A 127,787-nucleotide genomic window follows, 5' to 3' on the forward strand; every position below is an offset into this window, starting at 1 on the left:
CTTCTTGTTTGATGGCAGATACTCCCTTCACCCTGCCAAAAAGGCTAAAATGACCAAAGAAAAAGTGGAAAACAGTTAAACATGAGAGGTTTTTGGACAAAGTTTGTTTTTTCCATTGTTTAAGCACTGCTTCCAGCCAAGAGTGATACCATATATGCCACATAGCTGCAGAAAAGGCTGACATTGTTATCTTTTTACAAAAAAACCCAGCTGAACATGAGAGGTTTTTGGACAAAGTTTGTGTTCTCCATTCTTTAAGCACCGGTTCGAGCACCGTTTAAGCACCGGCACCGTTTCAAAAGTACCGATTTGGCACCGGTATCGGATAAAACCTAAACGATACCCATCCCTAATTTTAATATTATGTCAAATACATTTTTGTAATGACTAATGTGTACAGCGTCCTTTACGACGCTGCTCTGCTCTCCACAGTGAATAGAGGCAAAGCAAGGCAAGTTTATTTGTATAGCACAATTCAACAACAAGGTGGTTCAAAGTGCTTTACAGAGACATTAGAAACAAAAACAAATAAAAAGCATGATTTAAAATTGATTAAAACAAGCAAACAAACAAACTAACTAAATAACAAACAAACAAACAAACAAAACAGTATGTAAAAAAAAAAATCAAAACAGATAAAATCAGAACAATAGATAAAATCAGTAGTTAAAATGTAACTTTTTGAAGTTTAAGCTTAAAAGTGTGGATTTGGTGCTTTATTCAAATGCAGCTGAGAACAGGTGAGTCTTCAACCTGGATTTAAATAAACTGAGTGTTTCAGCTGATCTGAGGCTTTCTGGGAGTTTGTTCCAGATATAAGGAGCATAAAAGCTGAATGCAGCTTCTCCGTGTCTGGTTCTGACTCTGGGAACTGATAAAAGACTGGATCCAGATGACCTGAGGGATCTGGATGGTTCATACTGGGTCAGGAGGTCACTGATGTATTTTGGTCCTAAACCATTCAGAGCTTTATAGACCAGCATCAGAACTTTAAAGTCTATCCTCTGACGGACAGGCAGCCAGTGTAAAGACCTCAGAGCTGGACTGATGTGGTCCACTTTTTTGGTCTTAGTGAGGACTCGAGCAGCAGAGTTCTGAATGAGCTGTAGTTGTCTGACTGATTTTTTAGGTAGACCTGTAAAGATGCTGTTACAGTAATCAAGCCTACTAAAGATGAATGCATGGACTAGTTTTTCCAGGTCCTGTTGAGACATCAGATCTTTTATCCTTGAAATATTCTTGAGGTGATAGTAAGCTGACTTTGTTATTGTCTTAATGTGTTTTTCTAAGTTTAGGTCTGCATCCATCACTACACCCAAATTTTTCGCCTGGTCTGTGGTTTTTAGGTGTATAGATTGAAGTTCTCTGGTGACCTGTAATCGTTTTTCTTTGGCGCCAAAGACTATTACCTCAGTTTTGTTTTTGTTTAGCTGGAGAAAATTTTGGCACAACCAGTCATTAATTTCCTCAATGCATTTATGAAGAGCCTGTACAGGGCCTTGGTCTCCTGGTGACATTGTGATATATATTTGTGTATCATCTGCATAGCTGTGATAGTTTATTTTGTTGTTCTTTATAATCTGTGCCAGTGGGAGCATGTAAATGTTAAACAGAGGGGGTCCCAAGATGGAACCTTGTGGAACTCCACATGTGATACTTGTCTGCTCAGATGTGAAGTTACCTATTGATACAAAGTATTTCCTGTTTTCTAAGTATGTTTTGAACCAGTTTAGTACAGTTCCTGGGGGACCGGGGAAGATCGTGGTCCCTGGTCCTGGTCCTGGTCGTTGGTGTTGTTGAGAGAGTTGGAGGCAAATAGGGACCCCTCTTCTTGCCTCAGATGTCTCTCCTTTCTGAGGCTCTTCCCGGGTGGGGGCAGATGGAGCTCCTCCTCAAGGTTTCTGCTGGGCTTTGTCTGTTCTTGGAGTACTGTTTGTTCCTCTTTATGAGATAACTCCTCGTTTATCTCAGCCTTGGCACCAAGCACAGATGGATGACGTATGGAATAAAACAAGTTGGAGGTGAACAGTTTCACCCCTGACTTGTTAAAAATAAATCCATTTGCTTTAAACAGATGCCTGCGTTCCCAAGAGAAGGGAGACTCTCTCTTCAAACGCTAGATCGACACCTGCCGTCTTGGAAACATACCGTCTGGCAGTACTTCCTCCCACATTTCTGCTTCACGCGTGTGAAAATTGCATATTTTAAAGCACAACCTGTTGCATGGTTGAATTTTAGCCAAGCTTTAGCTGTTGGATAGGTATTAGATGTCTGGTTTTCACAAAAAGTGAAAACAAAAGCAGAAAAACAGTAGGTCTTTGGTGATGTAGGTCTTTGGTGTTTTTCAGTTTAACTGAGTGTTGCATAGTCTGACCTTGGAGCAAATTGCTGAGCTGTCCACTTCTAGGTGGATTGGCAGGTGTCTTGAAGGTTTTCCACTTGTAAATAACATTTGTAAAATGATGGGTGTCACACTGTTTAAAAAATTGTTACAGCCTTTCCCAGACTGATGTCCATCAAAGGTTCAGTCTCTAATATAACTGCTGATGTTTTTTCTGCCTGGCAATATTTTAACAGACACCAGAATGTTGACCAGTAAACTGCCATTCCTGGGTTTATAGATGTGGTCACATTAATGCTGATCAGTTAATCAAATCCATTTGATTATCAGCACCAGGCTGGGTTCATACTCAGGACAGTTTTGCTATGAGGCAACAGTGCAAACCACAACATCACCATGCTGGTCAGAGACAATAACTAAGGTTCAAAATGTGAAAGAAAATATATAAAGCTGAAAATGTAAAATACATGAAATACATGGAAAATAAAACTAAGAACCAAACAGAGAATACCAAAAAACTGACCATAATCTAAGAAAATCTATTAACCAAGCGTGAATGAGACAGTCAGTGTTAAAAAAATGAAATTGTGAAGGAAAGGAAGAAGAGAAAAGGAGGGTCATGTTTTAGACTGAAAGAGATTGGTGGGAGGAGTGAGATAAATTAGCTGTATGAGAAGAATTTCTAATTAGAGAGCTGCAGGTGTCTGATGATGGAGATACCGAAAGGAGTCGAGCTCTGTTTCCCACAACTCCTCAACAGCTCCTGCAGGAAGCCGACACTTCACTGGTCCAAAGCTGTGCTCCTGAACATTGTGCTCTCATGTATCTCTCTGCTCACTGCTGCTCTAAACCTTCTCGTCATCATCTCAGTCTCCCACTTCAGGCAGAGATTAACTTTTCAACTGAAACTACAGTTTAAGTTTTAGATGTGTGAAAGCTTCCATTTACATTATATGACTTAGTGATTAAAGAATGAATTTTAACCATGGTCATAATGTCTTATTTGCTTGAATTGAATCATGCCTTAGTAGTGCAGCATTTTCACTGAAGACATGTTGACATTAACGATGTGCATTATATTCTTTTCTGTCTCCCTGCAGGCAGCTGCACACACCCAGTAATATCCTCCTCCTCTCTCTGGCCGTCTCGGACTTTTTTGTGGGTCTCCTGTTGTTGCCTTTGGAAATTTTTAGAAACACAAGCTGCTGGGTACTTGGTGATCGTATGTGTTCTGCTTATTGGTATTTGACCAGCAACATTATCTGTGCTTCAATAGGGAACATTGTTCTAATATCAGTTGACCGCTATGTGGCTATTTGTGACCCTCTGCATTATCCCAGCAGAATTACTTTGGCGAAAGTCAAACTCAGTGTTTGTCTCTGTTGGTTTTATGCTTTTTTCTACAGCAATCTTTATACAAAGAATATCATGATTGAACCAGGCAGGTATAATTCTTGCTTTGGAGAGTGTGTATTTTTTAGCAGCAATATTGCTATTGTTGCTGACCTTATTTTATTCTTTTTTGTTCCAGTAACTGTTATCATAGCCTTGTATATGAGAGTATTTGTGGTGGCTGTGTCTCAAGCTCGTGCCATGCGCTCTCATGTTACATTGGTCACACTTCAGCGTTCACTGAATCAAACAAACAAATCTGAGCTGAAAGCAGCCAGGACTCTGGGGATTCTTGTAGTTGTGTTTCTAGCATGCTTCTCTCCACTCTACTGCTACTCTCTTGTTGATGAAAATGCAATCAATAATCCAGCTGCATCTTTTGCGGTCATTATCTTTTACATTAACTCTTGTCTAAACCCTTTGATCTATGCCTTGTTTTACCCCTGGTTTAGAAATGCTGTTAAACTTATCATCACGTTGGAGATCTTCAAGTATGACACAAGTGGTGCCAACATACTGTAAAAAGAGTACGAAACCTGCTTGTGCAATGGTTAGCACTGACACACCACAGCAAGAAAGCCCTGGATTTGAATCCAGCTGGTGCATAGTTTTAATGTTCCCTTGTCTATGTGGGGTTACACAGCTTCTGCTCAGAATCAAAAGACTTGCATGGTGATTCTAAATTGACTAGGTGTGAATGGCTGTCTGTCTCTACTTTTTGACCTTTGACATACTGACCACCTGCCCAGGGTTTATAGTATGTGTCTGCCCCCTTGGACCATGATATGGGCAAATAGAAGAGAATGGACGGTTGAAACTGACTTACTGAATTATGGTTCTAAACAGTGATAGAAAAAACATCACTATTGCTGTCACAGTTGTGACTGTGGTGCATATTCTAAATGAAAATTACGAGAAAAATATATGTAAGTATTTTTAATTCTTCTTATGTTTTTTATGTGTTAATTATTACCTAGTAAATCTCACTCCATTTCTTTTTCAGTGTATTCACCTTTTGGCTCCAATAATGTTCACTTCAGTGGTTCGTGTTTTCTTGTTTTCTCTGGTTATTATACACTGTTGTTATATTTGTATTTTATAAATACTGTGTTGTCAAACATAGTGTACAATAAAATTAAGATTAGATAAGAACTTTATTAATCCTGGGATAAATTATTGTGCCTTTTACATACACAAAAAGAAACACTGTGTTCAGAATCAGAGAGAGTAATAAATGTAAATTTAAGAACAGAAAGTTAAACAGCTAATGAAAAAGATAAGAAGAATTGTATAAAACATAAATATGAGTATGACCAGTAGTGCAAGATGACAGAAAGTGTCACAGTAATGATAATAATGTTAATGCTTCTAGCAAGTGCAACAATTGTTAACTAAAACTAAATTACAAACAATAATAATAATACAAATAATGACTTACTTTCTGTTACAGCTCAGTAATAAAGTGGAAACATTAGGATAATAGGGCAAAAATAAGACCTTAATAATGTGGTAATTTCTAAGTTATTACCACTCAGTTTTCAAAGTAATAACCACTTAATATCCAGGTAAAATCATGGTAGCACGATTGATTACAGTTGAGTCATAATACACTGAAATGTATATAATTGGATAATAAGTGGGGGTGTAGAAAAATACAGTTCAGTAACAAAGGGGTAATACTAGGGTAACAAGGCAGAAAAAAATAATATAACAATATAGTAATTTCAAAGCTATTACCACTTTGTAGATACCACTTTTCACACCTTGGCTCGTGTGATAAGACAGAGGAATAATAGGAGGCTCAGGACCTTATCAGGACACTCTCAATAGAATTTAATGATCTGGGACTCTCCACTAATTGCTCTTAGAACCTCTCAGATGACAGGCAAAATGTCTTCAAGAAACATAAGAAGTCCAGAAGCTTTTCTTTCCAAGCTCCTTCTCATTTAATGTTTTCTTCGTTATTTCTACTACTTTCTAAATTGTAGATACATAATAAAGACATCAAATATATGAAGCAATATATGGAATCATGTCGCAAAGAAAAAGCTTAAAAATAACTGTAAACATGTGTTATATTTTAGATTCCTGAAAGTAGCCACCATTTGCTTTGTTGACAACACTGCAAACCCTTGGCCCTCTCTCAATGAGCTTCATGATTTAGTCACCTGAAATGGTTTTCACTTCACAGGTGTGCCTTGTCAGGGTTCATCAGGGGGGGCATGAACCACAAAGAATGGATGTTAGACCAGTGGAAATCTGTGCTTTGGACTGATAAGTCCACATTTGGGATCCTGTTTCCACCCTCCGTGTGTTTTTGCATTGCAAAAAAGGTGAACGTGAACATGATTGGTTGAAACAGTTCAATGTAGCCTTAGGTCTGATATGGGCTCACGTTTCTTCTTCTTCAACTTTCTGGACATCTCCTTATATGGAGATGACCCTTCTATAGGCAACACTCCTATTACCATGATAACCACCTCTTTCCTCCCCCAGGTCTGTAGAATTAAAAAGGGGGGTATAGGGCTTTGGAGCGTGATGTCACGGGGGTGGGCGTGGAAAGGATTTTGGCCCGATCCGCCATTTTGGGGGTCTAGCGCAAGTGAAAAGGGAGCAAAGTAACACACAACAGCCATGGTTCGTATTTGCTGTGTGGTCGGCTGCAATGCTCGATCACACGACCGGCAAGAGAATAAGCTTGAAAATGGTTTATCTTTTCATTCTTTCCCAACCTGGAAGCAACATGAGGCAGCTCGTGTATCGATGTTACCAAACGAAGGTGTCTAGTCTGGATAGCAGCTGTGAGACGAGCTGATATCCAGTTCTCTTCCATCTCCAAATATCTGTCGGTGCTCCTGACATTTTCATTCCGGTAAGTTCTAAATATGTTCATATCACTCTTTATAGCCTATTAGTTTTATTTTCAATGCGCTCTGAGCTCATAGCAAATTAGAACAAACATCCTACTGAGTAATTTTGCAGAACTACCTTCTATTTATAGAGTTGCTAATTATTTGGCATTATTGCAGCAAACCAGCCTATGAAATGGATGAAACATCGTGACTGGTTTCTGCTTCAAACATACCACCATGCCAATCAGATTACTTCTTCCATGTGAGGGTGAAGAGGTGGATAAGATGGTGAAGGTTTGCTGCGTTTGGTGAACAGTGTGATAATAAAACCAGGGAAAAATGAAACCTGCTCCTGTTAAATATTCTTAAGTCTTGTGCTGTTAAAATTGCTGTATTTTTTCAAAAGATACAGTAAATAATGTTAGTAGTGGGTGATATCATGTAAACACTGTCATGATTTTATGTAAACATTTTGTCATTTGTAAACTATAAATGACATGGATTCTACATTGTAACTGATGTGATGTTCTATAAGGTGGTTTTAATAAAAAAAAAAAAGAGGCAAAAATTAGTTTGTTTCTTTATTCAACTTTTGAACAGTGGTACTCAGTCAGTACATATTCAGTAAATGCTAATTATTTACACAGCAGTGCACTACGGGCATAAATCTAGACCCCTAGATAAAACATTATGGGTCATTCCCACAACCCACAGCTTTACTGTGTTCCAGCAAAGTATCCAATAGCAGTGACAACTCCTCCACAGTAGCAGGTGGGATTTTTCTGTTTTGAGGACGGCTCCTTTTCCCTGTCACTACAGATGGTCTGTTTATGTTTTGATTGAGAGCCTTTTTTTGGGCAGCTGAAGAGGAGAAGTCTATCTTATGGCCAACCTCTGGCTGTATCTTGGTCATATTACCCAGCAAAACCCAGTATGCAGGTTCATCTGTAACAGTCCTTGTGCCACGGATCAACACTGTTGCTTCTACATTAAACAGAAGAGCAGTGACGTGGGTGCAGGTCTCCGCGACTCCGGCCTTACAGGTGCAGTGGGCGGCTTCAACCTTCCCTGTGATGCTCACAGTGACCCATGGCTGCAATGCTGGTTCATTCAGTCTTTGAGAGTGCAGGACCTGAAACACACACAGACAAAGTTCATTTAAAGACAAGAACTAATGAGCCAAGGCTGACATAAATGCCTTTAATCTACTTTATCATAAATGTAACAAAGTGTTTAGAAAGTTAGCACATACATGTAATTTTTCATTTTTTTATGTATCCATCTATAGAACGCTGCATGTTATATTCTAAATCTGCCTGTTCTCTGTCAGAAACCTGCCTGCAGAAAATGAACCTAAAGTATGTAATGCAAGGATGTCATCACTTTAGAGATGGAGAAAGCATAAAGTGACAATTATGAATCACTTAATATGATAAGGAGATTCTGCAGGTCATTGATCAATGTATACAACTAAAATACAATGTATTTTTAGTGACACAGGATACAAACATGGAAGCAAGATGTATAATTAGAATTATTTATAATAAATATGAATAAATTGGTGCAATTTCTTTAACCATAAAGAACAACAATCCTTCAGGACAATGTCTCATCAATGCACTGAACTCACTATGTTATCCCTCTAACAGCCTTCACATGTTCTCACTGTAATTTCCCCTCATGAATGAATTTATGCTGCACTAATGTGAATGTTTGCAGGGAAATCAAAAGCATTTCACTCGCAGTACTCGAGCTGACTTACCTTTGTTTGAATGACGACTTGTACGCGCTGACTCCACAGACAAGGTCAGGCTACGTCAATAGCGGTTGGTCTTCAGGGTTTCTACTCCACGGCCGTATTTCATACGGGTCCACATTTCCAATGCACGCTATTTTCTGCAAGTACCGCTGCTTCGCCTCTGGACGCAATCGGTCTCTAAACAGTTCATTCTCTTTTGAGCTGCTTTTAAGCATCTTTCTTGTAGTCGTCGTTCCAACACAGTGTGTTTGTGTTGATTCGTAGACCCCGAAAATGGCGCTGCGCTCCCATAATGCATTGCGGCGTGACGTCAACTCCAAAGCCCTATAGTGCATACTATAACAGCAGATTTATGATCGAGGCCACATTCCTGTGAGGAAGTTGTGAGGAAGTGTTGTTTCTGTTAGTATCCGTGTGAGTTCAAAACTATTCTACAATGCACTGTGTGCAGTAAAAGACAAAACACAAATATATGATGCTAATTATGAGATATTAGTCTTAACATTAAAATACACTAATACACTGTTGGGGATTAATTCAAAACTGAAGGCACATTGAACCAGTGTGGGTACCACAGCATCTTTTGGTGACCTCAAACACACCTCCAGGCTGTGTATGGCGTAGGGGTATTTTACCAAGAAGGAGAGTGATAGAGTGCTGTGGCACTGCCACATAGAATACTGAACTTGCCACCATTGAGAACAGGCAGCATAGTCCTCAAGACATTGAACGACTTCAGCCTAGATAAAGGCTAAAACTAAAACAATGTTATTAACGGTACAGGGGGACTACGGGGGGATTATTTAGAGGTCAAAAGGTCTATTCAGGGTCAACTTTTCGCATATCCCAATTTTGCCAGGTGGCTATTGTCCTTAGTCTACCATTTGTATAATATAGAGGTGGACAAAGAACTGCTTCACACAGTGTTCATAAAGTTATGACAAAGAGCCTGGCTACCAGTGCCAGCAGGAATGGAAAGGGAAATAAATGAAAATAAAATAACAACAATACAAACAAAAACAGAACAGCTTTACAAAGAATCACAACCTACATTTTAGAACCAAGATAAAAAGACTTAGATTAGCTAAAACTTAGATTAGCTTCTTAGATAAGCTTGACATAATGAGAGCTTGAGGACAACGTCAAATGACAAAAAAGTTTTTTAGTGCAACAAGACACTACAGGCTTGGCAGCCACAGCTGGTACCGGCCACTTCAAGCCACTTCGACAATCTCATTGGACCCCCCCCCCCCCAAAAAAAAAACAGCTATGGAAAAGTACAGTAAGGAGTCACTGGAAGCCAGGTTAAATCTACCTTGGTCCATACCTCTCGCCACCAGTTTCTTTCTTTTGAGCAAAAAGGATGATAAACTCAGGCCTTGTATAGATTTTGGAGGACTGAATGAATTAACTGTGAAGAACCCTCTGAATCATCGAAACCAGTGCATATCTTACTTGCATCCTGTGTAGTGGGCGCTGTTACCTGGGAAATCAAGACATTGGTGCGCTGTGCACAGCCAGAAGAGCCTGATCCAGCTGCGGCCCACCTCACAGGCTATTTGCTCCACCTACCGCACACTCCCATGTGCTGCACTGGCTCCACACAGCGCACTTTGATCGCAAGGACAATTTCCTTGTTAAAATGCTTTTAGTGACTCTCTTTAGAAGGTGATGCATGCAAATATGTTTTGGCATTTTTTACGCCCCTTAACGGTTTTAAGTCAGCCCTGGTCTCACATTGCCTTAGATTTTGTCACCGGCTTGCCGTACTGCTCTAGCAACTTTGTCATATTTTCCATAATTGACAGGTTCTCCAAAGTGGTCCATTTTGTGCTTCTGTCTCGATTCTCTATTTCTAGTCATCGCTATTCAGTGATATGAATTATATCAGAACGCGGCAAATAGACTCCAATTTGTTCATGTAAATGGGGAGTCTTCTTCACTCGGTAGGATTAATTACAGAGTACCACAAAGTCCTGTGCCAGGATGAACGCTGTTTACTTTATGCATTCTGCTTATGTATGCTTGCCTTAGGCAGTATCTTTGAAAGTCATAGCGTACATTTTCAGTTCTATGTAGATGACCCCTAGCATCATCTAGCCATGAATCAGATAGCACACCAGGTTAAAGTACAGGAATGTCTTGAAGACATAAAGACGTGGTTACCTCTAATTTTCTGTTTCTATATTCAGATAAATCTGAACTTATTGTACTCGGTCTTGAAAATCTGAGGAAAATAGTGGCAAACCAGATACTTACTCTGGGATTACCTTGGCCTTCAATAATTCTGTAAGGAGTCTTGGAGTCATTTTTAAACAGGATATGTCCTTCAATGTGGATATTAAACAAATATATAGGAGAGACAGACACACTCTATTACATTTAAAAGCGACCTTTTTAATAAAGCTGAAAGCTTAGGGCTGAATCAGGTGACCTTGAACCCTCACTGCAATAGGACTAGGCTGCTGGAGGATTCCCATGATGCACTGAGGGTTTCTTCTTCACTTGCCTTTTGTTACTTTTTTGTTTAAATACCACTTTAAGGGAGTTTTTCCTTCCCGTTGTCGTCAAATAATTGCTCATAGAGGGTGTTTTAATTTGTCGGACAATGCTTATGATTTTCTGTGAGTCTGTTCACCCCATTGCCATCCTCTATGCTGTTGCATGCTGGAGCAGCAGGTTAAGATGCCAACACATTTTATGTGTCACACAGAATGAAAAGGCTTCACCACATCTACGAAATTAAAAGAAAAAGGTTAGTCATATTATTCCTCAGAACACCTCAGCGATTCCCCTCTCGAGTATATTTGCTCCGGGCCTGCAAACCTGTGTTAAAAAATGAAATCAGTTTAATTATCATGTCAAATCTTTTGAACTCCTGGCTCCACCCAGAGCCTACATCCACAGAACTACCTAGAAACAAAACCTGTGTGTTAACATGAACTTCACATTTGAGAACCCCGTTTTTATTTTTTTCTCTTACTTTGCTCTTGTTTTCCTGCTGTACCATGTCCGATCGTGTCAGGCGTTGTGTGGAGGCGAGGAAGAAGGAACCCAAACGCAGGACTGGCAGGTAGGTGAAGGTTTATTATAGGGAGTGGGTGAACAGAGGGTGAACGGACACTGACTGGCTAGACAACTGAACGGCTGACTGAACTGAGGGAACACACGGGAAGGACAACGTAACATCAATGACATGACAGTGAACGAATAGAAACAGAGGGCTTAAATACACAGACTGGTGAGGATGATAATGAAAGACCGGTGAGTACACAGCTGAACATAATCTGACTAATGATACGTGGGAATAACTGGAACACAATACGCAGGCGGTATGCTGCCACAGAAAACAGATGTGAAAATAAACTGAAGATGACAAAACGGAAAACACTGGGTCAACAACCCAGGAACCCTGACAGATCGCATGCCCCTACCGGTTGTGCTCTCTTTTTTAATAATTTACTATTTTAAAGGGAAAAACCTGGGTCACTTGGACCAGTGTTTGTTATTCCATAACTGTACTTTGAATGTGACAAATCTATCCTTCCCCTATGTAATTCATGAATATTGTTTTGGTTCTGACTATTTTCCTCTATAACATTTAACTGACTTCTACAGTGGCCTGCTATGGTTAATGGTTACATGAGTGATATCAAAAATTTTCTTAAAGCAAACATCAGCCCCCCAAAATTAATCTGAAGTTCCACACTCTCATGTGAATCTACAGTCTCCCCCTCTCTTATCCCCCTGCTCCTGCCAAAAGCAAAAACAAAACAAAGCAAAGCATCTGATAGGTTTGTAGCTTGAACCTATTCGCTGGAACGTTGAAGACAATATAATTACACAGCAAGCAAGACACGAAGTAGGCAAAGTTCTTCATGTTTCTCGTGCACGGGAGAGAACCGGACAAAAGTCCGTTCCTTCGCTTGACCCCAGTTGCTCTCGTCCGCTCCCCCGTAACACTGCTCTTTTATTGAGGTTACATGAATATGCATAGGTTCATTAACATACGACGTCTACATACCAACAAAGAGTACCGTGCGTGCGTGTGTGTGTGTGTGTGTGTGTGTGTGTGTGTGTGTGTGTGTGGGGTCAGAGTGTGACCCCATAAACAACTTCCCTTAACCTGCTGGTCTGGAAAATCCAACAGTTCATCTATATGTAAAAGGCACTTAGACTCAACTACGTTAATCCTACCATAAAACAATAAAACAAGGTACGACCTCTTCCCATGCTCCCAGGATGTAGGTGTGCATTCTGGAATGCACACCAAGCCTTTGTAGCCTGCTAAAGATCACACATCCTATCACTACACAATTGATTATACACCTCTAAGCATATATGGTTAAATATTTCTAAGCATAAATGACAATCAACAATACAAAACCTAACAGCATCCACCCTTTTCTGTGAATATTTGTCAACATTTACTCATCCTAACGTTGGTCCAGTCTTTGTCTCAGTGTCAAGTCAGTCAACACTTTAGTCCCCATCGTCAGTCCATCACAGCCCAGTCACACACATTCATGCACACACACTCACCCGCATTCACACGAGATATTACTGATAATAGAGTCCTGCGCGCAACCTTTTCCAGTGTCCATCACCAGGAAGATGACGTCATCATTTTAAAAAGAATAACAAGTGTTTATGATTTTGAACTGATCGGGTCCCCATAGGTAGCTGTCTCCTCAGCCCATTGTAATCTGGAAAAGCTCACCTTATATTTGCTCTCACAAAAATGTTAATTCAATCTTGCAGGCCTGCTTAGAACAAAAAATAATAATCAGCTCTTTTTTTTCTAAGTCATCAAAACAGAAAACATCATCACCATAAGGGTGACACCTGACAGGTTTTCGCTAAGTGCACTGTTACAAAAATAATGGGCCCAGTTCTGGACATGTCCATGTATAGAAAAACTCTTACTAAAACAAAACCCCGAAAATCTGCCAGATTAATCACAGAAAAGTTTTGCTTACTAGTGTAACAATATGTTATGGGACATCACTAAATTATAATTTATTTATTTACCTTTCTGTGGCGATGCTCTGGACATTTCTAAACCTCCACAAGTTCAGCATCAATTTTCATATGCTCTCACTTTAACAAGACCAGCCTTCACCTCTCACCCGTCCTCGTCCCCTATTCTCACAGTTGCCTGTGTGTCCTCCCAAATCTCCAGCAAACACAGGCCCAAATCAGCTGTTTCTTTCTCTCTGTTATTCTCTCTTCCTCTTTTCAGTCTCTTTTGCCGCTTAACTCCCAGCATGGCAAACATAAACCTCAGACAGTCCCATCAAGTGCTTTCACACAATAATGTCACTGGTACACTTCCCAGCTGGTGATTAGAGCACATGTTTCCATCAATGATGGTATTCGTACATGCTGCTGGACCCTTCAGAGTTTTAGCTCAGTTGTGCTGTCTTTTGCTTTTGCCTGCTGTTAATTCTTCAAGTCCACAGTGTTGCTCTGTATGTCTTCATGAAGAGATTGACTGTCCTTTAAGCTTCTCCTCAGGATAAGGACAGGATGAGAGGTGAACCTATGAAATTTTGAGCCAAAACCTGGCCTGTTTGTCGTCCCAATTAAGTTAAGCTATCATTTTGCCGCTGTACTCATCCACGAGGTTGAGCTAAGTCCATGGGCACCTGTATCAACACACTAAGACATTTCTTTAATATAATTTTCCTAGTTATCAACACATTCATTGTCTAATTCTTCTATCTAGATTTTAAGACATCTTTCTCTCTCTCACGTTGCACACACATCAGGCAATTTCCTCCAAACTGCCTGCAAACATTTCACTTCCTGTCACAGACACACACACACAGCGGTTTTCACACACACTCCTCACCTCACTCCATTTCATCAATTTCTGCAACCTAATCGAACTCTTGTTTTATGTTCACTCTCTATATACTGTACCCTCTGTAACTCTACTCATTTTTAATGTACTCATTTTAAGAATGCACCCTCAGCCACACACACACAAATTGAGCAGCTTCACACAAATATATACTCAGGTCTTTACATTTGCAAGCATTAACCAAACGAAATCCTTCACATCAAAGTCTTCAACGTGTTTATCAGAATTCCTTCAGCACAATTTTTTTTTCTTTTTTTGTGTCCCGTTTGGATCTTTAGCCATCAGAATTGTTGTCTTAAGGCCAAGAAAGATGCCAAGCGGATATCTTCAGCACAATTAACAGTTTTTCCACACACATAACAATTCTTTTAGCTCAGCTCTGCGGCACAATTCACTCAGCTCCTTTAGCAGATCTTCTCTTACACAAGCCACACCCTTTTTCTATCACACTTTCAAAACAATATGCACTTTTGATCATGCATCCAAAGAACAATTTTACACTTTCCTATATATTCACACGTTTATACGTATAACAAAATAACACCAAATGCCAAGATACATTATTTCCATTTCCTTACCACACTTTACATCATCCTGTACTGGTACCAGTTTTCCCTACACAATTTTGACAACTTTAAAAGCCTATGAGCCCAGGTCCAAATTAATTAATCAATTAAACCGTTTCTGTCCCGGACAGAGGCCTGATTTCTAAGTCTTATTTTAATTTAAAAGTGTTTCCCCCACCCGCAGCTTTACCGGAAGCTTTACTTTACCAGCATCTCTCGCCTAAAACTTTACCAGCCACTCTATGTTGAGGTGGTCATGCTCGAGGCCCGGCCTCTTCACTCAAACAATGCACCAAAAGTGGTCCCTGACCACTGGCCGTTAACCAAGGTCCCAAGTCTTGGCAGTGGCCAACTGAGATAATCCTGACGCCGCAGGGTCTTGCCACACGTCCGAAGCAAGGAGGGGGTTCTCACCCCTGAACTTGTGTGCACTCCTAGGGATCGCCCTCCCCGTCCTAAATCAATTTAAATAAATTTTCAAACACCACTGGGGACTCTAACCACCAGTTTACTGATGTCCAGGCCCAGCCTTCTGCCCAAAATGGGAACTCAAATCCCTTAAACAAGTGCCTAATTACCAACTCTAATCTCTTTTCTCTTGGCTGACACAACACAGTTAACATTGCACACAACACATGAACATTAAAATTCAACCCAACATTAACAGTAATACATTTTCATCAGATATTTCCCCAGACTTTACTGTTATTATCACAAATTTCCCAAAATCACCACGGATATTTCACCAGAAATCCACTGAACAAATTTTGTAATTTAGCTTAATTTTACTACAACTGAGCCAATTTAACTGTGAAGATCATCAACTCGGCGAACAGATAATTTAGAATTCATCCAATAAGCACACTTTGCTTTTTTAACAGGTGGTGCTTAACTTTAAATTTGGACCTGTCCTCTGTTTGCCTCATGGCCAAATTGGTCCTCTCAGCCGTCAAAGAATCCAGGTTCACGGCACCAATGATCAAATCCGGTTCCTTTATATTCTTTTACTGACCAAGAAAAAACCCGACTCAGTGTGGTCAAAGCTCAAAAATCCTCTTTAGTCTACATTTCTGGAAAAGTAGATGTGCACAGGCTAAATCCTGAGGAGATCTGAAGCATTACAAGCCAAATGAGCATAACATAATCAGTCATACGTCACACATGGTTTTGATCAAAACAACTGCTGCGCTGCACTCTAGTTTCACTTCCTGTACTCTGCAGGCCTGCACAAAGCGTCTTCTGCAGTTTCCTGTCTTACACAGTACTCTGTGACCTTTAGCACACATTCTAACTCAAAGTGGCGTTTTTTCTACACTGGCCTCTATAAAACATTATAAACAGAAAATAAGCACTAAGAATATATTAAATTTATTCCGTAACACAGTTCTGTGATTTCCTGGATACTGAGTGATCCCCTTTGGTTATCCTGGTTCAGATTTCAATAGGAAGATGAGGCTTGTCTGCTCAAGTTGCCTGTAGTATCATCTGCAGACATAAGTTGAAAATAAAATAGTCATCCCATTTTAGTACTGTTAAAAAAAAGATGAAGATGGTTAACAATTATGACCCAAGTGTCTGCTTGTATAGAAATGTTCAACATTGAGTCCAGAAAAATAAAGGTTTATAAGTTGACTGTGGGAGAGAGCGAGTTTGAAAAAAAGAAAGCTCCAAAGGTTGTGTCATTAGAAAGAGGAGGGATGGGACTGGTGGGTGAAGGACAAAATAGATAAATGAGCTCTGTGAGGAAAAGCTTTGATGAGATGCAGCAGCCTGATGATGGAGATACACGAAGGACTAGAGCTCTGTTTTCCACAACTCCTCAACGATTCCTGCAGAAAGCCAACACTTCACTATTCCACAACTATGCTGCTGTATATTGTGATGTCATGCATCTCTCTGATCACTGCTGCTCTATCACTGCTGCTCTAAACCTTCTGGCCATCATCTCAGTCTCCCACTTCAGGCAGAGACCAACTTTTAAATTAACTTAGATTAAGGTTTAGATATATGAAAAGTGAGATTTGCATCATTGGAATTAGCAAAGAATACATTAAGTGAAACTAATAAATGTCTTTGGCTCAACCATGACTGTTAAGTTGTGTAAGGTTCACCGTGTCTTAATAAGGAAACAATTTCACTAAATACATTTTGACATAATTAACATATGACATAATCTCAACTAGAAAAATTTGCATTTCCTGCGAAAATGCAGTGTGGATGCTTAAAGCTGAAGCTGCATGCAAAAACCAGCTGAAAAAGCTGAAAAGTTGCAGAAATTGTAAAAGCTTTTCAGAAGCAAAAGAACTTTGCTAAAATGGAATAACTTAGCAGAACTGCAATATCTTAGAGGAAACATAATACTTGGCAGAAATACAATTATATAGCAGAAATGCTATATTTAGAAAGAAAAATATAATATAGTAGAAATAGTATGATTTAGCAGAAATACTGTATTTAGCACAAGTACCAAAAAGTAGCAGAAATACTATGATTTAGCAGAAATACTATGATTGAGCAGAAGTACTAAGATGTAGTAAAAGTACTTTGATTTAACAGAATTACAATTATGGAGGAGTAATACTTTAAAATGGGAGCAATAGCCTAAAGGGAAGAGTATTTGTGCCATGGAGTGTTAACAAGAATGTGAGGTCCATATTAGAAAAGCTGGTAAAATCATAAAAGTTTGCAGAATTGTAATAAATGATGAATATGAATTACTGGTCTGTGACAGTGTATTAATTTGTAGGGAAAAAAACATGTTGACCAAGGTGGAATCGAACCCACGATCTTTGGCTTGCAGACCTGTGTCATTACCAACTGCGCCACTGGGAAAGAGAGCAGCCGTTTTGAAAAACAGGGTGATGAGGAGTCAGAATTAGATCGCGGTGAGAGGCGAAAAACGCCGTTTTTTGGAGTTACAAAACGTTGTGTAACTCAAAAACTAGGTGGACTAGAAGCATAATTCTTGTACTGGGTGAATCAGCGGACTTTGGTGTACTTTAACTGCGATTTTCATTGCTCTATGTACATCCGTCGCTGAGATATGACGAGAGAGGAAACGGAAAACCTCAGATATGATTGGCTGGCTGGGAGGCCGTGCAGGCCCTGATCTGTATATTTGAATGTCTGAGTCCTCACAGAGGATTGGCTGCCTGGCAGAAATATATAGAAATAGTATGATTAAGCATAAACACTACATTTAGCAGAAATACTATATTAAGCACAAATCCTATAAAAAGCAGAAATAGTATATTAAGCACAAATCCTATAAAAAGCAGAAATACTATATTTGGCACAAATCCTATTAAAAGCAGAAATAGTATGATTTAGCACAATAGTAATAAGTTAAACAGAAAAATCGGAAAAGCAAAATGGACAGCTGAAAAAATGCTGAACATGCTGAGGGTCCCTCAAATATACTTGTTAAATGAAAAAAATCAGCAAAAAAAAAATATAACAGCCACACAATCAGAAATATGTACACATAAGGAAACACACATGCACAGAGAGACACACACACATGATCCAATTCAGTCAACCAGTCTAAATATATTGAATTTGAAGCTTAGAATGAGGTCAACCCATTAAAAGCCTTTCTCTCTCTCTCTCTCTCTCTGTCACACACACACACACACACACACACGGAGAGAGAAGTAAGTTTCTAGCTCAGTCAAGCAGCCTTGGAGCTGCTGAATTTGAATCCACCAATCAGAGAGCCTGTGCACTTTTTCCCGCCAAAACAGGTGCACGCAGCACAGAGAGACACAGGATTTTTGCAGTCTATTTCTCATAATGACAACTCCCCTCAAACAAATGACCATAATTTCCTAACCGTAGGGGCTAGAACGGTCATTCTTACACCGTTTTGTTCAGAAGAGATGGGGGAATCTTAAAGTGTTGACAATTTATCATTAAAATATGAATTATTAAAGATAATTGACTTCTAATGCACCATAACTGAGTAGAGCAAAGCAAAAACTGCCTTGACTTGCCCTCAAACAACGCTTTCTAACTCTAAATCTATTTGGAGTATCAATATCATTCTTTCACCGTAAGAGACAGCAGACTTTGGTGAACAATCATGGAAATTTTCAGGTCTCTGTGGAAATCCATTAAAAAGATATGACGAGAGAAAAAAGTGGTTCATTTCCAGAGTTTGAAATCTGAAGAAATCTGAGCGAAGGACGAATTTTCTACCCTCAAACAAGTCCAACTCATTTCAGAACGGTAATAGGTGAGAAAATAATTCTTGAATTGTGAGCGTCAGGAGTGTCTGAAGATATACTGGGACAAGCCTTATGTCTTAACTTTGCTTCGTTAAGGAGATATGACGATTCGAATATGCCTCTCATTACAGAAATCAAGCGGTGATTTTGAACAAGCTCTCCATTGACTTTCTATGGAGAGTTTTGCGACTTTGTGTTGGTCTGAGGAGATTTGCCAAAATTCTATAAATCCCACAACAATGATAGTGACATTTTCGGAAACCCAGCAAAAATACCTACGTTTTGATGTATAATTTGTGGAAGTTGAGTGAAAATTGAGCAAGTAGCAAGAAGTTGTTCGGACATGAAGAGAAGACTGCAAAACCTTCAGTGGCATACTGGAAGCCAAGTGCATAGCAACCATAACAACGCATGTATTTTGTGAAAAATCACAATTTTGCAACTGAAAACTTTAAGAGGCATAAAAGTAAAACGGTAAAAGATTTGAAAAAGCTGAATCATACCTGAATAGCCCAATAATTTGAGAACATTTTAAAGTTTGAATGGTTGTTCTACGTGAAAATATGAGGAAGTAGTTAAGTTTCAGAAACAAGCAAATTTTAGCAGAATTGCAGAAGTTTCCCATTCATTTCAATGGGACAAATTAAGCTTAATATTTTAAAAAGTATAATAGTGAAAAATACCAAAAGACATAGCAGGAATTAGCAGAAATAGCAGAATATTTTAAAATTTGAACGGTGAAAATCGGCTGAAAATTGCGGAAGTAGTTAAGTGCCAAAAAGTGTACGGAAGTCCCAAGAGGAACTCAATAGTGTGGATGCTTAAAGCATCCACACAACTATCTTATCACTATCATTTCGCTGCCCCACCTTGGGCATAGATAAACCTCAGCTGAAAGGTGAGGTTTATCTTTAGACTGTAATTGTGTGGATGCTTTAAGCATCCACACTATTGAGTTCCTCTTGGGACTTCCGTACACTTTTTGGCACTTAACTACTTCCACAATTTTCAGCCGATTTTCACCGTTCAAATTTTAAAATATTCTGCTATTTCTGCTAATTCCTGCTATGTCTTTTGGTATTTTTCACTATTATACTTTTTAAAATATTAAGCTTAATTTGTCCCATTGAAATGAATGGGAAACTTCTGCAATTCTGCTAAAATTTGCTTGTTTCTGAAACTTAACTACTTCCTCATATTTTCACGTAGAACAACCATTCAAACTTTAAAATGTTCTCAAATTATTGGGCTATTCAGGTATGATTCAGCTTTTTCAAATCTTTTACCGTTTTACCTTTATGCCTCTTAAAGTTTTCAGTTGCAAAATTGTGATTTTTCACAAAATACATGCGTTGTTATGGTTGCTATGCACTTGGCTTCCAGTGTGCCACTGAAGGTTTTGCAGTCTTCTCTTCATGTCCGAACAACTTCTTGCTACTTGCTCAATCTTCACTCAACTTCCACAAATTATACATCAAAACGTAGGTATTTTTGCTGGGTTTCCGAAAATGTCACTATCATTGTTGTGGGATTTATAGAATGTTGGCAAATCTCCTCAGACCAACACAAAGTCGCAAAACTCTCCATAGAAAGTCAATGGAGAGCTTGTTCAAAATCACCGCTTGATTTCTGTAATGAGAGGCATATTCGAATCGTCATATCTCCTTAACGAAGCAAAGTTAAGACATAAGGCTTGTCCCAGTATATCTTCAGACACTCCTGACGCTCACAATTCAAGAATTATTTTCTCACCTATTACCGTTCTGAAATGAGTTGGACTTGTTTGAGGGTAGAAAATTCGTCCTTCGCTCAGATTTCTTCAGATTTCAAACTCTGGAAATGAACCACTTTTTTCTCTCGTCATATCTTTTTAATGGATTTCCACAGAGACCTGAAAATTTCCATGATTGTTCACCAAAGCCTGCTGTCTCTTACGGTGAAAGAATGATATTGATACTCCAAATAGATTTAGAGTTAGAAAGCGTTGTTTGAGGGCAAGTCAAGGCAGTTTTTGCTTTGCTCTACTCAGTTATGGTGCATTAGAAGTCAATTATCTTTAATAATTCATATTTTAATGATAAATTGTCAACACTTTAAGATCCCCCCATCTCTTCTGAACAAAACGGTGTAAGAATGACCGTTCTAGCCCCTACAGTTAGGAAATTATGGTCATTTGTTTGAGGGGAGTCGTCATTATGAGAAATAGACTGCAAAAATCCTGTGTCTCTCTGTGCTGCGTGCACCTGTTTTGGCGGGAAAAAGTGCACAGGCTCTCTGATTGGTGGATTCAAATTCAGCAGCTCCAAGGCTGCTTGACTGAGCTAGAAACTTACTTCTCTCTCTGTGTGTGTGTGTGTGTGTGTGTGTGTGTGTGTGTGTGTGTGTGTGTGTGTGAGTGAGAGAGAGAGAGAGAGAGAGAGAGAGAGAGAGAGAGAGAGAGAGAGGAAGCCTTTTTATGGGATGATCTCATTGTAAGATTCAAATTCAATATATTTAGACTGGTTGACTGAATTGGATCTTGTGTGTGTCTCTCTCTGTGCATGTGTGTTTCCATATGTGTCCATATTTGTGATTGTGTGGCTGTTATATTTTTTTTTTGCCAATTTTTTTCATTTAACAAGTATATTTGAGGGACCCTTAGCATGTTCAGCATTTTTTCAGCTGTCCATTTTGCTTTTCCAATTTTTCTGTTTAAGTTATTACTATTGTGCTAAATCATACTATTTCTGCTATTTTATAAGATTTGTGCTAAATATAGTATTTCTGTCAAATTATAGTATTTGTGCTAAAACATAGTATTGATTTAAAATTACAATATTCATAGTTCATCACAGTGTCTCTGGTAAATCACAGTATTTCTGCTCTGTTGTACTATTTTTCTAAATCATAGTGTTTCTGTAATGCTTAAGTATTTTTGGCTAAATATATTCTTTCTGTTATCTTATACTATTTCTCCTAAATTCTTGTATTTTTGAGAAGTTATCATGTTTCTGGTAAGTTACAATATTTCTGCTAAGTTCTGCTATGCTATTGTATTTCTGCCAAGTATTATGTTTCCTCTAAGATATTGCAGTTCTGCTAAGTTATTCCATTTTAGCAAAGTTCCTTTGCTTCTGCAAAGTTTTTACAATTTCTGCAACTTTTCAGCTTTTTCAGCTAGTTTTTGCATACAGCTTCAGCTTTAAAGCATCCACACTGCATTTTCGCAGGAAATGCAAATCTTTCTAGTTTAATTTAGTGATGAGTTAAGTTAGTTTGGCACATTCTGTGTATTTTAAACAAGAATTGAATCATGCCTTACTAATAAATCATTTCTACTAATGGAATTTTCACTAAAAACAATGTAACATTTTTAATGTGTATTATTTATTTTTTCTGTTACCCTGCAGGCAGCTTCGCACACCCAGCAACATACTCCTCCTCTCACTGGCTGTTTCAGACTTTCTCGTGGGTCTCCTGTTGATGCCGTTACGAATTTTAAAAAGCACCACCTGCTGGATACTTGGTGATTTTAATTGTTTTCTTTATTGGTATCTGACTGGCAACATTACGTGTGCTTCAATAGGGAACATAGTTCTAATATCAGTCGCTATGTGGCTATTTGTGACCCTTTACATTACTCCACCAGAATTACTGTGGCAAAAGTTAAACTCAGTGTTTGTCTGTGTTGGTTTTATGCTATTTCCAGCATTAGTCTTTATGCAAAAGACTACCTGATTGAACCAGGCAGGTATAATTCCTGTTATGGAGAGTGTGTCATTAATGATATTGCAAGGACTATTGACCTTGTTTTATCCTTTATATTTCCAATTACTGTCATCATAGTTCTGTATATGAGAGTATTTGTGGTGGCTGTGTCTCAGGCTCATGCCATGCGCTCTCAGGTTACAGCTGTCACAATTCAGTGTTCTCTGAATCAAGCAAACAAATCAGAGTTGAAAGCAGCCAGGACACTTGGAGTTCTTGTAGTTGTGTTTCTACTGTGTTTCTGCCCATATTACTGTGTCTCTCTTATAAGGGAGGACTTTAGCTCAGTAGCTCCTGTAATGTTTGCATGCCTCAAACATTAATGATGACACCTTCAGTATTTCTCAGTTCCATTCTTTAATTCGCAGGCTTGCAGCGGCAACACAGTCTGCAGCGCTAACTTGTTCATCTACCGTTTTTCATTGTCCCTCTTTTCTATCCTCTCCTTCCGCCTAACATTCGACCTTTCAAAATAAAATCTCTGTAAACATCACAGCGCTCATTGTGATCAGTCTGTTCTTTTCAAACTCCTGTTTAAACCCAGTGATCTATGCCTTGTTCTATCCTTTTTTTCATAAAAGCTTTGAAACTAATTGTCACTTTACAGATACTGCTTTTGTTGTAGAATATGTAGACAGTAATTCATTGTGACAGGAATCACACCCACTTTTACGCTTTTCACAAACTTTATTTCTTATTGTTACTGTTTACACACTGGTTGCAGCTTTGCAGCTCACAGCCACAGACGCTAATAACAACAACAGTGAGGACCTAGTTCATTCTTTTAGTACAGGTGTGGCATGTTTACTCATGCCACTCAGGTGTGTCTGCCTCCCCACGCCACAGACCGCCACATTCATCTACATATTCTGTGGTCATAGTACAGGGTGGGCCATTTATATGGATACACCGTGATAAAATGGGAATGATTGGTGATATTAAAGTCATGTTTGTGGCACATTAGTATATGTGAGGGGGCAAACTCCTCAAGATGGGTGGTGACAACCGCCCCACAACCACATAACGATGTCAGCCTGGAAGAGGAGTATAAGCTCTTTGAGAAATAATTCTTTATTTCCATGAGATTCTTACTGACATGTATCTGGACCACAGTGAGGCTGTGAATGGGTGGATTAGATCAGTAGCCTTCAAGAATCCCAGGCGAATGAACCTGATTTCACACTTCATCCTCCCCCAACAACTGCTCTGGACTCCACACCATAGCATCCTGCCTCGTCTCTTGCCTCCAGCTGTTCATCTTTGCCACTACAGTATTACAACTCCTCACTAAACAGGTCCTTGCTGCTAAAGCCCTGAACCTCAATCACACTGTCATAGTGGTCCTGCTCGACAGCTGCCCTTGCTTTGTCAAAGGCTTCAGTAAAGCTTCTTTAAAGCCCGTTGCTGGTCAGGTTTATGTTGATGGTCAGCATATGCACATGGATAAGAGAGAGTTGGTTGCAGCCCACACTGCAAAATCTCCAGTGTTAAATTGACACTAGAAAGTGTCTATGTGTCCACTCTCCTGAGTGTTAAATTAATGCTTTTGACAGTGTTAGATTTCTAACAGTAACCTAGTCAGTGTTAAAGATTAACAATGACTAACACTGAGTAGTGCTGATTTTCTATCACTGGAAAATAACTAAAAATGCTGGTAACATTTCAGTGTTAGAAAAAACACACTGCTAATGTTAGTCATTGTTAATCTTTAATACTGACTAGGTTACTATTAGAAATCTAATACTGTCAAAAGTGTTAATTTAACACTCAAAAGAGTGGACAACTATAGACACTTTCTAGTGTCAATTTAACACTGGAGATTTTGCAGTGTTTCTTTTATCATCTGCATTGCTTCCTGTGCCCAAAAATAACCCACAGAGTGCTTGATCATCTTGCAGTCTCGGGTGGGATGCTGTAAAGTGTGCGTTCAGGCTGAGGCCACTGTCATTCAGTTCTTGACGACTGAAAGTGATCAGTATGTTGCTGGAGGACACAATAAAACAGAACCACAATCTGTTGATTGTGTATGAGGTTCTGTTGGTAGGGAAGAGAAGAAGGAGAGGTGAAGGGGGTGTGGAGGTGTGGCGAGATAAATCCCCTATGTGACAAGAAGCTCTGATCAGAGAGCTGCAGCTGTATGATTTTGGAGATGCAGAAAGAAGCCGAGCTTTGTTTTCCACAACTCCTCAACAGCTCCTGCAGGAAGCCAACATTTCACTGGTCCAAAGCTGTGCTGCTGAACACTGTGCTGTGCTGCATCTCTCTGCTCACTGCTGCTCTAAACCTTCTCGTCATCATCTCAGTCTCTTACTTCAGGCAGAAATTAACTTCTCAGCTGAAATTGTAGTTTAAGTCTTAAAAACCAATGGAATTAGTGAAGACATTTTTACATTATTAATGTGTAATATATTCTTTTTTTCTCTCTCCTTAGGCAGCTTCACACACCCACTAACATCCTCCTCCTTTCTCTGGCTGTCTCAGACTTTCTCACTGGTCTCCTTATGCTGCCACTAGAAATAATTAGAAACACGGCCTGCTGGGTACTTGGTGATCTTATGTGTTCTGTTTATACTTATCTGACAGCCGGTCTTTTCTGTGCTTCAACTTGGAACATAGTTCTCATTTCAGTTGACCGCTATGTAGCTATTTGTCACCCTCTTCATTACCCCACCAGAATTACCGTGGCAAGAGTCAAACTCTGTGTTTGTTTGTGTTGGTTTTGTTCAACCTTCTACGGCAGTCTTTTAACAAAGGATGTTCTAATTAAGCCGGCCAGGTATAATTCCTGTTATGGAGAGTGTGTGTTTGTCATTAATGATATTGCACGGTTTATTGATCTTGTGTTATCTTTTATTTTTCCAGTATCTGTTATCATAGTTCTTTATATGAGAGTGTTTGTGGTGGCTGTGTCTCAAGCTCGTTCCATGCGCTCTCATGTTACAGCTGTCACACTTCAGCGTTCAAGCAATCAAGCAAACAAATCTGAACTGAAAGCAGCCAGGAACCTTGGAGTTCTTGTAGTTGTGTTTCTCGCATGTTACCTTCCGTTTTACTGTTACTCTCTTATTGAAGTAAATGTGATCAATGACTCATCTACATTTTTTCTGATCATTGTGTTTTACATTAACTCGTGTCTAAACCCACTGATGTATGCCCTTTTTTACTCTTGGTTTAGAAATGCTGTTAAACTTATTATCACTCTGCAGATTTTTAAGCATGACACTAGTGAAGCAAACATGTTTTAAAAAGATAAGGAAATCCACTCTACTAACAATTGAAATCAATAAATCAATAAATTCAGAAATCTGAAAATGAAAATTTTGACCTTGTCACAAATGAGGAAATATAGAAAATGTCATTAAAGTATGATAGTGTTGCGGCAATGTATTTTATTATTTCTTATTTTTATTTGATTATTTATATTATATGCCACTTCCGAGAAGGAAATTGCCAGTAAAATTTCATGAAGTACTTTTTTAAAGGTACTAATACTTTTTACATAGACTTTATCCAGCTTTTGGCTCAGTGTGATTAAAGAATGTGTGGGGATTATATCATTTTAATATCATGTTTATTCATTCATATCCTTTTTATTCGTTTATATCCTTTTTATTAAGCTTTGAGTAGCGGCATTTGATTAAAACATTTATTCAATATATTACACATATAGTTTCAGTTACAGAGGAGTTGGCTTTCTGTCTAGTAAGAGGTTATAAGCTTTAGTTGGCGAGGTGAGACATGAGACAGAGTGCACTGAGGTGTCTCGACCTCAGTGCGAGACACACACAGTTTGCCTGCACACACACACATAGTATATAGACTCATATTTTGCTTGTAACTGCATTTTGTGCCTGCATAAGTGACAGTTTTTTGTAGGATGTGGTTCTGATGTTCCAGAGATAAGCGAGAGTAAGAAGATCAACAGGAAGCACCTGGCGTCAAGACGGAGAAAATGCTCTTTTTGAATGTGTCAAAGGTTGTGGTTATTGTAGTTTATGCATGTTATGTATCTGCTTTGACGCATGAAGGGGCATAATAATACATAAAACATTCTGAGTAAGCTTTCTTTGGGGGATTCATGCTGAGGATTGTGATGGTGTATTTCCTCCACATAAAATCATTGTTTTGACGCACTTGGACTTGTGGTCGTTTGTCTCTCACCTCAATCACGAATCGGGACAAATGTTAACTTTAGTATTGTCTCTCTGTCTGTTGCTATTATCATTTACCATTGTTATACTGGTTTCATAAGTACCATATTACCATGTATTTTATTTTTAAAGGGGCCTACAGAAATAGGTCATACCATAAAAATAACTTTCTATCCAAATTTAAAGGTTTTCCAAAATTATGTTAACATTAACTGGAAATGACAAGTAATGAAAATAAGACAGCTGTATAAGCAGGCTTAAGCTTTTATTACTCATTTTATATAATTATCTATATACAACAATAATAAAATGTAATGTAAGAAATGTAACAATAGCTGTGTTTTAAAAATACATTTTTGCCATTGAAAAGACTGTTTAGGGCTTAGTGGTCATAGTTTTGTTAGGTGTTTGTTGTCCCGACACCAATATTTGTATAATTATACTCCTATAACGACAACTCCTCACACAGTGTGTATGATGTCATCATAGACAGACTGGCTGCCTATTCCAGCAAAATAAGGTATAAATAAATGCAAATTAAACAAGATGTTTTATAGCTAAAACTTTGAGAAGCGTTACACAACAATTTTATTACATTGTGTAATAATGTATTAATGCATGCTCAATCATCCAGGTAAGAAAATCCCAAAATGCTGATTCTGTTCGTCTGGACGTAGTATTTTCAGTGAGAGAAACATTTCGTCACTCATCCAAATGACTTCTTCAGTCTCAGCTGACTGCACGTTTCCCCATTCTTATAAAAAGTACATTTTGCATAATAACTGAATCTAGCGCCACTGGCAAAAAATGAGCTTTGAGGTCAGTTTCTTCATCATCAATATGGTATAGACCATTAATAATAATAATAATAATAATAATAATGGATTGGATTTATATAGCGCTTTTCAAGGCACCCAAAGCGCTTTACAATGCCACTATTCATTCACTCTCGCATTCACGCACTGGTGGAGGCAAGCTACGGTTGTAGCCACAGCTGCCCTGGGGCAGACTGACAGAAGCGAGGCTGCCATATCGCGCCATCGGCCCCTCTGGCCAACACCAGTAGGTGGTAGGTGAAGTGTCTTGCCCAAGGACACAATGACCAGGACAGAGAGCCCAGGGATCGAACCGGCAACCTTCCGGTTACAGATACGCTTCCCAACCCCCTGAGCCACGGTCGCCCCAACAACCACAGATCAAAGACAATGATATTGATCATTCATCACTGATCAGTGACAATGGCCATGAGTACTATTCTCAGAGAGTTGGGGAATGGTTGCAATCACAGCATTACAAGATCTGTCCACCTCAATTCAAAGAAGGTCTTTTCCTTTTTCATGTATATGGCCTCCTTGACTCCTCACTTTCTTCCTGTTCAGGATGTGTACATCCTCATCATTGAAAGAGTGTCCACTGTCTATCTCTCCTGTTGTACAATCCACTTAGGCAGCGGTTGTTTGGTTTTCACAATGTATAAATCATGGCGATCCTCTTGGCTCTTGACAGCGTACACTGTATTACTCTGTTCGTGTCAGGGGATTCGAACCTTGGGGTGCACCACTTTTTGGCACAGCTTGTGTTGAGGTTTAAAAGCCACAGAGACGCGGTGTTTAGAGATAATGTTTCTCAACTGTTTCGATAATCCTGACACATAAAGGATCACTAAGGGTTTTCGCTTAGACAGCAGTTGTCTTTCTCTCCTGGATCGCCTGGAGCTTTCTTTAGGTGCCTTCCCAGCTTTGACAAATGTCTCACTGGGATAACCACATTTACTCAGGGCCTCCATGATATGACGTTCTTCTGCTGGCCACTGTATGTCTGGTGATGGTGTTTGCTCTGAGAGTCAAACCTTAAAAACTGATCCGTATGTATTGGTTTAGGGTACACATTGACTTTTAACTGTCCCCCATTACTGATGAAAGTCTCACAGTCTAAGAAGCCTAACCTGTAATTTTTCTTATCCTCTCTGGTGAACTTGATGTGTTGGTTCATCCCTTGATATGTCCAGATTTGATTTTCACCCAGGTGTCATCCACATACTTGAACCAAGTAGGGTTTCAGCAAAAAGCACAATCATAGCAGTTCCTTTATACCCTTTGTGTGGATACAATCTTTGTCTGTTCAGCAGTTGGGAGTTAAATTCTCAACATCATGTGAGCACCAGCCTGATCATGAACTGTGCTGTGGCCATCAACACAACTTAGAGTCAGTTGTTTTCCCATCTTTGCAAATACATTTTTGTACAAGACAGTTCAAATTACATACCAATAATTGACAGAGGTTAGATGACTGGAAAGACAAATTTTCCATCACACCAACCACATTCATATACATTTTGATGGTCCTCAAGACATTGAAAGACTTCAGCTTAGATAAAGGCTAAAACTAAAACAATGGCATTAACAGTAAAAAATGACTACAGGGGGATTATTTTGGAATATCAGAGATCAAGCGGTGCTTTTGGCATGAGAAAAAAAAGTTCTATTTAGGGTCTAATTAAAATAGAATTTCGCCAGGTGGTTATTGTCCTTAATGTACCATTTGTGTATTATAGAGCGGGAGAAACAACTGCTTCACACAGGGTTCATAGTCATGATCTGGCTGACACTGTCAGCAGAAATGGAAAGGGAAATACATAAAAACTAAAATAACAACAATATACAAAGAATAAAAAACCAGAACAGCTTTACAAAGAACCACAAACTACATTTTAGAACCAAGATAAAAAGACGATAGCTAAAACTAGATAAGCTTCTCAGATAAGCTTGACATAATGAGAGCTTGAGAACAATGTCAAATAGCAAAAAAAGTTTTTTAGGGTAAAATAACACTATAGGCTTGACAGCCACAGCTGGATTTATTGCCCCCACCTCACAGTCAGTGATGTCAGAGTTGGTTTGGAGTCAAAATGTGAGGCAGAGTGAAAAGCCTAATGCCAGAGCTCCAGAAACCCTGATGCTTATAAGATTCAAGATTAAAGATTCAAGAGCTTTACTATCAGTACAGTGGTCTACACAGTATACCAGGGGTCTCAAACTCAAATGAGCCGCGGGCCACTTCTGGCACCGTCATCTCATTGGAGGGCCACTTTAGTGTCCAAGTAGTACAAAAAAACAAAAACGAAAACACCCACTAATATTTCTTAAAACGTAGTGGGTTTTTTTTTAAAAATTTAATTCCAAATATTGTGTAACAAGACAAAATTGCAAACATGAATGCAATTTTTTTCTCACTCTTAACTATCTGAAGCCTTTCAGTTTCAGTTTCATTTGTCATACGCAAGTTAGCGCAGGGTCAACATTGCAATGAAATGTATTTGACCAGAAGACAGTCACTCAGCAGTATAGTACAGTATAGTACAGTAGTTTCATTGAACTACCAAATAAACAGCTCTTTCTGGCCAGACACGTGGCAGCACTTTTGCTACAATTTTGTTTGTATTTAACAAAATAAAAATGCAGGCATAAGTGTACACATTAGTTTTCGACTGCAAGTGAAAATTGTTTTCTTTCCAAATAAATCTCTCACTGAACTAACACAGGCCTCAACATGTTTGCACTCTCTTCTTACCTCGGCCAGGTCCGCGGCTCCGAACCGTGGTAAGGAGACCTCTGGCTATTACTTTGGGTTCCGTGTCGGGCTCGTAGCCGGGAACTAGCTTTACTGTCTACGTTGCAAGCGAGAGACAGAAAGAGGCTTTGAAAGGCTGCTGCAGCAGAACTTTTTTGTTTCGCAGGAAAACACGAACACAGTGTAAAGTCGAGTCTTAATAGCTTACTGGGCTCGTCAGGCACTCTTTTTGGCTGCAGTGGTTATTTTTATATTTACATGCTTCCATCTCCCGTTTCTGCTCGGTAGCACCTGTACTTTTCACTTTCCTTTTTCTCCCTCCCTCACGCTGTCACGAAATTAATATATTGTTAGTGCTTATTTAGTGCATATTGTTACTTGTTTTTAATGTAGTCTAAAAGGGCCAGCTCTGACTAGAGTCTGAGCCAAAACGTACTGACAGGAAACTGCATGCTTTTGCAGAGCATATGAGGTGCAGAAAGAAAGTGAAACTAAGTGTTGGATCGAAACTTAAAGTGTGCGTGACGTCTAGAGGAAGTATATATGTACATCAGGCAGGCTGCTGCTGCTTCAGAGCTGTGTGTGCTCAGTCTCCTTTTTTGGAAATGTAAAATTAAAGATCATTTTTTGAGTTAGACCACTTTGAGCCATGTTTTTCTTTGCCACCAAAAGAATGCAAAGAACTGAATTTAATAATTGGTGCAGTGACCCGGATTCTTTTGCGGCTGAGAGGACTAATTCGGAGCTTAAGGTACAATCTGATATGAGGCGGACAACAGACCAGTCTAAAAAGATTTAAAGGTAGGCACAAGCCTGTTCAAAGTAAAAGCAAAATTGTGCATATTGGATGAAATCTAAATTATCTGTTCACCGAGTTGATGATCGTCACCGTCAAATTGGCTCAGTAGTGGCGAAATTAAAGTCAATTATAAAATCTGTTAAGTAGATTTCGGGTGACATGTCCATGGTAATTTTGAGTGAAGTAAAGTAAAGTCTAGGAATATTTGATAAAAGCTTATTGTTGTTAATGATAAAGTGAAGTTTAAAGTTGATGTGTTGAGTGTAATCTTTTCAGCCAAGTGAAAAGAGATTAGAGAGTAGGTAATTGGACATTGGTTTCAGGGTAGGAGTCCCTTTTGGTCAGAAGGCTGGGCCTGGACATCAGTAAACTGGGTGTTAGAGTCCCCAGTAATGTTTTTAAAGTTATTTAAATTAATCTAGGACGGCGGTGTGACCCCCAGGAGTGCACACAAGTTCAGAGGTGAGAACCTCCCCCTTCGCTCCGGTATCTCAGTTGACCACACTGCCAAGACTTGGGACCTTGGTTAATTGTCAGTGGTCAGGGACCACTTTAGTGCGCTGTTTGGTTGAAGAAGCGGGGCTTCAGGCGTGACCACTTCAACGTGGATTGACCGGTAAAACTTTAAGTAAAGCTTCAGGCCGCAGTTAAATACTGGACGCTAGTTAAGTGGAGTTATTGGTCAAGCTGCGGGGAGCGCTTTTAAATTAACATAGGACTCAGAAATCTGGCCCCTTTGTCCCGGACAGAGAAGGGTGTATTGACCAGCAAGGTGGGCAAACCTGGGCTTAGAGGCTTTTAAATTAAGTCAAAATGGTAGGATGACTAGTACTAAAGGAAGATGATGTGAAGTTGTGATTTGGAAAGGAAAATTATTTATCTTGGCAGTTGGTGTCTTTATAAATGTGTGAATGTATAAATGAAGTGTAAAATTGTTATTTGGATGAATGATTAAAGGTGCACATTGTTTTGAGAGAAAAGGGTGTGGTATGTGTGTGTGAGACGATTATCTTTTAAGGAAGCTCAGGGAAGTGTGCAAAATGCTGATGAAAGTATTGTGTGAATGATGCTACAAAACTGAGCTGAAAGAATGGTGATATGTGTGGAAAAACTGTTAATTGTCCTCAGGATTTGTGCCAAAAGAGCTCTGATAAGCACATTGAAGATTTTGATGTGAATGCTTGCAAATGCAAAGAGCTGAGTATATTTAAGTGTGTGCATGTGTACACGGAATCCAAAGTACCATCAGGGTGCACACCCCACCCCTGGCGTCGTTGCCCACCTCTCAATGTTAAATACACGTAGACATTGAGGGCCAGCAGGAGGGACCATGCGCTTACCTGCTGCTCTCTGGCAGGTAGCTCCATGCCCTCCTGGGTTTTAAATGCACCTTAGAACACACATGCATCAACACTACAATGAGCGGGTGGAGGGAGGTTTGGAGTCTTCTCTCACCCCCATTCTCTGCGACCGGCTGGAGCGGGGGGGCTAGGAGGAGGAGTTGGCCGTCCGACTGCGGTCTGGAGTGTGGGGCCTCCCTGCTGCTGCGGAGTCGGGGCGGTCTGCCTCCCCCCACCGCAGGGAAAAGGGTAACACCACCTGGGTCTGGGTGCAGTTCCCCCCCCTCCAGGGGCAAGGGTACCTAGACCCGGTTTGTAGAGTACGCTTGGGGAGTGTGATCGTGTGTACAGCGTCTCTTTATGTCTGTCTCCACGTTGGTTGAGTGTGGAGTAAGTGTATATGAGAGCATGAGGGTGGGAATGGATGTTTGTATCTGTGTGTGCCTGTATGTCTGTGTCTATATGTCAGGTTGGGTATCAGACGCCACCTCTCTGGGGACATCTTAGGCCCTCCAAGGTATGGAGGCCTATCTCCCCCTACCACCACTTCCCCTGCCAGTGGCGGACTCCCTCAGACGTCGGTGCGTTGGTGGTTCTTTGTGTCCGGGGATGGGCGTCCAGGTACACACCGGCTCACTCCTTGGCGGCCGCTTATCGGGGCCTGGAGCCTGGGGCTTGCTCGGGCCACTTCGGAGGTGGGGTGCCCCCGGCCTCTCGGCCTGGGGCTCGGTCACTCAGGCACGGCTGGCTGCCGGCGGAGCTCACGGGCGCGTCACTGCAACTCCCCCTGGCTTCTGCTCCGCGGCTGCTGAGTGAGCCCTCATCTGGGACTCTCCTCAGCTCTTTCTGGGACAGTGGCGCAGCTGCCCCTCTGTTGGTCTTCCTTGGTCTCTTGTGTTCTGGGGGCCTCTGGATGTCTGGAGTTTTGATCTCCTCCATACCTGCTTCATGCCCTGGAGGACGGGGCTGTGGCCCCCCCACACCCTCTAGCAGATTATTACATGAAGGAACCTTTTAAAAAACAAAAAACAAGCGCGTCCATGCTCACAGGTGTACACACGGGTGATCACACCCACAAACTACACCCTTTTTGGCTCCTACCTCAAAGCACACTGTGTTCTGTTGATCTTATGTGCTGCACAATAATGTTTAATATTTAGTATTTACTGTCATATTCCCATATATCATTGTGATGTTGTTTATTCTATTACTCTTGTTCTGTTCTGCTTGTTTTCTTTTTTCTTTCTCAGCAGGTGACCCAGGTGATTGATATATGCATTTTTTTTCTCTGCTTATTCTGTTGGTTTTTGTTTTTTGCCCTTCTCCCCCGTCCCTCTTCTCAGCTGTTTCTCTTTCCCTCTTTCTTTCTCCCCTTCTTTCCCCCAGTCAAGTCTGTCCCATGTTCAGTAAGTGAAAATAAAATAAACAATAAAAGGTGAATCAAATGGACCATTATGGCAAGGCTGGGATGGTCAATTTGGTAAAGTAAATCCGTTGGGCATCTTTCTTTGCCTTTAGACAACAATTCTGATGGCAAAAGAGCCAAACGGGACAGGCAAAAAAAAAAAGAAAAAAAAAAAGTGTGTGCATGTGTGTGTGTACTGAGGGTCCATTCTTTTTATATTAACACGTAGCAGAGTTACATAGGGTCTATAGACTGTAAATATAAAATAAGAGTTCGGTTAGGTTGTAGATGAAAATTTACTGAAGAGAAGAGTGTGTGTGTGTGTGTGTGTGTGTGTGTGTGTGTGTGTGTGTGTGTGTGTGTGTGTGTGTGTGTCTGGCAGGAAGTGAACAAGCTTGCATGCCCATAAAAGGAAACTGGCTGATATGTGGAGTGTGCAATCAGAGAGAGAGAGACGTGTTAAAAATCTAGGTAGTGTTAAGAAATGGTAATGAAAATGATATTAAATAAATGTTTTAGTGTGTCAATACAGGTGGACTCTTCTCAACTTGAAAACGTGAGTACAGCGGCAAAATGATAGATTAACAGAATTGGGACGAAAACAGGCCAGGCTTTGGCTTAAAGATTTGACAGCTTCACCTCTCATTCTGTCCTCATCCTGAGAAGAAGCTTAAAGGACAGTCAGTCTCCTGATGAAGACAGAAGACAGACAGAACACCGTGTACTCGAAGAATTAACAGCAGGCAAAAAGACAGTGCAACTGACCTATAACACTGAAGACTCCAGCAGCAGCATGTAAGGAAACACTTGATGGAACATGCACTCTGAATTACAAGCTGGGAAGTTGAACAGTGGGATGACTGTGCAAAAGCACTGGACAGTACTGGATACTGAGTTTCATATTTGCCATGCTGGGAGATATCCTCCAAGAAAAGACTGAAAAGATCAAGAGAGAAGGAATGGAGAGAGGAAACAGCTGATTTGGGCCTGTGTTGATCTGCGAGGCCACACAGAAAACTGTGAGAACAGGGACGAGGATCAGTGAGAGGTGAACCGAGACATGATGCAGTGAAAGCATGTGGGAAATTGGATTGAAGATTGAGACTGAACTCATGGAGGTTTAGAAATGTCCAGAACATCACAACAGAGAGGTAAAAAATAAAAAAAAGAGAGAGAGAGAGATAAAGAAATAAATAAACTAACAATTATTGAATTGAACAATTGAATAGAAAAGACACATATACAAATTGTTACATGTGAAATTATTTTTGGAGAGAATCAGAAGTGAGACAGGTTGAATCCACAGCTCAGTGCAAAGATGCATGAATTAAACCTGATTATAAAAACACATCAAGGTAATGAAGACCAGCTTACACTCAATATTAATCTGAATACAAATACATACACGCAATGAAGACATGCTTACATTCATGAATGTGAATACATGACATAAATGCTAAATGGTGGAGATTTAACACACTTAAGTTTGAAGTTGAGGAATAACTCAGGGAGTTCCATGAAAATAGAGGGATTTTTGTGAAAAGGAAAAAGGATAAACCAGTGATTGGAAGTGTAAAGTAGTTTTAGAATAGTGAATTAGAAGTGCTTTTGTGCCAATTGAGCAAAACAAGTTATTACTCTAGAAAGAAAATAAAATAATAATTTAATTATGTGGTAATGTTTTAAATATGCATTTCTCTTGTCAAGGCAACTTCTTATGAGAGGAGAGAGTATGAAAATTAGCTGAATGTGTGGCGACAAAAAAAAAAAAGAACTGAAGCTTCCTTTCTGGCTGTGAAAGAAACATGTGTCATGACCCTGTGCCTTCTCAGCTGACTCTGTATGGCTACAAGTGTTTTTGTTGTGCTGCATCTCTCTCTCTCCCCTCCCGCGCACTGCGCTCTACCGGGGCGGAGTCGTGACGGCTCCAGCCCCTGGCTCGGACACCTGCAAGCAATCATCTCACCCACTTCTTAAGGCGGCTGCTGAGAGTGCTTCCTCGCTGGATTATTGTGTAACACTCGTCAGTGTCATCACCTATCTGAGCCGTTTTTCGAGTTTCTGTCGTGCCACTACTTACCTGCCTTTCCTCTCTGTGCCAGAATTCTCGCCAGCCTGAGGACCGCCGTTGGTGAGCTAAAGCCGGAGTCCGAGCTACCTGAGCTTCAGTGGATTTTGTACCTAGCCCTCTTCTTCCCGTGCCTGTGTTCCCCGGAGACCCTCTTCCTGTGCCCCCTCACCCGTATATATTCGCACCTGGTGTCTGTGTGTGTAAATAAATCACGAACTTAAGTGGCGGTCTGCCTCCGAGTCCCTCCTGAGCCTGACAACATGTCTGTGAATGAGAAGAATTGCTTGGTAAAATATATAATGGTAAAATACAGGATAATTAAATAAAGTGGTCAGGTCTGTGACTAAGTGCAGTATTCCAGATTTGGAAAAGAAATTTAGAATTTAGTGATGATCGATTGTTATAATGTTTTTAGAAAGGGCTTAATGGGAATTAATGTTAATGTTGTGCAAAACTGTGTGGCTTTTAACAAGATTTTCTGTGTATTTAGCAGGTGAAATTATGTCAGTTGACCTCAGAGTGTCAGGATGCTGAAGAACCTGAGGCCAACATATTGTTAGATTAGTAAGCAAAAGTTTTCTCTGATTAAGATTTTTGGGGTTGTTGTTTTATTGATGGGTTGATTCTGTCAGTTAGGTTTGGCTTGTTTTCTTATTTCAATAGAGGGAGTTTTATTAAACATGGACATGTCTATAATGGGCCTTTATAATTGTAACAGTGCACTTAGGGAAATCGTGGCAGGTGATTATGTTTTGTGTTTTGATGAGCTAATAATCAGCTCTCTTTTTCTCATTTTTGTTCTAAGCAGGCCTGCAAGATTGAATTAACAGCGCTGTAAAAGTTTTGGGAGAACAAATTTAAGATGACCTTTTCCAGATTACAACTGGCTGAGGAGAAGGCCATCTGTGTGGATCTGATCAGGTTGTAAGATAATAAAGAACTCTTTTCCAAAAACAAAAAATAAAACAAATGAATGAGCTCATGTTGCTGAGGGTGGAGAATTTGATTATTAGTCTCCACTGTCAGCAAATATCTTGAGTGAATGACTGAATGTGTGACTGAAATGTGACCTGACACTGAGACAAAGACGGGACCAAGGTTAGGATGCGAAGGGGGAATGCTTTGCTTTGTTTTGCTTTGCCATGAGCAGGAGGAGAAGAGAGAACGGAGGGGAGACTGAAAGGTTCACATGAGAGTTTGGAGCTGCAGACTTTTTTGGGTCGCTGATGTCTGCTTTAAGAAAATTCTGTTTTATTGACTGGGTTTAGATTATGGTAGTACATTATTGTCATGGTCCCTGTGCCCCGCTGGTCAATCCTCTATTGGGCAATATGTTTGTGGTTTGTTTGCTCTCTCGCCCTCTCTCTCTCACTCTCACTCTCTCTCTCGCCACGGCGATGCTCACTGCGGGCTCCCGCTGCTGGCCCACACACCTGCTCATCACCACACCGGCCGCTGATCCCAGCTGATTACTGCACTACTTAGATGGCGAGTCTGCAGAACGATCCAGCCATTATGGACTCAGCAGGACAGGACCCCGTGGGCCGGGCTCTGGCCGCCCAGGAAGCCGCGCTGGCCCGCCATGAACAAATGCTCGGGCAGCTACGGCAGGATGTCGCCGCATTGACCCTGGCAGTGGCGCAGTTAATACCGCTGGAGGGAAATGCGCAACCAGGGAATCCCCAGCCGCCCAGCCCGGCTCCCCAGGCGGCACCGCCCGCCGTAGCGTCAGGTAGCTCACCGCGGGTCGGTACGCCGTCTGACGGACCTTTACCCACACCGGAACCATTCTCGGGTGAGTCTGACAAATGTGCCGGATTTTTGGCTCAGGTGTCTCTGACGTTTCGCGAGCTGCAGCGTTTTCATAGCAACGATGGGGCGAAGATCACTTATTTAGTTCAACTTCTGAGGGGCCGTGCACTAAAGTGGGCCCAGGTTGTGTTAAACTCTGATCCTGTCATCACCTACGCTGACTTTCTCTCCAAATTTAAGAATGTGTTTAACCCAGGCACCGGGGCAGAGGCCGCTGCTCTCCGTCTCCTCAACTTCAAACAAGGTAGGAGTACTGGTGGGCGAGCTGAGCCAGGAAGAAGCTCCTCCCCGTTTAACACTACCGGCCACGCTTTCCATTCACTCTAAGAGCCGCTCCCTATCGGTGTTAATCGACTCTGGGGCGGAACAAAACTTTATTGACTGTCAGTTAGCCCGGCAACTTGGGTTACTATTGGAGCCCCTGCCTCATGCATTACGTGTTACGGCATTGTCAGGTCAACGCCTTCCAGACATCACTCTGGTGACGGAGCCTGTCGAGCTCACCCTCTCTGGCAATCATTCTGAAGAAATCTGTTTTTTGGTGTTTAAAGCAACTCGCACTCCACTAGTTCTCGGCCATCCTTGGCTACAACAGCACAACCCTCACATAGATTGGCTAAAGGGGCGTGTCACTGGGTGGGGGGAGGACTGCCACATGACCTGCCTTAAAGCAGCCTCGCCTCCAAGCACTGAAACGCCCTCTCCTGGGGTATTGAAATCAGCTGATTTAACTAATGTGCCCTCTGTTTATCACGACCTAGCTGAGGTGTTTCAAAAGGCCCGCGCCCAGTCACTTCCTCCGCATAGACCCTATGACTGTGCTATCGAACTGCTCCCGGGAGCTCCTTTACCCACCAGTCGGCTATATAGCATCTCACTTCCAGAACGAGACGCTATGGACAAGTACATCACGGAATCCCTGGCTGCCGGCCTCATTCGGTCCTCCACCTCTCCAGTCGCGGCAGGCTTCTTCTTTGTCGAAAAGAAGGATAAAACCCTCCGGCCATGCATTGACTATCGCGGATTAAACAACATCACAGTAAAAAATAAATACCCTCTGCCGCTCCTCAGTTCGGCCTTCGAGCTCCTCCAGGGGGCTACTGTTTTCACCAAACTGGATTTGCGAAACGCATACCATCTGGTTCGCATCCGTGAGGGCGATGAGTGGAAGACCGCCTTCAACACCCACCTCGGCCACTTCGAGTACCTTGTCATGCCCTTTGGTCTCACTAACGCCCCTGCGGTGTTCCAAGCCCTGGTGAAAGACGTGCTCAGAGACTTCATTAACCGTTTTGTTTTTGTCTATCTAGATGACATCCTGATCTTTTCCAGAAACCAATCCGAGCACGAGACCCATGTCAGACAGGTCCTGCAACGACTCCTCGAAAACCGATTGTTCGTCAAAGGAGAAAAGTGTGAGTTCCACGTCTCCACCGTTGCATTCCTGGGGTACATAATCGACCAAGGAAACCTCCGCCCGGACCCTGTGAAGGTAAAAGCCGTTGTTGAGTGGCCGGAACCTCCTAATAGGCACCAACTGCAACGTTTCCTTGGGTTTGCCAACTTTTACCGGCGGTTCATTCGGGACTTCAGCCGAGTTGCCTTGCCGCTGACCCAGCTAACCTCTCCCAAGCTTCCTTTTCAGTTGAACAAAGAAGCTCAGGCAGCTTTCCAAGAACTGAAGAAACGATTCGCCTCAGCCCCCATCCTGATCCAACCCGACCTCACGCAGCCATTTGTGGTCGAGGTCGACGCGTCCGACTCAGGGGTTGGAGCGGTTCTGTCGCAACGGAAGGACGGTAAGCTCCACCCTTGTGCCTTCTTCTCCCGCCGTCTGTCCCCTGCAGAGAGAAACTATGATGTCGGGGATCGGGAACTGCTGGCGATAAAACTAGCCCTGGAGGAGTGGCGGCACTGGTTGGAGGGCACGGCTCAGCCTTTCCTCGTCTGGACAGACCACAAGAACCTGGCATACCTACAATCAGCTAAGAGGCTCAACGCTCGACAGGCCAGGTGGGCCCTGTTTTTCACCCGTTTCCACTTCTCCATCTCTTACAGACCCGGTTCCCGGAATGTCAAACCCGATGCCCTGTCCCGTCAGTTCTCAGTCTCGGAGGACACCACTGAGCCCGCTCCCGTTCTCCCCGCCACCTGTGTCGTGGGCGCCATCTCCTGGGGGATCGAAGCAGCCATTCGGGAGGCTCAGGTGTCGGAACCGGATCCGGGAGGTGGGCCAGCCCAACGGCTCTACGTCCCTCAATCAGTACGTTCTCAAGTACTTCAATGGGCCCACACTGCCCGCTTTACGTGCCACCCAGGGGTCCACCGCACTATCAACTTCCTCCAGCGCTACTTCTGGTGGCCCTCTCTGACTAAAGACGCTCGGGAGTACGTCTCCGCCTGCGCGACCTGTGCCCAGAATAAACCATCTCATCAGCCGCCCGCTGGACAGCTCAATCCCCTGCCGACTCCGTCCAGGCCGTGGTCCCATATAGCTTTGGACTTTGTAACCGGACTGCCGCAATCAGCAGGCAACACTGTCATACTTACCATCGTAGACCGTTTTTCTAAAGCTGCCCACTTCATAGCTCTACCCAAGCTTCCCACGGCCATGGAGACCGCACGACTGCTTACCCGTCATGTGTTTCGTTTGCATGGGATCCCGGAAGACATTGTGTCTGACAGAGGCCCCCAGTTCACGTCTGGCGTCTGGAAGGAATTCTGCTCCTCATTAGGAGCAAAGGTCAGTCTGACCTCCGGTTACCATCCCCAAAGCAACGGTCAGTGTGAGCGAGCTAACCAAGAGCTCGAGGCAATGTTGCGGTGCACAGCGTCCTCCAACCAGTCCATCTGGAGTGATGAACTACCCTGGATTGAGTACGCCCATAACAGTCTGACTTCCTCCGCCACTGGTCTGTCTCCCTTCGAGGTCTCACTGGGTTTCCAGCCACCTCTCTTCCCCTCTGTCGAGGGTGAGTATTCTGTACCATCTGTCCAGGCCCATCTACGTAGGTGCCGACGAGCTTGGCGGGCCGCACGGACGGCGTTGCTGCGCACAAAGGACCGAACCAAACAGACCGCAGATCGCCGCCGCACACCAGCTCCAGCATACAGCGTGGGACAAAAGGTATGGCTGTCCACGCGCTTTGTTCCTCTCAGGACTGAGTCCAAGAAGCTCAACCCAAACTTCATTGGTCCTTTTGAGGTTTCGGCGCTGATCAACCCCGTCTCTGTGAAACTCCGGCTGCCGCGCAACATGAGGATTCACAATGTGTTCCACGTCTCCCAAATCAAACCTGTCCGGAATAGCCCTCTGTGCCCTCCTTCCGGGCCCCCTCCGCCCGCCCGGCTTGTGGACGGCTTGCCCGCCTATTCCATCACGCGGAATATGGACTCTCGCCGCCGCGGGCGTGGCTTCCAGTACCTTGTGGACTGGGAGGGCTATGGCGTTGAGGAGCGGTCCTGGGTTCCGCGGGCCGCTGTCCTGGACAAGCGTATGCTGCGGGCCTTCCATCTGTCTCATCCTGGTAAGCCTGGTGGGTCGCCGGGGGGCTCCCGTTGAGGGGGGGGTACTGTCATGGTCCCTGTGCCCCGCTGGTCAATCCTCTATTGGGCAATATGTTTGTGGTTTGTTTGCTCTCTCGCCCTCTCTCTCTCACTCTCTCTCTCTCTCTCGCCACGGCGATGCTCACTGCGGGCTCCCGCTGCTGGCCCACACACCTGCTCATCACCACACCGGCCGCTGATCCCAGCTGATTACTGCACTACTTAGATGGCGAGTCTGCACTAGTCTTCGCTGGATCGTTGAGCTATCAGTGTCAGTTAGACTTGTGTTTCGGCTAACCTTCACCTTGAGAATTTCTTATTATTATCCTGCTAACCCGACGTTTTTTGTGTAGATCGTTTTTGGAACCCGATGCGGAGAGGAGTGATTGAAGGGGGAACTTTTTGTACAGAAAGTGTGGAACACCCTTCTCCCAACCCTGTTTCCCACGGACCCTGGCGACCCGGACCCGTTTCCCCTGCACGTTGTATATAGCCACTTGGTGTATGTGTTCACTGTAAATAAACGCACTGTCCTTCGCTTAAAGGAAAACCCTGGCCTGCGCCTGAGTCTCTTTCGGAACCCCTAACAATTATATAGTTGGGAAGATGCCAAATGCTAAAGGGGAGAAAATGTTGGACGTTACTCATGTTACTATTAACAAAAGCAGGCCACCGTAGAAGTCAATTAAATTTTATAGAGAAAGATAGTTACAACCAAAGTAATATATAGAAAAATAAAATAGAATAGGAAGTTGTTGACCTGTCCTTTATGGGCTGAACTGTCATTGCTTGCTGTACCGGAGGAGTTGGTGAAGATGATGGCTGAATAGGTGGCTGAGCTGATGATAAGGCTGATGAGTCGTCTACCAACTGAGCTATTGACTGGGCTATGGATTGTGAGGCTGAATGCGATGGAGGTGACGGCTGGGCAGCTGACTCAAAAAACACAGCCCCGGTATAAACAGTCACAAGGTCTGGCGAAACAGACAGAGTGTCTTTTCCACTCACCACAGCAACTCAGAAGTCTCGGGACCCGGCTGTGGCGATGGGCGTCGGCAGCGTGAACGTCGCTTCCTTCTCGGGGATAGCTCCGACCGGCCGGGTAATTCCACATCCGGCGGGCCGGGCCGCAGATTGCCCGGCGGGCAGTGCAAAACATTCACCACCGGGCTGGGTCGGGAAGCAGTAGCGGCTGGAGGTCGAAGGTGCAGTTCTTTCAGAAGGACGTCCTGTGCAAGCGGGTGAAGAGAGTCCAGTAGCCAGGGGTGAGCAGAAATTAGCTGCTGTAGCCTGGCTTCTACAGCGCGGTGAAATTCCTCTCCCTCACGTTCAAGCCACAGGTTAACCAACCTCGAAACAGAGTCAATCACTTCCTCCCGAAACTCCTGGGAAGGTGTGGATAATGCTGGGTCCATGTTTGGTCGGCTCGTACTGTCACGGCTGGGGCAGCAGTCGTGTTGTGGAATGAAAGGAGGACCCAAAATGCAGGCAGCCGACTGATGATATGAGTGAGGGTTTATTTACAGGTGACAGTGGCAGGAACAGGCAACGAATCATGAGACATACTAAGGAAACCTAAACTGGGAAAACTAAAGAGCAACTAGAAATCCTCAGGGCACGGGGTGAAAAGCAGAGAGATGCAGACTGACGGAGGATACCAAAAACGCAGAGATACACAGATGAACGCAGACGAGCCGACAATGAACACAGACCGACACCCACTAAATATACACACACAAGGTAATCGGGTAATCACACACAGGAGGGAAGAACAGCTGAACCCAATACACATGAGGTCCGGAGGAGACAATCTGAACACAATGACAACAGACACAGACTTTCAGAACAAAACAGGAAATCTAGAACCTAAACCGGACACAAGGGGGGAGGACACAGAATAACTAGAACAGAAGGACATAATCATAAAACACAAAACGCTGGGCCAACGACCCAGCACCATGACAGAGGGGAGAAGAGACGGTGAGAAAGGGGGGAAGAAAGAAAGGAAAACAAACAAAACACCTGGATCACCTGTATGGAGAAAAAAAAACAGAAGAGAAAGCAAACAAAAAAAGAGCAGCATAATAAACACAGCACCATCACAATAAACTAGCTAGCAGTAGATAACAGTAGATACTGAAAATAAACGATATTGTGCAGCACGCAAGATCGACAGTGCAGAATGTGCTTTGAGGCAGCAGCCAAGAAAGGTGTGGTCGCGTCTGTGAACACCTGTGTGTACACCTGTGTGTACACCTGCGTGGATCAGCATGCTTGTATTCCAAAGGTTTCTCTATGTAGCGATCTGCTAGGGAGTGTGGGGAGCCATAGCCCCGTCCCCCAGGGCATTAAGCAGGTATGGAGGAGATCCAGGCCCCAGATATCCAGAGGCCCCAGAGTACAAGGACCCGAGGAGGACCACCAAAGGGGGGGGAACCGCAGGGAGTGTGGTGAGGGGAGATAGGCCTCCGTACTTTGGAGGGCCTGCGATGTACCCAGAGAGGTTGAGTCTAAGACCCAACCTGACATATAGACACAGACAAACAGGCGCACGCGGACACAAACGTGCGTTCCCACCCCCATATACACAACCAAATACTCGGCACTCACCCAACGTGTAGACAGACACAAATAGACACTGCACAGACAGTCGCACTCCCCAATCATACTCTATATCCCGGGTCCAGGTACCCTCGCCCCCAGAGGGGCAAGCCGCACCTAGACCCAGGAGATGTAACCCTTCTCTCTGGGGTGGAGGCAAGCGGACCACCTCCTTATCTGCAGTAGCAGGGAGGCCCCGCATCCCAGACCCCAATCTGACGGCTAACAGAACCGGGGTGAGTGAAGACCCCAAACCTCCCTACGCCCGCTCATATGTAGTGTTGCTGTGTGCTGTTCTAAAGTGCATTTAAAACACAGGAGAGCATGGTTCCTGCTTCCTCTCAGAGAGCAGCCCGGCTCCTCCCGAAAACCCTTAGTGTCTATGTGCATTTAAAAAGGCTACAGTCTTAAAGGGCTGTGCTTGTAACACTCTGCCTTCATATTAAATAATTTTTCATATAATATTTTTTTACAACTATTTCTTCACATCAATATGCGGGCCGCAAGTAGAGGTGACGTGGGCCGCAAATGGCCCGCGGGCCGCGAGTTTGAGACCCCTGCAGTATACAGTGTACCAAAATGCTGTTTCACTCTAAGCCGCATGGTGCATTTATAAATATATAAAGGATATATCTCCAAGAGATATAAAATTAGGAATTATAAATGAATAACATGCTAAGTTTCAGTAAGACCTTAGTAGTGGTTTCCAGTATGATCCGCTGTTTTTGTTTACAGTTCCTGTTCAAACAGTGTTCTGCCACACAAAGGATGTCCTACAGTTGCCTCCATCCTGTAGACTGCTGCCATCTGTGGCCACAGTTGGCTGTCATGTCTGGAAGCTAACTTCACTACAAGCCACTGGAATCAACAATTTGTGCGATGTGTGGGGGAAACAGCTTGTTAAAGTTGTTTGCTCATTGCAGAGTGTGGATGAAACCTGATGTTAATTGAGGTCACCATAACAAGACAATAATCTAACTATAATGAGCAATATTAATACCAGGTTAATGACAAAACTATTTACCAATTGTGTGTGAGACAGTGAGTATAAAAAAAAGTTGTGTTGCGTTAACAGGTTTGGTTGAGAGAAAGAGGAGGCTCCTCATCTTGAAAACTGAAAGAGCTTGGTGAGAAGGTGGAGAAGGCCATGAGGACTCACATGCAGGACTCTGAATTAGGAAGCTTCACAAGCAATTTATTTACACAGTTCACCGAGCGTATACACAAATCTGCAGAAATAGTGCTATGTACAAAAGTGGGGTGATGGGGCTCCAGGGAAATCCAGGGAAACAGACTTTCGCTCTTCTTGCAACAATCCACACACATGATCAGGCTCTCTTTCTCCGACACTCACCACACGGGAAACGGGAAAACAGTCCTGGGAGTCTGTACACAGGGAAATGTTCGGTAGTTCAATGCTCAGAAACACGAAGGGAAAACTTAGCTGGCAACTTGATGACACTAACGCGAGTCAAACACAATGATCAAGTGAAGAACAGCAGTCATCGTCTGGCTTAAATGCTGGTTGCGTTAATAAGCCTCAGGTGCTTCCTCCTCCAAGGGGCGTGGGCCGAGGGCGTGAACCCCGGCGAGATACAGGAAGAGAGAGAAAGAGAGGAGGCGAGAGAGAGAGAGAGAGAGAGAGAGAGAGAGAAACAGCTGATGAGCGCCCTGCTGATCCCCCAGGCTGTGACAGTATCAATAATATACAAATCTTCAATGCTGTGAATGCCCCTGTCGTACCAAGTTTTGATAGTTTATCATTCCAGTCCTTTAGCCATAAAGGGATGGCATTAAGATTTGCCGCCCAATAATACGTGTGCAAGTTTGGCAGTGAAAGCCCACCTATGTGTTGGTCTTTCCATAAATTCTTTTCCTGTGTGAGGTGATTTATTATTCCATAAACAAGAAGAAAACATTCGATTTAATTACTTGAATAAAGTCTTGATGCATTCTCAATCATCCAGAAAAGTAAATCTCCAAAAGTTGATTCTGTTCATCTGGACGTAGCGTTTTGTGAGAGAAACGTTTCGTCACTCACCCAAGTGACTTCTTCAGCTGACTGCAGGTTTCCCCAATCTTATTAAGAGTACATTTGCATAATGACTGAAACCAGCCCACTGAAGGGACAATGGGCTGGGAGGTCAGTTCCTTCATCATAATTATGCAAATTCTCATGACCACTGATCAACAACCACTGACCAAAACCCACTGACCAAAGACCAAAAAAATCTAAATCTTGAGCCCATAAAAGAGGTCAAAGTAACAGAACTCTACTCAAGGTTGACAAAAAAACAATACTGATAACTCAAACAAGCTGACTGTTAGGTTTAATGTATGTATTGTAGGTTGCCATTTAGAAAGCTAGAATGCTTCTGTTTGCTATCTCGGTAACCTAAGCATATGACTACGTACATGACTTTGATAAGGGGAACAAGCAGCCTTGAGAAGAACAGATTCTACCAACAACAATCTGGGAGAGCTGCACTCCCATCATATAACCACACACAATGTATAATCACGCTTGCACAGCACAATCACACTTTGTATCTAGTTATAGTAATTTCTCATAGGTAATACAGCAACAAGCTTTATGAATATTCATGTGTATAACCAATAAAAACAACCTGCAGGGGGAAAGCAAGTTGAAGTGGGTTGGAGACAGCTGCTTCCCCCTCGCGAGTGAAAACTTGAGCTCTGTGTGACCTTGTTCCTGAGTGAGTTTCTGTTTTATCCAGCAGTATCAGGGGTAAAACTCTGACACTGACCTAACTAAACAAGATGAAGGGGAAACTTAAATAGTGGCTGATTAGCCCACAAAAACACAAAAAGGGGTAAAAACACACAAAGCCTAACTGAAACTAACATAACAAACTAATTCTAAACCAAAACCAGTTATTCACTGTCCTTTAAATTAATTCCTATATTTAAAGACAGACAAATGTGAATCCAGTGTTATGTATAAGCCTCTACACTGATATTGCCACTGTGTGGCTGAAACTGCAGCCATCACACTGACAAAGAATATCCATGCCTCATCCCCATTAGAAAATTGAATGGACCACTTAAGAATATTGAGGAGGAGAGTAAAAACAACCATGGTCCAGAAGAGCTTGGTCGTTTTTACTCTCCTCCTCAATATTGAACCCTTAACAGACTCCATTAATTTTCAGTACACTCATAATGTCATGGTACAGAACCTGAATCATTGCTTTAAAACCTGGGCTGAAAGCAAAAAGCACTCAAAGTTTACCACAAATATTGGTGTTTAACCCGGTCAAAAGTTTTTTGTTGGTCTATAAAAATGAGACCAATATCTATGTCCAAAGAGCTAGAGATTTTCAAAATATCTTGAATTAAAGTGATATTATCACTTATTAGTCTGCTTGTTTGGTCTCCATGAATGACAGAAGCCATCATATCCCAAAGTTTAGTCCCCAAGGCTTTGGAAAGAATCTCACAGTCTGAACACAGAAAAGAGACTGGTCGCCAGTTTTTCAAATTGCATAGAGCTCCCTTCTTTGGTAGCAGAGTAATGACCACTCTTCTACAGCTCAGAGGCATAAAGCCTCTATGCAGACTATTCGTGATAACCTCCAGCAAATCCTCATCCATCACCGACCAAAAAGATCTGTAAAATTCGACAGGAAGACCATCTATGCCAGTGTGATGCCTGTTGTACTCCTTAGCATCTAACATCCTCTTCAACTTTTCTACCTTAGTGAACATAATGATGTCGGGCCAGGTAGGATCCAGAAGAGAAGGAAGTATTAGCACTGTGGTGCAAAGCTGAGCTGAGCTGTTCTGTAACCACTCTGAAGGGGGATAGATCTATAGTCAAGAAGAGCCAGATAGGAATCCCTGGCTTTTTTAACAGTTTGAACAGCCACTACCAATACTCTTTGGAAACCTTGGACTGCTGGTGAGATGCTTCAATCTATATGATCCATGACCCATATGTAACTGCAAAAATGCCAAAGAGATGTCATGAAAACTGAGGGCCATTATCTTCCAAATGACTTCCAAAATACCATGGTTTGCAAAAATAGACCTTAGATGTACAATGGCATTTAAACACAATATATAATCATATATAATGTAATGTGTAAAGACTTATATCAAATGATAAAAATAGATTTTACAGCGTCACACCAACAGTCACAGGACATGCTTTGACCTTTTTCCATTAAATGTAAATACCTGAATCAGTCACAAAATTATTGTCAACTGCCATAAATTATTCATAATTATCTGCCCATACTGACCATGGAACACCAGTATGATGAAACTTAAGACTATAGTTTATGAAAAGTTGAATGAGTTGTTATAAAAATTACAAATGGATAAATTCATGGAAGATGATATGCTTTATCTAAAACATGAGTAAAGATGATTTGGTAATGTGACTTTAAGTTTGTACAACAAATTAATTTATGTTCTGACTAAGCTATTGCAACCTTTGAAATAAGATCTCAAAGGATTATTTACACTCATGAAAACTTCTTTTTCCATATGACTATCCAGTTGCTGAGTTTGCAGGCAGTTTTTTTTTTTTCTCGTATGTGCATCGAGACTTGGTGAGGGATGGTGAAGGAGCTCAGACCCTGGTTCAGCCCGGAGAATTGTGGAGTTAAAATGTATTCATGGTGAAATTTACGAATATCCTACGAATGGGTCTATATGGTTCTGTGCGGCCTACACACAGTTTAATGCTTATCCTATGCCCTGAATTGACGAGCTCCGGGACTGATTGGGCACTGCTCTTTTTTCACAACACTAGATTTGACCAAGGGATACTGGCAAATTAACTAGTCTCCAGAGTCTAAGGAAAAAATGACCTTCTACATCTTGTATGGCTTTTGCCAATTCATTTTCAGCTCTGCTTGTTCAGAGCCAGGCCACTTTCCACTTTCTCATGTACAGGGTGCTGCAACCGCACATGCATGTGCTGCTGCCTACTTGTATGACATTATCAAAGACAATGACACCTGGTCGGCGCATGTACAGATGATGGCCATGATGCAGGAGTCTCTGAGGCAAGCGGGGCTCTTGGCTGCCCCCAAAAAGTGTGCTTTGGACATACGGAGGTACAGTATTTGGTGTACCACTTGGGGATGGGCAGGTGCACCCTCAAACAGGAAAGACAGCGGCAATCGAATCCTGCCAGACCCCCAAAACCAAAAACAGAGGTGAGGCGGTTTTGGGGGGCTGGTCAGCTGCTATCACTTTATTTACTGACCAGCCCCCTTACCTACCTGTTTTGTCAGCAAAAGGATCAACTGTCAGGGTCCTGGGTCTGAGCGACCCAGGATCCCTGATCAGTTATGGACTAATATTATAATATATATTTTGTATTGCTGTCCCTCGTTATCCCTGCTTGTATGTGTGTGTGTGTATGTGTTTCTGCGGGCGCCTTCAGCCCTGGTGGGTGTGGCCTTGCTGGCGGACTGGCCACACCCGAGCTGGTCTGTTTGTGAGTGTGAGCTTACCAAGTGAACTGAGGGTACTAACTACTGCCTCTATTTTCCCAGGAAGGATTGCTGGATGAGAGGGCAGCAGACACAGAGTGCACTGGCACTAGGGAGCAGGCACATGGGCACAAACACTGGGAGAAGACACGGAGTGGAAGTCGGGAGCACACGGGGATGTATTATTGTTGTGTATCAGTTCCATCACTGTAAATAAACGCACTGCTTGTACATAGAGCACCGCGCCTGGGTCCTCCTTCTCCACACCCCTCACGGTTTGCCATGCCGAACCGTGACATCAACTGTGTACAGCAAGAAGTTGTCTGAGCGAAAGAGTGCTTGGCGATCCAGGGGGTGACCAACATTCAAGTTCAAGATAGAGAGAGAGTTACCTCCTATTAGTATTGTTACCTCCTATTAGTTAGAAGGGACAGTGTGTTTGAGTGTGTATGCATATGGGTGTTTGTGTCCATAGGCTGGTGGATACTGATGTCTCTGTACCAGATGGCCTTTCAAACCTCTGCTCAGACCATTCCAGTGCATTAATAAAGTCACTGCCTTAATTGCATTGGTATCCAGCTCTGCAATTGTTCAAGTTCAAGGTGATCAGTGGGTGTGTGTGTGTGTGTGGCACAGTGTGATTTATGGCTGAGCTGCAGGGGAGGTGTGGAGGTTTCAGCGGAAGTGCCAGGTCATGCTGCCTATTATCAATTAAACACATCTCCCTTAATTTGTCTCAATATTACTCTAGGAAAGTCTACCTGACTAGGTAGAGTTAAACTGAGTGTATGGAGTCCTGTGGGGGGTTCTGCCATAACCATCTTGTTACACTAGTATGTAAGTAATCAAAAGACCTCATCATCATCAACCCACTGTCATGGTCCTGGGTCGTTGACCCAGCGTTTTGTGTTTTGTGATCATTTTCCTCTGTTCTAGTTCTTCGGTGCCCTCCCCCCTTGTGTCTCACCCCGCCAGCCGTGACACCCACAGCTTATTGTGATGGCATGGAAAAGCTCTGGGGAGTGTGAATTGCTCACTTATGCTGAGTCCCTCCTATATTAACCACCCTCGATGAGTAATATGGCTCTATTTAACTAATAGAGCCATATTACATATTACTTAATGTTCAGTCTCGAACAGTTCTTGACCAGCTCACCAAGTGCATCCAAATCACATGACCGATTGAGGAAAAAGGACCATCATCGTGTCTCTGTTTCAGCTTGCGCTAAAAGTGTGGACTTGAAACAGTGTGTCAGTCAAAAACAAAGGAAGTTGCAATCTCATCAAAAATCAGCAATACAGGTCACACAGAAAAAGACCACAAATACAGACACCTGCAGAAACACTGGCAATGACACTGCCAACCACAGGTGCCATAATACCCAATTAAATGGTATTTGTAATATAGACTAACACTACATTAGATCAGCTTAATATAATGAACTAACTAGAACTAACTAACAAACTTTATAAATTACAAATTTGTTCCATTTATTCCGCCCTAGTCCGTGGGTGAGAGAGTTCCTCCCAATGTATGGTTTTCATGCTGGTGTTGCTTCAGCCCCTGGCTCTTTCGAGCACTACACATCTGATGCAAACGTCAAAAGATTTAAGATTTATCAGAAATAAGTACAGTATCATAGCAAACAGACTGCATGAAAGTGCCAATGAAACCTTGTCTTGTCAAAAAACTAATAGCAGACTGATTGCATGTTGTTGGACTTGTTTTCCTATTTCATCATTGGACCCAATACAGTCATTTTTACCAGAAAAGTTAAAGCAAATGGATATGAAGAAATAGTTGGTTAACAAAGTTGCTGTTCTAGCCCTGTACCATCAGCATCTGTGGTAAATACACTTAAAAAAAAAAAAGAGAATTACCTCCGATTAGTATTATTAAAAAAGAATATGGTTTGAAGCTGATTAATAATTGTGACCCTTGTGTATTAAGAAGATATTAAACCATGACAACTTCTGTAGTGACAAGCTGTAGGACTGGTTTTAATAGTTCAAATAAAGAAGACATTAATACGCTTTGCGTGACATAGTGAGTCTGACAAAGTGGAAGTGCCGATTGTGCGCAAAGAAATAGGAGGGACAGTGTGTTTGTGTGCGCGTGTGTGTACGTGAGTGAAGACGAGGGGATTGGAGTGGGGGTTGATAAATCCACCCTACGGCTCTGATCACAGAGCAGCAGGAGCTGGACATGCCTAATGGAGATACAGAAAGTGCCCGCGCTTTGTTTTCCACAATTTCTCAACAGCTCCTGCAGAAAGCCGACACTTCATTGGTCGAAAGCCGTGCTGCTGAACATTGTGTTCTCCTGTATCTCTCTGCTCACTGCTGCTCTAAACCTTCTCGTCATCATTTCAGTCTCCCACTTCAGGCACAGATGATTTTTTTTATTGACAATAATGAAATGCAACTGATAAATATCTCTGTTTATAATTTTTACTTTCGTTTTGTTAGATAAATAAATATCTTTGTCTCAGTTATCACTGTTAAGTTGAATAGGCTTCTTCATGTCTTAATAATGAAACATTTTCACTAAGATGGTTTTAACATGATTGACAAAACATTTTCAGTGCAGCTGTCAGCAGTCTTATTTTCATCCTAATCTTACACTTCAGACACTTCAAACTGAAATTGCTTAGTGATGAGTGGAATCAATTTTGCATGTTCTTGGTGTATTTTAATCACAACTGAAATATTTTATTTGCCTCGATTGAATCATGCCTTATTAATAGGACTTTTTCACTGATGGAATTTTTACTGAAGACCTTTTGAAATGATGAATTACTTTTTTTTTTCTCTTTGTAGGAAACTTCACACACCAAGTAACATCGTCCTCCTCTCTCTGGCTGTCTCAGACTTTCTTGTGGGTCTTCTGTTGATGCCAGCAGAAATATTAAGAAGCACGACCTGCTGGGTACTTGGTGATCTTATGTGTTCTGTTTATTGGTATCTGATGGGCAACATTATCTGTGCTTCAATAGGGAACATAGTTCTAATATCAGTTGACCGTTATGTGGCTATTTGTGACCCCTTGCATTACCGCACCAGAATTACTGTGAAACGAACCAAACTCAGTGTGTGCTTATGTTGGTTTTATGCTATTTTCTACTGGAGTCTTTATATAAAGAATATCCTGATTGAACCGGGCAGGTATAATTCCTGCTACGGAGAGTGTATGTTTGTCAGCAGTGATATTGCAGGGATTATTGACCTTTTTTTAGCTTTTATTGTTCCACTTTCTGTCATCATAGTTCTTTATATGAGAGTATTTGTGGCGGCTGTGTCTCAAGCTCGTGCCATGCGCTCTCATGTTACATCTGTCACACTTCAGCATTCAAGCAATCAAGCAAAGAAATCTGAGCTGAAAGCAGCCAGGACTCTGGGGGTTCTTGTAGTTGTGTTTCTATTATGTTACTCTCCATTTTACTGCTATTATCTTGCTGAAGAAAATGTGGTCAATGATCCATCTGCATCTACTGTTATCATTATTTTTTACATTAACTCTTGTCTAAACCCTTTGATCTATGCCTTGTTTTACCCCTGGTTTAGAAATGCTGTTAAACTTATTGTCACTCTGCAGGTCTTCAAGCATAACTCCTGTGAGGCCAACATACTATAAAAGACTCTGAACTCTTCTCCAACTAATTTTTGTCATTATTTTCAGCTGTTAGATTTTTTTGGTTTGTAAGCACCATTTTATGTCAGTCATATATAGGGATGGGTACCGGTGTCCGGTGCCATGATGGCACCGGTTCTGACATAAACGGTAGTAACCAGACCGAAAAGCAGCGCACATTTCGGTGCTTTATTTCGGTGCTTTTTTTTCCTGAGCTGTGATACACTTTAGATTCTAGCCAATCATTTTACGTTTCCGAGGATAGTAGGCGGGGCCAGGTACGTACGTTCTTTTAGAGCAGAGCTACAGATTAAAAATGTCCAAGGCGAAGCGGTTAAAAGTCTGGCTGTACTTCATAGCAAAATATGCAAACTCAGCAGCCTGCAACAAGTGCTTTAAGCTGATACTGTGATACTGTCAAAGGAGGTAACACCTGAAATCCGATGAAACACCTGGCGACGCATAGCGTTTTTTTTAAAAGCCGAGAAATGCGCCGTATTTGATAGCTTGCTGCGAGACCTCACACCGAGCACATCTACTGCGGGTGGGTTGCCTGTTATGCAACATCCCCCAAAAACACGAAGAGGAGAGTCCTGGCCCCTAGCCCTGCCAGTGTAGCAGAAATGATGACGGATGATGATGGCAGCAGCAGCCGTTCTTCTCTGCGTGAATCGCTTAATGTTGTTCGAGTGTAATTTACGTTGAGTAGGCTAACCACGTTATTACATTAATGCATGTAAGGTGAACTAGCAAACATCATCATAGGTACATGCGGCTGTCTTCTTGTTTGATGGCAGATACTCTCTTCACCCTGGCTAAAAAGGCTAAAATGACCAAAGAAAAAGTGGAAAACAGTTAAACATGAGAGGTTTAGGACAAAGTTTGTGTTTTTTCCATTGTTTAAGCACTGCTTCCAGCCAAGAGTGATACCATATATGCCCCATAGCTGCAGAAAAAGCTAACATTGTTATATTTTTACAAAAAACAGCTGAACATGAGAGGTTTTTGGACCAATTTTGTGTTCTCCATTCTTTAAGCACCGGTTTGAGCACCGTTTGAGCACCGGCACCGTTTCAAAAGTACCGATTTGGCACCGGTATCGGATAAAACCTAAACGATACCCATCTCTAGTCATATATATATAGAAACTTAGCAAGCAGTTTGCTAACTGTAGCATGGGAGATGGGTGGTCTCGTAGGGTGTCTTGCATTGAAATCTGCTGCAATGACCCGGTTACTGCGTTCACCAGATATCAACACAATTTCGATCCGCTCCTCATGTGTTAACCTCTTCGACATGTCAATGGCTGTGAACAAAGAGACACTTGTAAATAACTCATGAAAGAATAAACTTACGTTGAAACCAAGCGCACCGTTGTTTTTCTTGTGACATTACCAATAAGTTTGATGTGTCACATGGCCCTCTTCCTATTGAAAAAACAAAAGTTGTATCCAAGATGGCCGACTTCTAAATGGCCACCATGGTCACCACCCATCTTAAGGAGTTTGCCCCCTCACATATACTAATGTGCCACAAACAGGACTTTAATATCACCAACCATTCCCATGTTATTACGGTGTACCGTATAAATGGCCCACCCTGTACATACATTCAGCAACCACTTTATCAGTTACACTTTACTCCAGTGCTCGCCACAATAATCCATATTTCTAATTAGCCTTTCTCATCAGCACCAATTCAATTTAATTGGATTTTATTTATATAGCGCCAAATCACAACATAGGCGCTTCATATTGTACAGTAGATCCTACAATAATAGATACTGAGAAAAACCCAACAATCATATGGCCCCCTATGAGCAAGCACTTGGGCGACAGTGGGAAGGAAAAACTCCCTTTTAACAGGAAGAAACCTCCAGCAGAACCAGGCTCAGGGAGGAGCAGTCATCTGCTGCGACCGCTTGGGGTGAGAGAAGGAAAACAGAATAAAAGACATGCTGTGGAACAGAGCCCAAGATTAATAGCAGGTACAATTCAATACAGAGAGGTCTATTAACACATAGTGAGTGAGAAAGGTGACTGGAAAGGAAAAACTCATCATGGTAATCCCCCAGCAGCCTACAGGGAGTGCAGAATTATTAGGCAAGTTGTATTTTTGAGAAATAATTTTATTATTGAACAACAACCATGTTCTCAATGAACCCAAAAAACTCATTAATATCAAAGCTGAATGTTTTTGGAAGTAGTTTTTAGTTTGTTTTTAGTTTTAGCTATTTTAGGGGGATATCTGTGTGTGCAGGTGACTATTACTGTGCATAATTATTAGGCAACTTAACAAAAAACAAATATATACCCATTTCAATTATTTATTTTTACCAGTGAAACCAATATAACATCTCCACATTCACAAATATACATTTCTGACATTCAAAAACAAAACAAAAACAAATCAGCGACCAATATAGCCACCTTTCTTTGCAAGGACACACTGTAACACCTAATAAGTTCACAGAACTCAAAAATTGTTGTGTAACAGATTACACAATTTTTTAGTGATGTTTTTAAAAGTTTTAAGTTTAACTAAAAATTATAGTTGCAGTTGCCTTAAATTACCTCAATGTTAACTCATAAATGTTGATATTCCTCAACTTATAATTAGGGAGTAATAAACTCAAAATGTTCAATATTTTTCAACTTAATTAAAAAAATAATTAATTAATGACGCTGGCCAAATCTTCCCCACATCAAGGTAAATTCAAGATGGCTGACTCAGCTTTCCTGAAGGAGCGACAAGACTCCACCCACCAGAACGTCACTAATATATGCTTCTTAAACTTTTTGAGCGTTCCAAAAAAATTAGCTAAAAAATATTGAGCCCTGTTGAATTAAAGCTGCATAAAAGCCAACAGAGCTCAATACTTTATAGTTTGCTCAACTACAAAACGACATTTGAGTGTTATGAGCTTATTAGTTATGAGCTAGAACAACTGTTAGGGATTACAGTGCACTCAAAAGCCTGCCATCCATGGATTCTGTCAGTGTTTTGATCTGTTCACCATCAACATTGCGTGCAGCAGCAACCACAGCCTCCCAGACACTGTTCAGAGAGGTGTACTGTTTTCCCTCCTTGTAAATCTAACATTTGATGATGGACCACAGGTTCTCAATGGGGTTCAGATCAGGTGAATGAGGTGGCCATGTCATTAGTTTTTCTTCTTTTATACCCTTTCTTGCCAGCCACGCTGTGGAGTACTTGGACGCGTGTGATGGAGCATTGTCCTGCATGAAAATCATGTTTTTCTTGAAGGATGCAGACTTCTTCCTGTACCACTGCTTGAAGAAGGTGTCTTCCAGAAACTGGCAGTAGGACTGGGAGTTGAGCTTGACTCCATCCTCAACCCGAAAAGGCCCCACAAGCTCATCTTTGATGATACCAGCCCAAACCAGTACTCCACCTCCACCTTGCTGGCGTCTGAGTCGGACTGGAGCTCTCTGCCCTTTACCAATCCAGCCACGGGCCCATCAAGACTCACTCTCATTTCATCAGTCCATAAAACCTTAGAAAAATCAGTCTTGAGATATTTCTTGACCCAGTCTTGACATTTCAGCTTGTGTGTCTTGTTCAGTGGTGGTCATCTTTCAGCCTTTCTTACCTTGGCCATGTCTCTGAGTATTGCACACCTTGTGCTTTTGGGCACTCCAGTGATGTTGCAGCTCTGAAATATGGCCAAACTGGTGGCAAGTGGCATCTTGGCAGCTGCACGCTTGACTTTTCTCAGTTCATGGGCAGTTATTTTGCGCCTTGGTTTTTCCACACGCTTCTTGCGACCCTGTTGACTATTTTGAATGAAACGCTTGATTGTTCGATGATCACGCTTCAGAAGCTTTGCAATTTTGAGACTGCTGCATCCCTCTGCAAGATATCTCACTATTTTTGACTTTTCTGAGCCTGCCAAGTCCTTCTTTTGACCCATTTTGCCAAAGGAAAGGACGTTGCCTAATAATTATGCACACCTGATATAGGGTGTTGATGTCATTAGACCACACCCCTTCTCATTACAGAGATGCACATCACCTAATATGCTTAATTGGTAGTAGGCTTTCGAGCCTATACAGCTTGGAGTAAGACAACATGCATGAAGAGGATGATGTGGACAAAATACTCATTTGCCTAATAATTCTGCACTCCCTGTATAACTATTGCAGGGTAACTAAGGGAGGATTCAGGGTCACCTGATCCAGCCCTAACTATATGCAAAAAGGAAAGTTTTAAGCCTAATTTTAAAAGTAGAGATAGTCAAAGCATTTAGGCATGTCGATATAATCAAGGTGGTGCCTGCTGGAGGTCAAACCGAGGATCAAAAAATGAAAAAAAGATGAGTAAATGTGGCATAATTGTTGATGTCAAACCAGCGGATCTGAGTATTTCAGAGACATACTGATGTACTGAGATTTTTCTGCACAAACATCTCCAGAGTTTATGGAGTGGTCTGAAATGAGAAAATTATTCAGTGTGCTGTAGTTTTCTGGGTTGAAATCCTTTGTTGATGTCAGAGGAGAATGGCTAGACTACTTCAAGCTGATAGGAAGGCAACAGAACCCAAAATAACCACTTATTACAAACAAACAACTAAGATCATGAAACTGAAGCTATATTTTGCACAAAAAGTGTCAGACGGATTCGTGCTGTGGTTACAATGACGCAGACGCTGTACCAGTCTGAAGGGTGAAGAGACAGTTAAACATAAAAGTGAATCTCTTGATTTACCGGTCGATCTCTGTCCCCACCCTAACCTATGGTCACAAAGTTTAGGTAGTGACCAAAAGAATGAGATCATGGATACAAGCAGCGGAAATAAGCTTTCTCTGAAGGATGGCTGGTTTCTTTCTCCCTTAGAGATAGGGTGAGGAGTTCAGCCATCCAGGAGGGGCTGAGAGTAGAGCTGCTACTTCTCCACATCGAAAGGAGCCAGTTGAGGTGGTTCAAGCATCTGATAATGATGCATCCCAGGCACATTCTGTGTTAGGTGTTTGTGGAAGCAGGTTTCTTTTCTGTTGTGTTAATCACATCAGGGATGTAAGGCCTTAGGTGACGGCCAAGCAGAAAACGAGGTAATAATTCTCTCTGCAAGGGAGAAGGTATAGCCCCCCCCCCCCCCCTCCCCAAGAGGGGCCAACATGTAAGAGTTTGTGGAATGTTCTTTGTCTCTGTCTCTGTGTATAAGATGTAAGGGCGGTGGCCACAATTCAGAGATGGTCCTAGTGTTTCACTGGGATGCTCTCTCCTGGACAAGCTGGAGGAGTTGGTTGGTGAGAGGGAGGTCTGGGGTTCTCTCTTTAGGCTGCTGCCCCTGCCAGCCACCGATAAGTGGAAGAAGATGGATGGATTGATGCAAAACTGTTCACGAAGTGAAAGATATCGAGCTACATTCCAAGTCATACTAAACTTTTTTTTATCCCTTTTGAAGGCAATTTGATCCATAGTGTAGTGATTTATATGTTTAACTGTCAAGCAAACAATCCCTGGTTCAAGCTTGAGAGAAAACGTAAATCCTTTGAGGGTTATGTCATGAAGGGTGTCTAGTGTAAAAATCTGCCGAATCAACTCTATAATGAATGGTTAATGTGGGTAATGTAGTTAAGAGTAGCTTTTTTTTTTTTTCTTTCAAAATTTCTAGACTACACCTAATACCACTAGGTAGCAATAATGTACCAATGGGCAATAGGCCCTGCACTTTGAGTGGTCTGTCCACAGTGTTTCCAAATGGGACCCAAAGGGACAAGTTCGGAAGACAGACAGACATGTCTGTCTTCATGCATGTGCTAATATTGGTCAATTTTGTCAGCAATTCTTAGCCTTGTTCTGTTTTCTATAGCAGTGTGTTTGCAACAGATAATCCAATTCAACTAGGCAGATGTAATCCCTGCTAGAGAGAATGTGTGATTCTCATACGCTGCATTACTGGGACTATTTTTTAACCTTGGTTGTTCCATTTACTCTTATATTATAAGGGATATGGGTTACAGCCATTCCTCTAACACCATTTGCATATAATGTTGTTTTTTGCACAGTCAAAGGAGCATTCAAGAAACATTTCACTGTGTGTTGTGCTCGTATGACTATGCATGTGATAAATAAAGAATTTTCTGGGATGCTTAGGACTCATATTGCACTGCTGAAAATAGTTTATTTTGATGCATATGCTGTTTTTTTTTGCAAATTTGCATTATAATATTTATTTTCGTTTTTGCTGCAGTATATAAAAATTGGTGTATTTCAGAAATAATAATATGAAGACACTTAAAATAAATTTCCTGTGGTGGGAAACTATTTTGTGCAACTTTTTTGTATTTACAGTTTTGAGGGATAAGCCTCTTAAATTTCTCTAACTAGAAATATATGTTAAAAAAAAAACAATTTTAATTCTTTTTGTAGTTTATTGCACTTTGTTGCAATTTATGTAAGTACTATGCACTTAATGCAGACATATTATTAAAATTTGGGCTATAATGGTTGTACTGATGTATATCAACTTGAAATGCTCCCAAAAATGGCTCCACAACATGTAAAAATATAATATGAGCTCTGGCGAACTTGGTTCTATGGTAAGCCCAGGTTAGGCCTGGAAGTATCCCCACAGTAGCAGCTAGGTGCAGTTTAGGACATAATGGCTTCCGGGTAGCTATGCTATGGGGACGTGAAAGGGATTGCTCGTTGTGGCATTTGACTGTATGGCGCACTTTGTTATATTTTCGCTTAGGTGATACTTTTATTTATTCACATCATGTAAAATGTAATAAATAAATTATAAAATACAAAAACCAACTATTTGCATTTCAACTCCTAACTATTTAAATTTCAGCTTTTTCCTTTTAAACAAATTTAAAACAACACAAAACACTGCAAACCACAACACAATAAAATATAAATTAAAATATGCAAAGCAAAAAGATGCACATTCTCTGTCATATGGGCTTGCATGAATAAAGTTTCTGAGTCCTTTATCATCTGCAACTGAAAATAGTTGTGGATGATTACTGGCATAAGTAATTTGAATGCTAGTGTTCGTGGAATTGAAGTGGTCAAAAATGCTTTTTTTCCCCTCTGTAATTAATGCAGTAGATTACCACATGGGCCCATTTCCTGATTTAAAGCAGTTTACTGGAGCAGGGTTCATAGTCTTTTTATAGTATGTTGGCCTCACAGGAGTTATGCTTGAATATCTGCAATGTGATAATAAGTTTAACAGCATTTCTAAACCAGGGGTAAAACAGGGCATAGATCAAAGGGTTTATACAAGAGTTAAAATAAAAGATAAAGATCACAAAAGATGTAGCTGGATCATTGACAGCATTTTTATCAGTGAGAGAGTAGCAATAAAATGGACAGTAGCATGACAGAAACACAACTACAAGAACCCCCAGAGTCCTGGCTGCTTTCAGCTCAGATTTGTTTGTTTGATTCAATGAACGCTGAAGTGTGACAGCCGTAACATGAGAGCGCATGGCACGAGCCTGAGACACAGCCACCACAAATACTCTCATATACAGAACTATGATGACAGAAACTGGAAGAATAAAAAATAAAATAAGGTCAACCATTCCAGCAAAATCACTGATGACAAGCACACACTCACCATAACAGGAATTATACCTGCCTGGTTCAATCAGCATTTCTTGCGTATAAAGACTGCAGTAGAAAGTTGAATAAAACCAACACAGACAAACACTGAGTTTGACTCTTGCCACAGTAATTCTCGTGGAGTAATGCAGAGGGTCACAAATAGCCACATAACGGTCAATTGATATAAGAACTATGTTCCCTATTGAAGCACAGGTAATGTTTACAGTCAGAAAAAAATAAACAGAACACATAAGATCACCAAGTACCCAGCACGTCATGCTTCTAAGGATTTCTGCTGGCATCAGCAAGAGACCCATGAGAAAGTCTGAGACAGCAAGAGAGAGCAGGAGGATGTTGCTGGGTGTGTGAAGCTTCCTGAAATAGAACAAAAAAGAATATATTAGTAATTTTAAAATGTAAAAAGGTCCATTATTAAGACTGTAAGACAAAGACATTAAGGTGTATAAAAATTAAATATTGTGGTTTAAATTGACCAAGAATGTGCCAAATTAATTTCAATTTAGATAATAAATCATGGTGTTAAACTTTTTAAATGAAGATACAGTTTAAGTTTTAGAAACATTATATGTGCCTGAAGTAGGAGACTGAGATGATCACGAGAAGGTTTAGAGCAGCAGTGAGCAGAGAGATGCAGGACAGGACAATGTTCAGGAGCACAGCTTTGGACCAGCGAAGCGTCGGCTTCCTGCAGGAGCTGTTGAGGAGTTGTGGAAAACAGAGCTCAGCTCCTTTCTGTATCTCCATCATCAGACAACTACAACCTCTGCAGCTCTCTGACCTGATCTCATTATTATACAGCAGATTTATCTCTGCGTCTGATCTGTCTCCTCCTCTCATTCATGCTCTGTAGAATTCGCTCCTATTTCTCTCTGCACAACCTCTTGGACTGTCATACACCTAATTTATTTTGTTCAACCTCTCTTTCCTTTGCTCTGCTGTGCCTCTTTTTCTCTCTCCCAGTCCTCTCTCCTGTTATTTCTGTCTTTCTCTCATGTGGGCAATTTTGATTTCTTTGCATTTGCTTCACCTGTGGAGTTCCTGCTCCACTCCAATTTCACTTCACCTATTGTATTCTCAAATGCAACTTTCACTTGGTGAACATAATTTGTTCTTACAATAAACTATTAGTAAACTGGCTGAAGGGAGCAATCAAAGTGAAGAAGGGGACCTATCAGGGTTAGTCTGTGGACCTCATCCCTAATATCCAATCTCTAATATTCCTCTAATATCTCTAGTAGTTGGTGCATTGTCCCAATTGCCATCTCCATCTGAGAGAGCACAGACCTTCCTCTTTTCTGGTGGCTGCCACATGAGCTCTGAGCACACTAGCACAAAATAAGGACACCGAGATTCACAGTAAAACTTACAAAAATGATACAGAAAGAAGAGTTAGCACTCACTGCAGATACTAAAAATTATTTTATGCATGTATACTGCTAAAACAGTGTGTTCAAATGTAATTACTATTAACTAGTTCTGATTCTCTCTGCATTTTTGGTCGTAGAAAATCAGGGCTTAGAGAGAGTGTCATTTCTAAAATGTCCTCTTGTGAGATCGGTGAGCAAATTATTTTACCTGTTCATTATTTATTTTCACTTTTTATGAGTTCACTGTGAGTAAAATATTTCTAACATTTACTGAAGAAATAGTTTACAATGTTTTGTAGAAAGCTATACTTTATTTTGCTTAAAAGAAAACTTGAGGCAATGTCCTGCAGTGGTATTTTTTATTCAGAATGTGATTGAAATTGTAAATATTTAAATTATTGAGAGAAGACTGAAGAAGCATTTAAAAAGAGTGTTACATATTTTGGTATTTTATTTTCAATTGTAAGCATGGTTAATGTTACAAGCAGTAATTTTTTATTTGCTAACAAATTGTGAAGTGTTAATTTTTACAAACTCAGTATGTCCTATGACACTGTCGTTGACAGGTCAGGTTTTTTGTTAAATGCGTTAGATTGGATCTGATATTGATGATGAGCCAATCCTGTTGATGGACCAGTTGATTTTTTCCCGTGCTCCAAAACAGAGTGTGGTAGGCCAGCTGCAACAGAAATCTCACGCCATTTTGAACTTGCTGTCCCCTTTCAAACACACACACACACACACACACACACACACACACACACACACACACACACACACACACACATTCCCCTAGACTTTTGGACATTTTACTTGAAACCTTTAAGGACTTTTACAGACTCCACACATCTCTGCACACAGGAAGTAGACTTGGTGTAGGCAAGTTGGACCTGTTCCTCCAATTTAAGGTTTTACTCCAATCAGCTAACAAGGTCTATGCTATGTCAAATTAATGTTGCTATTTATTTTCTTTGAGAATCAACCCGTGTCTGAACTTGGGAAAAAACGGGGCATATACACAGATTTTTTCAATAAGTAAGGAGCAAGCCGAATATGGTTTTGAGCATAGGGGTGTAAATGTATGTATTTGTTTGTCACTGTTTTTGGTCTATGGCAGTGGTTCCCAAACTTTTTTGGCTGCGCCCCCCTTTGTTTTACAAGAAAAATGTTCGCGCACCCGCGTGCACACGCACACATCCTCCAACCACAAACACCCATATTTTGCTCCATTGCAGTTTATTTCACACCTCAAACATTTAGTAAACAATTAAGCAAATACAAGTAATCTGCAATAAATTACAGGTAGCAATGAAATAAACTACTAACTCTTTTACGCTACGTCCACACCTACACGGGTATTTGTGAAAACGCAGCTGTTTCGTCCACACGTAAACGGCGTTTCGAATCACCGAAAACTGAGATTTTTTTAAAACTCCTTTTTTGCGTTTAGTGTGGACGAGAAATACAGAGTTCGTCACGCAATGTCAAAGGTATGTGCCTTTTTTCACGTCACGCTGTGCGCCACGTTATTGTTTATATGGAATAAATTGCAGAATGGCAGATAGAGACAAAATGTTAATCTGACTATCTGCAGGTTTTACACGCTTACATACACGCGCAGTTAATGTCCCTCCATTTAGAAAGGCAGAGGCGTCACGATGTGATTATTTTACGTGTAGTTGTTGTGGTATGTATTTGTCTGTTTTTGGTTTGGTACTTGTTTTGTTTAAAAGGTGTAAAACCTGTAGAGAGGGAGGGCTGAATAAAAGTGAAAAAGTAGTATCAAAGTAGTATAGAATTAGTCCATTTACTGTTAATAAATAAAACAAGTACAATAAATAAATTCATTGAGTAAGAACTTAAGGAAAAAAATTGAGGACAGGATAAAAAAAATTAATTGATTGATCAACAAAGAGTAGTGATAAAGCATAAAGAAATACTGGCAATTCAAAAAAAGATTAAGCAACGAAAGAAAGAAATTGAAAATAATTGGAAGAATAATAAAATAACAGATGATGTTGAAATAAGTAATAACAAATTAAAAACAGTAAATGAATACACGAGCAACAAAATAATTAAGGTATAATTATATAGGAAGAGTGAAATATAAAAGAAAAATTACAATGGCTACTACCACCCCTGCAACATTCAATGAAGAAGAACTAGCAGCTCCCAGCAATATGAGACACCTCAAGGACTTTGTAAATGCCAAATGTTGGAAAGAGAAACGGAGAAGAAAAAAAGGGCAAAATCGTAAAAATGCTTCGATGATGTCTGGATGGCGTGGGAAAAAGGATTTCTCACTACACATCCAGGAGCACCACTCCCAACTAATGATACAATACAAGCCCTGCATCAAAAAGCAAAAGAGAATTATGATAAGGCACGTGCAGCATGGGAAGAGGGAGTAAGAAAGGCTTTGGGTTCAAAGAAAGTGGACATGGATAAAAAAAAAGAGATCTTCTGGTCACAATAACAACAATGTGTCAAATGATGGTTAACAGGAAGAGGCATAATCATTTAACACAAAGTCATAGTGTTAAAGAAATTGAAACTGGACCAACTGTTGTACAGACCACACCCATGGTTTCACTTCTACATCCCTTCCTATTAATGAACCCTTTTTTTTTTTTGCCTGTCCCGTTTGGCTCTTCTGCCATCAGAATTATTGTCTAAAGGCAAAGAAAGATGCCCAACGGATTTACTTTACCAAATTGACCATCCCAGCCTTGCCGTAATGGTCAATTTGATTCACCTTTTATTGTTTATTTTATTTTCACTTGTTAAATACGGGACAGACTTGACTGGGGAAAAGAAAGGGGAGAAAGAAAGAGGGAAAGAAAAACAGCGGGGAAGAGGGACGGGGATAAAGGGAAAAACAACAGCGCACAGTGTGCTTTGAGGTAGGAGCCAAAAAGGGTGTAGTTTGTGTGTGTGAGCACCCGTGTGTACACCTGTGAGCATGAGCACGCTTGTATTTAAAAGGTTCCTACATGTAATGATCTGTTAGAGGGTGTGGGGAGCCACTGCCCCGTCCTCCAGGGCATGAAGCAGGTATGGAGGAGATCAAATCTCCAGACATCCAGAGGCCCTCAGAACACAAGAAACCAAGGAAGACCAACAGAGGGGCAGCCGCGCGACTGTCCCAGAAAGAGCTGAGGAGAGTCCCAGATGAGGGATCACTCAGTAGCTGCGGAGCAGAAGCCAGGAGGGGGGGCTGCCTGTGAGCTCCGCCGGCAGCCAGCTGCGCCCTCGGAGGGGGGGAAACTGCACCCAAGCCAGGTAGTGTTACCCTTTTCCCTGGGGTGGAGAGAAGCAGACTGCCCTGACTCGGCAGCAGCAGGGAGGCCCCACATTCCAGACCCTGATCGGGCGGCCATCTCCTCCTCCTAGCCCCCCCACTCCGACAGGCTGCAGAGAACGGGGGTGTGTAAAGACTCCAAAGCTTCTTCTGCCCGCTCATATGTAGTGTTGATGCATGTGTGTTCTAAGGTGCATTTAAAACCCAGGAGGACATGGAGCTACCTGACCAGAGAGCAGCAGGTAAGCGCATAGCCTGTCCTGATAGCCCTCAGTGTCTACGTGTATTTAAAATTGAGAGGTGGGCAATGACGCAGGGGTGAAAGGAAGGAAGGGAGGGGCAAGTGACCCCTCCCTGGGGCCAGCTCCCCTGCTGACCCCAGTAGGCATCTCCATACTCTGCAACCCGCCAGGGAAAGGGGGCCCAGGCCCATCCGGACCGGGGCACAGTTCGGCGGCGCTGCCTGGCCCCACAGAGCCCAGGACTTAGCCCACACGACCCCACCACAGAGAAAACTCCACCCACCCTGCCATCCACTCATCTTCCAGACTACACAAGACAATAGACGCCCAGGCTGAGATCTTCCTCCACCTCTGATCATTTATAAAGTGTTGCTCATATATAACTTGTTCATGGTAAAATGTACAAAGTCTAAATAAGTGATTCAAGTATTTAGAAGCACATTTATATATATATAATGATTAAGATATAAGTGCATTGTTTGAGTGTGTTAATGGAGGTTTTATTAATACTTATTTCATATTGTAATTCATAGTTAATTCAGGCACTTACTAGTTGTTAAGTATTTTGTTTGACCTCATGTAAATGGAGTGTCGTACCATTATAAAGCATTAATGAAAATGAAAGTAGCTTAAGACTCTAGCAAGTCTCAACTATCCTTACAACAGAAAAATTATGTACATATAGATATTTATTGCCAGATGCAAACGTAACCCACCTGAGGTTTACAGAATACTAAGTTTAAAAGCGAGGTTTGAAAGAAGACTGCAATGCTAATGCATCAAAAAACAGCATAACTGTAAGGCTAGTTAGCCACGTTAGCTCAGCTCAGCTAAATTAGGGGAGGCAAACTTTGCAGGGCATGTTTAATGGTGTGCTATCAGTTTCTACTTTTAACTATATTTTAGTAACAGTTCCTTCATGGAAATTCTTTACTTTTTCTCAAGGAAGTTTACATATTTGTCAACTTCATTATCTTGAAAGTTCATTAAAAACAGCAGTTAAAGCTAGAAAAAACATTTTTATTAACTAGATAAAACAATCTACTTAAACAACCTACATACCTGCTTCTCTTCTATTGATGGATTTTTAGCATGATTGCCTTCTTTTTCCTCAAAACTGTTATGATATATTTAAAAGGTAACATTTACTGAGATGCTAATTAATATATTAGCCATATTCACAGGTGTGGAAATAGTTAGCTAACTTTTGATTTTTGAGAAAAAAAATTTTTGGTATTAAGCATATGATACAATTGTATCAGAGCTAGAAAAACAACACAGCTGTAAATCAATGTGTGTTTAAGAAACACAGCCAAAGTCAATGTCATTATTGGTTATAAAATAGAAAGTGGCTTAAGCTGAATGCTCTTCATGTTCAAGTTAACTTAAATGTTAACATTTAAACAAATTTTATCGTACTGAATTCATACACATCTCAATACATAGAAGACAGCATTTTTATATTTCCAGACTATGGACACATTCATTTACTGGATTTGAAATCTTTATATAGCAGATGTTAGTCAAGTCACTCCGCATTATCTCTGTAGTATGTTGATCTCACTGCTGTTAGCCTTTAATATCTGCAGAGTGATGATAAGTTTAACAGCATTTCTAAACCAGGAGTAAAACAGTGCATACATTAATGGGTTTAGGCAAGAGTTAAAATAATAAACAATGAGGATAGAAGATGCAGAAGAAGCAGCTGGATCATTGCCTGCAAGAAAAAAGTAGCAGTAAAATGGACAGTAGCACGCCAGAAACACAACTACAAGAATCCCAAGGTTCCTGGCTGCTTTCAGCTCAGATTTGTTTGCTTGATTCAGTGGCCGCTGAAGTGTGACAGCTGTAACATGAGAGCGCATGGCACGAGCCTGAGACACAACCACCACAAACACTCTCGTATACAGAACTACGATGATCGTAACTGGAACTATAAGAGATACAACAAAGTCAACAATTCCAATAATATCATCAACAACAAAAACACACTCTCCATAGCAGGAACCATACCTGCCTGGGTTTATCAGGGCATGCTTTGTATAGATGATGTTGTACAAAATAGCATAAAGCCAGCACAGAAAAACACTGAGTTTGACTCTCGGCACAGTGATTCTGGTGGGGTAATGCAGAGGGTCACAAATAGCCACATAGCGGTCAACTGATACGAGAATAATCATTTCAAATGAAGCATTGATAAGAATGCAGCTCAGATAAGTATAAAGTGAACACATGAGATCACCAAATACCCAGCAGGCCGTGTTTTTGAAGATTTCTACCGGCATCAACAAAAAACAGACAAAAAAGTCAGAGACAGCCAGAGAGAGGATGATGATGTTACTGGGAGTGTGGAGCTGCCTGCAGGGAGACAGAAAATTATAAATTACACATTAATCATGTCAAAATATCTTCAATGAAGATGTTCTATTAGAGGCATGGTGTAATTAAGGAAATAAAACCTATACAGTCATGATGAAGTACACACAGGACATTCATCTTGACATAATTCATTAATTACTTAACTAATTTACTAACTAATTACTAAACTTGATTTTCTAAAAGTTGAACTTTAGTTTCATCTGAGAGGTTAATCTCTGCCTGAAGTGGGAGACTGAGATGATGATGAACAGATTAAGAGCAGCAGTGATCAGAGAGATGGACGAAAGCCCAACGTTCAGGAGCACCGTTTTGGACCAGTGAAGTGTCGGCTTCCTGCAGGAACTGTTCAGTAGCTCTGGAAAACAGAGCTCTGCCTCTGGATGCATCTGGATCTCCATCATCAGGTTCCTGCAGCAGTCTAATCAGAATTTTCTGTCATACAACAAATTTATCTCCTTCTACCATACCTCCCATCTACTGTTGTGCTCCCTGGAGAATGATATCCTCCCTCTTTTTGTGCACACAACCTCTTGTACTTTTCACTTTTGATTTCTCCGTCTCCCATCCAAACATATCTATCACAATTAAAACCAGAAGATTTACATTTTAATGGCCAAAACTACAAACTTGGGCCTAAAAACAGTCATCTACAAATCAGCCATCCAATTGTCTCTGTTCTCCTTTTACAATCAGTATGTAAGAGTTAAGATCAATATTTTATGCAGCACCTAATCCAGATAAGCTGAATACACACAGGCAATCAATACAATCCTTGATTTATGGCACAATTAATTTGTTCTTACTGTGTAATTGATGCTTATGTTAGTTTCATTTATAATCAAGATACCTAAGTTAGTGTTGTTCCAACAAAACTGACATCATACAGTTTCATATGATGATGTTATAACATATATACAAAACCTCCTAGCACTGAGATTTCAGTCATTCTGTAACTGCAGTGACAATACAGACTTTTATACAGTTTTTAGTTTTTCTGTCAACGTAGTTATAATCAGCAGTCACAGAATCAACTGTTGTCTGTGATTACGCTTGTGGGACAAGACATGAACAATAAATGTTAAATTACAGGCACTTCTATTTGATTGAATCTTGAAAATGTGCACCCTTTAAAAATATGAAGGAAAAAAATGTGGCTCTCTGTAAAATGTAAAAAAAGAAAAAAAAAACACAGAATGCAGGGTGCTGGCATTGTTGATTGATTGAGCAGGCAGCCCGTACGACAAAAATCTACTGCCAAGGCCTGGATTTGACTCCACACCAGGCTATTTGCGTGGCTAAATGCCAAAAACATTAAAAAGAAAACACAAATTGCAATAATTTGTAAACCTCATAAATACAATTTGTATTCCCAAAATAACAAGTAACAGAAAATACACCAAATATTTAAAAAGAGGACATGGAACTTTTTTTGCTTGCCCTGTCTCGCAGTGCAGCAATCAGAATTGTTGAAAACACACTGAACATCTGCTTCAACGCCTGTTAAAAAGAAACAACATAGCAGGAAAACCATAGCAACAACCAACATATGCATAAGTACCACTAAATAATAAATATTAAATGTTACTGAGCAGGACAGAGTATTAATGATACATGACATGTTTAGAGACAGCAGTCGACTAAGATATTGTGAGTCTGTATCTGTGTGCAAATCTGTGCGTGGGAGCATGCTTGTGTTCATGAGGTTTCTCCATTTAAGTATCTAATAGTGTGTGGGGGGAACATTGATCAGTTTCAATATGATGGCAGCAACACGTCTCTGGGAAAGGGCAATGTTTACTATGTGTTGCATCCCCTCTTTGTTTCGCAACAGTCCATATACAACAGAGAAGTGAGGAGACCTCTGGCTGTTATTTACTCTGGGAAAAACTGCACAGAGGTTTATGAAAACAAGCAGTATGTCTGGAAAATAGTGCAGAAGTCTCTGCAAGAGTTCAAAGAGAGGAGAGAAACACAACTACAGGAATCCCAAGAGTCCTGGCTGCTTTCAGCTCCGATTTGTTTGCTTGATTCAGTGACATGAGACCGCATGGCTCGAGCCTGAGACACAGCCACCACAAACACTCAAATATAAACAACTGTGATGATAATAACTGGAGCAAAAAAAGAGAAAACTAGGTCAAAAATCCCTGCAATATCATTAATGACAAACACACACTCTCCATAGCAGGAATTATACCTGCCTGGTTCAACTAGGATATCCTTCATGTAGAGACTGCAGTAGAAAACAGCATAAAACCAACGCAGACAAACACTAAATTTGACTCTCGCCACAGTCATTCTGGTGGGGTAATGCAGAGGGTCACAAATCGCCACATAACGGTCAACTGAGATGAGAACTATGTTCCCTATTGAAGCACAGACAATGTTGCTGGTCATATAAATATAAAGTAAACACATAAGATCTCACTATGTTATCCCTCTAACAGCCTTCACATGTTCTCACTGTAATTTCCCCTCATGAATGAATTTATGCTGCACTAATGTGAATGTTTGCAGGGAAATCAAAAGCATTTCACTCGCAGTACTCGAGCTGACTTACCTTTGTTTGAATGACGACTTGTACGCGCTGACTCCACAGACAAGGTCAGGCTACGTCAATAGCGGTTGGTCTTCAGGGTTTCTACTCCACGGCCGTATTTCATACGGGTCCACATTTCCAATGCACGCTATTTTCTGCAAGTACCGCTGCTTCGCCTCTGGACGCAATCGGTCTCTAAACAGTTCATTCTCTTTTGAGCTGCTTTTAAGCATCTTTCTTGTAGTCGTCGTTCCAACACAGTGTGTTTGTGTTGATTCGTAGACCCCGAAAATGGCGCTGCGCTCCCATAATGCATTGCGGCGTGACGTCAACTCCTAAGCCCTATAGTGCATACTATAACAGCAGATTTATGATCGAGGCCACATTCCTGTGAGGAAGTTGTGAGGAAGTGTTGTTTCTGTTAGTATCCGTGTGAGTTCAAAACTATTCTACAATGCACTGTGTGCAGTAAAAGACAAAACACAAATATATGATGCTAATTATGAGATATTAGTCTTAACATTAAAATACACTAATACACTGTTGGGGATTAATTCAAAACTGAAGGCACATTGAACCAGTGTGGGTACCACAGCATCTTTTGGTGACCTCAAACACACCTCCAGGCTGTGTATGGCGTAGGGGTATTTTACCAAGAAGGAGAGTGATAGAGTGCTGTGGCACTGCCACATAGAATACTGAACTTGCCACCATTGAGAACAGGCAGCATAGTCCTCAAGACATTGAACGACTTCAGCCTAGATAAAGGCTAAAACTAAAACAATGTTATTAACGGTACAGGGGGACTACGGGGGGATTATTTAGAGGTCAAAAGGTCTATTCAGGGTCAACTTTTCGCATATCCCAATTTTGCCAGGTGGCTATTGTCCTTAGTCTACCATTTGTATAATATAGAGGTGGACAAAGAACTGCTTCACACAGTGTTCATAAAGTTATGACAAAGAGCCTGGCTACCAGTGCCAGCAGGAATGGAAAGGGAAATAAATGAAAATAAAATAACAACAATACAAACAAAAACAGAACAGCTTTACAAAGAATCACAACCTACATTTTAGAACCAAGATAAAAAGACTTAGATTAGCTAAAACTTAGATTAGCTTCTTAGATAAGCTTGACATAATGAGAGCTTGAGGACAACGTCAAATGACAAAACAGTTTTTTAGTGCAACAAGACACTACAGGCTTGGCAGCCACAGCTGGTACTGGCCACTTCAAGCCACTTCGACAATCTCATTGGACCCCCCCCCCCCAAAAAAAAAAAACAGCTATGGAAAAGTACAGTAAGGAGTCACTGGAAGCCAGGTTAAATCTACCTTGGTCCATACCTCTCGCCACCAGTTTCTTTCTTTTGAGCAAAAAGGATGATAAACTCAGGCCTTGTATAGATTTTGGAGGACTGAATGAATTAACTGTGAAGAACCCTCTGAATCATCGAAACCAGTGCATATCTTACTTGCATCCTGTGTAGTGGGCGCTGTTACCTGGGAAATCAAGACATTGGTGCGCTGTGCACAGCCAGAAGAGCCTGATCCAGCTGCGGCCCACCTCACAGGCTATTTGCTCCACCTACCGCACACTCCCATGTGCTGCACTGGCTCCACACAGCGCACTTTGATCGCAAGGACAATTTCCTTGTTAAAATGCTTTTAGTGACTCTCTTTAGAAGGTGATGCATGCAAATATGTTTTGGCATTTTTTACGCCCCTTAACGGTTTTAAGTCAGCCCTGGTCTCACATTGCCTTAGATTTTGTCACCGGCTTGCCGTACTGCTCTAGCAACTTTGTCATATTTTCCATAATTGACAGGTTCTCCAAAGTGGTCCATTTTGTGCTCCTGTCTCGATTCTCTATTTCTAGTCATCGCTATTCAGTGATATGAATTATATCAGAACGCGGCAAATAGACTCCAATTTGTTCATGTAAATGGGGAGTCTTCTTCACTCGGTAGGATTAATTACAGAGTACCACAAAGTCCTGTGCCAGGATGAACGCTGTTTACTTTATGCATTCTGCTTATGTATGCTTGCCTTAGGCAGTATCTTTGAAAGTCATAGCGTACATTTTCAGTTCTATGTAGATGACCCCTAGCATCATCTAGCCATGAATCAGATAGCACACCAGGTTAAAGTACAGGAATGTCTTGAAGACATAAAGACGTGGTTACCTCTAATTTTCTGTTTCTATATTCAGATAAATCTGAATTTATTGTACTCGGTCTTGAAAATCTGAGGAAAATAGTGGCAAACCAGATACTTACTCTGGGATTACCTTGGCCTTCAATAATTCTGTAAGGAGTCTTGGAGTCATTTTTAAACAGGATATGTCCTTCAATGTGGATATTAAACAAATATATAGGAGAGACAGACACACTCTATTACATTTAAAAGCGACCTTTTTAATAAAGCTGAAAGCTTAGGGCTGAATCAGGTGACCTTGAACCCTCACTGCAATAGGACTAGGCTGCTGGAGGATTCCCATGATGCACTGAGGGTTTCTTCTTCACTTGCCTTTTGTTACTTTTTTGTTTAAATACCACTTTAAGGGAGTTTTTCCTTCCCGTTGTCGTCAAATAATTGCTCATAGAGGGTGTTTTAATTTGTCGGACAATGCTTATGATTTTCTGTGAGTCTGTTCACCCCATTGCCATCCTCTATGCTGTTGCATGCTGGAGCAGCAGGTTAAGATGCCAACACATTTTATGTGTCACACAGAATGAAAAGGCTTCACCACATCTACGAAATTAAAAGAAAAAGGTTGGTCATATTATTCCTCAGAACACCTCAGCGATTCCCCTCTCGAGTATATTTGCTCCGGGCCTGCAAACCTGTGTTAAAAAATGAAATCAGTTTAATTATCATGTCAAATCTTTTGAACTCCTGGCTCCACCCAGAGCCTACATCCACAGAACTACCTAGAAACAAAACCTGTGTGTTAACATGAACTTCACATTTGAGAACCCCGTTTTTATTTTTTTCTCTTACTTTGCTCTTGTTTTCCTGCTGTACCATGTCCGATCGTGTCAGGCGTTGTGTGGAGGCGAGGAAGAAGGAACCCAAACGCAGGACTGGCAGGTAGGTGAAGGTTTATTAAAGGGAGTGGGTGAACAGAGGGTGAACGGACACTGACTGGCTAGACAACTGAACGGCTGACTGAACTGAGGGAACACACGGGAAGGACAACGTAACATCAATGACACGACAGTGAACGAATAGAAACAGAGGGCTTAAATACACAGACTGGTGAGGATGATAATGAAAGACCGGTGAGTACACAGCTGAACATAATCTGACTAATGATACGTGGGAATAACTGGAACACAATACGCAGGCGGTATGCTGCCACAGAAAACAGATGTGAAAATAAACTGAAGATGACAAAACGGAAAACACTGGGTCAACAACCCAGGAACCCTGACAGATCGCATGCCCCTACCGGTTGTGCTCTCTTTTTTAATAATTTACTATTTTAAAGGGAAAAACCTGGGTCACTTGGACCAGTGTTTGTTATTCCATAACTGTACTTTGAATGTGACAAATCTATCCTTCCCCTATGTAATTCATGAATATTGTTTTGGTTCTGACTATTTTCCTCTATAACATTTAACTGACTTCTACAGTGGCCTGCTATGGTTAATGGTTACATGAGTGATATCAAAAATTTTCTTAAAGCAAACATCAGCCCCCCAAAATTAATCTGAGGCGCCACACTCTCATGTGAATCTACAGTCTCCCCCTCTCTCTCTTATCCTCCTGCTCCTGCCAAAAGCAAAAACAAAACAAAGCAAAGCATCTGATAGGTTTGTAGCTTGAACCTATTCGCTGGAACGTTGAAGACAATATAATTACACAGCAAGCAAGACACGAAGTAGGCAAAGTTCTTCATGTTTCTCGTGCACGGGAGAGAACCGGACAAAAGTCCGTTCCTTCGCTTGACCCCAGTTGCTCTCGTCCGCTCCCCTGTAACACTGCTCTTTTATTGAGGTTACATGAATATGCATAGGTTCATTAACATACGACATCTACATACCAACAAAGAGTACCGTGCGTGCGTGTGTGTGTGTGTGTGTGTGTGTGTGTGTGTGTGTGTGTGTGTGGGGTCAGAGTGTGACCCCATAAACAACTTCCCTTAACCTGCTGGTCTGGAAAATCCAACAGTTCATCTATATGTAAAAGGCACTTAGACTCAACTACGTTAATCCTACCATAAAACAATAAAACAAGGTACGACCTCTTCCCATGCTCCCAGGATGTAGGTGTGCATTCTGGAATGCACACCAAGCCTTTGTAGCCTGCTAAAGTCACACATCCTATCACTACACAATTGATTATACACCTCTAAGCATATATGGTTAAATATTTCTAAGCATAAATGACAATCAACAATACAAAACCTAACAGCATCCACCCTTTTCTGTGAATATTTGTCAACATTTACTCATCCTAACGTTGGTCCAGTCTTTGTCTCAGTGTCAAGTCAGTCAACACTTTAGTCCCCATCGTCAGTCCATCACAGCCCAGTCACACACATTCATGCACACACACTCACCCGCATTCACACGAGATATTACTGATAATAGAGTCCTGCGCGCAACCTTTTCCAGTGTCCATCACCAGGAAGATGACGTCATCATTTTAAAAAGAATAACAAGTGTTTATGATTTTGGACTGATCGGGTCCCCATAGGTAGCTGTCTCCTCAGCCCATTGTAATCTGGAAAAGCTCACCTTATATTTGCTCTCACAAAAATGTTAATTCAATCTTGCAGGCCTGCTTAGAACAAAAAATAATAATCAGCTCTTTTTTTTCTAAGTCATCAAAACAGAAAACATCATCACCATAAGGGTGACACCTGACAGGTTTTCGCTAAGTGCACTGTTACAAAAATAATGGGCCCAGTTCTGGACATGTCCATGTATAGAAAAACTCTTACTAAAACAAAACCCCGAAAATCTGCCAGATTAATCACAGAAAAGTTTTGCTTACTAGTGTAACAATATGTTATGGGACATCACTAAATTATAATTTATTTATTTACCTTTCTGTGGCGATGCTCTGGACATTTCTAAACCTCCACAAGTTCAGCATCAATTTTCATATGCTCTCACTTTAACAAGACCAGCCTTCACCTCTCACCCGTCCTCGTCCCCTATTCTCACAGTTGCCTGTGTGTCCTCCCAAATCTCCAGCAAACACAGGCCCAAATCAGCTGTTTCTTTCTCTCTGTTATTCTCTCTTCCTCTTTTCAGTCTCTTTTGCCGCTTAACTCCCAGCATGGCAAACATAAACCTCAGACAGTCCCATCAAGTGCTTTCACACAATAATGTCACTGGTACACTTCCCAGCTGGTGATTAGAGCACATGTTTCCATCAATGATGGTATTCGTACATGCTGCTGGACCCTTCAGAGTTTTAGCTCAGTTGTGCTGTCTTTTGCTTTTGCCTGCTGTTAATTCTTCAAGTCCACAGTGTTGCTCTGTATGTCTTCATGAAGAGATTGACTGTCCTTTAAGCTTCTCCTCAGGATAAGGACAGGATGAGAGGTGAACCTATGAAATTTTGAGCCAAAACCTGGCCTGTTTGTCGTCCCAATTAAGTTAATCTATCATTTTGCCGCTGTACTCATCCACGAGGTTGAGCTAAGTCCATGGGCACCTGTATCAACACACTAAGACATTTCTTTAATATAATTTTCCTAGTTATCAACACATTCATTGTCTAATTCTTCTATCTAGATTTTAAGACATCTTTCTCTCTCTCACGTTGCACACACATCAGGCAATTTCCTCCAAACTGCCTGCAAACATTTCACTTCCTGTCACAGACACACACACACAGCGGTTTTCACACACACTCCTCACCTCACTCCATTTCATCAATTTCTGCAACCTAATCGAACTCTTGTTTTATGTTCACTCTCTATATACTGTACCCTCTGTAACTCTACTCATTTTTAATGTACTCATTTTAAGAATGCACCCTCAGCCACACACACAAATTGAGCAGCTTCACACAAATATATACTCAGGTCTTTACATTTGCAAGCATTAACCAAACGAAATCCTTCACATCAAAGTCTTCAACGTGTTTATCAGAATTCCTTCAGCACAATTTTTTTTTTCTTTTTTTGTGTCCCGTTTGGATCTTTAGCCATCAGAATTGTTGTCTTAAGGCCAAGAAAGATGCCAAGCGGATATCTTCAGCACAATTAACAGTTTTTCCACACACATAACAATTCTTTTAGCTCAGCTCTGCGGCACAATTCACTCAGCTCCTTTAGCAGATCTTCTCTTACACAAGCCACACCCTTTTTCTATCACACTTTCAAAACAATATGCACTTTTGATCATGCATCCAAAGAACAATTTTACACTTTCCTATATATTCACACGTTTATACGTATAACAAAATAACACCAAATGCCAAGATACATTATTTCCATTTCCTTACCACACTTTACATCATCCTGTACTGGTACCAGTTTTCCCTAACAATTTTGACAACTTTAAAAGCCTATGAGCCCAGGTCCAAATTAATTAATCAATTAAACCGTTTCTGTCCCGGACAGAGGCCTGATTTCTAAGTCTTATTTTAATTTAAAAGTGTTTCCCCCACCCGCAGCTTTACCGGAAGCTTTACTTTACCAGCATCTCTCGCCTAAAACTTTACCAGCCACTCTATGTTGAGGTGGTCATGCTCGAGGCCCGGCCTCTTCACTCAAACAATGCACCAAAAGTGGTCCCTGACCACTGGCCGTTAACCAAGGTCCCAAGTCTTGGCAGTGGCCAACTGAGATAATCCTGACGCCGCAGGGTCTTGCCACACGTCCGAAGCAAGGAGGGGGTTCTCACCCCTGAACTTGTGTGCACTCCTAGGGATCGCCCTCCCCGTCCTAAATCAATTTAAATAAATTTTCAAACACCACTGGGGACTCTAACCACCAGTTTACTGATGTCCAGGCCCAGCCTTCTGCCCAAAATGGGAACTCAAATCCCTTAAACAAGTGCCTAATTACCAACTCTAATCTCTTTTCTCTTGGCTGACACAACACAGTTAACATTGCACACAACACATGAACATTAAAATTCAACCCAACATTAACAGTAATACATTTTCATCAGATATTTCCCCAGACTTTACTGTTATTATCACAAATTTCCCAAAATCACCACGGATATTTCACCAGAAATCCACTGAACAAATTTTGTAATTTAGCTTAATTTTACTACAACTGAGCCAATTTAACTGTGAAGATCATCAACTCGGCGAACAGATAATTTAGAATTCATCCAATAAGCACACTTTGCTTTTTTAACAGGTGGTGCTTAACTTTAAATTTGGACCTGTCCTCTGTTTGCCTCATGGCCAAATTGGTCCTCTCAGCCGTCAAAGAATCCGGGTTCACGGCACCAATGATCAAATCCGGTTCCTTTATATTCTTTTACTGACCAAGAAAAAACCCGACTCAGTGTGGTCAAAGCTCAAAAATCCTCTTTAGTCTACATTTCTGGAAAAGTAGATGTGCACAGGCTAAATCCTGAGCAGATCTGAAGCATTACAAGCCAAATGAGCATAACATAGTCAGTCATACGTCACACATGGTTTTGATCAAAACAACTGCTGCGCTGCACTCTAGTTTCACTTCCTGTACTCTGCAGGCCTGCACAAAGCGTCTTCTGCAGTTTCCTGTCTTACACAGTACTCTGTGACCTTTAGCACACATTCTAACTCAAAGTGGCGTTTTTTCTACACTGGCCTCTATAAAACAATATAAATAGAAAATAAGCACTAAGAATATATATTTATTCCGTAACACAGTTCTGTGATTTCCTGGATACTGAGTGATCCCCTTTGGTTATCCTGGTTCAGATTTCAATAGGAAGATGAGGCTTGTCTGCTCAAGTTGCCTGTAGTATCATCTGCAGACATAAGTTGAAAATAAAATAGTCATCCCATTTTAGTACTGTTAAAAAAAAGATGAAGATGGTTAACAATTATGACCCAAGTGTCTGCTTGTATAGAAATGTTCAACATTGAGTCCTGAAAAATAAAGGTTTATAAGTTGACTGTGGGAGAGAGCGAGTTTGAAAAAAAGAAAGCTCCAAAGGTTGTGTCATTAGAAAGAGGAGGGATGGGACTGGTGGGTGAAGGACAAAATAGATAAACGAGCTCTGTGAGGAAAAGCTTTGATGAGATGCAGCAGCCTGATGATGGAGATACACGAAGGACTAGAGCTCTGTTTTCCACAACTCCTCAACGATTCCTGCAGAAAGCCAACACTTCACTATTCCACAACTATGCTGCTGTATATTGTGATGTCATGCATCTCTCTGATCACTGCTGCTCTATCACTGCTGCTCTAAACCTTCTGGCCATCATCTCAGTCTCCCACTTCAGGCAGAGACCAACTTTTAAATTAACTTAGATTAAGGTTTAGATATATGAAAAGTGAGATTTGCATCATTGGAATTAGCAAAGAATACATTAAGTGAAACTAATAAATGTCTTTGGCTCAACCATGACTGTTAAGTTGTGTAAGGTTCACCGTGTCTTAATAAGGAAACAATTTCACTAAATACATTTTGACATAATTAACATATGACATAATCTCAACTATCTTATCACTATCATTTCGCTGCCCCACCTTGGGCATAGATAAACCTCAGCTGAAAGGTGAGGTTTATCTTTAGACTGTAATTTAATTTAGTGATGAGTTAAGTTAGTTTGGCACATTCTGTGTATTTTAAACAAGAATTGAATCATGCCTTACTAATAAATCATTTCTACTAATGGAATTTTCACTAAAAACAATGTAACATTTTTAATGTGTATTATTTATTTTTTCTGTTACCCTGCAGGCAGCTTCGCACACCCAGCAACATACTCCTCCTCTCACTGGCTGTTTCAGACTTTCTCGTGGGTCTCCTGTTGATGCCGTTACGAATTTTAAAAAGCACCACCTGCTGGATACTTGGTGATTTTAATTGTTTTCTTTATTGGTATCTGACTGGCAACATTACGTGTGCTTCAATAGGGAACATAGTTCTAATATCAGTCGCTATGTGGCTATTTGTGACCCTTTACATTACTCCACCAGAATTACTGTGGCAAAAGTTAAACTCAGTGTTTGTCTGTGTTGGTTTTATGCTATTTCCAGCATTAGTCTTTATGCAAAAGACTACCTGATTGAACCAGGCAGGTATAATTCCTGTTATGGAGAGTGTGTCATTAATGATATTGCAAGGACTATTGACCTTGTTTTATCCTTTATATTTCCAATTACTGTCATCATAGTTCTGTATATGAGAGTATTTGTGGTGGCTGTGTCTCAGGCTCATGCCATGCGCTCTCAGGTTACAGCTGTCACAATTCAGTGTTCTCTGAATCAAGCAAACAAATCAGAGTTGAAAGCAGCCAGGACACTTGGAGTTCTTGTAGTTGTGTTTCTACTGTGTTTCTGCCCATATTACTGTGTCTCTCTTATAAGGGAGGACTTTAGCTCAGTAGCTCCTGTAATGTTTGCATGCCTCAAACATTAATGATGACACCTTCAGTATTTCTCAGTTCCATTCTTTAATTCGCAGGCTTGCAGCGGCAACACAGTCTGCAGCGCTAACTTGTTCATCTACCGTTTTTCATTGTCCCTCTTTTCTATCCTCTCCTTCCGCCTAACATTCGACCTTTCAAAATAAAATCTCTGTAAACATCACAGCGCTCATTGTGATCAGTCTGTTCTTTTCAAACTCCTGTTTAAACCCAGTGATCTATGCCTTGTTCTATCCTTTTTTTCATAAAAGCTTTGAAACTAATTGTCACTTTACAGATACTGCATTTGTTGTAGAATATGTAGACAGTAATTCATTGTGACAGGAATCACACCCACTTTTACGCTTTTCACAAACTTTATTTCTTATTGTTACTGTTTACACACTGGTTGCAGCTTTGCAGCTCACAGCCACAGACGCTAATAACAACAACAGTGAGGACCTAGTTCATTCTTTTAGTACAGGTGTGGCATGTTTACTCATGCCACTCAGGTGTGTCTGCCTCCCCACGCCACAGACCGCCACATTCATCTACATATTCTGTGGTCATAGTACAGGGTGGGCCATTTATATGGATACACCGTAATAAAATGGGAATGATTGGTGATATTAAAGTCATGTTTGTGGCACATTAGTATATGTGAGGGGGCAAACTCCTCAAGATGGGTGGTGACAACCGCCCCACAACCACATAACGATGTCAGCCTGGAAGAGGAGTATAAGCTCTTTGAGAAATAATTCTTTATTTCCATGAGATTCTTACTGACATGTATCTGGACCACAGTGAGGCTGTGAATGGGTGGATTAGATCAGTAGCCTTCAAGAATCCCAGGCGAATGAACCTGATTTCACACTTCATCCTCCCCCAACAACTGCTCTGGACTCCACACCATAGCATCCTGCCTTGTCTCTTGCCTCCAGCTGTTCATCTTTGCCACTACAGTATTACAACTCCTCACTAAACAGGTCCTTGCTGCTAAAGCCCTGAACCTCAATCACACTGTCATAGTGGTCCTGCTCGACAGCTGCCCTTGCTTTGTCAAAGGCTTCAGTAAAGCTTCTTTGAAGCCCGTTGCTGGTCAGGTTTATGTTGATGGTGAGCATATGCACATGGATAAGAGAGAGTTGGTTGCAGCCCACACTGCAAAATCTCCAGTGTTAAATTGACACTAGAAAGTGTCTATGTGTCCACTCTCCTGAGTGTTAAATTAATGCTTTTGACAGTGTTAGATTTCTAACAGTAACCTAGTCAGTGTTAAAGATTAACAATGACTAACACTGAGTAGTGCTGATTTTCTATCACTGGAAAATAACTAAAAATGCTGGTAACATTTCAGTGTTAGAAAAAACACACTGCTAATGTTAGTCATTGTTAATCTTTAATACTGACTAGGTTACTATTAGAAATCTAATACTGTCAAAAGTGTTAATTTAACACTCAAAAGAGTGGACAACTATAGACACTTTCTAGTGTCAATTTAACACTGGAGATTTTGCAGTGTTTCTTTTATCATCTGCATTGCTTCCTGTGCCCAAAAATAACCCACAGAGTGCTTGATCATCTTGCAGTCTCGGGTGGGATGCTGTAAAGTGTGCGTTCAGGCTGAGGCCACTGTCATTCAGTTCTTGACGACTGAAAGTGATCAGTACGTTGCTGGAGGACACAATAAAACAGAACCACAATCTGTTGATTGTGTATGAGGTTCTGTTGGTAGGGAAGAGAAGAAGGAGAGGTGAAGGGGGTGTGGAGGTGTGGCGAGATAAATCCCCTATGTGACAAGAAGCTCTGATCAGAGAGCTGCAGCTGTATGATTTTGGAGATGCAGAAAGAAGCCGAGCTTTGTTTTCCACAACTCCTCAACAGCTCCTGCAGGAAGCCAACATTTCACTGGTCCAAAGCTGTGCTGCTGAACACTGTGCTGTGCTGCATCTCTCTGCTCACTGCTGCTCTAAACCTTCTCGTCATCATCTCAGTCTCTTACTTCAGGCAGAAATTAACTTCTCAGCTGAAATTGTAGTTTAAGTCTTAAAAACCAATGGAATTAGTGAAGACATTTTTACATTATTAATGTGTAATATATTCTTTTTTTCTCTCTCCTTAGGCAGCTTCACACACCCACTAACATCCTCCTCCTTTCTCTGGCTGTCTCAGACTTTCTCACTGGTCTCCTTATGCTGCCACTAGAAATAATTAGAAACACGGCCTGCTGGGTACTTGGTGATCTTATGTGTTCTGTTTATACTTATCTGACAGCCGGTCTTTTCTGTGCTTCAACTTGGAACATAGTTCTCATTTCAGTTGACCGCTATGTAGCTATTTGTCACCCTCTTCATTACCCCACCAGAATTACCGTGGCAAGAGTCAAACTCTGTGTTTGTTTGTGTTGGTTTTGTTCAACCTTCTACGGCAGTCTTTTAACAAAGGATGTTCTAATTAAGCCGGCCAGGTATAATTCCTGTTATGGAGAGTGTGTGTTTGTCATTAATGATATTGCAAGGTTTATTGATCTTGTGTTATCTTTTATTTTTCCAGTATCTGTTATCATAGTTCTTTATATGAGAGTGTTTGTGGTGGCTGTGTCTCAAGCTCGTTCCATGCGCTCTCATGTTACAGCTGTCACACTTCAGCGTTCAAGCAATCAAGCAAACAAATCTGAACTGAAAGCAGCCAGGAACCTTGGAGTTCTTGTAGTTGTGTTTCTCGCATGTTACCTTCCGTTTTACTGTTACTCTCTTATTGAAGTAAATGTGATCAATGACTCATCTACATTTTTTCTGATCATTGTGTTTTACATTAACTCGTGTCTAAACCCACTGATGTATGCCCTTTTTTACTCTTGGTTTAGAAATGCTGTTAAACTTATTATCACTCTGCAGATTTTTAAGCATGACACTAGTGAAGCAAACATGTTTTAAAAAGATAAGGAAATCCACTCTACTAACAATTGAAATCAATAAATTCAGAAATCTGAAAATGAAAATTTTGACCTTGTCACAAATGAGGAAATATAGAAAATGTCATTAAAGTATGATAGTGTTGCGGCAATGTATTTTATTATTTCTTATTTTTATTTGATTATTTATATTATATGCCACTTCCGAGAAGGAAATTGCCAGTAAAATTTCATGAAGTACTTTTTTAAAGGTTCTAATACTTTTTACATAGACTTTATCCAGCTTTTGGCTCAGTGTGATTAAAGAATGTGTGGGGATTATATCATTTTAATATCATGTTTATTCATTCATATCCTTTTTATTCGTTTATATCCTTTTTATTAAGCTTTGAGTAGCGGCATTTGATTAAAACATTTATTCAATATATTACACATATAGTTTCAGTTACAGAGGAGTTGGCTTTCTGTCTAGTAAGAGGTTATAAGCTTTAGTTGGCGAGGTGAGACATGAGACAGAGTGCACTGAGGTGTCTCGACCTCAGTGCGAGACACACACAGTTTACCTGCACACACACACATAGTATATAGACTCATATTTTGCTTGTAACTGCATTTTGTGCCTGCATAAGTGACAGTTTTTTGTAGGATGTGGTTCTGATGTTCCAGAGATAAGCGAGAGTAAGAAGATCAACAGGAAGCACCTGGCGTCAAGACGGAGAAAATGCTCTTTTTGAATGTGTCAAAGGTTGTGGTTATTGTAGTTTATGCATGTTATGTATCTGCTTTGACGCATGAAGGGGCGTAATAATACATAAAACATTCTGAGTAAGCTTTCTTTGGGGGATTCATGCTGAGGATTGTGATGGTGTATTTCCTCCACATAAAATCATTGTTTTGACGCACTTGGACTTGTGGTCGTTTGTCTCTCACCTCAATCACGAATCGGGACAAATGTTAACTTTAGTATTGTCTCTCTGTCTGTTGCTATTATCATTTACCACTGTTATACTGGTTTCATAAGTACCATATTACCATGTATTTTATTTTTAAAGGGGCCTACAGAAATAGGTCATACCATAAAAATAACTTTCTATCCAAATTTAAAGGTTTTCCAAAATTATGTTAACATTAACTGGAAATGACAAGTAATGAAAATAAGACAGATGTATAAGCAGGCTTAAGCTTTTATTACTCATTTTATATAATTATCTATATACAACAATAATAAAATGTAATGTAAGAAATGTAACAATAGCTGTGTTTTAAAAATACATTTTTGCCATTGAAAAGACTGTTTAGGGCTTAGTGGTCATAGTTTTGTTAGGTGTTTGTTGTCCCGACACCAATATTTGTATAATTATACTCCTATAACGACAACTCCTCACACAGTGTGTATGATGTCATCATAGACAGACTGGCTGCCTATTCCAGCAAAATAAGGTATAAATAAATGCAAATTAAACAAGATGTTTTATAGCTAAAACTTTGAGAAGCGTTACACAACAATTTTATTACATTGTGTAATAATGTATTAATGCATGCTCAATCATCCAGGTTAGAAAATCCCAAAATGCTGATTCTGTTCGTCTGGACGTAGTATTTTCAGTGAGAGAAACATTTCGTCACTCATCCAAATGACTTCTTCAGTCTCAGCTGACTGCACGTTTCCCCATTCTTATAAAAAGTACATTTTGCATAATAACTGAATCTAGCGCCACTGGCAAAAAAATGAGCTTTGAGGTCAGTTTCTTCATCATCAATATGGTATAGACCATTAATAATAATAATAATAATAATAATAATGGATTGGATTTATATAGCGCTTTTCAAGGCACCCAAAGTGCTTTACAATGCCACTATTCATTCACTCTCGCATTCACGCACTGGTGGAGGCAAGCTACGGTTGTAGCCACAGCTGCCCTGGGGCAGACTGACAGAAGCGAGGCTGCCATATCGCGCCATCGGCCCCTCTGGCCAACACCAGTAGGTGGTAGGTGAAGTGTCTTGCCCAAGGACACAATGACCAGGACAGAGAGCCCAGGGATCGAACCGGCAACCTTCCGGTTACAGATACGCTTCCCAACCCCCTGAGCCACGGTCGCCCCAACAACCACAGATCAAAGACAATGATATTGATCATTCATCACTGATCAGTGACAATGGCCATGAGTACTATTCTCAGAGAGTTGGGGAATGGTTGCAATCACAGCATTACAAGATCTGTCCACCTCAATTCAAAGAAGGTCTTTTCCTTTTTCATGTATATGGCCTCCTTGACTCCTCACTTTCTTCCTGTTCAGGATGTGTACATCCTCATCATTGAAAGAGTGTCCACTGTCTATCTCTCCTGTTGTACAATCCACTTAGGCAGCGGTTGTTTGGTTTTCACAATGTATAAATCATGGCGATCCTCTTGGCTCTTGACAGCGTACACTGTATTACTCTGTTCGTGTCAGGGGATTCGAACCTTGGGGTGCACCACTTTTTGGCACAGCTTGTGTTGAGGTTTAAAAGCCACAGAGACGCGGTGTTTAGAGATAATGTTTCTCAACTGTTTCGATAATCCTGACACATAAAGGATCACTAAGGGTTTTCGCTTAGACAGCAGTTGTCTTTCTCTCCTGGATCGCCTGGAGCTTTCTTTAGGTGCCTTCCCAGCTTTGACAAATGTCTCACTGGGATAACCACATTTACTCAGGGCCTCCATGATATGACGTTCTTCTGCTGGCCACTGTATGTCTGGTGATGGTGTTTGCTCTGAGAGTCAAACCTTAAAAACTGATCCGTATGTATTGGTTTAGGGTACACATTGACTTTTAACTGTCCCCCATTACTGATGAAAGTCTCACAGTCTAAGAAGCCTAACCTGTAATTTTTCTTATCCTCTCTGGTGAACTTGATGTGTTGGTTCATCCCTTGATATGTCCAGATTTGATTTTCACCCAGGTGTCATCCACATACTTGAACCAAGTAGGGTTTCAGCAAAAAGCACAATCATAGCAGTTCCTTTATACCCTTTGTGTGGATACAATCTTTGTCTGTTCAGCAGTTGGGAGTTAAATTCTCAACATCATGTGAGCGCCAGCCTGATCATGAACTGTGCTGTGGCCATCAACACAACTTAGAGTCAGTTGTTTTCCCATCTTTGCAAATACATTTTTGTACAAGACAGTTCAAATTACATACCAATAATTGACAGAGGTTAGATGACTGGAAAGACAAATTTTCCATCACACCAACCACATTCATATACATTTTGATGGTCCTCAAGACATTGAAAGACTTCAGCTTAGATAAAGGCTAAAACTAAAACAATGGCATTAACAGTAAAAAATGACTACAGGGGGATTATTTTGGAATATCAGAGATCAAGCGGTGCTTTTGGCATGAGAAAAAAAAGTTCTATTTAGGGTCTAATTAAAATAGAATTTCGCCAGGTGGTTATTGTCCTTAATGTACCATTTGTGCATTATAGAGCGGGAGAAACAACTGCTTCACACAGGGTTCATAGTCATGATCTGGCTGACACTGTCAGCAGAAATGGAAAGGGAAATACATAAAAACTAAAATAACAACAATATACAAAGAATAAAAAACCAGAACAGCTTTACAAAGAACCACAAACTACATTTTAGAACCAAGATAAAAAGACGATAGCTAAAACTAGATAAGCTTCTCAGATAAGCTTGACATAATGAGAGCTTGAGAACAATGTCAAATAGCAAAAAAAGTTTTTTAGGGTAAAATAACACTATAGGCTTGACAGCCACAGCTGGATTTATTGCCCCCACCTCACAGTCAGTGATGTCAGAGTTGGTTTGGAGTCAAAATGTGAGGCAGAGTGAAAAGCCTAATGCCAGAGCTCCAGAAACCCTGATGCTTATAAGATTCAAGATTCAAGAGCTTTACTATCAGTACAGTGGTCTACACAGTATACCAGGGGTCTCAAACTCAAATGAGCCGCGGGCCACTTCTGGCACCGTCATCTCATTGGAGGGCCACTTTAGTGTCCAAGTAGTACAAAAAAACAAAAACGAAAACACCCACTAATATTTCTTAAAACGTAGTGGGTTTTTTTTTTTAAATTTAATTCCAAATATTGTGTAACAAGACAAAATTGCAAACATGAATGCAATTTTTTTCTCACTCTTAACTATCTGAAGCCTTTCAGTTTCAGTTTCATTTGTCATACGCAAGTTAGCGCAGGGTCAACATTGCAATGAAATGTATTTGACCAGAAGACAGTCACTCAGCAGTATAGTACAGTATAGTACAGTAGTTTCATTGAACTACCAAATAAACAGCTCTTTCTGGCCAGACACGTGGCAGCACTTTTGCTACAATTTTGTTTGTATTTAACAAAATAAAAATGCAGGCATAAGTGTACACATTAGTTTTCGACTGCAAGTGAAAATTGTTTTCTTTCCAAATAAATCTCTCACTGAACTAACACAGGCCTCAACATGTTTGCACTCTCTTCTTACCTCGGCCAGGTCCGCGGCTCCGAACCGTGGTAAGGAGACCTCTGGCTATTACTTTGGGTTCCGTGTCGGGCTCGTAGCCGGGAACTAGCTTTACTGTCTACGTTGCAAGCGAGAGACAGAAAGAGGCTTTGAAAGGCTGCTACAGCAGAACTTTTTTGTTTCGCAGGAAAACACGAACACAGTGTAAAGTCGAGTCTTAATAGCTTACTGGGCTCGTCAGGCACTCTTTTTGGCTGCAGTGGTTATTTTTATATTTACATGCTTCCATCTCCCGTTTCTGCTCGGTAGCACCTGTACTTTTCACTTTCCTTTTTCTCCCTCCCTCACGCTGTCACGAAATTAATATATTGTTAGTGCTTATTTAGTGCATATTGTTACTTGTTTTTAATGTAGTCTAAAAGGGCCAGCTCTGACTAGAGTCTGAGCCAAAACGTACTGACAGGAAACTGCATGCTTTTGCAGAGCATATGAGGTGCAGAAAGAAAGTGAAACTAAGTGTTGGATCGAAACTTAAAGTGTGCGTGACGTCTAGAGGAAGTATATATGTACATCAGGCAGGCTGCTGCTGCTGCTTCAGAGCTGTGTGTGCTCAGTCTCCTTTTTTGGAAATGTAAAATTAAAGATCATTTTTTGAGTTAGACCACTTTGAGCCATGTTTTTCTTTGCCACCAAAAGAATGCAAAGAACTGAATTTAATAATTGGTGCAGTGACCCGGATTCTTTTGCGGCTGAGAGGACTAATTCGGAGCTTAAGGTACAATCTGATATGAGGCGGACAACAGACCAGTCTAAAAAGATTTAAAGGTAGGCACAAGCCTGTTCAAAGTAAAAGCAAAATTGTGCATATTGGATGAAATCTAAATTATCTGTTCACCGAGTTGATGATCGTCACCGTCAAATTGGCTCAGTAGTGGCAAAATTAAAGTCAATTATAAAATCTGTTAAGTAGATTTCGGGTGACATGTCCATGGTAATTTTGAGTGAAGTAAAGTAAAGTCTAGGAATATTTGATAAAAGCTTATTGTTGTTAATGATAAAGTGAAGTTTAAAGTTGATGTGTTGAGTGTAATCTTTTCAGCCAAGTGAAAAGAGATTAGAGAGTAGGTAATTGGACATTGGTTTCAGGGTAGGAGTCCCTTTTGGTCAGAAGGCTGGGCCTGGACATCAGTAAACTGGGTGTTAGAGTCCCCAGTAATGTTTTTAAAGTTATTTAAATTAATCTAGGACGGCGGTGTGACCCCCAGGAGTGCACACAAGTTCAGAGGTGAGAACCTCCCCCTTCGCTCCGGTATCTCAGTTGACCACACTGCCAAGACTTGGGACCTTGGTTAATTGTCAGTGGTCAGGGACCACTTTAGTGCGCTGTTTGGTTGAAGAAGCGGGGCTTCAGGCGTGACCACTTCAACGTGGATTGACCGGTAAAACTTTAAGTAAAGCTTCAGGCCGCAGTTAAATACTGGACGCTAGTTAAGTGGAGTTATTGGTCAAGCTGCGGGGAGCGCTTTTAAATTAACATAGGACTCAGAAATCTGGCCCCTTTGTCCCGGACAGAGAAGGGTGTATTGACCAGCAAGGTGGGCAAACCTGGGCTTAGAGGCTTTTAAATTAAGTCAAAATGGTAGGATGACTAGTACTAAAGGAAGATGATGTGAAGTTGTGATTTGGAAAGGAAAATTATTTATCTTGGCAGTCGGTGTCTTTATAAATGTGTGAATGTATAAATGAAGTGTAAAATTGTTATTTGGATGAATGATTAAAGGTGCACATTGTTTTGAGAGAAAAGGGTGTGGTATGTGTGTGTGAGACGATTATCTTTTAAGGAAGCTCAGGGAAGTGTGCAAAATGCTGATGAAAGTATTGTGTGAATGATGCTACAAAACTGAGCTGAAAGAATGGTGATATGTGTGGAAAAACTGTTAATTGTCCTCAGGATTTGTGCCAAAAGAGCTCTGATAAGCACATTGAAGATTTTGATGTGAATGCTTGCAAATGCAAAGAGCTGAGTATATTTAAGTGTGTGCATGTGTACACGGAATCCAAAGTACCATCAGGGTGCACACCCCACCCCTGGCATCGTTGCCCACCTCTCAATGTTAAATACACGTAGACATTGAGGGCCAGCAGGAGGGACCATGCGCTTACCTGCTGCTCTCCGGCAGGTAGCTCCATGCCCTCCTGGGTTTTAAATGCACCTTAGAACACACATGCATCAACACTACAATGAGCGGGTGGAGGGAGGTTTGGAGTCTTCTCTCACCCCCATTCTCTGCGACCTGCTGGAGCGGGGGGGCTAGGAGGAGGAGTTGGCCGTCCGACTGCGGTCTGGAGTGTGGGGCCTCCCTGCTGCTGCGGAGTCGGGGCGGTCTGCCTCCCCCCACCGCAGGGAAAAGGGTAACACCACCTGGGTCTGGGTGCAGTTCCCCCCCCTCCAGGGGCGGGGGTACCTAGACCCGGTTTGTAGAGTACGCTTGGGGAGTGTGATCGTGTGTACAGCGTCTCTTTATGTCTGTCTCCACGTTGGTTGAGTGTGGAGTAAGTGTATATGAGAGCATGAGGGTGGGAATGGATGTTTGTATCTGTGTGTGCCTGTATGTCTGTGTCTATATGTCAGGTTGGGTGTCAGGCGACACCTCTCTGGGGACATCTTAGGCCCTCCAAGGTATGGAGGCCTATCTCCCCCTACCACCACTTCCCCTGCCAGTAGCGGACTCCCTCAGACATCGGTGCGTTGGTGGTTCTTTGTGTCCGGGGATGGGCGTCCAGGTACACACCGGCTCACTCCTTGGCGGCCGCTTATCGGGGCCTGGAGCCTGGGGCTCGCTCGGGCCACTTCGGAGGTGGGGTGCCCCCGGCCTCTCGGCCTGGGGCTCGGTCACTCAGGCACGGCTGGCTGCCGGCGGAGCTCACGGGCGCGTCACTGCAACTCCCCCTGGCTTCTGCTCCGCGGCTGCTGAGTGAGCCCTCATCTGGGACTCTCCTCAGCTCTTTCTGGGACAGTGGCGCGGCTGCCCCTCTGTTGGTCTTCCTTGGTCTCTTGTGTTCTGGGTGCCTCTGGATGTCTGGAGTTTTGATCTCCTCCATACCTGCTTCATGCCCTGGAGGACGGGGCTGTGGCCCCCCCCACACCCTCTAGCAGATTATTACATGAAGGAACCTTTTAAAAAACAAAAAACAAGCGCGTCCATGCTCACAGGTGTACACACGGGTGATCACACCCACAAACTACACCCTTTTTGGCTCCTACCTCAAAGCACACTGTGTTCTGTTGATCTTATGTGCTGCACAATGTTTAACATTTAGTATTTACTGTCATATTCCCATATATCATTGTGATGTTGTTTATTCTATTACTCTTGTTCTGTTCTGCTTGTTTTCTTTTTTCTTTCTCAGCAGGTGACCCAGGTGATTGATATATGCATTTTTTTTCTGTTTTTCTTCTTTTTTTTTTTCTCTGCTCATTCTGTTGGTTTATGTTTTTTGCCCTTCTCCCCCGTCCCTCTTCTCAGCTGTTTCTCTTTCCCTCTTTCTTTCTCCCCTTCTTTCCCCCAGTCAAGTCTGTCCCATGTTCAGTAAGTGAAAATAAAATAAACAATAAAAGGTGAATCAAATGGACCATTATGGCAAGGCTGGGATGGTCAATTTGGTAAAGTAAATCCGTTGGGCATCTTTCTTTGCCTTTAGACAACAATTCTGATGGCAAAAGAGCCAAACGGGACAGGCAAAAAAAAAAAAGAAAAAAAAAAAGTGTGTGCATGTGTGTGTGTACTGAGGGTCCATTCTTTTTATATTAACACGTAGCAGAGTTACATAGGGTCTATAGACTGTAAATATAAAATAAGAGTTCGGTTAGGTTGTAGATGAAAATTTACTGAAGAGAAGAGTGTGTGTGTGTGTGTGTGTGTGTGTGTGTGTGTGTGTGTGTGTGTGTGTGTGTCTGGCAGGAAGTGAACAAGCTTGCATGCCCATAAAAGGAAACTGGCTGATATGTGGAGTGTGCAATCAGAGAGAGAGAGACGTGTTAAAAATCTAGGTAGTGTTAAGAAATGGTAATGAAAATGATATTAAATAAATGTTTTAGTGTGTCAATACAGGTGGACTCTTCTCAACTTGAAAACGTGAGTACAGCGGCAAAATGATAGATTAACAGAATTGGGACGAAAACAGGCCAGGCTTTGGCTTAAAGATTTGACAGCTTCACCTCTCATTCTGTCCTCATCCTGAGAAGAAGCTTAAAGGACAGTCAGTCTCCTGATGAAGACAGAAGACAGACAGAACACCGTGTACTCGAAGAATTAACAGCAGGCAAAAAGACAGTGCAACTGACCTATAACACTGAAGACTCCAGCAGCAGCATGTAAGGAAACACTTGATGGAACATGCACTCTGAATTACAAGCTGGGAAGTTGAACAGTGGGATGACTGTGCAAAAGCACTGGACAGTACTGGATACTGAGTTTCATATTTGCCATGCTGGGAGATATCCTCCAAGAAAAGACTGAAAAGATCAAGAGAGAAGGAATGGAGAGAGGAAACAGCTGATTTGGGCCTGTATTGATCTGCGAGGCCACACAGAAAACTGTGAGAACAGGGACGAGGATCAGTGAGAGGTGAACCGAGACATGATGCAGTGAAAGCATGTGGGAAATTGGATTGAAGATTGAGACTGAACTCATGGAGGTTTAGAAATGTCCAGAACATCACAACAGAGAGGTAAAAAATAAAAAAATAAAAAAAAGAGAGAGAGAGAGATAACGAAATAAATAAACTAACAATTATTGAATTGAACAATTGAATAGAAAAGACACATATACAAATTGTTACATGTGAAATTATTTTTGGAGAGAATCAGAAGTGAGACAGTTTGAATCCACAGCTCAGTGCAAAGATGCATGAATTAAACCTGATTATAAAAACACATCAAGGCAATGAAGACCAGCTTACACTCAATATTAATCTGAATACAAATACATACACGCAATGAAGACATGCTTACATTCATGAATGCGAATACATGACATAAATGCTAAATGGTGGAGATTTAACACACTTAAGTTTGAAGTTGAGGAATAACTCAGGGAGTTCCATGAAAATAGAGGGATTTTTGTGAAAAGGAAAAAGGATAAACCAGTGATTGGAAGTGTAAAGTAGTTTTAGAATAGTGAATTAGAAGTGCTTTTGTGCCAATTGAGCAAAACAAGTTATTACTCTAGAAAGAAAATAAAATAATAATTTAATTATGTGGTAATGTTTTAAATATGCATTTCTCTTGTCAAGGCAACTTCTTATGAGAGGAGAGAGTATGAAAATTAGCTGAATGTGTGGCGACAAAAAAAAAAAAGAACTGAAGCTTCCTTTCTGGCTGTGAAAGAAACATGTGTCATGACCCTGTGCCTTCTCGGCTGACTCTGTATGGCTACAAGTGTTTTTGTTGTGCTGCATCTCTCTCTCTCCCCTCCCGCGCACTGCGCTCTACCGGGGCGGAGTCGTGACGGCTCCAGCCCCTGGCTCGGACACCTGCAAGCAATCATCTCACCCACTTCTTAAGGCGGCTGCTGAGAGTGCTTCCTCGCTGGATTATTGTGTAACACTCGTCAGTGTCATCACCTATCTGAGCCGTTTTTCGAGTTTCTGTCGTGCCACTACTTACCTGCCTTTCCTCTCTGTGCTAGAATTCTCGCCAGCCTGAGGACCGCCGTTGGTGAGCTAAAGCCGGAGTCCGAGCTACCTGAGCTTCAGTGGATTTTGTACATAGCCCTCTTCTTCCCGTGCCTGTGTTCCCCGGAGACCCTCTTCCTGTGCCCCCTCACCCGTATATATTCGCACCTGGTGTCTGTCTGTGTGTGTAAATAAATCACGAACTTAAGTGACGGTCTGCCTCCGAGTCCCTCCTGAGCCTGACAACATGTCTGTGAATGAGAAGAATTGCTTGGTAAAATATATAATGGTAAAATACAGGATAATTAAATAAAGTGGTCAGGTCTGTGACTAAGTGCAGTATTCCAGATTTGGAAAAGAAATTTAGAATTTAGTGATGATCGATTGTTATAATGTTTTTAGAAAGGGCTTAATGGGAATTAATGTTAATGTTGTGCAAAACTGTGTGGCTTTTAACAAGATTTTCTGTGTATTTAGCAGGTGAAATTATGTCAGTTGACCTCAGAGTGTCAGGATGCTGAAGAACCTGAGGCCAACATATTGTTAGATTAGTAAGCAAAAGTTTTCTCTGATTAAGATTTTTGGGGTTGTTGTTTTATTGATGGGTTGATTCTGTCAGTTAGGTTTGGCTTGTTTTCTTATTTCAATAGAGGGAGTTTTATTAAACATGGACATGTCTATAATGGGCCTTTATAATTGTAACAGTGCACTTAGGGAAATCGTGGCAGGTGATTATGTTTTGTGTTTTGATGAGCTAATAATCAGCTCTCTTTTTCTCATTTTTGTTCTAAGCAGGCCTGCAAGATTGAATTAACAGCGCTGTAAAAGTTTTGGGAGAACAAATTTAAGATGACCTTTTCCAGATTACAACTGGCTGAGGAGAAGGCCATCTGTGTGGATCTGATCAGGTTGTAAGATAATAAAGAACTCTTTTCCAAAAACAAAAAACAAAACAAAATAAAACAAATGAATGAGCTCATGTTGCTGAGGGTGGAGAATTTGATTATTAGTCTCCACTGTCAGCAAATATCTTGAGTGAATGACTGAATGTGTGACTGAAATGTGACCTGACACTGAGACAAAGACGGGACCAAGGTTAGGATGCGAAGGGGGAATGCTTTGCTTTGTTTTGCTTTGCCATGAGCAGGAGGAGAAGAGAGAACGGAGGGGAGACTGAAAGGTTCACATGAGAGTTTGGAGCTGCAGACTTTTTTGGGTCGCTGATGTCTGCTTTAAGAAAATTCTGTTTTATTGACTGGGTTTAGATTATGGTAGTACATTATTGTCATGGTCCCTGTGCCCCGCTGGTCAATCCTCTATTGGGCAATATGTTTGTGGTTTGTTTGCTCTCTCGCCCTCGCCCTCTCTCTCTCACTCTCTCTCTCTCTCTCGCCACGGCGATGCTCACTGCGGGCTCCCGCTGCTGGCCCACACACCTGCTCATCACCACACCGGCCGCTGATCCCAGCTGATTACTGCACTACTTAGATGGCGAGTCTGCAGAACGATCCAGCCATTATGGACTCAGCAGGACAGGACCCCGTGGGCCGGGCTCTGGCCGCCCAGGAAGCCGCGCTGGCCCGCCATGAACAAATGCTCGGGCAGCTACGGCAGGATGTCGCCGCATTGACCCTGGCGGTGGCGCAGTTAATACCGCTGGAGGGAAATGCGCAACCAGGGAATCCCCAGCCGCCCAGCCCGGCTCCCCAGGCGGCACCGCCCGCCGTAGCGTCAGGTAGCTCACCGCGGGTCGGTACGCCGTCTGACGGACCTTTACCCACACCGGAACCATTCTCGGGTGAGTCTGACAAATGTGCCGGATTTTTGGCTCAGGTGTCTCTGACGTTTCGCGAGCTGCAGCGTTTTCATAGCAACGATGGGGCGAAGATCACTTATTTAGTTCAACTTCTAAGGGGCCGTGCACTAAAGTGGGCCCAGGTTGTGTTAAACTCTGATCCTGTCATCACCTACGCTGACTTTCTCTCCAAATTTAAGAATGTGTTTAACCCAGGCACCGGGGCAGAGGCCGCTGCTCTCCGTCTCCTCAACTTCAAACAAGGTAGGAGTACTGGTGGGCGAGCTGAGCCAGGAAGAAGCTCCTCCCCGTTTAACACTACCGGCCACGCTTTCCATTCACTCTAAGAGCCGCTCCCTATCGGTGTTAATCGACTCTGGGGCGGAACAAAACTTTATTGACTGTCAGTTAGCCCGGCAACTTGGGTTACTATTGGAGCCCCTGCCTCATGCATTACGTGTTACGGCATTGTCAGGTCAACGCCTTCCAGACATCACTCTGGTGACGGAGCCTGTCGAGCTCACCCTCTCTGGCAATCATTCTGAAGAAATCTGTTTTTTGGTGTTTAAAGCAACTCGCACTCCACTAGTTCTCGGCCATCCTTGGCTACAACAGCACAACCCTCACATAGATTGGCTAAAGGGGCGTGTCACTGGGTGGGGGGAGGACTGCCACATGACCTGCCTTAAAGCAGCCTCGCCTCCAAGCACTGAAACGCCCTCTCCTGGGGTATTGAAATCAGCTGATTTAACTAATGTGCCCTCTGTTTATCACGACCTAGCTGAGGTGTTTCAAAAGGCCCGCGCCCAGTCACTTCCTCCGCATAGACCCTATGACTGTGCTATCGAACTGCTCCCGGGAGCTCCTTTACCCACCAGTCGGCTATATAGCATCTCACTTCCAGAACGAGACGCTATGGACAAGTACATCACGGAATCCCTGGCTGCCGGCCTCATTCGGTCCTCCACCTCTCCAGTCGCGGCAGGCTTCTTCTTTGTCGAAAAGAAGGATAAAACCCTCCGGCCATGCATTGACTATCGCGGATTAAACAACATCACAGTAAAATATAAATACCCTCTGCCGCTCCTCAGTTCGGCCTTCGAGCTCCTCCAGGGGGCTACTGTTTTCACCAAACTGGATTTGCGAAACGCATACCATCTGGTTCGCATCCGTGAGGGCGATGAGTGGAAGACCGCCTTCAACACCCACCTCGGCCACTTCGAGTACCTTGTCATGCCCTTTTGTCTCACTAACGCCCCTGCGGTGTTCCAAGCCCTGGTGAACGACGTGCTCAGAGACTTCATTAACCGTTTTGTTTTTGTCTATCTAGATGACATCCTGATCTTTTCCAGAAACCAATCCGAGCACGAGACCCATGTCAGACAGGTCCTGCAACGACTCCTCGAAAACCGATTGTTCGTCAAAGGAGAAAAGTGTGAGTTCCACGTCTCCACCGTTGCATTCCTGGGGTACATAATCGACCAAGGAAACCTCCGCCCGGACCCTGTGAAGGTAAAAGCCGTTGTTGAGTGGCCGGAACCTCCTAATAGGCACCAACTGCAACGTTTCCTTGGGTTTGCCAACTTTTACCGGCGGTTCATTCGGGACTTCAGCCGAGTTGCCTTGCCGCTGACCCAGCTAACCTCTCCCAAGCTTCCTTTTCAGTTGAACAAAGAAGCTCAGGCAGCTTTCCAAGAACTGAAGAAACGATTCGCCTCAGCCCCCATCCTGATCCAACCCGACCTCACGCAGCCATTTGTGGTCGAGGTCGACGCGTCCGACTCAGGGGTTGGAGCGGTTCTGTCGCAATGGAAGGACGGTAAGCTCCACCCTTGTGCCTTCTTCTCCCGCCGTCTGTCCCCTGCAGAGAGAAACTATGATGTCGGGGATCGGGAACTGCTGGCGATAAAACTAGCCCTGGAGGAGTGGCGGCACTGGTTGGAGGGCACGGCTCAGCCTTTCCTCGTCTGGACAGACCACAAGAACCTGGCATACCTACAATCAGCTAAGAGGCTCAACGCTCGACAGGCCAGGTGGGCCCTGTTTTTCACCCGTTTCCACTTCTCCATCTCTTACAGACCCGGTTCCCGGAATGTCAAACCCGATGCCCTGTCCCGTCAGTTCTCAGTCTCGGAGGACACCACTGAGCCCGCTCCCGTTCTCCCCGCCACCTGTGTCGTGGGCGCCATCTCCTGGGGGATCGAAGCAGCCATTCGGGAGGCTCAGGTGTCGGAACCGGATCCGGGAGGTGGGCCAGCCCAACGGCTCTACGTCCCTCAATCAGTACGTTCTCAAGTACTTCAATGGGCCCACACTGCCCGCTTTACGTGCCACCCAGGGGTCCACCGCACTATCAACTTCCTCCAGCGCTACTTCTGGTGGCCCTCTCTGACTAAAGACGCTCGGGAGTACGTCTCCGCCTGCGCGACCTGTGCCCGGAATAAACCATCTCATCAGCCGCCCGCTGGACAGCTCAATCCCCTGCCGACTCCGTCCAGGCCATGGTCCCATATAGCTTTGGACTTTGTAACCGGACTGCCGCAATCAGCAGGCAACACTGTCATACTTACCATCGTAGACCGTTTTTCTAAAGCTGCCCACTTCATAGCTCTACCCAAGCTTCCCACGGCCATGGAGACCGCACGACTGCTTACCCGTCATGTGTTTCGTTTGCATGGGATCCCGGAAGACATTGTGTCTGACAGAGGCCCCCAGTTCACGTCTGGCGTCTGGAAGGAATTCTGCTCCTCATTAGGAGCAAAGGTCAGTCTGACCTCCGGTTACCATCCCCAAAGCAACGGTCAGTGTGAGCGAGCTAACCAAGAGCTCGAGGCAATGTTGCGGTGCACAGCGTCCTCCAACCAGTCCATCTGGAGTGATGAACTACCCTGGATTGAGTACGCCCATAACAGTCTGACTTCCTCCGCCACTGGTCTGTCTCCCTTCGAGGTCTCACTGGGTTTCCAGCCACCTCTCTTCCCCTCTGTCGAGGGTGAGTATTCTGTACCATCTGTCCAGGCCCATCTACGTAGGTGCCGACGAGCTTGGCGGGCCGCACGGACGGCGTTGCTGCGCACAAAGGACCGAACCAAACAGACCGCAGATCGCCGCCGCACACCAGCTCCAGCATACAGCGTGGGACAAAAGGTATGGCTGTCCACGCGCTTTGTTCCTCTCAGGACTGAGTCCAAGAAGCTCAACCCAAACTTCATTGGTCCTTTTGAGGTTTCGGCGCTGATCAACCCCGTCTCTGTGAAACTCCGGCTGCCGCGCAACATGAGGATTCACAATGTGTTCCACGTCTCCCAAATCAAACCTGTCCGGAATAGCCCTCTGTGCCCTCCTTCCGGGCCCCCTCCGCCCGCCCGGCTTGTGGACGGCTTGCCCGCCTATTCCATCACGCGGATTATGGACTCTCGCCGCCGCGGGCGTGGCTTCCAGTACCTTGTGGACTGGGAGGGCTATGGCGTTGAGGAGCGGTCCTGGGTTCCGCGGGCCGCTGTCCTGGACAAGCGTATGCTGCGGGCCTTCCATCTGTCTCATCCTGGTAAGCCTGGTGGGTCGCCGGGGGGCTCCCGTTGAGGGGGGGGGTACTGTCATGGTCCCTGTGCCCCGCTGGTCAATCCTCTATTGGGCAATATGTTTGTGGTTTGTTTGCTCTCTCGCCCTCTCTCTCTCACTCTCTCTCTCTCTCTCGCCACGGCGATGCTCACTGCCGGCTCCCGCTGCTGGCCCACACACCTGCTCATCACCACACCGGCCGCTGATCCCAGCTGATTACTGCACTACTTAGATGGCGAGTCTGCACTAGTCTTCGCTGGATCGTTGAGCTATCAGTGTCAGTTAGACTTGTGTTTCGGCTAACCTTCACCTTGAGAATTTCTTATTATTATCCTGCTAACCCGACGTTTTTTGTGTAGATCGTTTTTGGAACCCGATGCGGAGAGGAGTGATTGAAGGGGGAACTTTTTGTACAGAAAGTGTGGAACACCCTTCTCCCAACCCTGTTTCCCACGGACCCTGGCGACCCGGACCCGTTTCCCCTGCACGTTGTATATAGCCACTTGGTGTATGTGTTCACTGTAAATAAACGCACTGTCCTTCGCTTAAAGGAAAACCCTGGCCTGGGCCTGAGTCTCTTTCGGAACCCCTAACAATTATATAGTTGGGAAGATGCCAAATGCTAAAGGGGAGAAAATGTTGGACGTTACTCATGTTACTATTAACAAAAGCAGGCCACCGTAGAAGTCAATTAAATTTTATAGAGAAAGATAGTTACAACCAAAGTAATATATAGAAAAATAAAATAGAATAGGAAGTTGTTGACCTGTCCTTTATGGGCTGAACTGTCATTGCTTGCTGTACCGGAGGAGTTGGTGAAGATGATGGCTGAATAGGTGGCTGAGCTGATGATAAGGCTGATGAGTCGTCTACCAACTGAGCTATTGACTGGGCTATGGATTGTGAGGCTGAATGCGATGGAGGTGACGGCTGGGCAGCTGACTCAAAAAACACAGCCCCGGTATAAACAGTCACAAGGTCTGGCGAAACAGACAGAGTGTCTTTTCCACTCACCACAGCAACTCAGAAGTCTCGGGACCCGGCTGTGGCGATGGGCGTCGGCGGCGTGAACGTCGCTTCCTTCTCGGGGATAGCTCCGACCGGCCGGGTAATTCCACATCCGGCGGGCCGGGCCGCAGATTGCCCGGCGGGCAGTGCAAAACATTCACCACCGGGCTGGGTCGGGAAGCAGTAGCGGCTGGAGGTCGAAGGTGCAGTTCTTTCAGAAGGAAGTCCTGTGCAAGCGGGTGAAGAGAGTCCAGTAGCCAGGGGTGAGCAGAAATTAGCTGCTGTAGCCTGGCTTCTACAGCGCGGTGAAATTCCTCTCCCTCACGTTCAAGCCACAGGTTAACCAACCTCGAAACAGAGTCAATCACTTCCTCCCGAAACTCCTGGGAAGGTGCGGATAATGCTGGGTCCATGTTTGGTCGGCTCGTACTGTCACGGCTGGGGCAGCAGTCGTGTTGTGGAATGAAAGGAGGACCCAAAATGCAGGCAGCCGACTGATGATATGAGTGAGGGTTTATTTACAGGTGACAGTGGCAGGAACAGGCAACGAATCATGAGACATACTAACGGAAACCTAAACTGGGAAAACTAAAGAGCAACTAGAAATCCTCAGGGCACGGGGTGAAAAGTAGAGAGATGCAGACTGACGGAGGATACCAAAAACGCAGAGATACACAGATGAACGCAGACGAGCCGACAATGAACACAGACCGACACCCACTAAATATACACACACAAGGTAATCGGGTAATCACACACAGGAGGGAAGAACAGCTGAACCCAATACACATGAGGTCCGGAGGAGACAATCTGAACACAATGACAACAGACACAGACTTTCAGAACAAAACAGGAAATCTAGAACCTAAACCGGACACAAGGGGGGAGGACACAGAATAACTAGAACAGAAGGACATAATCATAAAACACAAAACGCTGGGCCAACGACCCAGCACCATGACAGAGGGGAGAAGAGACGGTGAGAAAGGGGGGAAGAAAGAAAGAAAAACAAACAAAACACCTGGATCACCTGTATGGAGAAAAAAAAACAAACAAAAAAAGAGCAGCATAATAAACACAGCACCATCACAATAAACTAGCTAGCAGTAGATAACAGTAGATACTGAAAATAAACGATATTGTGCAGCACGCAAGATCGACAGTGCACAATGTGCTTTGAGGCAGCAGCCAAGAAAGGTGTAGTCGCGTCTGTGAACACCCGTGTGTACACCTGTGTGTACACCTGCGTGGATCAGCATGCTTGTATTCCAAAGGTTTCTCTATGTAGCGATCTGCTAGGGAGTGTGGGGAGCCATAGCCCCGTCCCCCAGGGCATTAAGCAGGTATGGAGGAGATCCAGGCCCCAGATATCCAGAGGCCCCAGAGTACAAGGACCCGAGGAGGACCACCAAAGGGGGGGGAACCGCAGGGAGTGTGGTGAGGGGAGATAGGCCTCTGTACTTTGGAGGGCCTGCGATGTACCCAGAGAGGTTGAGTCTAAGACCCAACCTGACATATAGACACAGACAAACAGGCGCACGCGGACACAAACGTGCGTTCCCACCCCCATATACACAACCAAATACTCGGCACTCACCCAACGTGTAGACAGACACAAATAGACACTACACAGACAGTCGCACTCCCCAATCATACTCTATATCCCGGGTCCAGGTACCCTCGCCCCCAGAGGGGCAAGCCGCACCTAGACCCAGGAGATGTAACCCTTCTCTCTGGGGTGGAGGCAAGCGGACCACCTCCTTATCTGCAGTAGCAGGGAGGCCCCACATCCCAGACCCCAATCTGACGGCTAACAGAACCGGGGTGAGTGAAGACCCCAAACCTCCCTACGCCCGCTCATATGTAGTGTTGCTGTGTGCTGTTCTAAAGTGCATTTAAAACACAGGAGAGCATGGTTCCTGCTTCCTCTCAGAGAGCAGCCCGGCTCCTCCCGAAAACCCTTAGTGTCTATGTGCATTTAAAAAGGCTACAGTCTTAAAGGGCTGTGCTTGTAACACTCTGCCTTCATATTAAATAATTTTTCATATAATATTTTTTTACAACTATTTCTTCACATCAATATGCGGGCCGCAAGTAGAGGTGACGTGGGCCGCAAATGGCCCGCGGGCCGCGAGTTTGAGACCCCTGCAGTATACAGTGTACCAAAATGCTGTTTCACTCTAAGCCGCATGGTGCATTTATAAATATATAAAGGATATATCTCCAAGAGATATATAAAATTAGGAATTATAAATGAATAACATGCTAAGTTTCAGTAAGACCTTAGTAGTGGTTTCCAGTATGATCCGCTGTTTTTGTTTACAGTTCCTGTTCAAACAGTGTTCTGCCACACAAAGGATGTCCTACAGTTGCCTCCATCCTGTAGACTGCTGCCATCTGTGGCCACAGTTGGCTGTCATGTCTGGAAGCTAACTTCACTACAAGCCACTGGAATCAACAATTTGTGCGATGGGCATGTCTGTGTCCTCTTACGAAGAATTGAACCTCTGCAAACTGTGGGGGAAACAGCTTGTTAAAGTTGTTTGCTCATTGCAGAGTGTGGATGAAACCTGATGTTAATTGAGGTCACCATAACAAGACAATAATCTAACTATAATGAGCAATATTAATACCAGGTTAATGACAAAACTATTTACCAATTGTGTGTGAGACAGTGAGTATAAAAAAAAGTTGTGTTGCGTTAACAGGTTTGGTTGAGAGAAAGAGGAGGCTCCTCATCTTGAAAACTGAAAGAGCTTGGTGAGAAGGTGGAGATTAATCAGCTTTATAAGAAAAAGTTCTGATCAGAGAGCTGCGGCTGTCTGATGATGGAGATGCAGAAAGAAAACAAGTTGTGTTTTCCACAACTCCTCAACAGCTCCTGCAGGAAGCCAACACTTCACTGGTCCAAAGATGTGCTCCTGAACACTGTGCTGTCCTGCATCTCTCTGCTCACCGCTGCTCTAAACCTTCTCGTCATCATCTCAGTCTCTTACTTCAGGCAGAGATTAATTTTAAATATATGACAACTTTAATGTACATTATATCACTTAAGTGAATTTTGCTTGATGTATTTTAACCATGATTGTAATGTCCTGTTTGCCTAGACTGAATCAAGCCTTACTAATGCAGCATTTTCAATGAAGACAGTTTGACATTAATAATGTGCATTAAATTCTTTTGTGTCTCTGCAGGAAGCTTCACACACCCAGTAATATCCTCCTCCTTTCTCTGGCTGTCTCAGACTTTCTTGTCGGTCTCCTGTTGATGCCATTAGGAATCCTTAGAAACACAGGCTGCTGGGTACTTGGTGATATAATTTGTTCTCTTTATTGGTATTTAACCAGCAACATTGTCTGTGCTTCAATAGGGAACATTGTCCTAATATCAGTTGACCGCTATGTGGCTATTTGTGACCCTCTGCATTATCCCAGCAGAATTACTTTGGCGAAAGTCAAACTCAGTGTTTGTCTGTGTTGGTTTTATGCTTTTTTCTACGTCAGTCTTTATACAAAGGATATCCTAATTGAACCAGGCAGGGATAATTCCTGCTACGGAGAGTGTGCATTTGTCATCAATGATATTGCTGTTGTTGTTGACCTTGTTTTTTCCTTTATTGTTCCGGTTTCTGTCATTGTAGTTCTGTATATCAGAGTATTTGTGGCAGCTGTGTCTCAGGCTCGTGCCATGCGCTCTCATGTGACATCTGTCACACTGCAGCGCTCACTGAATCAAACAAACAAATCTGAGCTGAAAGCAGCCAGGACTCTTGGAATTCTTGTAGTTGTGTTTCTGGCATGCTTCTGTCCACTCTACTACTTTTCTCTTGTTGATGAAAATGCAATCAATGATCCAGCTGCATCTTTTGTGGTCATTATATTTTACTTTAACTCGTGTCTAAACCCTTTGATCTATGCCTTCTTTTACCCCTGGTTTAGAAATGCTGTTAAGCTTATCATCACTCTGCAGATTTTCAAGTATAACATGAGTGAGGCCAACATACTATAAAAAGAGTATGAAACTTGCTCTACTAAGATATAAAATCAGTTGTGCAATGTTTTGCGCTGTCACCCCACAGCAAGAAAACCCCGGGGTCTTTCTGTGTTTAGTTTCTGGTTTCTGCAGCTACTCCATGCATGAAATTAAAAATGGAAGTTAGCTGGTGAATGGTTGCCTGTCTCTATGTGTTGGCCATAAATAGACTGGCCACCTATCTGGACCCTGATTTGGATAAGCATAAGGAAAAGAATGCATTTTTACTGTATTACTGAAACTGACTTTGAATTATGGGTATATTTAGTGATAGATAATGTCAGTAATGATTAGTACAGATGTAAAAATGAAAAAAGATATGAACTGTGACTGCAGTATGTCCTTACCAGTAAATTATAAGTAAAATTAACTTTTGCACTTATGATGACTTCTTAAGTAAAAATTATGAATTTGGATGTGTTAAATGTTTCCTACTAAATCTCACTCCCACTCTTTTTCAGTATATTCAGATTTTGGCTCAAAGTAATAAAATATTCTTAACTTCAGTGGTTCATGTTTTCTCTTGTTATTATATAGTGTCATCATCTTGGTGTTTTATAAGCACCATATTATCCAGTTGGGGCTGCTGCAGGGGCCCAATTCACCCATTCGCTGTAATCTGCCCCTCATTTTTTTTTAACACTTTATTTGTAGTGTTAAAAAAATCTTTCTCCCACTGTTCTCGAATGTGTGTAATAGACAGGTTACACCTATTCATGATATTTGAGTAAATAAATGATATTCTGCCTTTTTTCATCTCATTGACCCTTAGTATGGAATCCAAACAGGGAGGAGCGGGTAATGTAGCAAAGTTAGAACCCTTTTTACATATAAAATCTCTAATTTGCAAGTATAGCAAAAAATTATTATTATTCAGATCTAATTTTCCAGATAGTTGTTCAAAGCTAGCAAACGTATCTGTTACTGTTTGCCATGAGGACTCACATGCAGGACTCTGAATTAGGAAGCTTCACAAGCAATTTATTTACACAGTTCACCGAGCGTATACACAAATCTGCAGAAATAGTGCTATGTACAAAAGTGGGGTGATGGGGCTCCAGGGAAATCCAGGGAAACAGACTTTCGCTCTTCTTGCAACAATCCACACACATGATCAGGCTCTCTTTCTCCGACACTCACCACACGGGAAACGGGAAAACAGTCCTGGGAGTCTGTACACAGGGAAATGTTCGGTAGTTCAATGCTCAGAAACACGAAGGGAAAACTTAGCTGGCAACTTGATGACACTAACGCGAGTCAAACACAATGATCAAGTGAAGAACAGCAGTCATCGTCTGGCTTAAATGCTGGTTGCGTTAATAAGCCTCAGGTGCTTCCTCCTCCAAGGGGCGTGGGCCGAGGGCGTGAACCCCGGCGAGATACAGGAAGAGAGAGAAAGAGAGGAGGCGAGAGAGAGAGAGAGAGAGAGAGAGAGAGAAACAGCTGATGAGCGCCCTGCTGATCCCCCAGGCTGTGACAGTATCAATAATATACAAATCTTCAATGCTGTGAATGCCCCTGTCGTACCAAGTTTTGATAGTTTATCATTCCAGTCCTTTAGCCATAAAGGGATGGCATTAAGATTTGCCGCCCAATAATACGTGTGCAAGTTTGGCAGTGAAAGCCCACCTATGTGTTGGTCTTTCCATAAATTCTTTTCCTGTGTGAGGTGATTTATTATTCCATAAACAAGAAGAAAACATTCAATTTAATTACTTGAATAAAGTCTTGATGCATTCTCAATCATCCAGAAAAGTAAATCTCCAAAAGTTGATTCTGTTCATCTGGACGTAGCGTTTTGTGAGAGAAACGTTTCGTCACTCACCCAAGTGACTTCTTCAGCTGACTGCAGGTTTCCCCAATCTTATTAAGAGTACATTTGCATAATGACTGAAACCAGCCCACTGAAGGGACAATGGGCTGGGAGGTCAGTTCCTTCATCATAATTATGCAAATTCTCATGACCACTGATCAACAACCACTGACCAAAACCCACTGACCAAAGACCAAAAAAATCTAAATCTTGAGCCCATAAAAGAGGTCAAAGTAACAGAACTCTACTCAAGGTTGACAAAAAAACAATACTGATAACTCAAACAAGCTGACTGTTAGGTTTAATGTATGTATTGTAGGTTGCCATTTAGAAAGCTAGAATGCTTCTGTTTGCTATCTCGGTAACCTAAGCATATGACTACGTACATGACTTTGATAAGGGGAACAAGCAGCCTTGAGAAGAACAGATTCTACCAACAACAATCTGGGAGAGCTGCACTCCCATCATATAACCACACACAATGTATAATCACGCTTGCACAGCACAATCACACTTTGTATCTAGTTATAGTAATTTCTCATAGGTAATACAGCAACAAGCTTTATGAATATTCATGTGTATAACCAATAAAAACAACCTGCAGGGGGAAAGCAAGTTGAAGTGGGTTGGAGACAGCTGCTTCCCCCTCGCGAGTGAAAACTTGAGCTCTGTGTGACCTTGTTCCTGAGTGAGTTTCTGTTTTATCCAGCAGTATCAGGGGTAAAACTCTGACACTGACCTAACTAAACAAGATGAAGGGGAAACTTAAATAGTGGCTGATTAGCCCACAAAAACACAAAAAGGGGTAAAAACACACAAAGCCTAACTGAAACTAACATAACAAACTAATTCTAAACCAAAACCAGTTATTCACTGTCCTTTAAATTAATTCCTATATTTAAAGACAGACAAATGTGAATCCAGTGTTATGTATAAGCCTCTACACTGATATTGCCACTGTGTGGCTGAAACTGCAGCCATCACACTGACAAAGAATATCCATGCCTCATCCCCATTAGAAAATTGAATGGACCACTTAAGAATATTGAGGAGGAGAGTAAAAACAACCATGGTCCAGAAGAGCTTGGTCGTTTTTACTCTCCTCCTCAATATTGAACCCTTAACAGACTCCATTAATTTTCAGTACACTCATAATGTCATGGTACAGAACCTGAATCATTGCTTTAAAACCTGGGCTGAAAGCAAAAAGCACTCAAAGTTTACCACAAATATTGGTGTTTAACCCGGTCAAAAGTTTTTTGTTGGTCTATAAAAATGAGACCAATATCTATGTCCAAAGAGCTAGAGATTTTCAAAATATCTTGAATTAAAGTGATATTATCACTTATTAGTCTGCTTGTTTGGTCTCCATGAATGACAGAAGCCATCATATCCCAAAGTTTAGTCCCCAAGGCTTTGGAAAGAATCTCACAGTCTGAACACAGAAAAGAGACTGGTCGCCAGTTTTTCAAATTGCATAGAGCTCCCTTCTTTGGTAGCAGAGTAATGACCACTCTTCTACAGCTCAGAGGCAGAAAGCCTCTATGCAGACTATTCGTGATAACCTCCAGCAAATCCTCATCCATCACCGACCAAAAAGATCTGTAAAATTCGACAGGAAGACCATCTATGCCAGTGTGATGCCTGTTGTACTCCTTAGCATCTAACATCCTCTTCAACTTTTCTACCTTAGTGAACATAATGATCTCGGGCCAGGTAGGATCCAGAAGAGAAGGAAATATTAGCACTGTGGTGCAAAGCTGAGCTGAGCTGTTCTGTAACCACTCTGAAGGGGGATAGATCTATAGTCAAGAAGAGCCAGATAGGAATCCCTGGCTTTTTTAACAGTTTGAACAGCCAGTACCAATACTCTTTGGAAACCTTGGACTGCTGGTGAGATGCTTCAATCTATATGATCCATGACCCATATGTAACTGCAAAAATGCCAAAGAGATGTCATGAAAACTGAGGGCCATTATCTTCCAAATGACTTCCAAAATACCATGGTTTGCAAAAATAGACCTTAGATGTACAATGGCATTTAAACACAATATATAATCATATATAATGTAATGTGTAAAGACTTATATCAAATGATAAAAATAGATTTTACAGCGTCACACCAACAGTCACAGGACATGCTTTGACCTTTTTCCATTAAATGTAAATACCTGAATCAGTCACAAAATTATTGTCAACTGCCATAAATTATTCATAATTATCTGCCCATACTGACCATGGAACACCAGTATGATGAAACTTAAGACTATAGTTTATGAAAAGTTGAATGAGTTGTTATAAAAATTACAAATGGATAAATTCATGGAAGATGATATGCTTTATCTAAAACATGAGTAAAGATGATTTGGTAATGTGACTTTAAGTTTGTACAACAAATTAATTTATGTTCTGACTAAGCTATTGCAACCTTTGAAATAAGATCTCAAAGGATTATTTACACTCATGAAAACTTCTTTTTCCATATGACTATCCAGTTGCTGAGTTTGCAGGCAGTTTTTTTTTTTTCTCGTATGTGCATCGAGACTTGGTGAGGGATGGTGAAGGAGCTCAGACCCTGGTTCAGCCCGGAGAATTGTGGAGTTAAAATGTATTCATGGTGAAATTTACGAATATCCTACGAATGGGTCTATATGGTTCTGTGCGGCCTACACACAGTTTAATGCTTATCCTATGCCCTGAATTGACGAGCTCCGGGACTGATTGGGCACTGCTCTTTTTTCACAACACTAGATTTGACCAAGGGATACTGGCAAATTAACTAGTCTCCAGAGTCTAAGGAAAAAATGACCTTCTACATCTTGTATGGCTTTTGCCAATTCATTTTCAGCTCTGCTTGTTCAGAGCCAGGCCACTTTCCACTTTCTCATGTACAGGGTGCTGCAACCGCACATGCATGTGCTGCTGCCTACTTGTATGACATTATCAAAGACAATGACACCTGGTCGGCGCATGTACAGATGATGGCCATGATGCAGGAGTCTCTGAGGCAAGCGGGGCTCTTGGCTGCCCCCAAAAAGTGTGCTTTGGACATACGGAGGTACAGTATTTGGTGTACCACTTGGGGATGGGCAGGTGCACCCTCAAACAGGAAAGACAGCGGCAATCGAATCCTGCCAGACCCCCAAAACCAAAAACAGAGGTGAGGCGGTTTTGGGGGGCTGGTCAGCTGCTATCACTTTATTTACTGACCAGCCCCCTTACCTACCTGTTTTGTCAGCAAAAGGATCAACTGTCAGGGTCCTGGGTCTGAGCGACCCAGGATCCCTGATCAGTTATGGACTAATATTATAATATATATTTTGTATTGCTGTCCCTCATTATCCCTGCTTGTATGTGTGTGTGTGTATGTGTTTCTGCGGGCGCCTTCAGGCCTGGTGGGTGTGGCCTTGCTGGCGGACTGGCCACACCCGAGCTGGTCTGTTTGTGAGTGTGAGCTTACCAAGTGAACTGAGGGTACTAACTACTGCCTCTATTTTCCCAGGAAGGATTGCTGGATGAGAGGGCAGCAGACACAGAGTGCACTGGCACTAGGGAGCAGGCACATGGGCACAAACACTGGGAGAAGACACGGAGTGGAAGTCGGGAGCACACGGGGATGTATTATTGTTGTGTATCAGTTCCATCACTGTAAATAAACGCACTGCTTGTACATAGAGCACCGCGCCTGGGTCCTCCTTCTCCACACCCCCCACGGTTTGCCATGCCGAACCGTGACATCAACTGTGTACAGCAAGAAGTTGTCTGAGCGAAAGAGTGCTTGGCGATCCAGGGGGTGACCAACATTCAAGTTCAAGATAGAGAGAGAGTTACCTCCTATTAGTATTGTTACCTCCTATTAGTTAGAAGGGACAGTGTGTTTGAGTGTGTATGCATATGGGTGTTTGTGTCCATAGGCTGGTGGATACTGATGTCTCTGTACCAGATGGCCTTTCAAACCTCTGCTCAGACCATTCCAGTGCATTAATAATGTCACTGCCTTAATTGCATTGGTATCCAGCTCTGCAATTGTTCAAGTTCAAGGTGATCAGTGGGTGTGTGTGTGTGTGTGGCACGGTGTGATTTATGGCTGAGCTGCAGGGGAGGTATGGAGGTTTCAGCGGAAGTGCCAGGTCATGCTGCCTATTATCAATTAAACACATCTCCCTTAATTTGTCTCAATATTACTCTAGGAAAGTCTACCTGACTAGGTAGAGTTAAACTGAGTGTATGGAGTCCTGTGGGGGGTTCTGCCATAACCATCTTGTTACACTAGTATGTAAGTAATCAAAAGACCTCATCATCATCAACCCACTGTCATGGTCCTGGGTCGTTGACCCAGCGTTTTGTGTTTTGTGATCATTTTCCTCTGTTCTAGTTCTTCGGTGCCCTCCCCCCTTGTGTCCGGTTCAGGTTCTAGATTTCCTGTTTTGTTCTGAAAGTCTGTGTCTGTTGTCATTGTGTTCAGCTTGTCTCCTCCGGTCCTCATGTGTATTGGGTTCAGCTGTTCTTCCCTCCTGTGTGTGATTACCCGATTACCTTGTGTGTGTATATTTAGTGGGTGTCGGTCTGTGTTCATTGTCGGCTCGTCTGCGTTCTATGGTGTTCCGTTCCTGTCTCTGCCCCACACCCCTTTTGTATGCTCTCAGGTTTGTCATTTAGTTCTGCCAGTTTAGGTTTCTTCAGTTGTTTTCTCATGCTTCGTTGTCTGTTCTGCCACTGTCACCTGTAAATAAACCCTCACTCATATCATCAGTCGGCTGCCTGCATTTTGGGTCCTCCTTTCCTCCAACACCACACGGCTCACCCCGCCAGCCGTGACAGTACAAGCCGACCAAACATGGACCCAGCAGCATCCGCACCTTCCCAGGAGTTTCGGGAGGAAGTAATCGACTCCGTTTCAAGGTTGGTCAACCTGTGGCTCGAACGTGGAGAGGGAGAGGAGTTTCACCGCGCTGTAGAAGCCAGGCTACAGTAGCTAATTTCTTCTCACTCCTGGCTACTGGACTCTCTTCACCCGCTCACACAAGACTTCATTCTTAACGAGCTTCACCTCCAGCCGCTACCGCTTCCCAACCCAGCCCGGCGGTGAAGGTTTTGCCCGGCCCGCCGGAGGTTTTGCCCGGCCCGCCGGAGCAGTCGGCAGGGAGGAAGTGACGATCACGCCGTCAGCGCGTCACCCCACAGCCGGATATTAGGACTTCAGAACTGCCGGCTGTGGTGAGTGAGAAGGACCCTTTTTTGGACTGTGGGACAGTTTATTCAGGGGCCTTGTTTTGTGCAGCAGATGACAAGGAGAACTGTTTGTTGGCTGTTCATTCTCCTGCTCAGCTGTCTTTACCCCAGTTAGCTTCCCAGCCAGAAGCTCAGTTAACTGCCCAGCCGTCACCTCCATCTCATTCAGCCTCACTACCCATAGCCCAGTTACAGTCACAGTCAGACTTATTAGACACCATGTTACAGTCCATAGCCCAGTCAATAGCTCAGTTGGTAGGAGACTCATCAGCCTTATTATCAGCTCAGCCATCGTCTTCACCAACTCCTCCTGTACAACAAGTTGAGTCAATCCAACCCGAAAAGAACTACACTGAACAAAAATATAAACGCAACACTTTTGTTTTTGCTCCCATTCCCCATGGGATGGACGTAGAGACCTAAAATCCATTCCAGATACACAATATAACCATCCCTCCCAAACAGTGGTCACAAATCAGTCCAAATGTGTAGTAGTAGGCACATCTGCTATATTGAGATAATCCATCCCACCTCACAGGTGTGCCACATCAGGATGCTGATCTGACATCATGAGTAGTGCACAGGTGTACCTCAGACTGCCCACAACAAAAGGCCACCCTGGAATGTGCAGTTTTTTGCGCTATTGGGGGTCTGGGGACCCAGAAGCGGTCAGTATCTGGTGTGACCACCATTTGCCTCATGCAGTGCAACACATCGTCGCATGGAGTCTATCAGATTGTCAATTATGGCCTGTGGAATGTTGGTCCACTCCACTTCAATGGCTGTGCGAGGTTGTTGGATATTCGTGGGAACTGGTACACGCTGTCGTATATGCCGGTCAAGCACATCCCGAACATGCTCAAAGGGTGACATGTCCGGTGAGTATGCTGGCCATGCAAGAACTGAGACATTCTCAGCTGCCATCTGCCCTGAACAATGTGAACCATGATTCATCCGTGAAGCGCACACCTCTCCAACGTGCCAGACGCCATCGAATGTGAGCATTTGCCCACACAAGTCTGTTACGGCGACGAGCTGGAGTCAGGTCAAGACCCCGATGAGGACGACGGGCATGCAGTTGAGTGTCCCTGAGACGGTTTCTGACAGTTTGTGCAGAAATTGTTTGGTTGTGCAAACCAATTGTTCCAGCAGCTGTCTGGGTGGCTGGTCTCAGACGATCTTGGAGGTGAACCTGCTGGATGTGGAGGTCCTGGGCTGGTGTGGTTACACGAGGTCTGCGGTTGTGAGGCCGGTTGGATGTGCTGCCATATTCTCTGAAACGCCTGTGGAGACGGCTTATGGTTGAGAAATGAACATTCAATGCGCGGGCGACAGATCTGGTTGACATTCCTGCTGTCAGCATGCCAATTGCACGCTCCCTCATTGCTTGTGGCATCTGTGGCATTTTGCTGTGAGACAAAACTGCACATTCCAGGGTGGCCTTTTGTTGTGGGCAGTCTGAGGTACACCTGTGCACTACTCATGATGTCAGATCAGCATCCTGATGTGGCACACCTGTGAGGTGGGATGGATTATCTCAATATAGCAGATGTGCCCACTACCACACATTTGGACTGATTTGTGACCACTGTTTGGGAGGGATGGTTATACTGTGTATCTGGAATGAATTTTAGGTCTCTACGTCCATCCCATGGGGAATGGGAGCAAAAACAAAAGTGTTGCGTTTATATTTTTGTTCAGTGTATTTTTCAACTGTTCATTCCAAGCAGAGAGACAAACCACCCAATATTGTAATCAGTCCTCAAAAGCTGGCCAGTTCAGAGACTGTGAGTGTGACTCTGGACCCCTGGAGGTTAAGAAGCCAGCTGAGGACTGCACCCGGCTGTCGCTGCCTGAGCTGAGTCAATGCTCTGTGCAGCTGCAGGCTGCTTTGTGTTTGCCAGAGGCCCGTGCGCCTGCTGGCTCTGATCCGTCCCTGCCAGAGGCCCGTGCGCCTGCTGGCTCTGATCCGTCCCTGCCAGAGGCCCGTGCGCCTACTGGCTCTGATCCGTTCCTGCCAGAGGCCTGTGTGCCTGCTGGTTCAGCCCTGCGTGTGCCAGGGGCCCCTGTGCCCGCTGGTTCAGTGACTATTTCCGCTGGGGGTTCTGGAGAGCCCGGCCAGCACTTTCCTGTCTCCGCTGGAGGGTCCGAGGGGCCCGTTCAGCCGCCTGTCTCCGCTGGAGGGTCCGAGGGGCCCGTTCAGCCGCCTGTCTCGTCAGCTGGAGGGCCCGAGGAGCCCGTCCAGCCTCCTGCCTCGTCAGCTGGAGGGCCCGAGGAGCCCGTCCAGCTGCCAGCTGCAGCCTCATCATCCTCGCCGGCTTCAGCTTCATCTTCGCCTGGTCCGGCATCTGCATCCTCAGCGTCGCCTGGTCCGGCTTCAGCATCCTCAGCGTCGCCTGGTCCGGCTTCAGCATCCTCAGCGTCGCCTGGTCCAGCCTCTGCTTCTGCCTCGCCTGGTCCGGCCTCTGCTTCTGCCTCGCCTGGTCCGGCATCTGCATCCTCAGCGTTGCCTGGTCCGGCCTCTGCTTCTGCCTCGCCTGGTCCGGCCTCTGCTTCTGCCTCGCCTGGTCCGGCATCTGCATCCTCAGCGTCGCCCGGTCCGGCTTCAGCATCCTCAGCGTTGCCTGGTCCGGCCTCTGCTTCTGCCTCGCCTTGTCCGGCCTCTGCTTCTGCCTCACCTGGTCCGGCCTCTGCTTCTGCAGGGGCCACGCAGCCTTTGGGTCCCAAACCGCCGCCTCGACATCGGCGGTCATCTGCCAGGCCGCTAGTTGGGCGTCATCGTCGATATGGACGACCTCCCAGACGCCGCCGCTGCCTTCCGCGTGGCCGGCCTCCAGACTTGTGTCACTGCCGCCGTTGCTGTCCGCACGGTCGGCCGCCTGAACTGTTTCCTTGTCGCCGCCATTGCTGTCCGCACGGTCGGCCGCCTGAACGGTTTCCCCGTCGCCGCCGCTGTCGTGTGCACGGTCGGCCCCCTGAACTGTTTCTACTTCGCCACCGCTGCCTTCCGTGCAGTCTGCTTTTGGATCTGTGTCGTCAACGCGGCCAGCCTCAGACGATGAATCGTCCTGGACTTCTGAGTTGTCAGCCTCCGGGCCGGCCTCCTGAACTGTGTTTTGTTATTGAACTCCAGCATGTGTGTTTCTGTTTTGGACAATTCACTTGGTTCGCTGGAGCTTGTTTTTGTTCGGTGTTGGTCCCTCCGTCCTGGGCCCCCGCCGCCCGCCCTGGGTTGGTCGTTTGTTTTTGTTTTGGGCTGTCTGGAGCCAGCCCTTGGAGGGGGGGTACTGTCATGGTCCTGGGTCGTTGACCCAGCGTTTTGTGTTTTGTGATCATTTTCCTCTGTTCTAGTTCTTCGGTGCCCTCCGCCCTTGTGTCCGGTTCGGGTTCTAGATTTCCTGTTTTGTTCTGAAAGTCTGTGTCTGTTGTCATTGTGTTCAGCTTGTCTCCTCCGGTCCTCATGTGTATTGGGTTCAGCTGTTCTTCCCTCCTGTGTGTGATTATCCGATTACCTTGTATGTGTATATTTAGTGGGTGTCGGTCTGTGTTCATTGTCGGCTCGTCTGCGTTCTATGGTGTTCCGTTCCTGTCTCTGCCCCACACCCCTTTTGTATGCTCTCAGGTTTGTCATTTAGTTCTGCCAATTTAGGTTTCTTCAGTTGTTTTCTCATGCTTCGTTGTCTGTTCTGCCACTGTCACCTGTAAATAAACCCTCACTCATATCATCAGTCGGCTGCCTGCATTTTGGGTCCTCCTTTCCTCCAACACCACACGGCTCACCCCGCCAGCCGTGACACCCACAGCTTATTGTGATGGCATGGAAAAGCTCTGGGGAGTGTGAATTGCTCACTTATGCTGAGTCCCTCCTATATTAACCACCCTCGATGAGTAATATGGCTCTATTTAACTAATAGAGCCATATTACATATTACTTAATGTTCAGTCTCGAACAGTTCTTGACCAGCTCACCAAGTGCATCCAAATCACATGACCGATTGAGGAAAAAGGACCATCATCGTGTCTCTGTTTCAGCTTGCGCTAAAAGTGTGGACTTGAAACAGTGTGTCAGTCAAAAACAAAGGAAGTTGCAATCTCATCAAAAATCAGCGATACAGGTCACACAGAAAAAGACCACAAATACAGACACCTGCAGAAACACTGGCAATGACACTGCCAACCACAGGTGCCATAATACCCAATTAACTGGTATTTGTAATATAGACTAACACTACATTAGATCAGCTTAATATAATGAACTAACTAGAACTAACTAACAAACTTTATAAATTACAAATTTGTTCCATTTATTCCGCCCTAGTCCGTGGGTGAGAGAGTTCCTCCCAATGTATGGTTTTCATGCTGGTGTTGCTTCAGCCCCTGGCTCTTTCGAGCACTACACATCTGATGCAAACGTCAAAAGATTTAAGATTTATCAGAAATAAGTACAGTATCATAGCAAACAGACTGCATGAAAGTGCCAATGAAACCTTGTCTTGTCAAAAAACTAATAGCAGACTGATTGCATGTTGTTGGACTTGTTTTCCCATTTCATCATTGGACCCAATACAGTCATTTTTACCAGAAAAGTTAAAGCAAATGGATATGAAGAAATAGTTGGTTAACAAAGTTGCTGTTCTAGCCCTGTACCATCAGCATCTGTGGTAAATACACTTAAAAAAAAAAGAGAGAATTACCTCCGATTAGTATTATTAAAAAAGAATATGGTTTGAAGCTGATTAATAATTGTGACCCTTGTGTATTAAGAAGATATTAAACCATGACAACTTCTGTAGTGACAAGCTGTAGGACTGGTTTTAATAGTTCAAATAAAGAAGACATTAATACGCTTTGCGTGACATAGTGAGTCTGACAAAGTGGAAGTGCCGATTGTGCGCAAAGAAATAGGAGGGACAGTGTGTTCGTGAGTGAAGACGAGGGGATTGGAGTGGGGGTTGATAAATCCACCCTACGGCTCTGATCACAGAGCAGCAGGAGCTGGACATGCCTAATGGAGATACAGAAAGTGCCCGCGCTTTGTTTTCCACAATTTCTCAACAGCTCCTGCAGAAAGCCGACACTTCATTGGTCGAAAGCCGTGCTGCTGAACATTGTGTTCTCCTGTATCTCTCTGCTCACTGCTGCTCTAAACCTTCTCGTCATCATTTCAGTCTCCCACTTCAGGCACAGATGATTTTTTTTATTGACAATAATGAAATGCAACTGATAAATATCTCTGTTTTTAATTTTTACTTTCGTTTTGTTAGATAAATAAATATCTTTGTCTCAGTTATCACTGTTAAGTTGAATAGGCTTCTTCATGTCTTAATAATGAAACATTTTCACTAAGATGGTTTTAACATGATTGACAAAACATTTTCAGTGCAGCTGTCAGCAGTCTTATTTTCATCCTAATCTTACACTTCAGACACTTCAAACTGAAATTGCTTAGTGATGAGTGGAATCAATTTTGCATGTTCTTGGTGTATTTTAATCACAACTGAAATATTTTATTTGCCTCGATTGAATCATGCCTTATTAATAGGACTTTTTCACTGATGGAATTTTTACTGAAGACCTTTTGAAATGATGAATTACTTTTTTTTTTCTCTTTGTAGGAAACTTCACACACCAAGTAACATCGTCCTCCTCTCTCTGGCTGTCTCAGACTTTCTTGTGGGTCTTCTGTTGATGCCAGCAGAAATATTAAGAAGCACGACCTGCTGGGTACTTGGTGATCTTATGTGTTCTGTTTATTGGTATCTGACCGGCAACATTATCTGTGCTTCAATAGGGAACATAGTTCTAATATCAGTTGATCGTTATGTGGCTATTTGTGACCCCTTGCATTACCGCACCAGAATTACTGTGAAACGAACCAAACTCAGTGTGTGCTTATGTTGGTTTTATGCTATTTTCTACTGGAGTCTTTATATAAAGAATATCCTGATTGAACCGGGCAGGTATAATTCCTGCTACGGAGAGTGTATGTTTGTCAGCAGTGATATTGCAGGGATTATTGACCTTTTTTTATCTTTTATTGTTCCGGTTTCTGTCATCATAGTTCTTTATATGAGAGTATTTGTGGCGGCTGTGTCTCAAGCTCGTGCCATGCGCTCTCATGTTACATCTGTCACACTTCAGCATTCAAGCAATCAAGCAAAGAAATCTGAGCTGAAAGCAGCCAGGACTCTGGGGGTTCTTGTAGTTGTGTTTCTGTCATGTTACTCTCCATTTTACTGCTATTATCTTGCTGAAGAAAATGTGGTCAATGATCCATCTGCATCTACTGTTATCATTATTTTTTACATTAACTCTTGTCTAAACCCTTTGATCTATGCCTTGTTTTACCCCTGGTTTAGAAATGCTGTTAAACTTATTGTCACTCTGCAGGTCTTCAAGCATAACTCCTGTGAGGCCAACATACTATAAAAGACTCTGAACTCTTCTCCAACTAATTTTTGTCATTATTTTCAGCTGTTAGATTTTTTTGGTTTGTAAGCACCATTTTATGTCAGTCATATATAGGGATGGGTACCGGTGTCCGGTGCCATGATGGCACCGGTTCTGACATAAACGGTAGTAACCAGACCGAAAAGCAGCGCACATTTCGGTGCTTTATTTCGGTGCTTTTTTTTCCTGAGCTGTGATACACTTTAGATTCTAGCCAATCATTTTACGTTTCCGAGGATAGTAGGCGGGGCCAGGTACGTACGTTCTTTTAGAGCAGAGCTACAGATTAAAAATGTCCAAGGCGAAGCGGTTAAAAGTCTGGCTGTACTTCACAGCAAAATATGCAAACTTAGCAGCCTGCAACAAGTGCTTTAAGCTGATACTGTGATACTGTCAAAGGAGGTAACACCTGAAATCCGATGAAACACCTGGCGACGCATAGCGTTTTTTTTAAAAGCCGAGAAATGCGCCGTATTTGATAGCTTGCTGCGAGACCTCACACCGAGCACATCTACTGCGGGTGGGTTGCCTGTTATGCAACATCCCCCGAAAACATGAAGAGGAGAGTCCTGGCTTCTAGCCCTGCCAGTGTAGCAGAAATGATGACGGATAATGATGGCAGCAGCAGCCGTTCTTCTCTGCGTGAGTAGGCTAACCACGTTATTACATTAATGCATGTAAGGTGAACTAGCAAACATCATCATAGCTACATGCGGCTGTCTTCTTGTTTGATGGCAGATACTCTCTTCACCCTGGCTAAAAAGGCTAAAATGACCAAAGAAAAAGTGGAAAACAGTTAAACATGAGAGGTTTAGGACAAAGTTTGTGTTTTTTCCATTGTTTAAGCACTGCTTCCAGCCAAGAGTGATACCATATATGCCCCATAGCTGCAGAAAAGGCTAACATTGTTATATTTTTACAAAAAACAGCTGAACATGAGAGGTTTTTGGACCAATTTTGTGTTCTTCATTCTTTAAGCACCGGTTTGAGCACCGTTTGAGCACCGGCACCGTTTCAAAAGTACCGATTTGGCACCGGTATCGGATAAAACCTAAACGATACCCATCCCTAGTCATATATATATAGAAACTTAGCAAGCAGTTTGCTAACTGTAGCATGGGAGATGGGTGGTCTCGTAGGGTGTCTTGCATTGAAATCTGCTGCAATGACCCGGTTACTGCGTTCACCAGATATCAACACAATTTCGATCCGCTCCTCATGTGTTAACCTCTTCGACATGTCAATGGCTGTGAACAAAGAGACACTTGTAAATAACTCATGAAAGAATAAACTTACGTTGAAACCAAGCGCACCGTTGTTTTTCTTGTGACATTACCAATAAGTTTGATGTGTCACATGGCCCTCTTCCTATTGAAAAAACAAAAGTTGTATCCAAGATGGCCGACTTCTAAATGGCCACCATGGTCACCACCCATCTTAAGGAGTTTGCCCCCTCACATATACTAATGTGCCACAAACAGGACTTTAATATCACCAACCATTCCCATGTTATTACGGTGTACCGTATAAATGGCCCACCCTGTACATACATTCAGTAACCACTTTATCAGTTACACTTTACTCCAGTGCTCGCCACAATAATCCATATTTCTAATTAGCCTTTCTCATCAGCACCAATTCAATTTAATTGGATTTTATTTATATAGCGCCAAATCACAACATAGGCGCTTCATATTGTACAGTAGATCCTACAATAATAGATACTGAGAAAAACCCAACAATCATATGGCCCCCTATGAGCAAGCACTTGGGCGACAGTGGGAAGGAAAAACTCCCTTTTAACAGGAAGAAACCTCCAGCAGAACCAGGCTCAGGGAGGAGCAGTCATCTGCTGCGACCGCTTGGGGTGAGAGAAGGAAAACAGAATAAAAGACATGCTGTGGAACAGAGCCCAAGATTAATAGCAGGTACAATTCAATACAGAGAGGTCTATTAACACATAGTGAGTGAGAAAGGTGACTGGAAAGGAAAAACTCATCATGGTAATCCCCCAGCAGCCTACAGGGAGTGCAGAATTATTAGGCAAGTTGTATTTTTGAGAAATAATTTTATTATTGAACAACAACCATGTTCTCAATGAACTCAAAAAACTCATTAATATCAAAGCTGAATGTTTTTGGAAGTAGTTTTTAGTTTGTTTTTAGTTTTAGCTATTTTAGGGGGATATCTGTGTGTGCAGGTGACTATTACTGTGCATAATTATTAGGCAACTTAACAAAAAACAAATATATACCCATTTCAATTATTTATTTTTACCAGTGAAACCAATATAACATCTCCACATTCACAAATATACATTTCTGACATTCAAAAACAAAACAAAAACAAATCAGCGACCAATATAGCCACCTTTCTTTGCAAGGACACACTGTAAAACCTAATAAGTTCACAGAACTCAAAAATTGTTGTGTATATTTTGGATAGTAATTTGGGGGGTTTAAGAGTAAGAAATTGAACCACACTTGGTGGTGTTTGTAGTTCAACTTGACCCGGTTTAAATTTCTTTTTTACTATGGATTTAATTTGTTGATATTCTAAAAATCTTTTCTTGTTGATCCCATATTGTGTAACTAGTCCGTCAAATGAAATAAATTCTGTTCTTTCTAGTATATGTTCTAAATATTTGATTCCTTTATCACTCCAATCTGAAAAGTTTATCATATTATTGTTTTGTAATATGTCAGGGTTGTTCCAGATAGGTGTACGTTTGCATGGGATTAATGAAGACGCCGTCAATTTTAGAAACTCCCACCATGCTGTCAGAGAAGAGCTGATGTTGATGCTTTTAAAGCATTCATGTCGTTGGATGTTTGAGCTGATAAATGGTAGGTCTGAGATCTCTAGATTATTGCAGAGTGCTTGTTCTACATCTAGCCAAGGTTCATCTAAGAGGGTGTGTTTTAGCCATCCTGAGATAAACTGAAGCCTGTTGGCTAAGAAGTAGTGCTGAAAGTTAGGCAGTTCTAGTCCTCCTTTATCCTTGGTCTTTTGTAGTGTTTTTAAGCTTATACGTGGGGGTTTATTTTTCCAAAGGAATTTGGACATACATGAATCTAGAGATCTGAACCAATCTTGTGGCGGTTTAGTTGGGATCATTGAGAATAAATAATTTATTTTTGGTAAGACCATCATTTTTATAGCGGCAACCCTTCCCATGAGTGATATGGGTAGACATTTCCATCTAGCCAGATCATCTTCTACCTTCTTTAAAAGTGGGATATGGTTTAATTTAGTTAGATCTGCAAGCTTGGGAGAAACATTAATACCTAAATATTTTATATTTCCCGATTGCAGTGGTGTAGAAGAGGAATTATGGAAGGAGCAATTAATCGGTAGGACTGTAGATTTTGACCAGTTAATTGAGTAATCTGATATTCTTGCAAAAGAGTTTATCAATTCAATCACCCCAGAGATATTGGTTTGTGAATTTTGGAGAAAGAGTAACACATCATCCGCATAAAGGCTGATTTTATGTTCCACGTTCTTGCATTTTATGCCCTTAATTACTGAATTCTGTCTAATTGCTGCTGCTAGTGGTTCAATAAAAATTGCAAATAGTGAAGGGGAGAGTGGGCATCCCTGCCTGGTGCCCCTCAAGAGACAGAAGCTGGAGGATGTCTGGTCATTTGTTCTAACACAAGCTGTTGGGGAATTATATAATATTTTTAACCAGTTTATGAAAGAGGATCCAAAACCAAATTTGTGTAAAGTTGCAAATATAAATTTCCAGTTAACTCTGTCAAATGCTTTTTCTGCGTCTAAAGAGAATATTGTAGTTTCTAGGTTTTTACTGTATGAGTAGTCTATGCTTTCTAAAACAGATGAATCAATATCACTTCCTATTGCAAAATGGGAAGCGGATTTATCAATTAACTTAGACCTAAACTTCTGGTCTCAGATTTGCTTAAAAACCTTTCATCTAATTAGAAATCCCAGTCTTCAATTAATTCAATACAAAATATTACATAGAGTGCACTATACAGGTCATCGGATGTTCAAGATGGGCTTTACGTCTACCAACAACTGCTCACACTGCCAAACCAATTCACCGGACAATTATATCCACGCTCTTTGGTTCTGTCCACCAGTTCAGAAGTTTTGGCGCGAGATATGTGAAGACTTATCGAAGTGTCTGAAATGTAACATTCCAACTTCCCCCTTAGTGTGTTTGTTGGGCAGCTTAGATAATGTCACTTCAGAAAAGAATATCGCCCATATGGTTTTCACTGCCCTATGCATAGCCAAGAAAACAGTCCTCATGAACTGGAAAAATAAAAATAATCTTAATTCTAACCAATATAGAAATTATCTATTAGATTACATTAGTCTTGATACAGCCTCTGCCACCACATCAGATCAATTGCTCTGGGCTCCTTTGATCAGCTCCATCACCTAGTGGGGGTGGGGGGTCATAGTTTGGTCCCGCCCTCACTGTTGTGATTGGTGTGGGGGTAGGGACAGGCTTAGGGCGTCGGGGGGTTCCCCGGAGGCATCTTCCTTGGGGGGCTCAACCTGGGGTAGCGGTCATGTCCGGTTAGGGGTCTGTTGGCTCTCCGGTGACTGTTTCCTCGCGGCTGCGTGCAGCGGGGCTAGGGGAGGGTCTGTGCTGACGGACGTGGGTTACTGACCTGGTAGCCTGGCTGCCCCTGGGTGGGTCCAGGATGGGCGTGAGGTTCTGGGGGCGCTCCGTCTCTGGGCTGGGACCCGGACCGGGCCTCGGGGGCTTGGGTCCTGGTTGGTGTGTTGCCGGGGTTGTGGGCGGGTGGGTGCATGGGGGCCCAGCCCTGGAGCAGGGTGCCACCGGTGCGTCGAGCCACCTGGGGGGCTCTTCAACTGGTGGGGGAGATTGTCACATCTTGCAGGAGCTTTCCTCTCCTCAGGAGCTGCCTCTGCAGGAGGGGGAGATACAGGAGAGGTGGAGGAAGATCTCAGCCTGGGTGTTTATTGTCTTATGTAGTCTGGAAGATGAGTGGATGGTGGGGTGGGTGCAGTTTTCTCTGTGGTGGGGTTGGGTGGACTGTCCCGGGCTCTGTGGGGCCGGGCGGCGCTGCTGCACTGGGCCCGGTCTGGATGGGCCTGGGCCCCCTTTCCCTGGCGGGTCGCGGAGTATGGGGGTGCCTACTGGGGTCAGCGGGGGAGCTGGCCCCAGGGAGGGGTCACTTGCCCCTCCCTTCCTTCCCTCCCAATCTCCAGCTGCCTCCCTCTTCCCGCTCCACCACAACCACCCACACATGCAGGGCCTTGGAGTAGGGGTATGTCACCAGGGTGCAGAGGAGGCTACCCCCCCGTCCCCTTCTGGCTGCCTCTGCCTCAATTTTATCCCACAACTTAGACATTCACATTACTCACACTCTCATTACACATACATATAGGATCTTGGGGGTGGGCACGATACACGGAGTCCAAAGTACCATCAGGGTGTACACCCCACCCCTGGCATTGTTGCCCACCTCTCAATTTTAAATACACGTAGACATTGAGGGCTAGCAGGAGGGACCATGCGCTTACCTGCTGCTCTCTGGCAGGTAGCTCCAAGCCCTCCTGGGTTTTAATTGCACCTTAGAACACACATGCATCAACATTACAATGAGCGGGTGGAGGGAGGTTTGGAGTCTTCTCTCACCCCCGTTCTCTGCGACCTGCTGGAGCAGGGGGGCTAGGACTAGGAGGAGGAGTTGGCCGTCCGACTGCGGTCTGGAGTGTGGAGCCTTCCTGCTGCTGCGGAGTCGGGGCGGTCTGCCTCCCCCCACCGCAGGGAAAAGGGAAACACCACCTGGGTCTGGGTGCAGTTCCCCCCTCCAGGGGCGGGGGCACCTAGACCCGGTTTGTAGAGTACGCTTGGGGAGTGTGATCGTGTGTACAACGTCTCTTTATGTCTGTCTCCACGTTGGTTGAGTGTGGAGTAAGTGCATATGAGAGCATGAGGGTGGGAATGGATGTTTGTATCTGTGTGTGCCTGTATGTCTGTGTCTATATGTCAGGTTGGGTGTCAGGCGCCACCTCTCTGGGGACATCTCAGGCCCTCCAAGGTTTGGAGGCCTATCTCCCCCTACCACCACTTCCCCTGCCAGTGGCGGACCCCTCAGACATCGGTGCGTTGGTGGTTCTTTGTGTCCGGGGATGGGCGTCCAGGTACACACCGGCTCACTCCTTGGCGGCCGCTTATCGGGGCCTGGAGCCTGGGGCTCGCTCGGGCCACTTCGGAGGTGGGGTGCCCCCGGCCTCTCGGCCTGGGGCTCGGTCACTCAGGCGCAGCTGGCTGCCGGCGGAGCTCACGGGCGCGTCACTGCAACTCCCCCTGGCTTCTGCTCCGCGGCTGCTGAGTGAGCCCTCATCTGGGACTCTCCTCAGCTCTTTCCGGGACAGTGGCGCGGCTGCCCCTCTGTTGGTCTGCCTTGGTCTCTTGTGTTCTGGGGGCCTCTGGATGTCTGGAGTTTTGATCTCCTCCACACCTGCTTCACGCCCTGGAGGACGGGGCTGTGGCCCCCCCACACCCTCTAGCAGATTATTACATGAAGGAACCTTTTAAAAAAACAAAAAACAAGCGCGTCCATGCTCACAGGTGTACACACGGGTGATCACATCCACAAACTACACCCTTTTTGGCTCCTACCTCAAAGCACACTGTGTTCTGTTGATCTTATGTGCTGCACAATAATGTTTAACATTTAGTATTTACTGTCATATTCCCATATATCATTGTGATGTTGTTTATTCTATTACTCTTGTTCTGTTCTGCTTGCTTTCTTTTTTCTTTCTCAGCAGGTGATCCAGGTGATCGATATATGCATTTTTTTTTCTCTGCTCATTCTGTTGGTTTATGTTTTTTGCCCTTCTCCCCCGTCCCTCTTCTCAGCTGTTTCTCTTTCCCTCTTTCTTTCTCCCCTTCTTTCCCCCAGTCAAGTCTGTCCCGTATTCAGTAAGTGAAAATAAAATAAACAATAAAAGGTGAATCAAATGGACCATTACGGCAAGGCTGGGATGGTCAGTTTGGTAAAGTAAATCCGTTGGGCATCTTTCTTTGCCTTTAGACAACAATTCTGATGGCAAAAGAGCCAAACGGGACAGGCCAAAAAAAAAAAAAAAAAAAAAAAATTGTTGTGTAACAGATTACACAATTTTTTAGTGATGTTTTTAAAAGTTTTAAGTTTAACTAAAAATTATAGTTGCAGTTGCCTTAAATTACCTCAATGTTAACTCATAAATGTTGATATTCCTCAACTTATAATTAGGGAGTAATAAACTCAAAATGTTCAATATTTTTCAACTTAATTAAAAAAATAATTAATTAATGACGCTGGCCAAATCTTCCCCGCATCAAGGTAAATTCAAGATGGCTGACTCAGCTTTCCTGAAGGAGCGACAAGACTCCACCCACCAGAACGTCACTAATATATGCTTCTTAAACTTTTTGAGCGTTCCAAAAAAATTAGCTAAAAAATATTGAGCCCTGTTGAATTAAAGCTGCATAAAAGCCAACAGAGCTCAATACTTTATAGTTTGCTCAACTACAAAACGACATTTGAGTGTTATGAGCTTATTAGTTATGAGCTAGAACAACTGTTAGGGATTACAGTGCACTCAAAAGCCTGCCATCCATGGATTCTGTCAGTGTTTTGATCTGTTCACCATCAACATTGCGTGCAGCAGCAACCACAGCCTCCCAGACACTGTTCAGAGAGGTGTACTGTTTTCCCTCCTTGTAAATCTCACATTTGATGATGGACCACAGGTTCTCAATGGGGTTCAGATCAGGTGAACAAGGTGGCCATGTCATTAGTTTTTCTTCTTTTATACCCTTTCTTGCCAGCCACACTGTAAACCCGAATAAGTTACCAGAACTCAAAAAAATTGAGGCAATCGATTGCCTCAATTTTTTTGAGTTGATCAACTCAAAAGCCACATTTTTCCAGAACATAAAAGTTTGGATTACATGGTACTTGTATCTTTTGAGAACGGTCAACTCAAATATTTGCAGTTAATATGACTTAAAGTTTCAAGTTTACAAATTCAAAGAAATAAGTTCACAGAACTTATAAAAAATAAGTACACAACTACAACATTTTTATGTTAACAAAACTCAAATGTTTATTAGTTTGTGTTGTCATTATTTTAAGTACACGTTAGTCAAATATGTTGACTACTTGATACTTAAAAACATGTGACCCAAAACTTAAAATTTTTGAGGCAATTGATTGCCTCAATTACACTGAGTATCGGTAACTTAATATGCAAAAGTCATAAACATCTGCCATTGAACAGTATCTTGCCTGCTCCCTTTTAGCACTATGTTGAAATTAAATACATTTTAAAAAAAAAAATTACATAAATTAAAAATAATTAACAAAAACATTTATAAATTAAAATAAGTAGACCAAAAATTGTTTAGTCAGGAAAACTGTCAGAGTAATGAAAAATAATAATTAATAATATCAAAATGTGCTTTTGGCTCTCTGGCTAATATCTGAATAAGACAACAAGGCAGCAATTTGAGTGAATTACAATGCTATTTGTTTTACATTAACCAGTATCAAACAGTGAAATTTAGGTCATCTTGCGCAGCCCACAATGTTTTGGAAATAGTATTACGAAAAACATTAAAACATACAAAACATTAGTGTTGCTTTGCATTATGTTAATGAGAACAAAGGCACGTTGTATAGTTTGGACCTATTGGCTGAACACCTGTAGAGTAATCTAATAATGTTTTGAGGCATTATTTAGATGAAAGGAGAGAACTTTGAACTAGCCTTTTATAATGCTTCACCCTGCATCCTTCTTTCAGATGAGTTCCTACATAACCAAGTCATTCTTGAGGGTCTGTAACCTGGGTGACAGTTTACCACTTTCTAGACCAAATAAAATCTTTTGAGTAAATTCTAAAGTGTTGGTCAGGGCTTTGGGGTAGCTGAGGTGAAGTGCATAGATCAGTCCAAACATTACTAGGAAGGCTTCACCAAATCTGGGGAGACTGAACACGGCATCACTTTCAATGACGACAGAGATTTTCACAGGTTGGTAGTGAACTGGACTTGTTGTGTGATGGTCACTGATGACAGTGAAGAGGGCCACTTCAACACCATCAAGCTCCAACTCATCAGATTCGTCCTGAATTAATGAAAAAGAGATACTAATCACAATCTAACCCAAGAAATACAACAGACGACATATAATTTCTCATTTTACCAACTCCCACTGAGATCCAATACCTCTTTTACAAGGGAGACCTGAGTCTCACTGTAAGAGGTGAAAAACAGAAGATCCATGTTCTGCACACATAAATCAGCTAATTCACCAGAAAATCAAGTGGTGTGAGATAGACTGAAACTAAGCTAAAGGAAATACACAGGAGTAGACTAAACAAAGGTAAGTCCAAACAGTGCATCAAAATACATGTTTGTACTTTGATGCACTGTTTATATACACAGTAGTATCTGTTAGATACTTAAGGACACTCACAGTGCAGGTTCTGAAAAATCCAGAGACATCCTCATGCAGATAGACAGGAAGGGCAGGGAGAACGGTAGTGCACTTGGTGTGGATATCATGGATTTCCTATTTCCAGATAAAAACAGAATTTTATATACTGGTGAGTTTACTGAACAACAACAAAAACAACAGTCAAATCAGAACATATGTCCACAAATAACCTGTTCACATCTTTAATACAGTCAGACAAATAGCAAACACAAAGTGGAGTAATAGCAAAATTCAAAAAGCTCATTTAAATCATTGAACCTGTCCAATGTTCCACTGGTTCAACCTATGAAATGTGTAACAATCTATTATTACCTGTTCATTGTGAATTCTTAGAATTTCAACCAGGGCATCTGCTGTCTTCCCAGTTTTTGATGCCCTGGCTGAATAAGGTTATCAGTCGAGGAAGATGGCGGTCAAGTTCAGCGTAGAATGTATTGGGCAGGTTCTGATTTGTAATCCGCTGAAACTCTGCATACAACTACAGCAGAAGGACAATACAGTTCAATTTGAAGAATCTCGCACATCTTTATAAAGCAGCAAAAAGCTGCCACATGAGTAAGAATTACAATTTTCATTTTAAACAGAGCTGATCCATATTACCTCAGACTCCATTTTTAGAGCAGGCCAGAGGTCCAAGAGCTCCTTCACTCCTTCACAACCCTAACCCTGCACATATAGTTTAAAATATAGCGTTTCTAACAAGAAAACTGCTTGAAAGCACTCTCACTGCAGACAGGCATCTCCGTTGTGTAACTGCAGGGACAACGGGCTTGTTTGGACCCAACTATTCTGAGTCATGAGAGGGGGTTTAAAAATTTAGAGAGATTAAAATACTTTGTTTCATACTAGGCGACCGGGCGCCACCTCTAGAGCAAGTAGTATCTAACTTTTTAAACAGCCTGCGACCCTCATTACAACAACTTAATGCTAGCTCTGCAAGCGCAAAGTTTCCTTCGGGGAGAGCAGCAAAGCACATAAAAAACACAGACCGACATTTCTGCTATTCTTTTCGACACGCACCCAAAATACAACTAAATATTCGTATTTTAACAATAAACTAATATCAACATTGAAAACTTACTGTAAGTCCAGTGATGCTAGTTGCTGCCGTTAGGTCCAACTTTCTCCAGTCGTCCGTGTTGCCTCTTTGGTGCTGTTCCCGCCCATATACCTTTACTTCTTCTGTGTTTCGTATTAATGCTCATTAGCGCCGCCTTCCGCTTC

General features: G+C 42.6%; 8 protein-coding genes and 2 pseudogenes across 20 annotated transcripts; 8 read left to right on the forward strand and 2 right to left on the reverse strand.

Annotated features, from left to right (window-relative positions):
* The first annotated feature begins 3,048 nt into the window (after window positions 1-3,048).
* Window positions 3,049-4,255, forward strand: LOC147311103 (trace amine-associated receptor 13c-like). The gene is made up of 2 exons (XM_086266382.1): window positions 3,049-3,224; window positions 3,442-4,255. The coding sequence occupies exons 1-2, from the start codon at window positions 3,049-3,051 to the stop codon at window positions 4,253-4,255; spliced, it is 990 nt and encodes a 329-aa protein (XP_086122508.1).
* Window positions 4,256-16,552: 12,297 nt separating this feature from the next.
* Window positions 16,553-23,374, forward strand: LOC147311104 (trace amine-associated receptor 13c-like; annotated as a pseudogene).
* A 1,512-nt stretch (window positions 23,375-24,886) lies between these two features.
* On the forward strand, window positions 24,887-26,004 carry LOC147311105 (trace amine-associated receptor 13c-like). The gene is made up of 2 exons (XM_086266220.1): window positions 24,887-25,065; window positions 25,181-26,004. Exons 1-2 carry the CDS (start codon window positions 24,887-24,889, stop codon window positions 25,992-25,994), a joined length of 993 nt encoding a protein of 330 aa, XP_086122346.1. The 3' UTR covers window positions 25,995-26,004.
* A 25,721-nt stretch (window positions 26,005-51,725) lies between these two features.
* On the forward strand, window positions 51,726-53,146 carry LOC147311106 (trace amine-associated receptor 13c-like). 3 transcript variants are annotated; one of them, XM_086266014.1, is made up of 2 exons: window positions 51,726-51,898; window positions 52,333-53,146. In XM_086266014.1, the coding sequence occupies exons 1-2, from the start codon at window positions 51,726-51,728 to the stop codon at window positions 53,144-53,146; spliced, it is 987 nt and encodes a 328-aa protein (XP_086122140.1). The 3 variants fall into 3 exon arrangements, with proteins under 3 accessions (XP_086122140.1, XP_086122141.1, XP_086122142.1); XM_086266015.1 differs by having other exon boundaries at window positions 51,756-51,952; XM_086266016.1 differs by having other exon boundaries at window positions 51,756-51,802.
* A 2,118-nt stretch (window positions 53,147-55,264) lies between these two features.
* LOC147311107 (trace amine-associated receptor 13c-like) lies at window positions 55,265-117,041 on the forward strand. 2 transcript variants are annotated; one of them, XM_086266036.1, is made up of 3 exons: window positions 55,265-55,396; window positions 115,605-115,793; window positions 116,228-117,041. In XM_086266036.1, exons 2-3 carry the CDS (start codon window positions 115,621-115,623, stop codon window positions 117,039-117,041), a joined length of 987 nt encoding a protein of 328 aa, XP_086122162.1. In that variant the 5' UTR covers window positions 55,265-55,396; window positions 115,605-115,620. The 2 variants fall into 2 exon arrangements, with proteins under 2 accessions (XP_086122162.1, XP_086122163.1); XM_086266037.1 differs by lacking the exon at window positions 55,265-55,396 and having other exon boundaries at window positions 115,651-115,697.
* LOC147311108 (trace amine-associated receptor 13c-like) lies at window positions 60,289-62,118 on the reverse strand. 6 transcript variants are annotated; one of them, XM_086266133.1, is made up of 2 exons: window positions 62,100-62,118; window positions 60,289-61,130 (listed from the first exon to the last, which is right to left on the reverse strand). In XM_086266133.1, the coding sequence occupies exon 2, from the start codon at window positions 61,042-61,044 to the stop codon at window positions 60,289-60,291; it is 756 nt and encodes a 251-aa protein (XP_086122259.1). In that variant the 5' UTR covers window positions 61,045-61,130; window positions 62,100-62,118. The 6 variants fall into 6 exon arrangements, with proteins under 6 accessions (XP_086122259.1, XP_086122255.1, XP_086122256.1 ...); XM_086266129.1 differs by lacking the exon at window positions 62,100-62,118 and adding an exon at window positions 61,320-61,495 and having other exon boundaries at window positions 60,289-61,102; XM_086266130.1 differs by lacking the exon at window positions 62,100-62,118 and adding an exon at window positions 61,416-61,492 and having other exon boundaries at window positions 60,289-61,102.
* Window positions 67,197-68,423, reverse strand: LOC147311109 (trace amine-associated receptor 13c-like). Its single transcript, XM_086265626.1, has 2 exons — window positions 68,353-68,423; window positions 67,197-68,016 (listed from the first exon to the last, which is right to left on the reverse strand). The coding sequence occupies exons 1-2, from the start codon at window positions 68,421-68,423 to the stop codon at window positions 67,197-67,199; spliced, it is 891 nt and encodes a 296-aa protein (XP_086121752.1).
* On the forward strand, window positions 78,804-80,434 carry LOC147311110 (trace amine-associated receptor 13c-like; annotated as a pseudogene).
* On the forward strand, window positions 81,947-83,054 carry LOC147311111 (trace amine-associated receptor 13c-like). The gene is made up of 2 exons (XM_086265628.1): window positions 81,947-82,125; window positions 82,241-83,054. The coding sequence occupies exons 1-2, from the start codon at window positions 81,947-81,949 to the stop codon at window positions 83,052-83,054; spliced, it is 993 nt and encodes a 330-aa protein (XP_086121754.1).
* On the forward strand, window positions 96,201-103,543 carry LOC147311112 (trace amine-associated receptor 13c-like). 5 transcript variants are annotated; one of them, XM_086265967.1, is made up of 2 exons: window positions 96,201-96,229; window positions 102,730-103,543. In XM_086265967.1, exon 2 carries the CDS (start codon window positions 102,803-102,805, stop codon window positions 103,541-103,543), a length of 741 nt encoding a protein of 246 aa, XP_086122093.1. In that variant the 5' UTR covers window positions 96,201-96,229; window positions 102,730-102,802. The 5 variants fall into 5 exon arrangements, with proteins under 5 accessions (XP_086122093.1, XP_086122090.1, XP_086122089.1 ...); XM_086265964.1 differs by lacking the exon at window positions 96,201-96,229 and adding an exon at window positions 102,361-102,536; XM_086265963.1 differs by lacking the exon at window positions 96,201-96,229 and adding an exon at window positions 102,364-102,605.
* Window positions 117,042-127,787: the final 10,746 nt, after the last annotated feature.

This window comes from Aulonocara sp. 'chitande type north' Nkhata Bay, linkage group LG16 (genome assembly GCF_057382095.1).
Source record: "Aulonocara sp. 'chitande type north' Nkhata Bay isolate Kocher_YH1m ecotype deep benthic linkage group LG16, A_spYH_male_GT1.1, whole genome shotgun sequence".
NCBI classification, from domain to species: Eukaryota; Metazoa; Chordata; class Actinopteri; order Cichliformes; family Cichlidae; genus Aulonocara; species Aulonocara sp. 'chitande type north' Nkhata Bay.

Excerpts from the sequence above, each read along its gene's own strand:
- LOC147311103 (XM_086266382.1), top strand. The coding sequence starts at position 3,049 with ATGATGGAGATACCGAAAGGAGTCGAGCTCTGTTTCCCACAACTCCTC. Across the intron at positions 3,225-3,441 it reads ATCTCAGTCTCCCACTTCAG|GCAGCTGCACACACCCAGTA; the intron begins GCAGAGATTAAC and ends GTCTCCCTGCAG.
- LOC147311105 (XM_086266220.1), top strand. The coding sequence starts at position 24,887 with ATGATTTTGGAGATGCAGAAAGAAGCCGAGCTTTGTTTTCCACAACTC. Across the intron at positions 25,066-25,180 it reads ATCTCAGTCTCTTACTTCAG|GCAGCTTCACACACCCACTA; the intron begins GCAGAAATTAAC and ends CTCTCTCCTTAG.
- LOC147311106 (XM_086266014.1), top strand. The coding sequence starts at position 51,726 with ATGGAGATACAGAAAGTGCCCGCGCTTTGTTTTCCACAATTTCTCAAC. Across the intron at positions 51,899-52,332 it reads ATTTCAGTCTCCCACTTCAG|GAAACTTCACACACCAAGTA; the intron begins GCACAGATGATT and ends TTCTCTTTGTAG.
- LOC147311108 (XM_086266128.1), bottom strand. The coding sequence starts at position 61,492 with ATGGAGATACAGAAAGGAGCTGAGCTCTGTTTTCCACAACTCCTCAAC. Across the intron at positions 61,137-61,317 it reads CTCAGTCTCCTACTTCAGGC|AATTACTAATATATTCTTTT; the intron begins ACATATAATGTT and ends TTTACATTTTAA.
- LOC147311109 (XM_086265626.1), bottom strand. The coding sequence starts at position 68,423 with ATGCATCCAGAGGCAGAGCTCTGTTTTCCAGAGCTACTGAACAGTTCC. Across the intron at positions 68,017-68,352 it reads AGGAAGCCGACACTTCACTG|GCAGCTCCACACTCCCAGTA; the intron begins GTCCAAAACGGT and ends GTCTCCCTGCAG.
- LOC147311111 (XM_086265628.1), top strand. The coding sequence starts at position 81,947 with ATGATTTTGGAGATGCAGAAAGAAGCCGAGCTTTGTTTTCCACAACTC. Across the intron at positions 82,126-82,240 it reads ATCTCAGTCTCTTACTTCAG|GCAGCTTCACACACCCACTA; the intron begins GCAGAAATTAAC and ends CTCTCTCCTTAG.
- LOC147311112 (XM_086265964.1), top strand. The coding sequence starts at position 102,361 with ATGATGGAGATGCAGAAAGAAAACAAGTTGTGTTTTCCACAACTCCTC. Across the intron at positions 102,537-102,729 it reads ATCTCAGTCTCTTACTTCAG|GAAGCTTCACACACCCAGTA; the intron begins GCAGAGATTAAT and ends GTGTCTCTGCAG.
- LOC147311107 (XM_086266036.1), top strand. The coding sequence starts at position 115,621 with ATGGAGATACAGAAAGTGCCCGCGCTTTGTTTTCCACAATTTCTCAAC. Across the intron at positions 115,794-116,227 it reads ATTTCAGTCTCCCACTTCAG|GAAACTTCACACACCAAGTA; the intron begins GCACAGATGATT and ends TTCTCTTTGTAG.